The sequence below is a fragment of the Vigna unguiculata genome, chromosome 8 (genome assembly GCF_037176805.1).
Source record: "Vigna unguiculata cultivar grain cowpea cultivar isolate G323 ecotype 2 chromosome 8, ASM3717680v1, whole genome shotgun sequence".
NCBI classification, from domain to species: Eukaryota; Viridiplantae; Streptophyta; class Magnoliopsida; order Fabales; family Fabaceae; genus Vigna; species Vigna unguiculata.
The window spans coordinates 2,857,938-3,001,030 of record NC_140799.1 but is presented as its reverse complement, the minus strand read 5'-3'; the positions used below and the strand labels follow the sequence as shown (position 1 = coordinate 3,001,030).

At 31.3% G+C, this 143,093-nt stretch overlaps 15 protein-coding genes, 2 long non-coding RNA genes, 1 other non-coding gene and 1 pseudogene across 22 annotated transcripts in view; 11 read left to right on the top strand and 8 right to left on the bottom strand.

The window, feature by feature from the left end:
- Positions 1 to 2,343, top strand: part of LOC114195661 (peptidyl-prolyl cis-trans isomerase FKBP62-like) — a 6,523-nt gene extending 4,180 nt beyond the window's left edge. The window contains exons 10-12 of the mRNA XM_028086207.2: positions 1,016 to 1,143; positions 1,248 to 1,368; positions 2,085 to 2,343. Of these exons, the coding sequence (XP_027942008.1) occupies positions 1,016 to 1,143; positions 1,248 to 1,368; positions 2,085 to 2,171 (336 nt within the window). The 3' untranslated portion in view covers positions 2,172 to 2,343. The remainder of the gene's footprint in view (positions 1 to 1,015; positions 1,144 to 1,247; positions 1,369 to 2,084) is intronic.
- Positions 2,344 to 9,750: 7,407 nt separating this feature from the next.
- LOC114194395 (WD repeat-containing protein PCN-like) lies at positions 9,751 to 16,283 on the top strand. The gene is made up of 11 exons (XM_028084582.2): positions 9,751 to 10,042; positions 10,149 to 10,283; positions 10,594 to 10,900; positions 10,997 to 11,060; positions 11,279 to 11,392; positions 11,537 to 11,699; positions 12,755 to 12,908; positions 13,137 to 13,729; positions 14,446 to 14,627; positions 14,981 to 15,262; positions 15,736 to 16,283. The coding sequence occupies exons 1-11, from the start codon at positions 9,881 to 9,883 to the stop codon at positions 16,040 to 16,042; spliced, it is 2,463 nt and encodes an 820-aa protein (XP_027940383.1). The 5' UTR covers positions 9,751 to 9,880; the 3' UTR covers positions 16,043 to 16,283.
- A 1,123-nt stretch (positions 16,284 to 17,406) lies between these two features.
- LOC114193792 (protein SOB FIVE-LIKE 5-like) lies at positions 17,407 to 18,985 on the bottom strand. The gene is made up of 4 exons (XM_028083732.2): positions 18,242 to 18,985; positions 18,074 to 18,154; positions 17,875 to 17,950; positions 17,407 to 17,792 (listed from the first exon to the last, which is right to left on the bottom strand). The coding sequence occupies exons 1-4, from the start codon at positions 18,602 to 18,604 to the stop codon at positions 17,767 to 17,769; spliced, it is 546 nt and encodes a 181-aa protein (XP_027939533.1). The 5' UTR covers positions 18,605 to 18,985; the 3' UTR covers positions 17,407 to 17,766.
- Positions 18,986 to 32,175: 13,190 nt separating this feature from the next.
- LOC114193109 (putative nucleobase-ascorbate transporter 10) lies at positions 32,176 to 35,862 on the bottom strand. The gene is made up of 14 exons (XM_028082810.2): positions 35,691 to 35,862; positions 35,410 to 35,507; positions 35,163 to 35,339; positions 34,982 to 35,082; positions 34,793 to 34,868; positions 34,649 to 34,708; positions 34,254 to 34,438; positions 33,863 to 33,959; positions 33,678 to 33,764; positions 33,511 to 33,569; positions 33,335 to 33,426; positions 32,889 to 32,966; positions 32,644 to 32,795; positions 32,176 to 32,534 (listed from the first exon to the last, which is right to left on the bottom strand). Exons 1-14 carry the CDS (start codon positions 35,860 to 35,862, stop codon positions 32,316 to 32,318), a joined length of 1,653 nt encoding a protein of 550 aa, XP_027938611.1. The 3' UTR covers positions 32,176 to 32,315.
- A 2,606-nt stretch (positions 35,863 to 38,468) lies between these two features.
- Positions 38,469 to 39,435, bottom strand: LOC146884027 (uncharacterized). The gene has a single exon (XM_085665504.1). It carries the CDS (start codon positions 39,288 to 39,290, stop codon positions 38,658 to 38,660), a length of 633 nt encoding a protein of 210 aa, XP_085521630.1. The 5' UTR covers positions 39,291 to 39,435; the 3' UTR covers positions 38,469 to 38,657.
- Positions 39,436 to 42,762: 3,327 nt separating this feature from the next.
- LOC146884026 (uncharacterized) lies at positions 42,763 to 46,875 on the bottom strand. Its single transcript, XR_014984051.1, has 2 exons — positions 46,365 to 46,875; positions 42,763 to 45,697 (listed from the first exon to the last, which is right to left on the bottom strand). It is a non-coding gene; the product is annotated as an uncharacterized LOC146884026 (long non-coding RNA).
- Positions 42,969 to 43,575, top strand: LOC114193692 (uncharacterized). The gene is made up of 2 exons (XR_003606292.2): positions 42,969 to 43,083; positions 43,223 to 43,575. It is a non-coding gene; the product is annotated as an uncharacterized LOC114193692 (long non-coding RNA).
- Positions 46,876 to 51,757: 4,882 nt separating the features above from the next.
- Positions 51,758 to 53,270, top strand: LOC114193805 (uncharacterized). Its single transcript, XM_028083747.2, has one exon. The coding sequence runs from the start codon at positions 51,865 to 51,867 to the stop codon at positions 52,960 to 52,962; it is 1,098 nt and encodes a 365-aa protein (XP_027939548.2). The 5' UTR covers positions 51,758 to 51,864; the 3' UTR covers positions 52,963 to 53,270.
- A 4,250-nt stretch (positions 53,271 to 57,520) lies between these two features.
- LOC114195531 (exocyst complex component EXO70I-like) lies at positions 57,521 to 60,047 on the top strand. The gene is made up of 2 exons (XM_085665235.1): positions 57,521 to 58,475; positions 58,562 to 60,047. Exons 1-2 carry the CDS (start codon positions 57,597 to 57,599, stop codon positions 59,837 to 59,839), a joined length of 2,157 nt encoding a protein of 718 aa, XP_085521361.1. The 5' UTR covers positions 57,521 to 57,596; the 3' UTR covers positions 59,840 to 60,047.
- Positions 60,048 to 62,226: 2,179 nt separating this feature from the next.
- LOC114195291 (F-box protein At3g12350-like) lies at positions 62,227 to 64,511 on the top strand. The gene is made up of 2 exons (XM_028085710.2): positions 62,227 to 63,197; positions 63,894 to 64,511. Exons 1-2 carry the CDS (start codon positions 62,391 to 62,393, stop codon positions 64,392 to 64,394), a joined length of 1,308 nt encoding a protein of 435 aa, XP_027941511.1. The 5' UTR covers positions 62,227 to 62,390; the 3' UTR covers positions 64,395 to 64,511.
- Positions 64,512 to 65,149: 638 nt separating this feature from the next.
- Positions 65,150 to 66,941, bottom strand: LOC114193372 (LIM domain-containing protein WLIM1-like). The gene is made up of 5 exons (XM_028083139.2): positions 66,573 to 66,941; positions 66,014 to 66,110; positions 65,883 to 65,923; positions 65,705 to 65,794; positions 65,150 to 65,628 (listed from the first exon to the last, which is right to left on the bottom strand). Exons 1-5 carry the CDS (start codon positions 66,705 to 66,707, stop codon positions 65,401 to 65,403), a joined length of 591 nt encoding a protein of 196 aa, XP_027938940.1. The 5' UTR covers positions 66,708 to 66,941; the 3' UTR covers positions 65,150 to 65,400.
- A 1,167-nt stretch (positions 66,942 to 68,108) lies between these two features.
- TRNAP-UGG (transfer RNA proline (anticodon UGG)) lies at positions 68,109 to 68,180 on the top strand. The gene has a single exon. It is a non-coding gene; the product is annotated as a tRNA-Pro (tRNA).
- Positions 68,181 to 73,130: 4,950 nt separating this feature from the next.
- Positions 73,131 to 74,181, top strand: LOC114195202 (uncharacterized; annotated as a pseudogene).
- Positions 74,182 to 77,818: 3,637 nt separating this feature from the next.
- Positions 77,819 to 80,617, bottom strand: ZCW7. The gene is made up of 4 exons (XM_028083267.2): positions 79,944 to 80,617; positions 78,663 to 78,822; positions 78,295 to 78,435; positions 77,819 to 78,166 (listed from the first exon to the last, which is right to left on the bottom strand). The coding sequence occupies exons 1-4, from the start codon at positions 80,546 to 80,548 to the stop codon at positions 78,161 to 78,163; spliced, it is 912 nt and encodes a 303-aa protein (XP_027939068.1). The 5' UTR covers positions 80,549 to 80,617; the 3' UTR covers positions 77,819 to 78,160.
- A 2,300-nt stretch (positions 80,618 to 82,917) lies between these two features.
- On the top strand, positions 82,918 to 85,395 carry LOC114193821 (uncharacterized). Of its 2 annotated transcripts, XR_003606306.2 has the most exons (5): positions 82,918 to 83,116; positions 83,975 to 84,080; positions 84,325 to 84,382; positions 84,696 to 84,766; positions 85,125 to 85,395. XR_003606306.2 is itself a non-coding variant. In XM_028083764.2 (4 exons), the coding sequence occupies exons 1-3, from the start codon at positions 83,007 to 83,009 to the stop codon at positions 84,337 to 84,339; spliced, it is 231 nt and encodes a 76-aa protein (XP_027939565.1). In that variant the 5' UTR covers positions 82,918 to 83,006; the 3' UTR covers positions 84,340 to 84,382; positions 85,125 to 85,395. The 2 variants fall into 2 exon arrangements, 1 of the variants encoding a protein (XP_027939565.1); XM_028083764.2 differs by lacking the exon at positions 84,696 to 84,766.
- Positions 85,396 to 89,440: 4,045 nt separating this feature from the next.
- Positions 89,441 to 93,294, bottom strand: LOC114195640 (protein NPGR1-like). Of its 3 annotated transcripts, XM_028086176.2 has the most exons (7): positions 93,080 to 93,293; positions 92,900 to 92,997; positions 92,196 to 92,463; positions 91,815 to 92,073; positions 90,382 to 91,604; positions 90,058 to 90,205; positions 89,441 to 89,969 (listed from the first exon to the last, which is right to left on the bottom strand). In XM_028086176.2, the coding sequence occupies exons 3-7, from the start codon at positions 92,385 to 92,387 to the stop codon at positions 89,659 to 89,661; spliced, it is 2,133 nt and encodes a 710-aa protein (XP_027941977.2). In that variant the 5' UTR covers positions 92,388 to 92,463; positions 92,900 to 92,997; positions 93,080 to 93,293; the 3' UTR covers positions 89,441 to 89,658. The 3 variants fall into 3 exon arrangements, with proteins under 3 accessions (XP_027941977.2, XP_085521348.1, XP_027941978.2); XM_085665222.1 differs by having other exon boundaries at positions 92,900 to 93,294; XM_028086177.2 differs by lacking the exons at positions 92,900 to 92,997; positions 93,080 to 93,293 and adding an exon at positions 92,621 to 92,885.
- Positions 93,295 to 96,204: 2,910 nt separating this feature from the next.
- On the bottom strand, positions 96,205 to 103,340 carry LOC114195584 (uncharacterized). 2 transcript variants are annotated; one of them, XM_028086102.2, is made up of 13 exons: positions 103,045 to 103,340; positions 102,643 to 102,814; positions 102,340 to 102,420; positions 100,380 to 100,474; positions 100,182 to 100,300; positions 99,680 to 99,790; positions 99,395 to 99,504; positions 97,693 to 98,002; positions 97,375 to 97,452; positions 97,238 to 97,288; positions 97,051 to 97,140; positions 96,857 to 96,934; positions 96,205 to 96,452 (listed from the first exon to the last, which is right to left on the bottom strand). In XM_028086102.2, the coding sequence occupies exons 1-13, from the start codon at positions 103,052 to 103,054 to the stop codon at positions 96,399 to 96,401; spliced, it is 1,359 nt and encodes a 452-aa protein (XP_027941903.2). In that variant the 5' UTR covers positions 103,055 to 103,340; the 3' UTR covers positions 96,205 to 96,398. The 2 variants fall into 2 exon arrangements, with proteins under 2 accessions (XP_027941903.2, XP_027941904.2); XM_028086103.2 differs by having other exon boundaries at positions 102,643 to 102,712.
- Positions 103,341 to 106,528: 3,188 nt separating this feature from the next.
- On the top strand, positions 106,529 to 109,348 carry LOC114193906 (uncharacterized). The gene is made up of 3 exons (XM_028083892.2): positions 106,529 to 108,251; positions 108,367 to 108,760; positions 108,837 to 109,348. The coding sequence occupies exons 1-3, from the start codon at positions 107,179 to 107,181 to the stop codon at positions 109,239 to 109,241; spliced, it is 1,872 nt and encodes a 623-aa protein (XP_027939693.2). The 5' UTR covers positions 106,529 to 107,178; the 3' UTR covers positions 109,242 to 109,348.
- Positions 109,349 to 128,271: 18,923 nt separating this feature from the next.
- LOC114195233 (alpha/beta-Hydrolases superfamily protein) lies at positions 128,272 to 130,354 on the top strand. The gene is made up of 2 exons (XM_028085630.2): positions 128,272 to 128,785; positions 129,362 to 130,354. The coding sequence occupies exons 1-2, from the start codon at positions 128,415 to 128,417 to the stop codon at positions 129,789 to 129,791; spliced, it is 801 nt and encodes a 266-aa protein (XP_027941431.1). The 5' UTR covers positions 128,272 to 128,414; the 3' UTR covers positions 129,792 to 130,354.
- The last annotated feature ends 12,739 nt before the right edge of the window (positions 130,355 to 143,093 follow it).

The following is a 143,093-nucleotide window of genomic DNA, read 5'->3' as shown; positions in this document are numbered from 1 at the left end:
ATATGTTGAGTTTCTTGAAGTATCTGGCTGGTAGGGAGAGAGAAACTATTTCATTCATTGCAAAAAACTGTGAATTGATGGATATTGGAGAAACAGAAATGGAATTTTTCTGTAATTAGGCTTGGTTTTTTAGGGTGTAGCTTCTGCTTAAGTTCCATTCTTCCTGCTGAATTCTTGCTTTCACCTCCTTCTCCCTCTTTTCTTTTAACACTTTAACAGGCTTTCACATTTGTCACTCTTCTTTCCATTACTGTTACATGTCTGGACAATTAAATGTAAAGCCCTGTTTGCATCCCCTTTTTCCTTGTCTCTTGCTCACTCTGGGTCAATAATACACCATAATACGGCTGCTCACCCACACTCCAGTATTACCAGGGTATCTGTATGACTTTATCTATCAATTATATTCTGCTAAATTGTTTCATCTGCTGACGGTGCATAAATGGTTGGTAATGTACTTGTGGAAGGGTCCTTTAACACTTGTGCTGAGGTTTGAGATTTTTCGTGACATATTTTAACAAATATTTTATTATTTTTTTCTGCTAAAGTCACTTTCAATTAAGAGAAGAATCACACTATGTCTTTTCCAATTTCTATATGTAACACAGTATGGGCTTAGAAAATTGTTACATTACCATGTAAAAGTACTGACAAACTTATAGAACAGCCAAAAAGCTAACTAACATACTCCGGTGTCATTAAGCTTCTCACTATCTGAAAATATGGGAGAGGGTAATTGTACACAATGCTTGCAAATATGCAAAGATGTTATTTCCATATTTGAATCCTTGACCAATCGGTCACTAAGGCACAAGAACTTTACCATTCCCTCTGAAGTTATAAAACAGTTAAGAAGTGAAAAAATTCAATATATATTGGAAGCTTATTGTATGCTGATGCTAGAGAGCGCTAACTAGGAAAGGAAGGTTTTGTATCATCTCATCATTCAACATCTAAGATGTAGGCCTAGGTTATAAGAGTAGCTATCACATTGAATTGCTTACTCTTTTCTCAGGTGCTTGATGTTGAATTTTGCAACGTGAAAGCTTTCTACAGACGAGCACAAGCATATATAGAAACTGGAGACTTCCTATTAGCAGATTTAGACATCAAGAAAGCTCTTGTGGCGGACCCACAAAACAGGTACTTAAATAAAGGGGTTGATTCTCCTGAAGAGAGCTTACTGCTAGATTAAAAATGCGTGTGCTCATTACAGAAACATTTTTTTTTTTTTTTTCATTTTTCAGGGAGGTAAAGATAATTCAAAAGAAATTGAAGCAACTTCAAGCTGACAAAGACAAAAAAGATGCGAAGCTATACGGAAACATGTTTGCGGGTAAAACAAAGGACTCGTCTATGGCTATAAAGGTAAATATTGTTTAGACTTAACGACGACTCATTTCTGCATGTGTATTTGAATTGAGGAATTCTCGTCTTAAAGTCCCGCATACCTATTCTTTTTGGAGAAAATATGGTAGATGTAGGGTTGGTTGAATGAATTAATAGACACTCTTCAGAAAAAAAGAAAAAAAGCTAAAAAAATATGAGAGATAAAATAGTCTAATTTAAGCATGAATTTCATGTAAGGACCTATGGTGATAAGAATATCATAACAGGTTGGACTTATGCTCACTCTTTTCTATTTGATTAAAATTAAAACGTGATTTTGAGACAGTTGAAGGTCCCAATTCCTGCTGTGTGGATCTAGAGTCAGATTGTATGTGTATGGACTAGTGGATTTTTCATCAATGGTCGAAGCTTAACTAGAAGAGGATCTATTTTAGCTCCCTAGGCTCACATTTAATATTGTGGACATTTCTTTGTATCTAATGATTGCTTGGGAATCTATGAAGCTATCGTCGGTGCTACCGAAACATTCAATTTCCTAGTTTGGCTTGATGCATCGGATAAAGAAAGATTTCAACAATTTATATGTTGTCACTGTAGGATTTGTTTATTATTTCTTTCCTTTTTCATTTTGTAGTTCTTAATCTTTGTGGCTTGTTATTATTATATAAACACTCAATGTTCTTGCTTCCACATAAATTTTATTTGTAAATGAAACTCTTACTCTTCGGAAACAGAGACCGAAGGTTGAGAAAGACGATAGGGAAAACGAAGATGGAGCAAGAATGGAAGAGGACACAGTTGCTGATAGCGCAGTGATTTAACAGTTAGTTTGTTGTTGTTGAACCTGTATAGATTATAGTGCAAAGCTTCCATTAGCAAAAATTCGTTGTAGAAGATGGAACTTGCAAATTTAATTCGAACGGTAATCTACATGCTCGAATAGAATACATTAATTTTTACCATCATTTATACCAATTCCAATTAGCATCCAAATCTTGTTTATTTGTTGAAGCATTTATTCTTTATATATCATTAGTTGGCTAACTAAAGAAGGGTCATTATTGGTGGTAACATCACTTTGGTTGGCATAGAATAGCAGAAGACAGTGTTTTTCCTTTGCATGGTTTAACTCTGACAATTGCAGTAATAGGTTGAGTTAGATAGAATCCGTGTCTAATTTGATTACAAAATTATTTAAATTAAAGATAAGAGAAAAATGAAGGAACAATATAAATTAGAAGTAGATTTTATTTTATTTCATTCAATCTACAAGAAAATCATTCAAATATTAAAAGAAAAGTAACATTACAATATACTGGCAGCTTCCTCAAATTGGTGTTGGGGAATATATATTATTATTCATCATGTCTAATTTGGGTACTAAGCATTATGGAAAATATTGAGATTTCAAAATATTTAAAATGTTCGGAATTTTAATTACTTTCAACTATTTTTTTCTTATCTTTAGTAATTTTTTTCTAAAGAAAGAAATTCATTTGAAATTTTTTTTAAAACTCTTATAGTGTGTCTGCTCTATTATTTTAGCTTATTTATTTAAAAAAGTAAGGTGAATCCAACACTTACTGTAAATGTTCTTAAAAAATGATTTTTTTCTTTGAACAAAACTCGAAATACGGTAGACTTTAAAGAAAACTATATTTGCAAAGAATTAAAATATATTTAAGCATACAATAATTAGATAGGGAAAAAATTAATGTTCAGAAAAAAATATTAAATTAATAAACATATTATTAATTTAAAGACTAAAATATTATAAATGTGAAATTTTACAGCATTAAAATATTAATCATTTAATTAATATTTATTTAGAGTTTTTTTTTTTCCTTCCAAGAACATGATTTTCAAATGTTTTAAAATTTCTCTTCAAACTAATCTAACTCCGCAAGGAGGCCAAGTAGAATATAATCAAAGATTTCTTCTTCAAATATCAAACATGCACATTATCCGAACAATCGACATATTAAATTTAAATGTTAAGTGTCAAAATTATTACATATATTATGTAATATTAATTGTTATAAATATCTATATTTATATATAAAGATTTTTTTATTTGTGTTCATATTTATTTTTCAATTTTATCATCTAAATAAAATTATTTTAAATTAAAATAAATATTTCATCAATTACAATCTTTAAGTGACTGTTTTTTTAAATTTAACAATTTTTTATTTAATCATTTTTAATTAAAAAATTACCTGTAAAATAAATAAAAATTATTTACAAACCTATTTATAAAAATTATTTATATTTATTTTATAAGTATAACATAATAACAATAATAACAATAATAATAATTTTATTATTTTTTATTATAAAAAAATGAAAGAAAAAAAACGGGCGCATGTATTTTCTTATCGTCTAAGATAAAACAAACTTGGAAGACACAAACATGTACTACTATTACAAATAATCTAATAATTATTTTATCTTATCATTTCATTGCCATCAAACAACTTATTAATAAGTTTTAATAAGTTATCATTGTTATGAATTAATGGTCGTCCATTGATTTATACAATTACTCATATGATTGATAATCATATTATTCATTACTCTTTATGATGTAATATTTTGTATTTACTATTTGATTTTATATCCTTTCTGGGTTACCATATTGTACCTATAAATAGGACTCGTCCTATCAGTAATGAGACACACATAAAAACAGAAGTTGCTCCCTACTCTCTCATTCTCTATTCTTCCTCTCCTTTGTCTCTCTTATTACCTTTATTTTATAACACGTTATCAGCACGAGGGTTATCCAACTGAGCGTGAAGGCATATTTTTTTTTTTCTCCCTAAGAACAACGCTCTATATTCCTTAACCGAGGTTCTTTCTAATCTTTTTCTCATTCACAAACTTTATCTCATTTTCTTTTTTTTGTGTAATGATAATTGTTTGATTTATTTTTCTCTGTCATATTATTATTATTATTATTATTATTTGATTTTAATAATTTCATACATGAAATTTGATTATATTAATATTTTATGTGCTAGTTTTAAACACGCGAAACGTTGCAAAATTCTCTGTCATAATATTTTTATTATGACGATGATTATTATTAATATTATTATTTTGATGATGATGATTATTATTAATATTATTATTTTATGTGTTAGTTTTAAACACGCGAAACGTTGCAAAATTTGGATTTGTGACCCTTGATATTGTAAGGAAGAATTCCTTATATTGGATTTTAAATGTTGAAATATATTTAGATGCAATGGATATTGGGATACCATTAAATAAAGAAATAAAGCAACTAATTTGCTCATAACAAAAATATTGTGAAAAGAGACTTCACAAATATTGTGAATTTATTTCATGCCTATGCATGGCTGGCTGGACAAAGCAATAAAGCTTTTGATGAAAAATCATGAGATCCGCCTAATCTGCTCCATTCCCAGAAGTGAATGGAGCAATCAATATTATGAATTGATTTCATGCCTTCTTGTGGCTGAACAAAATAATGAGCTCTTGATGAAAAATCATGAGGCCCGACCAACTGGTTCTGCTCCATTCCCAGAAGTGAATGCAGCAACATCTGATCCATATAATCATGGACGAGGTCAAGACCATAATAATAATCGTGGTCGTAATTTTGGCCGTGGTCGTAGCCATGGTCGTGGTCGTGGTCGTGCTATTAATCATGGTCGTGGACATGGTTATAAAGGAAATTTTCAAAGAGAAACTTCATCAACAGAAGTGGAACAAGAATGCGAAAAAGGAAAAAGAAAGGGGTGAAAATAATGGCAAAAAGGCTGAAAATATATGTTACCGTTGTGGTAGTAAAGGTCATTGGACCCGTGCCTGTTATACACCAAAGCATCTTGTTGAACTCTACCAAGAATCACTTAAAAAGAAGAATGTAGAAACACACTTTGCTTATGAAGATGGTGATTCTGATTATGGTCATATGGATACTACTCATCTTGATATTGGTGATTTCTTTTCTAAACCCGATGGAAGCATTGATCACCTTATTGGTGATGGGAGTGTTAGAAAATAGTTTTATTTTATGATTAATTTTTAAGACAATGTTTTATATTTAATTCATGTTGCTTTTATATGTACAAGTTTTTATGTTTTTATGAATAAAATCCTCTATTTTATTTTTTTTTTTCTTTTTCTCCTCTTACAAAGTAATCTCTAATATTGATATTTATGTTTATATGAAGAATGAATATTGGCATTAACACCAATGATGAGGATCTGTGCCTTGCTGATAGTGCAACAACTCATACAATTCTCAAGAGTAATAAATTTTTCTCTACTTTGGTAATGCGAGAAGTCAATGTTAGTACTATTTCTGGTACTACAAATATAATTGAAGGCTCTGGAAGAGCTACAGTACTTCTGCCAAGAGGTACAAGATTGCATATTAAAAATGCATTTTATTCTCCTAAGTCCAATAGAAACTTATTAAGTTTCAAGGATATTCGTCTAAATGGATATCATATTGAGACAAATAATGAAGGAGATGTTGAATATCTTTATATCACTCAAATTGAGTCAAATAAAAAATGTGTATTGGAGAAATTATCAGCCTTCTCTTATGGCTTGTACTACACATATATTAATGCGATTGAGACGCATGTTATTGTAAGCCAGAAGCTTACAAATAAGAATGAATTTCTTGTTTGGCATGATCGGTTGGGTCATCCTAGATATATCATGATGCGAAAAATAGCTGAAAAACTCATGTGGACATCCACTTAAAAGTCAAAAGCTTCTTCAGTCCAATGATTTCTCATGTACTGCATGTTCGCAGGGAAAATTGATAATAAGACCATCACCAGAAAAAATTAGAAATGAGTCAATCTCATTTTTAGAACGAATACAAGGTGATATTTGTGGTCCAATACACCCACCATGTGGATCATTTAGATATTTCATGGTATTAATTGATGCGTCCACTAGATGGTCACATATTTGTTTACTATCAACTCGAAATCAAGCATTTGCTAAGTTATTAGCACAATTGATCAAGTTAAGAGCCCACTTCCCAGATTATCCAATTAAGAAAATTCGTCTTGATAATGCTGGTGAATTTACATCTCATGCTTTTAATGAGTATTGTATGTCAATTGGAATTGAAGTTGAACATCCAGTAGCACATGTTCATACTCAAAATGGACTTGCAGAATCATTGATAAAACGTCTAAAATTGATTGCACGACCTTTACTTATGAAAGCTAATCTTCCAATGACTACTTGGGGATATGCAATTCTGCATGCTGCAGTATTGATTCGCATCAGACCAACAAGTTATCACAAATACTCTCCTTTACAGTTGGTTTTTGGTCAACAACCAAATATTTCTCATTTAAGAATTTTTGGGTGTGCTGTATATGTCCCAATTTCCCCACCAAAAAGGACTATGATGGGTCCTCAAAGACGTTTGGGAATATATGTTGGATATGATTCTCCATCGATAATAAAATATCTTGAACCATCAACAGGTGACTTATTTACAGCTCGATTTGCTGATAGTCATTTTGATGAATCAATTTTTCCAACGTTAGGGGGAGAAAGAAAGAAACTGGAAAAAGATATTGGTTGGAATGAATTATCATTATCTCATCTTGATCCTCGTACAAAAGAGTGTGAACTAGAAGTTCAACGGATAATTCATTTACAAAAATTGGCCAACCAATTACCAGATGCTTTTACTGACACAAAAAGGGTAACTAAGTCGCATATACCCGCTGCTAATACTCCAATCAGAATTGATATTCCTGTTGGACAATCTAATATAGCAAATGAATCTCAAACACGCCTAAAGCGTGGTAGGCCTTTGGGTTCCAAAGATAAAAATCCTCGTGTGAGAAAAAGGGAAAAAAGGCAAGATGGCCTAATCGAGGGGGTAAAAGTCCCAAAAGATTCTTTTGACATAATCAATGATTCGGTTCCAGAAGAACCTCAGGTACCTGAAATTGTTGAAAATGATGAGATCTCAATAAATTATGTCATGAATCATAAAATATGGAATCGAAATAAAGTCAATATTGACGAGGTTTTTGCATATAATGTAGCAAAGGATGTCATAAGTGACAATGATGATCAAGAACCAATGACAATTGAAGATTGTCGGCAAAGAAATGATTGGCCAAAATGGAAAGATGCAATCCAAGCAGAATTAGATTCGCTTGCTAAACGAAAGGTTTTTGGACCTGTAGTTCGCACACCTGAGGGTGTAAAACCTATTGGGTACAGATGGGTTTTTGTACAAAAACGAAATGAGAATGGTGAAATTGTTAGATACAAAGCACGGTTAGTTGCTCAAGGTTTTTCACAAAGACCTGGCATTGATTTTGAGGAGACATATTCTCCAGTATTGGATGCAACAACATTTAGATATTTAATTAGCCTTGTTGCACAAGAAGGTTTGAATTTGCACCTCATGGATGTTGTTACAGCCTATTTGTATGGCTCTTTGGAAAATGATATTTATATGAAACTCCCTGAAGGATTTAATGTGCCCAACAAAGCAAATTCTAAAAAGGATTATTCAATAAAATTGAATAAGTCCCTTTATGGATTGAAACAATCAGGACGTATGTGGTATAACCGTCTAAGTGAGTACTTATTAAAGGAAGGGTATAAAAATGACCCTATTTGTCCTTGTATTTATATGAAAAGATCCGAGAATGAATTTGCCATAATTGCTGTTTATGTAGATGACATAAACATAGTTGGAACTCCTAATGAGCTCACAAAGGCAATTGATTGTTTAAAGAAAGAATTTGAGATGAAGGATCTTGGAAGGACAAAGTTTTGTTTGGGATTACAAATTGAGTATTTAAACAAAGGTGTTCTTGTACATCAAGAAGCTTATATAACGAAAGTGCTTAAAAAGTTCTATATGGACAAATCACATTCACTATGCACTCCAATGGTGGTGAGGTCATTAGATGTTGATAAAGACCCTTTTAGACCTCAAGAAAAAGATGAAGAACTACTTGGTCCTGAAGTACCATATCTTAGTGCTATAGGAGCACTAATGTATCTTGCTAATTATACTCGACCCGATATAGCATTTGCTGTAAATTTGTTAGCAAGATATAGTTCTTCACCTACAAGAAGACATTGGAATGGAGTAAAACAAATACTCCGTTACCTTAAAGGCACTATGAATATGGGCTTGTTTTACCCAAATGATTCAAAATTAGATCTAATGGGTTATGCAGATGCAGGTTATTTATCAGATCCTCATAATGGTCGATCACAAACAGGATATTTGTTCACATGTGGTGGCACAACGATTTCATGGCGATCTGTGAAACAAACAATAACAGCAACATCGTCAAATCATGCAGAAATTTTAGCATTACATGAGGCAAGTCGTGAATGTGTTTGGTTAAGGTCTATAATTCAACATGTGCGACAAACTTGTGGTTTATCCTTGGGAAAAATGAAACCAACAACGATATATGAAGACAATAGTGCATGCATTGCTCAATTGAAAGAAGGATATATTAAAGGAGACAGAACAAAACATATTCTTCCAAAATTCTTTTTCACTCATGATCTTCAAAGAAATGGTGATGTAGAGATCCAAAAGATTCGCTCATGTGAAAATCTAGCAGATTTATTTACAAAGTCTTTGCCAAGGAGAACTTTTGAGCAATTGGTTCATAGGATTGGACTCCGCCATCTTAATGATGTAAGTTTACATGAGGGGGAGAAATTAGAAGATGCAAAGAACAATATTATATAGAATGATGTACTCTTTTTCCTTCACTAGGTTTTTATCCCAAAGGGTTTTTCCTAGTAAGGTTTTAACGAGGCACATTCTTTTATCAATGGACACCCAAGGGGGAGTGTTATGAATTAATGGTCGTCCATTGATTTATACAATTACTCATATGATTGATAATCATATTATTCATTACTCTTTATGATGTAATATTTTGTATTTACTATTTGATTTTATATCCTTTCTGGGTTACCATATTGTACCTATAAATAGGACTCGTCCTATCAGTAATGAGACACACATAAAAACAGAAGTTGCTCCCTACTCTCTCATTCTCTATTCTTCCTCTCCTTTGTCTCTCTTATTACCTTTATTTTATAACAATCATTACCATTAACCATCTTTTTGATGTACGATCTTATTAGACAAATAATTAGGAAAACCTCTCATAGACCACAAAAATTACTATAGAAAGGTAATTTACTTTTTAAACTATAAGAAATAACTTTTTTCTTAAGTTAATATATTTGACATTTTAAAATAAAAAGATGAAAAAAAAAGTCAGAGAAGCTTGATGGGCCTGAGATACCAAACCCGAAACATATTCGGATCCATTCAATCCAATCCAAGTCCGCGCTTAAACCTCAAAACAAAACCTAACTAATAACTATGGCCGCCTTGGGTTTCTCTTCTACCCTAAACCTCTTTCCCTTTCCCTTTCTCTTTCTCTTCCTCTTCCTCCTCTTCTTCTCTCTCTAAACCACTCTCCAAATTGCGTTGCGCGCCGTTTTGGGGTGAGGCTCCATGGTCGAAACCTACAGGGTAAGGTCCGTCGATTGGAGACCTTCGCCGGTTGTGGCACTAGCCACAACCATCGACGGCGCCCGAGTTGCCGCGGCTCGCCAAGATGGCTCGCTTGAAATCTGGCTGGTTTCTCCCGGCGCCATCGGCTGGCACTGTCAGCTGGTAACCACCTAACTAACTCATAACTTAAGGCGATCCTTTTTTCTCTCGATTCTGTTCTCTGTGAGTGTTTGAGTGAGTTCTGATGCATTGGTTTTGGCAATTGCAGACTATTCACGGAAGCCCTAACGGAAGAGTGACGTCGCTTGTTTGGTGCCCTGGCGGCGTCGACGGAAGCCGTTTGTTTTCGTCCAACGTCGATGGAACGGTTTCTAGGTGGGATCTTTTCAACTTGAAGCAGGAGGTATATCATATAATGGAGTTATCTTATTTGGCAATGATCGAAGCACCAATGTGGACATTTTTACGTGTTTCTTTCTTGCTGTAGAGTGAGGACCAATACTAACTGAAACACCAATTTAGAGACAGTCCTATTCCTCAGAGGGTTAGGTTACGTGTGGTTCTTGGTTGTTTTATTGAATATGTTTTTGGTTTGTTGTGTGGGTAATGTTTAGGGTGTTACGAATGACTGATTTTCTTGTTTTTTTTTTTTGAAAGTTGAATTGTTTGAGTTTATTGTGTGGGTTGACTAATTGTACACGTGGTGCTTGCAGACAGTGCTGAAATCTGAAGTCTCAATCTGGCAAATGGCGATGAAGTTTCCTGTAGATGACAAGGTAAATGATGAGAGTAAGGATGGACGTATGGGGATGGTGACCGAAAATGGGAACGGTTTCCATGATTTTGGTGAACATGAGAGCAGTGATAGTGATGATGATTCTCATTCGCCTGGTCCTCTTGAGCGTTCTTATCGGGAGCTTCCACGCGTGGCGATTGGTTTTAATGATGGAAGATTGAGAATCTATGAAATCTCTGACACTGATGAATTTATTCTTGTAAAATCTTTCCCCCTGGTCACAGGTGAGATTTTCCTCGAGTTATTTGTCGTGTAGCAGTTTTCCAATTTGGTATGTGTGTGCCCATTAAGAGTTTGTTTTTTTTTTTTACGGTTTACAGGACGAGTTTTAAGTGTGACTTGGAGTGCCGATGCTAACTACATATATTCAGGAAGCAGTGATGGGTATGTATTGAATTTATGATTGATAAAAAGATCACTGTGTGCGCTGCTAAAGTTGCTTGAAGCTTAGCATCAATTTGTTTTTGTCCTTTATAGAAGCCAAATTGTATGCTCCATTTTGCAAAAAAAAAAAGACTAGATCTATCTAGCAACATAGTCTACATTTTATTAGTGGTGTCCGAGTGTACCCTTATTTATTTTTCTTGTCTGACTCTTAACAGTTTGATTCGTTGCTGGAATGCTACATTGGGCAATGAAGTCTACAGGATTACAGCTGGACTTGGAGGGTTGGGCAGTGGGCAAGAACTTTGCATATGGTCATTACTGTCTTTAAGGTGATAGCATGCTTTGTTGAATTGTCTTTGAATTTACTAATATGAATACATCTGCAATCCACGTACACGATCTTGTTATAACTTTGATGGTAGATTTCTTCCAATTTGCAAACTCTTGTCGCTCATTAGATAGTCATTTTGTAGGAATGGTACACTTGTCAGTGCGGACAGCAGTGGTAGTGTCCAGTTTTGGGACAGCCAACATGGAACCCTCTTGCAAGCACATTCTTTACATAAGGGACATGTATTTGCTCTGGCTGCAGCTCCTACTCATAATAGGGTGTTTTCAGCTGGTTCTGATGGTCAGGTAACACGTTTTATTAGTTGTCAATTCTTGTGAAACCGTAGTAATTCATCTTCGAAGTTGAAATTGGCTTCTTATGTTCGCTTTTGATGTTATTTGGAAACTTACCTTTGACCTCACGCATTATTTTCTTCACACATGTATACGATATTATTTTCACTGTTGTCTTGTCATTGTTGAGGTCAAATTCAAGTAGTGACCGTATATTTTCCTCAGCATTTTTTATCTTGTCCATTAATATGTGGTGTTGCCACATGGAAGTGTATAAGATGTTTTGTTGTTCTCATTGTCCACACACACAAATGCCAAAATGCAAATAATAGTAGAGTTAAATGGTTTAAATAGTATAATGATAAAGAATAAATGAACAGAAATCAGAAGTTGAACCACTAGAGAGGTAGTTCCATTCCATTTTCTTGTGTAGGATGTTTGGCACTTGAAGTAATGAACTTCTTGCCAAGGATCGAAGATGATTGCTATGACCTTTTTGGGTCAATGTGTAGCTGTGCATTTTCGTCAATACAAGATAACAATGATGTTTTCCAAACACTGATATTTATAGTCATTTGGTTTTTGATATTTAGCATTTAGTGTAATTTTGTCATGTGCACTGCGTGCATTGGATGTGTTCGTGTAGGTTAGATAAGCATGATTTAGTGAGACAGTTGAAAAGGAAGATTAAATATACATGTTAAAATAGTGTACAGCTTTAGCTTGGTCTTGTATTTCTACATTTATTCAAAAGCAAGTCATAGTGTTCTCCATTACTTTACAGGAAAATTATTGTATATAGCTGTTTGGTTATGTGTTACCTATGCTGCATCATCTAAGTATGTGTAACTGTTTCTCGAATTGTTCTTGGTCAAGGTCCATTGTTGGTCATATTTTAGGGTGTCTAATTTATTGAGTTCTGAATTTTGTATTCTCTCAAGAGTAATGTCAGCATATGGTTCTGTTATTCTTTATTCATTAATTTTTGAATCAATTAGTGTTATTCCTTACTTTGTCTGTTACAGGTGTGAAGTATAATAATGTTGGTTTAGTTTATTTGTTTGCAGGTTATTCTTTACAAGCTTTCTGATAGTCAGGCAGCATCAGCTGATGATGTCAACTATTCTTCTATGACGAAGAGATGGATCTATATTCACCATGTAAGGTCTCATACACACGACATCAGGGCCCTTTCTGTTGCTGTACCGATAAGTCCTGAAGGTCTATATTTTTTGTTATTTATCCTTCATATATTTATTAGCTTGTTTGGATGAGCTTTTTAAATTTTTTGTTTTAATGAGAAAAATTGAAATAGTTTTCCAGAAGTTCTTTTGAATACCAAAAACAAGTGTTTTTTGCTGTTGAAAAGTTTATCCAAAGAAGCAGTATCTTTAGTTTTTGTTTATATATTTTCTATTTTCTGTTACTTAGCTGTGCTTTTTTGTGTAGGTGATATTAACCCTGAAATTAACCCAGAGAAGAGGATTAAGAGAAGTCGAGGTGCCAGGAAGCCCACTGATTTTAGTTACCATAAGTGGGCTCATTTGGGCGTTCCCATGCTTATATCAGCAGGGGATGACACAAAACTTTTTGCCTACCCAGTCAAAGAATTCACCCAGTTCCCTCCTCACGACATCTGTCCGGCACCCCAAAGGACACCCATTCAACTAGTGCTCAATTCTATTTTTAATCAATCCAAAATGCTTTTAGTCCAATCATCAAAGCACATAGATGTTCATTTGCTACCGCTTAAAAATGTTTCCACCCCTGGGGGCCTTACAAAGACCGAAATAGTTGCTCGAGTCAAGAGTAAGGCATCTCGAAAGATAATTTGCAGCACCATTTCTAATTCAGGGGCGCTCTTTGCATACTCTGATCATAAAAGGCCTAGTCTTTTGGAACTGAGAAGGTGTGAAGTGGGAAAAATCACATGGAATGTTGATAGAAGGGAGCTTCCTCAGAGATTACCATTTGCCCACTCTATGGTTTTTTCTCACGACTCTTCCAAGTTGATAGTAGCAGGTTGCGACAGAAGGATATATGTAAGCCAGTGACATGCTTCATATCTGTTCATAGTTAATTTTGTGTTTTATGTGGAGTATGGTTGCTTAATATTGGAAGATCTTTTTGCTTGTCAGAATTTCTGAACATGTCCAAAATGTGGTTGTTATTAATATTCTTGCCCCTTCTTTGCTTGACCTCGGTTACTTTTTGCACCTAAACCTGAAGATTGTTGTTAGGGAATGTACTTTGTTTGATATTGCTCTACAGATAGGGTCTGTAGTCTGACCCAACTGTGAATCTGCCACATCCTCCTAGAAAAATCTACAGAAGTTTTTCTTTATTATTTGTGATTTATTGAACACTTTTCATTCTGCCTGCAAATGCATGATCAGTTATTGTATAATGTTATTCTTTGCTATACATTGGTTTTCATAGCATGTAGTTTATCTATTGATTAATTTACTTGTCAGTAATTTCCAAATTGTTTTGTTAAAATATTATGATCTTAAGTTGTAAAGATGTATGTTTTGTTGATACTTTTTGCTTTTGAACAATGCCCTCTTCACTTGCAAATGCATGAGTACTTGTTCTTGTTGTTTGCTATATGGTTTCCTAATATATATTGGTTTGTTCAGTTAACTTCTAAGTTTATTTATTGGTTTGTTTGTCAGTGGTTTCCAAATTGTTTTAATTATTATGATCTTAGGCTGTAAAAATTTGTTTTGTTGAAACATAACGGTTTTAAATGCTGTAGGTTGTGGATGTTGTGAAGTCTGAGTTAGTGCATACTTTTACCCCCCGTCGTGAGTCTCAGGATGAGGATTTGCCTCCAACTGAGCCACCAATAACGAGATTGTTTTCTAGTTCTGATGGGCAATGGTTGGCAGCTGTGAACTGTTTTGGGGATATATATGTATTTAACCTGGAGATACAAAGGTGAGGTTTCTAATTTGCTTAATCTTTCCTTTTTAACTCTGGATACCCATTAATGCAATTGCTGCTTCTCTGGAGATAGCTGGTCATTTTATTTTTGATAAGAAATTTGAAAATAAAATAAACTTTTGGGGAGACACAAATAGTTGTTGGACAATCTTCATAAAGCTTTGATTGGACGTTTGCTACTTTTGCCGTGGTAGTTCTGTAGTATAACGTCTTCTGATTAGGTGTTGTAAAATAGCAAAGGGTGTTATTCTTTCTCCTCTTTTGTCGGGTGTGCTTTTCTTCTGGCATTGATTGCATGAATTATTTGATATTGATATCTTGTTGTAATAAACCTGCTTGTGTTGCAGCCAGCACTGGTTCATTTCAAGATTAGATGGCGCCTCTGTTACAGCTGGTGGATTTCCACCCCAGAATGACAACGTTTTGATAGTTACAACATCATCAAATCAAGTGTATGCACTTGACGTAGAGGCCAAGCAGTTAGGGGAATGGTCAAAACGACATACTTTTGCTCTTCCTAGGAGATATCAGGAATTTCCTGGTGAAGTTATTGGGCTTTCATTCCCTCCAGCAGAAGCTTCATCTTCTCCATCGGCAATATCATCTTCGGTTGTTGTCTACAGCTCCAGGTATATGCCTTTTTCTTTTCATTGTTAATACGAAATTGACAACTTCCATTTGTGGAATTATCAATATTTTTTACATGTTATGAGCGCCCTATTACTTTATTACTCGTGCCCCCTTTGTTTTAGGTATTCTTTAAATTATGTTGTTGTGAAGCTTCATATATATATATATACATACTATATATAGAATTTCGTCCTGTTTAGTAATTCCGTGATATACATAGTTTTTTAGATTTGCTCCTACGTTTGTCTCTGTTTTTCCTGATATCTTCAACAAACAGACAGTAATGTGATATCTATGTCTGTGGGTTTCAGGCACATGATACATGTAAAGTTAACCCTTAAGTCAGTTGGTTTCAGAATTGTGATATTATTAAACCATTCCTGATTCAAATTAGAACTACGAAATATTTTTGTTTTTCTATTTATTTATTTTTGGATCATTTTCTCATGTTTCAAAATTATTCCATGTTCAGGGCAATGTGCTTGATTGACTTTGGTTTGCCTGTGGAGCAAGATGAAGGTGATATGCTTAACACACAAGATTCAAGGGCTGGGAATTTACAATATTTTAGTGTTAAGAAGGGGACTAAGAGGAAGTTTGAAGTTTTACCAATAGATAAGCCTGTTAGGAGGAACTTTCAAGTTCTACCATTAGAGAATCCTGTTTTATTTTTAGCTCATACGTCAAAAAATTCCTTATTTATAGTAGACAAACCATGGTTGCAAGTGGTCAAGAGTTTAGAAGCCCCACCGGTCCACAGACATATATATGGGACATGAGCTTTAAGCAACTTAGAGAATTGTTCTCAGCTTTGAGGGGATATGATGGGGATAAAAGTCCCTTGTTTTTCTTTTTTGTCTCTTCATGGTTGGGAGGATCTAGAATCGTGTATTGTGTTATCATAATCAATTTTGTTCCATTAGTAATAGCTTCAATTTACATTTTTTTATCTACACAATTTCTGTACTTTTACTCTTGATCAATTCCCAGATTAATTTTGGCTGCTTTTATGTATTATAATCTTGACACTTCTCATGCTACATGATTATTATGTAATTAAAATTTCATATAAAAATAGTTTGTTGTATAAACAAGGACTTCATCAATATGTGTAGTAGGGATAGCTTTCATAACAAGATTTCGGGCGATTTAGTTGTAATTATATCCTTTTAATTTGAAAGTTCTTTTCTTTTCCTTGATTTTCTCTGAAGTATTTTGGAAATTGCATAAAGGCTGTTACACATGCCTAGTGTATTGATCGGATGGAGTAAATAAAGAGTAAACTGAAACTATTTTCAGTAAACTCAAGATGAGTTGTGGATAGGATATACTCGTATGACACATGTAATAAAATTAGAAGAATGTATTTAGTTTTACATCTAATAAATATGTTTAAATTTCTCTAGATATTTAATAGTTGTTCTCGTCATTAAAAACTTGCGTAGGAATTGTGTTTGGGAGAATCTTGAAGCAACTTAATTTTTTATATTTAGAGTTTTGTAGTTGGGTGTATAAGTTGGAAAGCTACGCGAGTGTTCCATGGTTGGCATCGAAAGAGTTGGAAGACTGTAATTTCGAATTAGAATGATTAATTAAATAGTAGAGAATAAAGTAAGAATGACAGGTGAAATAATGTGTTTGTCCGTTTCCAAATATCTGAGTTATTTTGTAGTAGATCCATGCAGTTGGTTGGAGTCTGAGGATATAAAAACTACGAATAAAAGATTTTGTTGGATATCGTAGCAAAACAAAAGTTGAATAATTGTACCGAGTGTTATGAATGGATGAGATTTGAAGTGGGATAGTTTTCAGAAGGTGGTGGGGCTGTTCCGAAAATGAAGGTTGGCTTTTGGTTGGATTTGGATACATTGTCCATTTGGGGTGTGAAGTTAAGTTACCTTGCCACATTTACCCACCCAAAGTGGTTGTGAGCTAGGCTGGCACTGGCTGTGGCTCAACTTAATAAAGTGGGTCACTACTCATTACTAGGCCTTTGGATTTGATATATGCTAAGTTCATGGTGGTGAAGTGACTTTTCCTTTTCCTCTGCCTCTCTTCCTACCTAGCTGTGTTCAGTGGTGAATTAGTTAATTCAGTTTTGTTTTGTGTTTATTATTACTGGAGAAAAAGGAAGAACAGTGAATACCATATGAGGAAGAGTTTGTGAATAGTATCAAAAGAACACGACCTGGGAGGTCCCAGAGATGCCTGCCACTAATGACAACAAAAGAAAATGGAGGACACAAACCTTATTCAGTTTCCTATATTCTCTTAGGTTGCTCCCAATACCATAGGCAGCAGTAGCATACGAGCACATTAAAAAAAAAGGGGTAAAATTACAACATAAGAGCTTTTCTTTTTTAAAATATTTTGAAAAAAAAAAGGAGTTCCTTTTGCCTTTGCCAGACATTGAGTAGCTTCTCTCCTTTGACATCCATTCTTCTGGTCTCTCTTTCCACAGCAATGCAGCAACAACAGTGACAAGGGCTACATCAAAGTAAACTCATTTCCCTTCTTCATCAAAACCACCTGATCAGAACACATAACAAAACCCTTGTTAGCATATTTTCCCATCACTCCTCTCTCACTAACAAAACATAATGATCTTCACCTTCTTCCTCTGACCCAAGTTTTCCAGCTAGAGACCTCTCCAAGAAACTGAAGTGCTTCTGGAATTTTGTCTTTTTCTGCACAGATCAATAAATTTAGCTCAACGCAATCAAAATTTTCCATGCAAAGGCCTAATGCTTTTACTTATAACATAACAGAAAAATTTGACAAAATAATCAGCACTAGAACTTGAGTTGTACCTTTATTCTTGTCGCAGATACGCATTGAGAAAAATCCAATGCACTCTCCACTTCTCCATTCCCGGGGAAACTCTCTTGCTTCTGCTCAACAACAAAAGAACCAACTCATTAGCAATTTTTTTTTTTGACTGCTAAGCAGAAACCATTGGCGCATACAGTGAAATTAACCTTGTTACTCTCCACGGGATAGTTGAAAAACGGAGAGCTTGCAGTGTCATCGAGAGGTGAAGACTGTTGACTTCTGCCATATTCTTTGACCTTCTTCTCTTTGGTTGTAGAAGAAAGGCAAGGATACCAATTCTGACAACAGTATTCGTTATCATAATGTGGAGGCCCAGAAGAAGCATCAGACACCATGGACAAATCTTCCTCAGACTCCTCCTCCATTCTTCCTCCCTTTCCTTCATCCTCCACCACCCCACTTCTCCTCTGCAAGTAATTTTCAGAAAGAGAAGATTGGTCCAAATAATGGGTCCAACCGGATTCACTACCACTACTGTATTGTGAAGCAGAAGATATATGATAATCCATTCAACCCTTTTTCTTTCTTCTATACTACAACCAGACACCAAGGTTGGTGTTGTTTTTATAGATGTTCAATCTGTCTGTCTGATACGAAATATGATCAAGTGAAAGATGAAAGATGAAAGATGATATAGTAGTGGTAGAGAACCTAGACTTGTGCTTCTTCTTATGTAGTTCTTCTTCTGAGCAGAAGAAAGAAAAGGAGTAAAAGGAGGATTGATAAAAAAAATAATAAGAAAGAGAGAGGAATTGCCTAAGAATTGTAAACTGGTTCTGTCCTTTTGCACAATCCTTTCGCCTTCTTATTTTATCTTTATGCGAATGAATCAATATTGCCAGTTGGCCTTGTGAACGTGTGTGTACGAGAGTGTCTGGTAGTGAAAGAGTGAGAGAATGTGATAAGGCGAGAGATTATGATTTATGGCACCATTGCATTGCATTGCATTACTTTGCTCCCATCAAAACATAGTGCTGTCCTTTCAGGACAAAAGTTAATCTTAATTTGGCCAAGTCACAACTAATGATACTTTAATGATTAGATTTTTGTTTCTATTAATGGTTACTACCCTCGCAATTTGACTCCACAATAAATGCACTCTGCTCCCTCTCCTTTCTTCTTCCACACCCTCAAATATTGTGCTTGCTTTGCAACAACCAACAAACCACACTTTCTCACTTCATTTATATGTGTCTCACCCACCAATCAATATTTAACTCTCAACTCATCTCAGGGAGCTCAGAAAGTACTACTTACAACATGACATGCCACACCACAAAGTTTTAGGACCCTTTACAATTTCTTAAGTTTTAATGTGGAACTGTCTCAAATCAAGTCATTGTTTAGTTTAGTTTGGTTATTCATTTTGACATAAATTACCATCTTCAGTACCTGTTTCTTCTCTCGTACTACAACTTCCATAAATGTAAGTCTCCTCATAGAGCTAGACACACCCACGTTTCATTGAAAGAAACCACTAATGAGCACCTGATTTGAATGTGTCACTAATAACAACCATCTCTGCTTACAATAAAATATAGCATGTTACTTGATTTCTGTCTTCTCTTTAGTCACAAGTCATGTTTTCTGGGAAACATCACAATTGTTCACTAAACAACATTTTAGTGACATTAGGATATCATTAATCATGCACGTATCTGCATAATGAAAGATGAAAGTTGATTTGAGTTAAATCTAAGTAGACCCTTAGTCTAAAAAACACATTGAAGTGCAAAAATGTTAGCCGTGTGGTATCAGAGTTTCCCCTATAAAGATAATTGAAAGTTACGTGAGAGTGAAATTTAATGCAGAAAGTGAACCACTCAAGGGTTGAGAGGACAGTGTAGAAAAGAAAAAGCATGAGGATGGTAGGGAGTTGATGGAGTACAATTCAGATTCAGAAATGGCACACAGGTACAATTTGCTCTTAGTGACAAAAACTCACCTCGTCCAAATGGTAGAAAATCCATATAGTACTTAGGACAACACCATACCCCACTCAGTGGAGAAAATATTGTCACATTTGGGTAACATTAGCCTTCAAATCTGATATGTATGTAGCTTATTGTATGTACCAGTACTATGCAATTCAAACCATTCAAACCATTCAACAGTAAAAAAACAAACAAACAAACAAACACTTGTTTAGAATCAATCAATGAATAATAAAACCTTGCTTTCCTAGATTGGTTTCATGCCCATTTACTATATAGAATTTATGAATTAAAGAAAATTAGTGAGTGACCCTACCACATTTCAATAAGCCATTGAACCTCTCTGTATCTTTTTTTATTTTTTCTTGTGCGTGGATTGACAATGAAATGTGACTTTATGTAAAGATCATAGGGCCACTACATGATTCTGGTCTGACTCCAATTGGTCCCTCTCTTTTAATACAATGTGTCCCTTTGCAGCTTTCTAATGCATTCTGCTCTGTTAACCACTCCGCTTATCCATCTTAATCATCTCTCTAATCCATCTTAAATAAACAAACCAAAACACTGTTCTTATGTTAATGCAATCATCATGGAATTTAGGACTTAGACCCCAACATCATGCACTAAATCTAAATGCTCTTTTCTGACATCTTTTCTGCCTTTTTTTTATACTGCAATTTGATGCAGTAAACATGTTTTTTTCTTTCATTCTCACCAATCACAGATCTACTGTTTCACTGCTTCACAGACTCATACCATTAGACTCAAATCCAAAATCTTACTGTTCAAACTTTGAACTCTATTATTTTAGACCACTTGTTTTTAATTGGGGTATACTAAAGAAAAAAAAAAAGAAAAAATTCACTTGCTCTCTACTTATGCAATCATTTCTAGTTTGTCCCAAATGTTTGTTAATATTACAAGACTGTATGTACTATTGATGTGAAGATACTATAAAGTGTAGGAATTAAATTAAAAGTAAGCATGATGTGTAAGTAAGAACTAAAAATACAGTGCTTTTTTGTCCAACTGTGTGATATTTATTTTTATTTACTCTCTACCTTACGATGTCTGTTGTTACAAAAACGTCAACATAAATTGCTGCAATAAAACATACTACACAGACCAAATCTAAAATAATGATTACAAATCCAAGTACTTATTTTGGAAAAAGTCTCATGTTCCATCTGAAAATCAAGTGACAATATGGTAAGGTTTAATTGAGGGTTTAGTCTTCAACATGTTTAATTTTCTTTTTACTAAATAGTTATTTTGTGTAGTTTTCATTTTTTACTTAGCCTCTCTAAATCCTATACGTATTCCTTTTAATCTTTATTTATTACGAAAGTCTTATTAACTTCTTCTAAATATGTCTAATTAGTCTTCATAAAGGATGTGCATAAATCAGGTAACAACTTCTAAATGTTTTTTAACTAATCTTTCTTACACATTACCAATTTCTTAATTAGCCTCTAAAAGCATAATACTAAATGATATTGTGATAATATTTATACGAGTGAATAAGAAATAATTTGATGAAAGAAATATTTAAGAACGAAAATGTTTTTGATGGAGATATAATTAAAAATAAAAATGAAAACATCAAATTTTGGAAAAAATTAAACATGATAATAAAGGATGACCAATCAGATACTGTCCACGTACATACGAGCAGTTCAAATCATGATGTATGACTCATACGTTATTTCTACTGTTATAGTGATATACTATCAACCAAAAGAAAGAGAAATTGAAAAGATAGAAAAAGACACTAAAATAATAATACTCATGACATGTCTGCAAAAACATACTCATAATTTACAAAAATTTATTGATAAATAATTTATAAATGTTGACTTTTTTAATTAGAGACCCCGTATTTATTAAAGATAAAATAATTTTATGGTACATAATAAGAAGTAGATTATTTGTTAAAAACATATAAAATTTATTTGAAGTATATTTTAGTAAAATTTATTTATTTTTATTTGACTGTTATTAAATTATCATTAAAATTATATTTGGTCAAAATTTAAGTTTAAAACATGAATAAATATATTAAAAATTAAAAGTGGAATTTCAATGAAGAATGAATAATTTAACTTGATTGTTCATGTTAATTTTAAAGTTTTGAAAACATGTCTAACAATAATTTTATTTTTATTAATTTATAGGATTGAATTAAATCTAAAATTTACTTTTTAAAACTTAAAAAATTTGAGATAATTGTGAGAAAATAAAATATTATAGGTGGTGAGAAAAGGTAGAGTAATATGACAGAGTATGAGTATGGAGGAGTTTGGTCCCCTTTGATACGGAAAAGTCAAAGATTGGTTATTGCAACAGTGTCTACCAATTCAAACCCTTTGCTTCCTTTTTCCACCATCAACCTTTCTTTCCCTTTCACACCCCATCAATAGTACAAATCACAAATCATCAAAGTCAAATATTAAGCTTCAATTTCCACCAATCTAAGCAAAAGGGTCATATTGGTGGTCTTTCATAATGACCTCAATTATTGAGATGATTAAGAAGTGGCAAAAAATGATTAATTAATGAAGGAATGACACTGGTGATGCTAAACTATCCACCAATCATTTTCTTTTTTCTCTTCTCATTTAAATTTAATACCATTTTTCATCACTAGTTTTAGATATTTATCATTTTTACATGCTTTAATAACTAAAACATTCTTTTTTATTGAGAACATTAAATGTACAAATAAGAGAAATTTAATAACAAAAAGGATATAATATGTTTTACAAATTTTATTATGAAATCTTCTCATACTATTTCAAAAAATAACTTCAAACTTTAAGTTAATTTTATAAAATGAGGGTTTACACTTTATTTATCTATGTTGTGAATTTAAGTGTCATTTAGGAAAAATGAGAAATTTGATCACATGCAAGGAGGAAGATTTATAATTTTACTGTTCTAAGATTTTTTTTTTTGAAAGTGACGTCAATTCTTTATATGAGTTGGATTATGTCTCCATGAATTTTTTTTTTCATAGATCCATCAATAGTATTAGAGTCAAAAATTTGTTTTAGAGATTGACTGATATGAGTACAATATGATTTCCATATCAAAAGTCTTCCTGAGAGAAGGTTCAAGTAAATGTATCCATTAAGACGGCACGAATACTTTCACTGGAAGGAAAGTGTACCAATGTGAAGGAATTCATGCTTGAGGGGGAGATTGTTCGGAATTCAATTGTGGGCCTAAGTTCCACATTTAGTGAAATGATAAACTTGAGCATTATATAAGGATGAATACCTATAAACCTATTACATTAAGATTTTGAGTTAGAAGTGATGTAAATTCTTATATGAATTGGTCTAAGGTATCTTTGACGTTATTTGCCTCCCCAGTAAATTCTCTCCTGGAAGATCCATAAATCTATTATAATTTAATTATATATGAAATAGATTGTTTTATATAATAAAAAATTATAAAATTTTTCACAATTAATTTTTTTAATGAACAATTTTAACCTAAGTTAATTTATTGGATGTTATTATATCACATGTTTAATAGCCTTTGCATGATATGAAGTTTTGAAAAAAAATAAAAAATAAAACACCATACACGCATCGGTTAATAGACACATTATTTTGATTTAACTTTTTAAATATATTAATTTACCCTTATACAATTAACCGTAAATTGTTTGAAAATTAATTGACAAAATATAAAAATGAAAAGAAAAAAAAATTGAATGATAAAATTATCAAGGTTGATCGTGAGGTGTTATAATACCTTGGAAATCCTACATCGATTAGAGATAAGGTCGTGTTAAATAGTATATAAATAAATGCAAATTTTATTTTACAATTTAATTTTATGAGGTTGAGTTAGGTTTAAAGTTTATTTCTTAGCATAATATTAGAGTCATGAATTAGAACCTAACAGACCATTCATTAGGTATAAACATCACTTTACAAATCGATTTTGTGAAATTGAGTTAGAATTAAATTTCATTTCTTAACCCAATATATAATTAAAGATATGATATTGTTATCTTACACATAAATTTCATTTTATATCCCAACAATAAAAAGTTAAAACGCTAATCTTACATTCTGCAGCCTGTTCTATATCCTTTAATTTCCTAAATTATTGAGTTGTTGTGGATAATTGTTTGAGCATTATATTTAAGTAGCTTATATATTTACCTCTGGTTCTTTTCATGTACACGTATGTAAGAAAGAGAAAAATGAAGAGAATGAAATGAGCACTAATTTTGTCCTCTTCTAAAATTTATGGTAAAGAAACATTACTGTAGACAAATAAAAATAATAAATTATAGGCTTAAATAGTTTTTTTTTTCTTCATTTTTATAGTGTTTGTTGCGGATGGTCATCATTTTGACAGAATATTTGAAATGGTCATCATTTTTACCGAATGTTTAAAATGATCCTTATTTTCGCAATTTATGTTTTATTTGGTCCTTTTCTGTAATGCCGTTTAAATCATTAACAGAGCATTGTACAGGTGACACAGCTTGTATGTATAGTACACATAACACACCCTAATACAAACCATGCTACTTGTACAATGTTTCGTTAATGATTTGAACAACGTTATAGAAAAAGACAAAATAAAACACGAATTGCGAGAATGAGAACCATTTTAAACATTCGGTAAAAATGAGGACCGTTTTAAACATTATGTTATAATGAGAACCATCCGCAACAAACACTACGAAAATGAGGATAAAAAATGTATTTAAGCCTAAATTATATAAGAAATAGTATATATGCAATGAATATATATTTTTTAGGAACAGGAAATAAAAAAAGTTTTATTGAGTGATGAATTTGATTTTTGAACATCATATTCATCACGGTACTTTTCTCTCCCTCTAAATTTAACTTCTGGAAAGGTGAACTTTGAATTTTGTTTGTCTTTTTCGAAGGACTTAACCTAATTCTAGTTTCACTGTTGTTTTGCCATGCTGTAATTTCACAACCTTCAATAGTAACAACATGTAAGTACTTTCTCTGTTAATGGATTGACAACTCATGATATTGGACTCAGTCTTCTTAATTTTTTATGTAAATTTTTTAACCATTATAATCACGTTTGCCAAAACTAATTATTAACATTATTTGAGATCTTAATGAATATAATATACATTATTTCATGTCTTAAATTATTGTAATTAAATCTTATTTTTATGTAAGTTGAACACAACAATCCAATTATTCTAGTCTTCCTTAAATTTTATATTTATTAAACAAATAATTTCTGTCACTATAATCTATCTACCCTAAGACGCATTTCACAAACATGCTACACTAAATCCCACATCTTTTATATTATCATAGATAAATGTAGCATAATTATTTGTTCTTATTAAACCTTTTACCTTTGTTAGGTAAGTGAAATGATTACATTTTTACATTAAAAATTTTAGAATAAAATCATACTCGAACAATAAGTATTTTAATTTTTTTTAAATGGACTTTAATTAAAACTTAATCACCTAAGTAATAAATAAGACAAAAATATTAAAATAGATTTTAACTCATTAGCCGATCTTTCTTACTTAAATTAGAAAATTTATTTTTAATCATAGATTAAATTCAAGTGAACTCATTTAACTCACACATTAATGAATTCAAGTTGAGTTGAAAATGGATTCACTCCAACAATAACTTTTAGTTAACAAATTCATAAAATAGGGTTTTTATATCATTTAGATGAATTATATGAATTTTATTAAAAATTTATGAATGTTATGTATTATATTTTATTTGAATTTATAGTTAAAAATGTTAAATATTTTAATTCTTTATTGTAAATATCCATGAGTATTGCGGATAATCGTGGATATTAAAAAAATATACGAGTATCCACATAACAGATATGAAAACAGGTATAAGACGAATATTTATCTAGTAGATAGAGTACAATATTTTATTATATGTACCTTACTCATTCCATTAATATTCTTACTTGTCGATCCTCTTAATAAACTTTGTATTTTACTTTAATATAATATTTATTTGAATTTTTTAAAAAATTTCTATCATCCCATTTAATGGTCAAAGCCAATAATATACAGAATCTTAAATGAATGTTTCTCAACTTTGGATTAGGCACCCCTAAAATATAAGTTCATTTCAAAGGATCAAGTAGATCCATTTTAACTTTTAATTATATTAAAATAAAAAACAACATTTTTGTTGTTGTGAAAACATCACAATCAGAAAGAACACCAACAAAAAAATTCCAAATTGATGTGTCGCAGTTGTTATATGGGTGAATTGGCACTGGTTGTCAACAGATGGGGAAATAGACGCTTCACTCAGGTGCCAATCAATGATGACTTATACGTCACAATATCATAAAAATGTGTAAATACTTACATAAGCAATACTACATTATCATACAAATAATCCATAACATGAATTTTGATACCAAGTAGGGATAACATTTCTTCTAAGAATTTAACTATGAATTAAAAGTAAGTTTCACATCGAATACATTTAAGAAAGTTTAATTTTATATGTTCGGTTTATAAGGAGGGTATCATTGGAGAGATGCAACACCAATGAGACCTGAGCCCAACCACATAAGGTATTGACATCACTCTCAATCCAAAACCTTAAGACAATGAGTTTATGGGTCTTTATTCTTATATAGTGTTCTACTTTCTCATTTGTAGCCAATGTGAGACTTAGACTCACACTTGGATTCCTAACATTATATTTATAAAAGTTTAATTAGTTAGGAAGAGTTTGATAGAAGAACCATATCTATTTGACGGTCGCTGAGTTTTGATATTATGGATGGAGTTTCAGAAACTATTGAAAAGACATAATATCAATGAAATATGAGTCAAATATATATAAGAGATTAACACAACTTTTAATTTAAAACAAAAAGATTTTACAAGTTTTTTTTCTTTATATAAGGTTTAACTTTTTTTATATATATATTCAATATTAGAATTACACTCACATTTAAAATGTGTAACTCATACCTTAAAACTTTCAATTATTTTATATATAAGTGTTGAAAATAATCTAAATGTGAGTTTAAGTTTTATATCAAGTAAAAATGACAGTTATACACCATATAAGATGAAAGAAGGTATAATTAGTCGTATAGTACCCAATTTGGTGCTGGAGTTTCTAATTGGTACCCGGTTTAAAAAAAATGTCAATTGCGTACCCAAATTAGTTTAAGTGCACCAATTGAGTCCATACCGTTAAATATTCCCAAACGGCGTTTAGGAAGTGGTGAGGTGGAAGTGCAGAAGGGATACGTGTCAAATAATAACAGATGACTGGTTGAAATTATAATTGTACAGTGTTCCACATGGTATTTATATTTAAAGAAGATTGGCCCTCATTTTTCATTATCTTCTTCCTCTCCTATGTTCTGCCCTAATCCAGTTTCTTCTTCATCAATATCCGGACAGTTTGTTGTGCCCTAATTCAGTTTGTTCTTCCTCTCGTTTTCTGTGTTTTTGTTTTTATTTTGTAAGCAGCGGAGTGGTGGCAATGATGTATTTAAAGGGTACAATTACTTTTGTATTCACCTTATCAGCCAAAGCCTCCTCACCATCCCTAACACAAACTTCTTCATTGCCCACACCATTCTCCTTATCAGCCAACTCCTCTTCACCATCCCCAACACAAACATCTTCATTAGCTACTCCATCCTCGCACTCAACAACAACTTGTTCTCCAATATCCCCAACTTCAAAAAAATCAACCCTAGCATCAAAACCCTAATCACTAAATCAGAGAAAAATACAATACCAACCTTTCGTTATCAATGGCCCGCAAGTCGCTCTCAAGTCTCCACTTCAGTGTTCAAAAGTCGCCTTCAATTTCTCCACCACTTCACGAAGAATCCTCCACCAGTTCGTCTCCCTTGTGTCACCTTTCTCCAATTTCACGTTTTTATCACATGCTTCAGCGACTTCTTTTTTAACTTTGTCGCCCTTTTTTTTTAATTTTCGTTCTTTTATTTTTAAAATTTTTCATTACAAGACATATTTAATTTTCTTCCCCAGCTTTCCATGTCATTAAAAATTAATTTCCACGTGTTCCAAATTTAATTCACAGACCAACCAGTATCAGTCAACGTTAACCTTTCTAACGGCGTCAACTTAAATGGACTCAATTGGTGCACTTAAACTAATTTGGGTACGTAATTAACACTTTTTTTAAACCGGGTACCAATTAGAAACTCCAGCACTAAACTGGGTACTATACGACTAATTATACCATGAAAGAACTAATAAACTTAATGTCTCGAGATTTTTGGTTAAAAGTGATATCAATCCCTTACTTTAATTGAGCTCAATGTCACATATATAATATATAATATCTCTCTAATGACACCCTTTTATAAAAAATCAAAGGAAGAGAATGTATCATTGCATGAAAAATCTATCAATAAGATAGTATTTATTTGACAATTTCGCTGTAAATAATAATAATAATTTTATGATTAGATGCCTCCTTAATAGTATTTTAAGTGTAAGTGCATTGCACATATACTTTGAAAGATGTTTACATCATGATCATGAGAATTCATATGATGCGTAAAAAGTTAAAGTTAAAAGAAGTGAATTTTAAATTCAATCCGATAAAATTTACTTGTAAAGTAAGATTTATATCTATTTATATACTATTAAATTGTTTTATCTTTTGTTTGGTACGAAACTTATAAGAAATATAGAAAAATAGAGTGCATGAAAATGGTTGGAAGAAGTTAGCGGGGCCGGTTGTAGCAGGAAAAGGGATATTGAAATTATGATTTAGATGACTATTGGAAAAAAAGGTTACATTATTATGAAAATGAAAGAAGAGTGAGAGTTAGAGATAATAAGAATGGTAGTAGCTGTATCAGAGAAAGCAATGACAATGGTAATAGCAACACAACGAACACCCTCCACTGCATCTTATCATCCACTTTCCGCTGCCCATGTTTTCCGGCTCATACAATATATATATATAATTTTCCAAATAAAATCTTTCTTTTGAATTAAAATTAAAGTCAATAAATGATCGATCTTTGAAAGAAGAATTTGGGAGAAGAATCATGAAGAAAACCTAAACACAAATAGAATAGAAGTCTAATCCACGGACTACTTCTAATTCAAAATTTTAAAACGATAAATTATTTATCTTTAATATTTATATATATGGTGTTTACTTTTATTTAATGTAAAAGTTTAGACTCGCTTAAATTTTAATAATTAATATAAATTTAATTTAATTCTACAAAATTGGTTAATAAAATAAAAATTGTTCACTTAATATGAACTAAGATAATTATGTTACGAGTTAATATAGTAGACTCTGAATAACAACAAGACCCGGAATAATTACGAGTAGTTTGATTAGAGATGTTAAAATGAGTTTCAACCTGTAAGCCAATCTAGTTTACCACGGGTTCGAGCCAGGCTCACTTAACCCACGGGTTAAACGGGTTCGAGCCGGGTTGGAGGTGGGTTGGCCCACTTAACCCACCAACATCTTTTTACAATTTTTTTTATTTTTATTTTTAAATTTTTTTAAAATTTTTTTAATAGTTATTTACTACTCCTATTATATATGTTTACAATTTCATATTTTTAAATGCTAGAATGTTGCTCAATAATATTTGAATAGTTTGAATGTTTAATTAATTTGATTGTCAAGTTATATATGTTGATACTTTAATCTTTAACTATAATGTTTATAGTAAATTACTCAAGCAACCGTCTTATAAACATTTTTTTATAAATTAACATGACAAAAATGTATAGTTTTTTTATTTATATTTTGTTGAATAACATGATAGAAAATTTGTAATATTAGCTATGCTTTCTTAGACTATATGGATACTTCCTTGGAAACAATTCTTCATATATTGATGGTGAGCATGATCAAAACATTGGTTCTTGATTTTACTATGATTGTCATCTCATGGGTTACTTAAAAATTTATTTAAATATTTGAATACTAAAAAAAAATATTTTTTTTAGGTGGATTGGTGAGCCAACCCACTTAACCCACCAACCCGTAGTGGGTTGAGCCGGGTTACAAAATTTCTGGCTCACCATAAAATGAGCCGGGTTGGGTTCATTCATTTTCAACTCGACTCGTGGTGAGCCAACCCGTGTGAGCCGGATTAACTCACTTTGACATGTCTAAGTTTGATTATGAATAATAAGACGAAATCTTATTAAGATAGACTATTATATCCTATTAACAAATGAATTCAATTATAACTCATCTTTAGAACATATAAAATTAAATTTACTTTATTTATATATTATAAATTAATTTTATTATTAATTTATCTATAACTATATATAAATAGATTTTCTCTTTTATGTTCACATTTTATAATTTCAATTTTATTCTTTACAATATAATTATTTGTTAAATTTTTAAAATTAACTATTATTTTTGCATGTTTTCTATAAAATTATCTCTCTTCTTTCCTTCTTTTTTTTCCTATTCATCAGTTATTTTCTCATCTTTTATCCATTCATTTCATTTTATTTTTAATAAATATAAATTATTTTATATATTAATTTAATAATATTATAATATTATCACTTATATTTATAATATTATAGATACTTAAAAATTTCATCAAAATTAAACAATAGTAATATAATTTATATTTAAATATATTTTGAAGAATACATGATATCTATTATATATATATATATATATATATATATATATATATAAACAAAAATATAAAAAAAATATTAATACTAGTGTAAACATAAGTACTATCGCGCCTGTGTATAAGTGTCTTTTAAATATTCATGATATTTATTTGTAAGTAATGATATTGTAATATTATTAAATTAGTATACAAAATAAATTTATATTTATTGAAAACAAAGTGAGATGAAGAGAAAAGAATAGGAAATAACTACTGATGGATAGGGAAAAAAAAGGAGAGAAGATAGATAGTTTTATATAAAAATAACTTTGAATTTTAAAAATTTAACAAATAATTATATTACAAAGAGTAAATTAAAATTATGAGATGTGAAAAAAAAAGAAATTTTTTATATATAATTATAGATACATTAAGATAGAAAAAACATTTCATTACAACAATTCATATAAAATTATATATAATTTATATGAAAGGAAATTTCAATCTAATCGTACATTTACTTTGATCACTTCCCACATAATATTTTCAACCAATTTTTACTTGGACAACATTTTAATTCTCCAAAACGAGCATCATGAAAATTTTCTGTAATTTCTCATTTATTTTTCATTTTCTATGAACTATTAAATTTGGTAAATGAAATATTTCAAAACAATTAAAAGATTATGAAATACAGAGAAAAAAAATACCGCCAATCCATTATTAATCCAGAAATTATTTTTGGTTAATATGACAACATCTTCAAAACACTTACTCTTTTGACATTGTGCTTTACTTTTTTTTTTTACAAATACAAAAATTCACCCTTTTTTATGAGTATTTTACTCTATTAATGTCAAATGAGATTTTTTTATTATAATTTCTCATTTATTTTTTCATTTTGTATGAATTTTTAAATTTCAATAAAAGAAATATTTCAAAACAATTAAAAGATTATAAAATACAGAATAAGAAAAAATACCACCAACCCATTATTAATCCAAAAATTAATTTTTATTAATTTGACAACATCTTCAAAACACTCTTTTTAAACCAAATTTTTACAATCTTTTAACATTATGCTTTACTCTTTTTTGTATTTACAAATACAAAAATTCACTTTTTTTTTTTTCACTTTTCTAGATCATTGTCAAATGAATGTTATGTTGCGTCAAACAATTTTTTCCCAAACAAAAATAATTAAAAAAGGGTAAGATTTAGGCTATACCGAAAAAATGTTTTTTTTTTTTACACTAGATGCATCATTTTGACAATTCACTTCTTTAAGGATATTTTGGTTTGATGATTAAAAAAGTTTATAAAAAAAATGTTAAAAGGTAAAGTATGTATAAAAATTTGTTGACAGTGTTAACATTCAGCATTTAGGCATAGAAGTCAGTGAAATAAAATGCAGAAAACTACCAAACATTTGGAACATGAAGTAAATCATATCAGAAATCAGATGAACAACAATTGAACCTTGCATTGCTCTAAACATTTTTCTCCAAACATAACACAGTGAAACCACACAGTTTTGACAAGGAAGTTCAAAAAAACAAAAAATGAGGAATCCCATTTGCATTAATCACGGAAATAAAGTGAAACAGGAAAAAAAAAACAGAAGATGGTGGTGGTGGTGATGGTGGTACTAAGAAGGTGGAAAAAGCTTATCAAGTCTGCATGGTAAAGAGTAGAACTCATCATTCTTAACATCTGCACTGTACAAGCTGAACCTCTCCCACCACTGCAAACTAATGTCTTTACGTGCACAATCATCTTCACGAGACAATGTCACATCCAAAACGAAACCAACCAAAGCTGCAACTGTTGTGTGGGACATCAACATCACACTCACAACATCATTCAACTGCACCACATTCATTCAAATCAAATCAATGAATCATAACAAAAAAACTGTACACCACATCACATGAATCAGATTTCAATCATGGGGGTTTGGGTTAAAGAGATTTCACCCATGAGGGAATTCCCCTATGCTCCTTCACGTGATAGTATTCTGTGAAATATTGTGGTATTGAGAGGCCCAGGAAGAACGAGAATCCCAACACAAATTTGGTTCTGAAATTGTTCAGGTTGCAGAATTGGAGAAAACCAAGCCCCCCAGAAGCTGCATAATATTCCAAAATCGTATTTAACATTACTAAGTCCTTTTTTCAACCAACCATAACACCACAATGAACACTAATCAGAGAGAACTTACAAACGTAGCCGAATAACACACAATATAATGCTGCTATAATTGGCATGGGTACTGAAGCAAAAAATGCTCCCACTTTTCCTAGTTGAAGAGAAAACAGCATGTGTTATCATACTTTAACGAAGAGAAAAACAAACTAAGGGAAACATAGCCAATTAAAGAAAATTATTGGTTCATGAACAATAGTGTCAAATCCTGTCTTATTAGTCAAACAAACTGAGGTGTATAGAGCTTATCATTGGTTCATGAAATATAGTTTCTAATGCTATCATATTAGATACAACAACCCATCATAATTAACAAGGTGAGAGTTGCATATACTGATATAAAGTAGTTTTGGCAATGTTAGTATTCAACTTTGGATCTCAAATACTAGTGTTGTGCCATATTCTTCTCCGAGACTCTGAAATCATGAATCGTATATATATATATCACATTGGTTACCATACCGAATATAGAGAAGAGAATCATAAAACCAGATGATATTTGAACCACTCTTCTGCTTCCTGCTTTTGTCAATGCTAACAAACCAGCATTTTCTCTGAAATACAAGTAAAGCACAATCTGAAATAATACAGAGAGAAAAGTGGCCCAAGGTATAAGATAACAAGTTTATAATCCTTACACCGATGCTGTAGACCCGGTTATAGAACCAAACACGCCACTCAGCAAAGCACTTACTCCCTAAAAACACAATAACAATGACACAAACAACTAAAAATAGGTCACATCACATCACAGGTTTTATAACTAGATTCAAGGGAGAAAATTGAAAAATTTAGTGAATCCTACCACCCAACCAGCTCCACGGCTGATAACAGATGGTGGCACTGGTGTGGCACTTCCATATCTTGCTGCAGCATAGCATGTACCAGTATACTGCATAGTTTGAAGTTTCAAGGCAAACAAATAGTTTGAACAAGATGAACATTGAATGATTTTTCAAGTTTGAATGAATCAAGGGGTAAAGTGACTACCTCAAAAAATGAAACAAAGGAAGCAGCGATCATAGCTAAAGCCTCCCCAGCATTGAATGTAGGAGGCCCCCATTGGAAGAAACCAGGAAAATACACCCTGCGTATAAATGCTAAACTTTGACCTCATCTTAAAAGGGCTGAAAGTGGTGTAGCTCATAAACATTTCACATGTTCAAACATTATTAACCATTTTTGAAGAACTATGTTTTCATACATACAACACGTGTGTTTCCTATCTCATGAATTGCTGTTCATGTCACAGTATCTTCTCGTTTTCAATCTCATCATTTCTACAATTTTCTTTTGAAAGACAATGTTCAGCTCGGTAGTTCTTAGCAGCGTTTAAATAACTGATCACTGATTGAGAAAACATGTCTGCACTCAATCTTACCATGGAGCGGCTGTAATAAGTCCAGCACGATCGGTGCGGCAATTATTCTGTGTACTTTCTGACTTGTGGTTATACACAGTGCATGAAGTTAGAAACAGTGCAAATAACCATGCAATTGTAACAGTGAAGAGCACTGAATATCGGTCATATATAGGCTTCTTGATGCCAATATAACGATTAAGATACTGCATAAGCATAGAACACTGTCAAACAGTTAGATCAAAAAGTTAAAAAATAAATACTAAATGGTTTAAAGTTTCTTAGGAATTGTCTCTTCACTGTTTTCATCCTGAAATTCTTATTTGAAATCACACACTCCTGTTTTGTAAAATTTGGTCCACCAAGATCAAGTAGGACAAAGCAAACAGGTAAAAAACTGTGCAAGACCAACTTGCCTGCGATATGAAAACAAACACAACTAGTGTTGGAAGCCCAATTTCAACACATTCTGCCACCTGCAACATTGATTGGAAAATATAGATGGAGGAAAAGCAATACAAAACTTCTGTCAAACATGAAAATCAAGACATCACAAATACCATTGGGAAACCAAAACGATAGAGGCTGAGTCCTGTGAAAGTTATATAAGGGACTACACTCAGTGGACTGAGGAACCTGAGATGATTGAAGTGGCTAACACTATTAAAAATGTTGATCAAAACTAATATACAATAGTTATTAAAACAAGATTATCAGATTATGAAACCAGCCAAGAGAATCACACTAACCTAACAGCATTTCTCCAAAAGCCAAAAAATCCAATAGCCATTTGGAAACATGCAGTTATGATCAAGGCACCTTGAATAGCTCTCATTGTCTGAATAAACCTCTAGAAAAATCAAGCACTGAGTCAGAAAATCACTAACAGTAACAGAACAGAATATAAGAAGCAAAAATAGTCTCATTGACCTCATAAGGATCTGTGTATGAATTGTATCTTCTGGCATGGATAATAGAAGTTATAGGTACTATGTAAGTGTATGAACCAACAACTACAATCGGAAGTCGAGTTCCAAACAAGGATTGAAGAAATGTGCTTATTCCAGAAACAAACAAAAGTGTCTGAAACACTCGTGTCTTCTCAGCCTACATTGATCAAACCATTCAGTTTCGTTTCTAATATTTAAAACCTCAAAAGCAAACAAAAAGTTCTTACAACTCCTCCACCCATTTGAGGAACAAGTATGGTTGGAATCAGAACGGTAACTCCAAGAGTCAGAAGGTAATGCTGAAACCCCAATAGCACTGCTTCACCTGCATCATGCAGCAACATTCAGAGTTAATCATATATACTCTTTCAGAAACATTTTAACAAAAAACTTTGCTTCTTTCTATTTTTTGCAAAGATATGTGAGATTTTGTGTTCTAAATTCCAAAAACTTCAAACTTTTTACAGTTCTTATTATCATTATTACAAGTAGACAACAGTGTACTAACGCCATGGAGGAGGACTCAGGATGCAGTATTGAACTCCTGGCAATTGTTCATGCACAGCATGTGGCTTCACCTCCTCCACTTTCTTTGCAGCACCTGCGTTTTTGTTAGTAGCACCACCTTTGTTGTCAGTGACAGCACTTGCATGGTTGCATGCAGCATTATCTTGAGACATCTTTTACCAGTATCAGATGAAAGAACTTTTTCAACTTCTGAAATGATTGATCATTTTTCTAATATAAGGAGAATTGTATATGAATTCCAATTAATTTCAATTCAGTAACCAAACATTTCAAGATTAATTTGGTTTAATCAGTTACAAGAATTGGATTTATGCCCCATTATTTTTGTTAATGGTATAAAACGGTCTAGAACATTAATACATTTGTTAAGTGCCATGAAATTATTCCACTTAAAAGTAATTATCACTTTCTTCACCAGGGTTTGGGATTAAAGTATTTTTAAAATTTGAAATCTTACTTGGTTGGATATCTTCCCTTTTGGAAAATTTCATCATACTAAACAAATATTGTTGCTTTTAGATTAAATATTTGGATGCATGGTAGATAACAAAACCAAATAGATTAAAACATATTAAAGAAATCTATTTTATTAAGTTTTCAAATAATTACAATAGAGTTTTTATTCCATCTGTCGAATAAAGATCAAGCAAAACAAATTAAAATTATACATGTACAAAACAATTATACAATTATCCAATTTATAGCTACAAGTTTGCTAGAAATTTGATAACAGATTTTTCTCACCTCGCCTTTTTTTTAGAAGATATGTTTATAGTTTCTTATTTACATGAGAAGACATCACCTTTAAAATTTAGTTGAGTTAGTCCCCACAAAAAGTTGGCCTTTTCGGCGGAGTCTGCTGCAACTGAAATTTGACCGTAGTTAGCTGAGTTAACATTGACTAAAATAGGGTCAAATTCAGTCGAGTCAACCTCGGTCAGACATTGATCAAGTTGGCATGGTTCAAATTTGGTTGAGTAAGCCCTGAACGAAATTTGACAATTTCTACCGAGTTGGTCACAATCGAAATTTAGTCGTACTCAGCCGAGTCGGCCCCTGATTGAAATTTGATTATATTCAGCCGAGTCGGCCCCTGATCGAAATTTGGTCATATTCAGCCGAGTTGACCTTAACTAAAATTCAACCAAATTCAGTCGAATTGGTCTCGATAGAAATTTGACCGAGACGATCCTGACCCAAATTTAGTCGTATTCGGCCGAGTCAGCTGTAAAAAAAATTTGGCCTTATTAGACTAAGTTGACCTCGACCAAAATTCGACCGAGTCGATCCCATATTAAAATTCGGCCAGTTGGCTTCAACCAAAATTTTGCCAAATTTTGATAATGTCGATTCTAAGAACATAAGTTTTAAAAAAATTCAATTTAAATTTATTGGATTATAAATTTTGAACTTGATCAAAATATTGGATCAAAATTTTAAGTTTGATCCAAATATTTGGATTTGGGTTTTATAAAAACTTCAAACAAGTTCTACGAAAAAAAATGAATTTAGATCAAAAATTTAATTCAATTATTTGAATCTAAAATGGACGTGAGTTAGATAATTAAAAATCCAATCCATGACTATCTTTAATTTACACATTAATTAGAAATATCATCCAAATATCTAATTCGAAACATAAAAAAATATTTTGAATTAAATGTTTCATAAAATATTTTTTGAATTTAATCTAAAATATTTTATTTTTCAATTTATATTTTAAATTGTATAAGATATTTTCAAATTCGAAAATATATTTCAAAATACACGTTTCAAAATATTTTTTAATATATAATTTGAAATGTTTTTTCGAATTCAAAAATATTTTGAAATTTTATAATCCAAAATTCGTTAAAAGAAATGCAGAAATAACTTTTAATGAAGGGCAATTTCAAATTTATACATTTTATGGGAGTGCATTAAAAAAAAGAGAGGTGGAGACAGAAACGGCCTTAATGATATGGCTCCTTCTTACTCCAAGTCATGGCATCTGGAAACTGTAGTCCAAATTGTATCAAAGAACCCTTTTAAGTTTTACAATTTGAACACAAGTGATGTAGTCTCCAGTACATTACATTTTCAGTTTCTAAATTATGGAATGCATCTAATGCTTTAGAAATTTAATCACGAATTAAATAATCTATAAATATATTTTAAATTCATATTATATTTATAGATTGGATTTGTTAAGACAACTTATCAAATCTTTAATCCGTAAGTTAAACTTACCACTTTGAATTCCACAATCCAAAATTATCCTATCGTGATAAATCCATTATCACTACCAATTATATGATCCGAAATGCCATTTCATTAAATATGAAATTATTATTTTCGAACTGTTAAATCCATTACCACAATCCATAAATAACTCCTCTACCAGTGTCACATCTGCAGTTGCTCTCATCCTTTGAGAGAAATGAAAAGCTTATTCGAAAGAGTTAAGTAACTTCACCATCTACAAAACCTTTACCTGAATGAATTATAAAATAGAGAAGACAAGAAACATTAAAAAAAATGGAGGATGATGGAGAAGGAAATGTTGGTGATGTTATGTTGTTTGGTGTGTAATGTTGTTCGGTTCATGATATCAATACTATTAAATATTAAACATTTGATTTGGTAAAAAATAGCAGGGGAGCATTTTGAAGAAGACACATTGCTTCACACATGATGCAACTATGAATACCAAATGAAACTCCCTGTAAACAACACAGCACAGTAACAGAGTAAAGAGTAAAGAGTAAGGACATTCAGATCATGATGAATATGAACAAGTTGCAATCTCCATCAATGAGTCATGGATTATGCAAAGGAAACACAAACATTGCATATGAATTCATTTGATAAGAGCAGCAGCATTGTAAAAGACTCTATGATTGATTCTAATAAATTTGAGAAATGAAAACAACTTCACCAATTATTAACAAGACCACAGAACTAAGTCTCAAATCTCATCCTTCCTTACCCAAACCATATTTTTCTCTGCTCTCCCCACCCGAACTTTAGAGTGTTGTTGATACCTCCTCCGCTGGTGAAAATCACGAACACCGGTTTTCATTTCCTCTGATTTTGCCTTCTCTTTTCCATTTCCCGAGTTAATCGATAAAACCCCAACTCTCTCTTCAACCTCATTCATCTTTACCAAACCATCCTCCTTCTCCTTCAACTCGCTCTCGATTGTGACCTTTTCTGACGCTTTTTCCTTTTCCAGTGCTGTTGTTCCAGAACCTTCTCCACTTGCTTCTCTCTCCTCCGTGTTAGTTTTTTTCGGATTCACTTTCCTATTGCCCCACTTCTTCTTCCATTTACCGACTTTTCCTTTTCCGGAGCTGGTTTTGTCTCCGTCTCCGTCACCGTCACCGACTTCAGTCACCGATTTGCGGCGGTTATCCGGTTTCACTCCCGCAATCAGGCGCTTGGTTTCAGAATCGCTCCGAATCTTGACAACATAGCGCTTCTGAGCGCGAGACTTAGAGGCGGCGGATCCATCACTCGGAGCGGCTACTTGCATGTCCGGTTGATTTTTGCAATCCTGCTGCTCTGGAGATTGTTGATGTTGTTCTGGATTTTCTCCCATGTCTTGTGATTGTGATTCCTTATCTTGGTTATGTTGCTTGAGCCATCGTTCACGGAGTTGAGCGAGAGTGAGGTAGTTTGGAGGTAAAGGAGAGTGGTTTTTTCTTCCATGAGAACGCACACAGGCACAAAACACGCACTTCTCTTGAATTAAAATACTAAATAGATATTCATAAATTAAGTATTACTTTTCTTAAACCTCAAGTCAGAATTTATAAGAGTTCTTGTTAAAAACCGTTATTTTTTTCATTAAATTGAAATTTAATGATTGATATAATTTATATTACTTTATATATTAATGTGTGGAAAATATTGAAAAACAAATGTTAAAGTAAGAGAAGATTTGTCTCTTGTCTATAAAACTGACATTGAACTGTCACAAAACCTGCAATTATTAACATAGTTTTTCGAAAAAGGGAAAGTAAAACTGTGTGAATACAAAAAGGAATATACAAACTATATGAAAAAAGAACTCTTTCAAAAAAAAAAAAAGTTTAATTCATTTTATGTTGTGAGGTGACAGTTATAAAAAGCATTGGAAATGACTGAATTTTTATTTTATTAAGAGATTGAGATTGAAAAATAATTATCTAAAGAGGGATATAAAAGTCTTATTTGTAATTATTCATTTAATTAATGAGAAACCACAAGTCTTTGTTGGAAACTAGTGGGACAATTTATTTGAAAACGATAATTATAATAATTATATGTATGGACCGAGACGGTAGGGTCACTATTCAAGAGAGAGAAAATGTAAAACTTTCAACACGTGTTCTTTGAGGTCTGAGAACTCACATGGCATGAAATATTTAAAAAAAAAAAATTTAATCTCATAAAATAAAATTAATATTCTATTCCCTTCCAAACTTTAATACAGACTCTTTTCAAAACAAATTTAAATTTTCTGTTTATATTATTATACAACTAATAGTCTATTCAACTTTTCTTTTCATCAGTAATTGTATTTTTATAAACATAGATATACCATAATTAGTAATATTGTAATGGTAAGATTCTTAATGTTAATAATATATATATATATATATATAATTTAATAAAAAGTTATTTTTTATTTTACAAAAAATTATTGACAATATTAATAATATAATTATTTTAAAGTGAATTTCAAACACAATTTAATCTCACTAACTTAGTTTATAAGAAATTTGCACTTAGTTAGTATCAAGACTTAATATTTTTTTAAGTACGTCATACCTTTTATTAAATAATAATTTATACACATGAACCAAACAAATATTAAAACTTAATAAGAAAATATAATATGATAATAGAGTATATATATAATTTATCTTTATCAAAATTTATTGTTTTAATCGATAATTTGTACACATTATCCAAATAAATAATTAAAATAATTAAACATATTATAATAAAATTTACATAACATCTTTTTAATAAAATTTTTACACTAAAACTTATTTACTTTTTATCTTCTTTCTTAGTATAAATTTATTAATTGAATTATGAAAAGAATAATATTTAAAATAAATTACATAATATAAAGTAAAATAAATATTATAAAAATCAAAAAGAAAAACTTTAAATAGATAATTAGATGTGGATTAATACATTAGTGAACTTGATTTAAATAAAAGAAACATAAAAATTGATAAATATATCACTAAAAATAGATAAAACGAATCTAAGAATGAAAGTCGATTAATATGTTAGTAGTAAATAATTAAATAATGAAAAAATAAAAAATATTAATATACTATTAAAGAAAATTCATTAATAAAATTATTAAAGAAATAAACAGGAAAATTAATTAATAAAATTATTAAAGAAATAAATAGGCAAATATTTTAATGAAAATAAATAAATAAATAAGAAATACAGAAGAATATTACTAACAAAGGACCAAGGATACAGGTGATAGAAAATTAGATGACACAAAAAATAAAACAATCAATATATTTTTGAAAATACATTAAATAACAGACATATAAAAGAAAAAAAATAGTGCAATAAAGATAATATATAAGCTTGGAACTATATAATCTTTGTATTTTAATTATTTTATGACATTTAAGGATGACAAAATATGTAAAGAGAAAGAAGGAACGAAGGTTCGGAGAGAAGAATGTCAAAAGAGAAAGAATAAAGAATAAAATAAATAAAAAAGGAAAAAGGTGAAATTTTGATAGAGTGTTTTTTTAATATTATTACATGAATATATTAAAAACATGAATATTTAATTAGTATTTTGGGGGCGAGAGTGTGTTTATTGTAGGACTCTTGTTCACCTTATCTGTCAATCGATAATATAATATAATATATATATATATATATATAATTATAATTATAAATAATACCTGTTAAAAACCTTTATTTAATCAAAGTAAATTTTCATAAGTAATTACATTAGAGAGAATCTAGTATATTTTCAATGATATTTAATCGTTAGTGATAACTATTAAATAGCATTGATATATTGAATTAGTAGAATTTTTATTTACAGAATGATTTGATAGAAATTATTAATAAAATAGAGAGAAAACAAAAACAAAAAGTTTTGTGTAAATAAACAATATTGTTACAAAATACAGAGCAAGATTGCATCCATTTAGAAAAAAAAACATGCTATTTTTTATTTGAAAACCTTAAACCTTTGTTTTAATTTAAATTACTATATCCCTTTATTATTATATTTATTTTATTTCATACTATTTTCCTTATTTATATTTTTTATGAGTTTTTATATAAACGATCCAGGAGGAAAAAAACTACTCCAAATGTGAATCTGAAATGTGAAATCATAGTCAATTTCAATAAGATGCAAAGTTGACGTGATTTTCAAAATGTTAATTTTTTCTAAAAATAATAAAATAATAATATTAAAAAAAACAAAAATATTTGTTTTATTTTTTGGGTCCGATAAGGATTGACTTTGGTTTTACGTATTTTCATTCAAAATGAGAAATTAGGGTTACATAATTCTTTTAAGAGAACTGATTTGGAAAACTATTTGGAAAATTATTTGATTTTTGGAGGTGAACTTGACAAGGACTAGTCTTGCTCATACGTATCTCACGGTGGAAAATCAAGGATCACGTAGTTCTTAAAAAACTTGTTTGCTTAAAAATGTTGATATTTTTATATTTTTAAAATTTTAAAATTTTTTGGTATTTTTAATTACTGAAAATATGTGTCACACGATACGAGCGGACACCAAAAGAGAAAGAAAAGTATTTTTGGTATTTTTGAAAATGAGTGTCACATGGTGTGGGCGAACAGACCGTCACACTAAAGTGAAAAAACATTTTTTCATTTTTAGATTTTTTTCTATCTTTTGTAATTTTTATAATTTTCAAATACTTTTATTTTTTAGGAAAAAAATTAAAAAGGTGAAATTTATTTAAGAAGGATAAAAGTGGAAAACAAAATGAGAGTGCATGAATAATTAGTGAGAGGTGCATGAAGTAAAATAAAAAAGAGTCCAAAATAGAAGATAAATACAAATCGGCTGTGATGTTAGTAAACCTGGTGGTGCAGAAAGAAAAAGTACACAGGAGGCCAACACAAATAATGAAGATGTAGAGATTGAAAAATGTAGGGTACACGAAGGAGACCGACCCAATACAAAGGAGGGTGAGAATATTAAAAGTGGTGGTGCAGGTAGTTAACGAAATCAGATTTAAACCCAACCCCAAAATAACTCTCATAACATGAAAACCTTAAAGACGGTTTCTTCCTCCTCTACGTTGACGACCCATGGCATTAACCCTCACCCACTCATGGCTGGCCAATGCCAACGCCGACCACCGACGAAGGTGTTGCCAGTTGCCGACGCCGTTGCCTCCCATTTTCTCTTCTTCTCATTTTTTTTCTATCATGCACATGTGAAGTTGTCTCTTCTTCTTTGAATTTTGAACTAGCCACTAATCATCATCAATGTCGTACCTATTTCAGCCAGCTAAGGGCACCGACGACGACGTCGATCACCAACAAAAGTTTCACCGGTAGCAAACACGTTTAGTTCCTCCTTCTTCTTGCGTTCTAACGCGCACGAGAGTGGCCACTATGTGTTCTTCGATTGAAGCTCCAAGCCGTCGGCGATTGTTTCTCCTCTGCACTATGTTTTCCTTTTATGTTAGAATATAAGTCAAAAGCTTTCTATTTTAGTTTGTTAAAAGGTCTCTATAATCAGTTACAATTGTAAGACTTCTTTCCATTTTAAACTTTCATCCTGTTTTTGGCTTATGCTGTATAAGAGGCTGCTTTAGCCAGTCTATTAAATAACATAGTGGACAGTACGTATCAAACTCTCTCTATTTTACTTCTCTCTCTGCCTAATTTCTGTATGGTATCTAGAGCTTAGACGATCCTCGGGTTGTGAAAACTCTGTAGAGCAACATGTGCGATCTCGACGAAAGCGTTCTTCTACTCCAAGTTTATGTTGTACTTTCTAAATTCAGAACGAATAGAGAGTGTCTAATGGCTGATCTTGGAGGGATGATGCAAGGAACATTACCAGTGTTCGATGGAAATTGTTCGGCGATTGGCGGATCAAAATGCAAGCAATCTTTGGCTATCAAGATGTTGCAGAGGTAGTGTTTGATGGATTACCCGAGCTAGGATCTAAAGCCATTGATAAGGAGAAAAGAAATTACAAGGGGCTTCAGAAGCTTGATAGCAAGGCACACTTTCTTCTATACCAGTGTGTGGACGCCAAGGTTTTCAACCGCATCTCAAAGGCTGAAATAGCCAAAGAAATTTGGGATATTCTGGTTAAAACCTATAGAGATGGTGATAAGAATAAACAGGTGAAGATGCAGACCTTACGAAGAAAATTTGAGTGTCTAACCATGGAAGAAAGTGATACTGTGGCAGAATACTTCGATAAAGTGCAAGAACACATCAACGCCATGTGACCCTGCAAAGATAAGATCTCAGACCAATATATTGTTGATAAGATTCTAAGGACTTTACCACCTCGATTCGATCATGTAGTAGTACTTATTGAGGAAACTCGTGATCTCGAGACCATGGAGTTGGAAGAACTGCAACACTCATTAGAGACTCATGAGCATCGCATCAACGAACGACGACAGTACAAAGAACAAGTTCTATAAGCGCGGTTCAAATATAAAGAAAAGGGAAAGATGGTTAGGAAGCCTAACAAGAAGCGTGTCAATCATAAAGAATCTCAAGAATAGATAGCGGAAGATTCAAGTGAGTCTGATAACCAGGACCATGTTTCTGATCAGGAGAAGGAGTGGAAGTTTGATAAACGAAAAGTCAGGTGCTATAACTGCCAAAAACTTTGGTCATTTCGCAAAAGAATGTTGGAAAGGAGCTGGAGCCAAGAATAAATCGTAGAACCAAGCGAATCTAGCACAAGACGAGTCATCTGATTTAGAGATTGTGATGTTGATGGCAAGAACCCATGAAGATGATGCAGAGGGGGTCTCTTGGTATTTGGACTCTGTTTGCTCGACGCATATGATGGGAAAAAAAGAATGGTTTGTAGATGATCGAAGTCTCACTGTAGAGGGATCTGACAGGGTTGTTCTACATGATGATAATGGGAAGGAAGTTGTTATGTACTTGGTTTAAGGACAAATCTCCTCAACCTGGGCCTGCTTTTACATAAAGGATTTGTAATGAAAATGGAAGATAACTGCCTTAGTGTCTTTGACCAAGAAAGAAAACTAGTTATTAAGGCAAATTTGTCCAAAAATAGGACATTTCGTGTAGTGATGCATGTTGTAAACCATCAATATTTCACGCTGACACAAGACAAAGCAGAGTGGTTGTGGCATATGCGCTTTGGTCACTTGAACTTTAGAGATTTGACTCAGTTATGCAAAGATTCAATGGTCAATGGGCTTCCCCCAATGCAGATCCCTGATACAATGTGTAAAGAGTGTGTCTAGTGTAAGCAACCAAGGAGTATTTTCAAGAAGTATTTGCCACAAACGACACAAAACAAGCTGGAGATAGTATATTCAGACATGTGTGGCCCTATGCAAACCACGACTCCTGGTGGCAACAAGTATTTTGCTCTTTTCATTAATGACTTGACAAGAAAAACATGGACATATCTCATCAAGCAGAAAAGTGAAGTATTTTATGTGTTTAAAAGGTTCAAGGCTACGACTGAAAGACAATGTGGAGAAAAGATTAAGGTGTTGAGAACAGATGGGGGTGGAGAATACACCTCACTCGAGTTTGGAAGGTTATGTGAAAGTGTGGGTATCACTCATGAAGTTACACCTCCATATACGCCATCGCAATATTCATCTTTCTTTCTTAGCCAACCTGCATAAAACAAAAAAGAATAGAAATACTTCAAAGCCAAAGACCGTGACAAATCCTCACCATCCTCTATACTCCACTCCATTATTCCTATGCCATACACCTTCCCTCACCTTCATCTTGAACCTGCACAAAACAGCCAAACCAGTTCATCCACTACCTTCACGCACTCACACAAATTCACTTAACCCCTTTCAACACAAATCGACATCCATCGACCAATACATACAAAACAAAATTGAACCCCAGCCCTGCTAAAACCACCAAACCATCATCCCCATATTCCACGAGATTCACCGTCACCATCAACAACCTTTATCCACCCAAAACCATACCCGTCACGCCATTGTACCAACACACAGAATCACTACCATTTTCGCATCCCACTTTCTTCCTCATCATGTGATTTATAGCCCAAAAATAGAGAGGAAAGAAAAAATCGTTGTTGGCATTGTCGTCGGTAAGTCGAAGTTCGAACAGGCTGAGTGGAGGATGAGAGAGGAAAGTGTGAACATGTTGTGATGGTTTTATGCGGGAGAATGCAAAGGCTTTGGGTGTAGTGAAAATGTGCAAGAGGTTTGATGAGTATAGATGAATAAGAATGACCTAAGATTATGTTTTCAAGCACTCAACCACAACAACTCAAGCCACCATAACTCACGTATGATCATGAATCAACAACAAATAAAACATAGCAAGTCCAATTAAAACAACATCATGTTCACTTAAGCACAAACAATTTCATGTTCATCCGAGCATTCAAGTATTGAATCTTCCATGATGGGGTGCTTACCTCTTGGACCTCCTGCTGGTGTGGTCTTGGTTCCTTCCTTGACTCTCTTTGTGCCCCTATCTCTTTTCTCATTCCATATTTATGATATTTCCTCTCTTTTGTTCATAGCCGAAAGACATAGATGGAGTAGGAAGTGTGAAGTCACGGTTGCTTCCTACCATCTTTTTTCTGCAGTTGAGTCACCTTTTTCCTTTTCAATCAATCCATACGAACGCGACAAGTCAACATAGCATCTCTCCATCATCCTTAGTTGATGCAGTTTCCTTTTTATGACAAATAAGAGCAGTTGAGGCTAATCCATGAGCCAGGGCACCAAATAAGGAGAGGGACTAGTCTACTAAGTGCAGATAATTGAATCCTCACACCTTCTTTCTTTTTCTTTTTTTTTCTTTTTTTTAAATTCCTTTTCTATTTTACTTTTTTTTTTCTGTTTTTCTTTACTTTTTTTTCAAATCATTTTTTTTTCTTTTTTCTTTTTCTTAAATAATAAAAAGTAAAAATAAATATGAAAAACATGGAAAACAAAATAAAAATAAATAAAATAAAAACAAAAATGAAAAAAAAGATAAGATAAAAGGACAAAATAAAATCAAACAAAAATAAGATAAGAAAGAAAAAATAATAATAATAAATATATATTATAATCCTGACGAAATTGAATGTTGACAAAACTTTCATCAAACATCATAGAAAAAAAATATATACATCTTATCTTGTAGAAGAAGAATAACATCAAAAGAAAGAAATGAACGTGTTCATTCAGTAAAAATTGAAACTTTCATCAGAGAAAAAAAATCAATGGAAAAAGACATACCTTTTGTAGAAGAACTCTAGTAGATGAAAAAAAGCTTTGAGAGAAATAAATGAATGTGTTCATTCAGTAAATATCTAAACTTTCATAAAAAAAACTCAGAGAAAAATACACACCTCTTGTCGAATAAAAACTCGAAACTTTCATCAAAGAACAAAATCCATAAAAAAATACATACCTCTTGTGGAAGAACTCTTGTACTAGAAGAATACATACCTCTTGTAGAAGAACTTTGGTAGAAGAAGAATACATACCTCTCGTAGAAGAACTTTGGTAGAAGAAGAATACATACCTTTTGTAAAAGAACTCTAGTAGAAGAAGAAAAGTTTCGAGAGAAGAAAATGAATATGGTCATTCAATAAAAATTACATCTGAGTGAAAAAAAATCCTTAAAAAAATATATATATCTCATAGAAGAAAATCTTTTGAGAGAAGAAAGTGAATGCTATCAACAGAGAAAAGTACTTACATACATCTGAAAGAAGAAATCAGGGAGAAGAAGAAGAAGAAAAGATTGTAGAGAAGAAGAAAATCTTCTACCTTTAACAAAGAAAAGTTTGAGATGATGAGAGTGAAAGAGAGAGGAAGAGAGACAGAGTGTGAAAGGAAAAAAGAGAGATTGATTTTAAAATTGTGATTGAATGATGAGAAAAAGTTATTTTTGTGTATTGATTATTGATTTTATTTGCTCCAAAATTCTGAATGATTGACACATCAGTGTTTTTTTTATTGTGGTAAAAACAATTGAAATCTTGTTTTACTTACAAATTTTAGCATCATATTATAGAATTTTTATTGTCGATGGACATTTCTACCAATAACAAATCAGCCAATAAAATCCATTGGTAATTTAGAATTTTTGTTATTGATTGATATTTCTATCAATAATAGATCCATCATTAAAATCTATAAGTAATTTAATGTTTTAGTAATCCATTAGTAAATTCAGTCAGTAAAACGAACACCAAATTTTTCATCATTTGTTTTGGACTTTTACCACTTTATGGTGAAATTTGTCGATAAATTTCGTAAGTAAAATTCGTCGGTTATTGAATTTTTTTAAAAATATGTTGGAGAAAAGAAGAAGAATTAAATTGTGATAATTACCGATGAATTGTGATCATCAGTAATTACCGACATATGTATGATTGTCGAATGTAGGTAAAATTTATCGTCAAACATTTTAGCAATAAATTTTTGGTCATCTCTTTTTACCGATTTTGGTTGTTGGTAATTATATTTTTTCTTATTGTCACTATAAGAAAATGTTTTATTAGTAACCAATTTTAGTGACCAAAAGTTATTAGTCACTAAAATGACTAATTTAGATACCAATTTACAGAGTAAAAAATTATTGGTTACTAAAATAGTTACTATTATGAATAAAAAATTATAATTGATCAATAAATTGGTTTTTAAAATTAGCTATCATGGTTTTGGTTACCAAAGGAAATTGATCATTAAAAATTAGTTACCTAGGTTTTGACTACCAAAATGACTTAGTTACTAAGTTGGTCTTTAATTAATTAGTGACTAATTTAATGACCAATTATAACTTTTTATTTATAATAGTGACTATTTTAGTAACTAATAATTTTTAATTTTATAGATTGATATCTAAATTGGTCACTATAGTGACTAACAACTTTTGGTTACTAAAATTAGTTACTAATGAGACATTTTCTTATAGTGTGTGCTTTGATAATTTGGAAAATGAAATGATCTTTAAAACAACATCACAAAAATATATACTTGCAAACATATAATTGTATCATCTTGTCAATCAATTTCTTTCTTTCACAGTTAAATATTTGAGCAAAAACATTATCACAACTCTTAGTACTTTAATAAATATTTAAACTTAATTAATTAGTTTATGTTTCTTTTTTCTTCTCTGTCGACCTTCCATCACCACCTCTTTTTTCCCATCACACACCCTAATCAATGTCTTTTTCTTTTAGCATAATCAACTATAAGATAACACTTCATAACAAATGACTTTTCGTACTCTTCCAATTCTATTGATCAAAAGAAATCTACCAATAGGGATGACAAACCGACGTTGGCAACGTGGATCAACCTGTGGGAGATGTGAAAGAAATAGTTATAGATGGCAGAAAACTTAAGATCGGGGGAGATTTGGAATCGGATCATGAGCGACGACTTGTCCAAGTGTTGCGAAGTAATCTCTCTTCGTTTGCTTGGAGTGTTTCTGATATGGTGGGGATAAATCCTGATTTTTTATGTCATAAACTCAATGTAAACCCTACAGCTAAACCGAAGGCGCAAAGACGCAGACGGTTAAGTGGGGAACATGCACAAGCTGCCGGGGAAGAAGTGAGCAAACTTTTGAAGGCAGCTCACATTAGAGAGATTCAATATCCAACCTGACTGGCAAACGTCGCGATGGTCAAAAAATCTAATGGGAAGTGGAGGATGTGTGTTGACTTCACGGATTTAAATGACGCATGTCCAAAGGATTCTTACCCATTGCCCAACATTGATGCCTTTGTGGATAGTGCATCAGGGTGTGCGTTATTAAGTTTTTTAGATGCCTATTCAGGATATAACCAGATTAGGATGTATTTTCGAGATGAAGACCAGACAGCTTTCATCAGTGTTACAAGGTGTGATAGCAACATCAGATTCATTACTTCTGCATAAGGTTTGGTGGAGTCTAAACGCTCTAGTCCTGGTCAGGGTCGTCATGGATGAGGTTTCTCTTCGTAGGGTTAGGGGAGCCCAGGAGTAAATAGAATCATAGTAAGCACCCATAATAAGCAATGTATGGGAAGTCAGGAGGTTTTCTTCACAAAAATAGGAGGAAATAGTAGCAATGGCAGATATGTAGGGAAAGAGAAGGGGAATAAACAAGAAGCAATCAATGAAAATGTATGAGTGTGTATGAAAGCGGAAAAATTGGTAAAGTAAGGGGAGAGAGCGTACCTGCGTAAGGATGGAGGAAGCAGAGAGAAGCAAAGGGATTGTGGAGAAGGAAGTTGAATAATTGTTTAGGGTTGTTCGTGGGACAGTAAAATGGGGGTTATGTTGCGGGATTTGAAAAAGAAAAAGAAAGAGCCGTTTGATAAATTACACGTGACGGGAGGTTATGATGATTATATGGGAAATGAAGAAAAGGGGGTTACTGAAGGGACAACTTTTGGGTTTTCTCGTTCTTGGGGAAAGAGAGAAAACACAGAAGTTGGAGAGCTATGTACTTGTCCAGAGCCCATGTCAGTCAGAGAGCGAGTTAAAAGAGACAACAAGAATTCAAATATGAGATGGGGGAAGTTGTGGTAGAGAAGAAGAGCTTTTCGGCTAGGGGACGAATTGATGTATGAAGGCTCGGTATAGAATCGATGTGGTGGAAGTAGGTTAAGAGGTAGTTGATTCCCGATATTGCCGGGAGGAAATATTATGGGAAGATTTAGAGAATATTTTTTGGGATATTCAGGTAGGTTTTTAGGAAGAAGTTATTTGTTATTATTTTTAAGAAATATTTTAGGAAAAGATAATTTTATGGTTGTATGTTATCTCTAATTGTTTATATTTGTAACTGATTATGATATAAATACAAGGGGGTTCCATGGTCAAGGGACAGATTGTTTTTGACCTAAACAAGTCTTAAGCTAGGGTTAAAAATATTTCTTTCTTTATATTTTTAATTAAGAATTAGCATACAGTAACAAAGTAGTGGTTGTAACGTTTTGTTTTTGTTGTGTGACATGGGTAGTAGTAATAACCCTAGAAGGGGACTTAGTGATGTGTGAGTGGTGTGTGCGAGTGGTGGTAGATGAGAGTTGAAAAGAGTGAAAAACGAATTATATATATATATATATATATATATATATATATATATATATATATATATATATATATATATATATTTTACTGTCATTTCTTGAGATTGATTTCATAAGAGTGATGAGTTGGCTTGGCCAATAGTGTGTCTCCAATGAGAGTGAATGTCATTGATTGCATGCAATGGGAAAGGGTGGGAGAGACATGTGGAGAAACAACAAATGTAACCGCCTGCAAAGGGGAAGTGTTTGATGAAAGTAGGGAAAAAGACAGGGCGACCAAACCAATCCTTATAGGTGTTTTCATGCATGGCACTCTAAACCACACGCGTTATCATCACAGATACTTTTCCTATAATAAGCCAGAAATACACCTCATTGGTCTTGCACATTGAGCCTCCCTCTTCTTAAATGAGAGCATCTCTTACCCCTTCAAAAAAAAAAATTTCACCCCATTTTCCGATTCTACCATTGCTCACTGCACTACACTCCACTGTGCACCATGCTGCATGCTTATCCAATACCCTCGTTACCAATAGAATCACCATGCATGGTCCCACTTTCACAGTCCAATCCCCACATCTCTTCCTTCTTGAGACTACCCAACACGTACCCACACCACAGTTACAAGTGTCATTTTCTCCTTCCTTCTCCCTTCATGTTGCCTACCTCTTATTGGCCACTTCTCAATACCTCAGTGCCACCAAACACTCTCTTCACTCCTCCCCCCCTTCACCTCACCACACCCTAACCCTCATCACTTCCTTTATAACCCCCCCCTCATTTCCCCCTCTTCTTCACAATGCCCCTCTTGCAGCCTCTATAGCATCATTATTCTCTCTCTCCCTTTTTCAGCATTTTCTGCAGTTTTTTTCCTCCACCCAAAACCATGATCAAGACCTTGAATCCCTACCCCAATCCAGCAAAAACTGCTGAGATCATGTCCAGGTACAGGCCCATAGCTCCCAAGCCTGAAACCACCCCAAACCCCATGACCGAGGGCTCTTCCTCTCTCCCTAAGCAATCTCCTTATCTCAGGAACTTATGGCCGCAGTTGCAAGCCAGGCCTACCAGAACCAGAAAGAGAGGTAGAACTCCTTTCACACTACTCCCTTCCACCCTCAAGAGACAGAGAACTCATATCCTAGGATATTGTTCTCCCCCTCCTTGTCATGTAACATCATCCCCAGCAAAGAACCTTTCCTTACAGGGCTTTCCTACCCCACCACTCCCTCTTCCCCATCCCAACCATGGACTTGGAGTGCTCAATCGCGGCATGCAAAACAACAACCTCATCACTCCTGGTCTGGTCACACTCCCTCTCCTTCCTTGTTCCCCTGGCGGCCCTGCACCCAACCTGGACTCCATAACAACAACAATGAAGCCCTGTGGGGGAGGGATGATAGATTTGAACACCAAACTGAGTGTTCCTGAGGAGATAGATCTCTTGCAACAGCTGCAGAAGCCGGTTTCCAACAATGTCATACAGCCACATGCAGTTCGCCCCATCGGCTCTTCCATAACTGTTGTCTGCATGCGTGAAGACACAACTCTCCCACCTGTCGCTCGAACCCCAAAAGGGTCTCGCGAGGTGGAAGATCAGGCTGAGTCTGAGGCCTTGCCGGTTGTCATATCAGATTCACAGCACAGGGTGAGGATGGCAAATTCTGCATACAAGGAGATGGTGGGTGAGCCGGTGTGTCCTTGGCTCGATGCTACGGTGACCGCTGGTGGTTCTGGAAACATGCAATGCAAGAGGATCAGTGGAGAGGTAGCACTGAATCTTTGTGGCTCGAACATCCCAACTTCTGCAAACGGATTCTCTTGCTGGGTGAGGATCGAGTGGCCAAGTGAGCAGAAGAAGTGCTGTGTTAACGCCTTCAGTGAGGTTATGAAGCTGACTTGTGAATCCAGGGACTACCTCTTCACTTGGAGGTTCCACACCCGTCGTACCAGAGAAGCTCCTCAGTCAAGTTGCACCGCTTGAAAAAGTTTTCATGATCAATGCACATAATGTTCTATTCGAGTCTCTCTAGTATCATGATTACCTTTCTTTTCTGCTATCATACATATATGTATATGTATATGTATGTACATAGGTACTATCAGGGAGATGATCGAACATAGTTTTCCATGTTTCTTTAGCATGATGTCATCATCAAGAACTATGTATTTAGTACTTGATTAGTATTATTTACTAATAAGCTATGTTTATGTTTCGATGAATCCCTCCCTAAGAAGTCCTTCTAGAGAGGAGACATCAGAAAAAAATAAAATAAATTAGTACTTTTATAAGTTGTTTGGCAGAAAAAAGAAAACTGGTTTTATTTTCTCGTTAGCAAGTACACAGCAACTCTTCCAATGCAGTTTTTTAAAATTTTATTCTGAAAACTGGTATAGAAATCCTGGGCACAGTTTCACACGAACAAAAGATCATAGAATGGGGAAATTGCACCGTTTTTTCTGTCAGTTTTGCCGAATGAAACTGTCTTTATTTCATGGTATTAATTGGGATGTAATAAAGAGGGTTGAAGAAGCTGATAAAAACAAGGTGGTGAGACGGAGACGTTACTGCCTCGGTTTTTAAGGTGGTCTTTATCAGACCATGAGGGAGGAAATTTGGAAAAAAGGGAAATTTATTGCAGGGGGTTAAGGGAAAGTAAAGAAAGACATGCACTTGCACACCATTTTCATGTTCCATGAGCAGGGTGGGGACAAGAACGGTTCTTGAAGCACTGAGGAAGAGACACGTTTTAAATAAGCTTGTAAGTGATGAAGAAGGAGCAATCTCATTCCCAGCTTCAAAAGTGATCTGGGTGAGGCTGCTGGGTTTACGTGAAAAGCAGTGTCATGAGATCACGAGTGGAACAAAGAAAACAAGACCTAATTAGTCATACGACAAGTAGTTAATGCCGTGTTCAATTAATGTGTAGCTTAATCAGAAAACTTAACAGTAAAGATACTCTAATATCAAACAACGAATGCAGACATGGCACGCATGCACAGGGTGTTGAGACAGAAGATGTCGAAAAAGACAAGTGTCAGCCGAAAAGATTGCGAAAGTGAAATGTTTTTTCCTCGAACATGCATGTTGATGAAAACTTTAATCTCCAAAAGTTAATAAATCATGAAATAATCACCAAATAAATGAGTAGAAGGATCGAGAAATTATGAAAAAAAAGGCTCTGAAGTTACTTCGCTGTCAATTCTGAGAACTGCATACAACTGTAGCCAAGTGTTCTCCAACCATTTGTTATGGATATTCCCACCTACTGTGACAAGGAAAGAAAAGGTGCTTTTTTTAATGCTTTTATTTTGAATAAATTATACTCCCTGCCTCGATATTTCCTAATTTTAAAGAATATATATTTTCTTTTATTGAAATCAAATCTATAATACAAACACTTCAGATCTTATTCTAGAATGTTCTTACAAGGTTCACCTTCTCATTGAGTTCGGCCTGTCAATGTAAATTTTTAACGTCACAATGCTTTTGTAATTTTTCACACTTTTTAATTACTTTATTTTAATATATTTCGGTAACCATTTTTTGTATCAAATATTTGTACAAGTACTTGATTTGATATCAATTTTAAATCTGGAAAATATTCTTAGAAGAGATTCTTACAACAAGTGACATTTTTCATTATATATGGATGAGATCTCGTAACCTCGTGTAACCAGTTTGGTAATCTAGTGAAGTTTGTGTTTTTGTTGATTATTTTTAATAATATGCTCTTCGATTTCCTTAACCTAGCTAGACATATGCCTATTACAAAATATTTTATTTTAAAAAAAAAGTATTTCATATAAACTATCGATTATTATTTTTCTCAATTATTTTTAAGAAAAATACACGTAAGAATGTAGGGACTAAGAATATGCTAAAAAAAAAAATTGAGGTATCAAGCCCTCTCCATTGAAACAACACAAATGCTTCAATCGACAAGGACATTTCAAAGACAAAACAACATAAATAAGGACATATCAAAGATAAAACAACATAAATAAGGACATATATATCAATGTTCAATGCTTTAATCGATAACATGAAAATAGTGAATGAAGGTTTTGTGAAATTTTTAAAATCCTCAATCAAGTACAATACTCTTACAAATCTAAATATATTACCACAAATGGCATATGTGATTTTTTTTCTTCTTCTGAAGATGTTTTAGATTGCAGAATATTTTGATGCAACTCTTGGAAAAGGTGCTGATCCTTAAGCAGATCACCTTCTATAGTTTTTGTACTCATTTGTTCATATGCTTTACTACATTGAGAAGTCAATAACATGTTATTTAATAAGTATAATATTAAATAATGTCTAAACAAGAGCTCTTAATTATAAAGCATAAAAATGCAAGATTCCTACAAAAATACAAGATTCTTAAAAATATAGCTTCATATTTTTCTTCAACTTCATGCACTCATTATCCTTTATTTTCTTTTTAAATTATATTTAAATTTGACTATTCGTTATCTATAAATAAAACACTAAAACATAAGTTAGATGAACTCAAATTTAAAGGCAATTTAAAAAATATAAGAAAATATTATGAAATTTTGAATCCCTTGATAGACAAAGTATGTTATTATTTATGTGCTTACATCTATGATAAAATAAAAATATAAACAACACTGAAATCAAACTAATCAAATATTTCATAATTAAGTCAATCTAATGCAAATAATGAGAAATTAATGTTATTTCCAACCAAATTATATATATTAATTCTAAATTTATTCATAGGCATTTCGTATATAATCAACATCACTCACAAAGAAAAATTTATGATGATTATGATAATGATGATGATCCTAGTGTTGCCAGCCATATATGCATAATAGTTCCAAGTGCTAAAATTTAGAAAGTTTTATCTGGCAATAAAATAAAATTTGAAGCTTTCAAGAGATCATATATATAACTGTTACTATTGTAGTGATGTTAGTAGTACATATGCATGCTTCCAAAACTTCAAAGCAGAACACAGAATTTTTCAATTCCCAACTTTGGCTTACCCTTGTTTTGATGCAGTTTGGTGGGGGCATTACAATCTGCCACACCCATCATTAAACAAACACATTAATGCTCAAGAAATAACACAACAATTAAGTCATAAATTCATTTTAACTTAAACAAAATTGTCTTCTAAAATTTCTTATATAAAAGTCCTATATGCACAGCTTGAAAAATAAGAGTAGGGAAAAACTTGTGCAAAGAGTTTTTGATGAGGAAGATTGCTAATTGAGTTGAAGATGGAATAAACAAGGTAAAATGTACCAACTTTTGTCTTTTTTTCTTCGTACAAGACAATAGTAAGTTTCAAAGTGTTTAGTTTGTTAATGAAAAATCAAATTGTAAGAATATCACACCTTAAGATGTTGGTTGCAAGTGTATTTGTCATTTTGGTTAAAGAGTAAAATAAAAGCCAAAAGTTAATGATAGATATATAATTTAAGATAGCTTTTAACTATCATAAGAGTTTTAAAATAGATTCTAAAACACACATTAATAATATATAAAGTTAATAATTTCAGTTAGATATAAATTTAATTTGAAATCTTTGAGAATCTTATTAGTGATGTTTTGGATTAGTTACTCTCTATGTTATTTTTTTTATAAATTAATTTAATAATTATATCATCAAATACATAATGTCTAAATTTTTAATTAGTTATACATATAACATACAGTTTTAAAATAGAACAATTATATTTTCACTACTAAATTTTGACAATTTTTTCTTAAAACATAAGGTGTCATCTTCTAAGTGGTTTTGAAATATTGAAAATGAGAAAAAGGATAAATGTAAAACCACTTAGAAGATGACAACTAAGTTGTAAAAGAAAATTGTCCAAATTTAGTAGTTAAAAAATTATTTTCCTTTCAAATATGTTATATATGATGGATAAAGTTTAACTTTTGTTAGTATCATTTCATTCATGTTTATTGTTTATTTGGTCAAAATAACATTAATATAAAAAACAAAAAATAAAAAGACTCGATTGGATCTAGAAGTTAAGATTTATAGTTTTCTACTTTCAGATATTCAATTGAGAACGCTCTATTTCCAAGATGAAATTGACCATTTCAATAAATTTGAAATATATATATATATATATATATATATATATATATATATATATATATATATATATATATAGAAAGTGTTTTTTTTCTATAATACTCTTCTTCGATAAAATCAACTATGAGTTATATAGAATGATCATTTAAAAATTACAATAGAAAGAAGCTCTGATAATTAAATTCGTGAATATACATGGTGATGAGAGCAGATATTAATAACAGCAAAAAGACACCAAGAATACTGGAAGAAGAAAAAGAAATGGTGAAAAGGTTAAAAAGTAGAAAGAAAAATGAAAAGTTAGTGATGTCATTAGAGAGAATGAGGTCGATTAGGGGCATCAATGACAGTGGGAAGAATAATAATAATATTAATATATTATTACTAATTATTAATTAATTATGAATATCATCAGCATATCCTACAAAATAAAGTGATAGTGTTTGATGCAAAGAGGGAAGAGGGACACCGGCTTTGGATATTCTAAGGTACCCAGTTGTCGTGTTCTTTGTTTCCCACAATCTAACGCCATATGTCTCCTTGTTCGCATCGATTCATGCCTTCTCTTTCGACTTCGTCTTCTTCTGCCACTCATGAACCTCTTCTTCATATATTCATTCACTCATCCATCTCCACCCTCCAACCAATGGCATCGCAAGACCCAACACTGCTTAAACTCCATTCAGCGCGCTCCGACCTCAAAACCCTCCTCCAGGCCTCATCGGAGGCACAACACGACATCACACAAACTGAAAAAAGGTTTTCTCTCTACCAACAATCGCTCTCAACCGCCTCCAGAAGAATCCTCCCTCTGCAGTCCCTCACCATGTCCAGAAAAGCCCTCGACGCCAGGATCACCAGAGCGGTTTCCCCGGCGGTGGAACTCCTCAACACGTTCAAGCGCACGGAGGATCTTCAGGCCAAGCTGGTCACCTTCTCGGCCGATCTGTCGTCGGAGAAGTCGCAGCAGAGGAGGTTGGAGAAGCTGGTGGAGTACGTGGGGTGCGTGGAGGAAGTGAAGGAGGGGATAGAGAAGATATGTGAGGAGGTGGAGATGGTGGTTCAGAGGCTGCAGGAGGTGGTGGAGTTTGTGAGCAGGACCAAGGCCGCAGATCAGGGCAGGGACGTGAGGCTGAAGGATGCGCTGGTGACGCTGAAGGTGCTGTATGAGAGGGAGGTGGACGAGATGAGGTTTGAGGGGTTGTTGGATCAGGCGTTGCTCCATGTGCAGGATGAGTTTGAGGAGCTGTTGCTGAGGATGAAGCACCGGAACATGAAGGATCTGGTGCACCACCATGGCGGCGAAGAAAGGGAACTGGGGTCGGAGATGGAGGTTGAAGCCCTCAGAAGAATTTCAACCACCCTTGCTGCCAATGATTGCATGGACATTTGCATTGATATATACCTCAAGGTACGTCTTCAACCTTCATCTCATCACATCAACTGTAATATTCTTGAATTGTGTGTGTAAAATCCTGATTGAACATGATTGAACAGGCGAGATACAGAAGAGCTGCGAAGGCGCTAATGAAGCTAAATCCCGATTACCTTAGAACATACACCCCAGAAGGAATCGACGAAATGGAGTGGGAAACCTTAGAAACAGCCATAACCCTATGGATTCAACACTTCGAAGTCGCAGTGAAGAAGGTGCTGTTGTCAGAAAAGAAACTCTGCGAGAAAGTCCTGGGCGATTTCATGGAGGGTCTAGTTTGGCCAGAATGCTTCATAAAAATCTCCGACAAGATCATGGCCGTGTTCTTCCGCTTCGGAGAAGGCGTGGCCCGAAGCAGCAAAGAGCCCCAGAAGCTCTTCAAACTTCTGGACATGTTTGAATCCTTAGAAAAACTGAAACCCCATGTATCAGAAATCTTCGAGGGAGAACCCGGCGCAGACATATGCACGCGGTTCCGTGAGTTGGAGAAGCTCATCATCGATGCTTCGAGCAAAGTGTTCTGGGAATTCGGACTCCAAATAGAAGGCAACATCGACGGTCTTCCCCCTCCGCAAGACGGTTCGGTTCCGAAGCTCGTACGTTACGCCATCAACTACCTAAAATACCTAACCGCGGCCAATTACAAAACATCCATGATCAAGGTTCTCCGAACACAACAAACGTGGAGAGGCAAAGATGGTAGTAGTACTGACACTGATGAGACTTTAACGGAGGAGGGTTTGTTGAAGCATGCGATTTCCAACGTGATGGAGGCGCTTCAGAGGAACATAGAGTCAAAGAGAGTGTGTTGTAGGGACAAGGTGTTGGTGCATGTGTTCACGATGAACACGTATTGGTACATATACATGAGGACGAAGAACACGCAGCTTGGTGAGGTGTTGGGTGAGAAGCGTATGAGGGAGGATTACAAGGGTGTGGCGGAGGAATGTGCTTACTTGTATCAGAAGGAAGCATGGGGGGGTTTGGTGAGGGTTTTGGATGGTGGGGAAGGGAAGGGGAGTGTGGGAAGAGTGGTGAGTGAAAAGGTTGAAACTTTCTTGAAGGGTTTGAACGAGGTTTGTGAGAGGCATGCGAGAGGGGTGTATGGTATACCTGATGTTGATCTGAGGGAGCAGATGAGAGAGGCTACAGTGAGGCTTGTGGTGCCTGCATATGCAGATTTTTTTGAGTGTTATTCAGAGTTTTTTAGTAAGAAAGGGTACCCTAGTGTTGAGAGGGTGAAAGGGTTGGTGGTGAAGGCTTTTGATGGGGGAAGGTTGAGGAGGAAGAGTTCTGCTTCTGGGTCTTTGGAGAGGGATGTTGTTGTGAGAGATGTTTGAGAATTCATTCACATTTCACACTACAGTTCAGCTTCAACACAACAGAATTGAATTCATGGTATTGTGTTAATTAATGCAACTAACTGTGAGATATGGAGTCATGAATATTATTTCCTTGTTTTGGAATTTGGAGCAAATGGAATGTTTAGGAGAAAGCAAAAGTAAATTCAATGTACCTAATGTTGACCGGTCATACAATTATTATTAGTTTGTACACAACTCCTTTTCAACAATTTAAATACATATTGAAAGATAAAAAAAAATGAATTTTGAATTAATTATTTACTTTCCCTGTATTAATATTTTCGTTAGTTTTTTTTTTTCTCAAGTGGGGTTAATTAGGGAAATGTTGTATGATTAGTACCAAAATGTTATAAATTGAGTTGATAAATGTTGTAAAATTGTAATTGGTATATTTTAGCACTTGTAGTGGTTATTGGAATGTTTAGACCGGACTCAGATAACATAATTATGCATAATCAAGTTTTACATAATTAGGCAAGAATACACTTGTTGAGAAACTTCATTTTTATTGACTTTGTAATTGCTTATCAAAGATGTACTCACTCAGCGAATCTAAAGTTAAGGAACTTATTAACTTTGTAATTGATGATTGAGAATACACTCATTGGACGAACTTTAGAGTTTACCTCTATCCCTTCTAGTGATTATTCGCTGAGCAACTCATTCTGATTATTGAGCAAGTGGGGCTTTATGCACTACTTGTTGAGCAAATGGATGATCTTGCTGAACAAATATATCAAGATATACTAGTTATTTTCTATGCTAAATTTTGTGTGTTATGGTAAATGTAAATTACTACTTATGAAATGATTGATATGTATCATGAAACAAATGTATGTTTTGATGTTGTTGTAGGGTATTTTCCAATGAGGAAATCCTACTAGTAATGTGTTTCACTAGGGTGTGTCTTATAGTTCGTACTATTCCATTTTGTGAGATTATTCTAAACTTTATTAGTTATTTATACTCATGTAGAGGAGAATGGTTAGTGGTGAGAGTAGCAGGAGGTCTTGACATAAGGATGAATCCATTATTCTTATAACTGTGAAAGGGATTAACCATGTGTAGACTAGGTTATATCACATGTGCATGACTTCACTAATATGACACAAGTGTACGTATCCAAATAATATTGAGTCTATAAGAGTTTGGTTTATAATATGACATGTTGTGTGATTGTTTTATATACTTTGAATTTAAAAATTTATATGTAAATGAAGTATTTATAATGCATTTGTATCGTTTCAGCTAGTTTACCTTTCTCATGTGTTTTTGTCTTATGTTGTTTATTTTCTTTTGCGATGATCACCTTTTTAGTGAGAGTAGATGTTATTGCAGTTTTAGAAGCATCTCTAGAAGATGAGAGAACTATTAGATAGATTAGTGAAAGTTCTTACGGGAGCTCTATAAGTAATTAGTATGTGTTAGTTGATTTTAGTTGGTTTGTATAGATGACACATGATATTCATTATTTATTATCGTTAATTATTTAAATGATGTTAAAAAAAAATCAAATTAAACAAAGTTGATAAAAATGAAAACCTGATTAAATAGAAAGAAAAATATCAAGATTAAAATGACAAAATTGAACAAAAATAGAAATAAAATATATATTTGAACCTGAATTATTTAAAAAATTATATCACTTTTATGATTTTTAAAATTATGTAAACTAAAATAACTAAACTATATATTTATAACTATATATAATTTGTTTTATGTCTACGTATATTTTCATTTTTATCTTTAAATAATTTTTTTTAAGTTAAAATAATTATTTTACGTATTTTACTGTTTAGTAATCTTTTATTTAAATTTCAACAGTTTTTACTATTTAAATCTAACCATTTTTTAATTAAAAAATTACCTAAAAAATAAATAAAAATTATCTATATAAAATTATAAAAAACATTTATATTTAATTTTAAAATAATAATAATAATAAATTTACTTTATTTTATTATCATACAAAAAATAAACACATATGCGTGTTTTTTTTCACTAATACTATTATATAAGAAGAGATTTTTTGGTATACACATTTTATTTCCAATTTCACGATCAAAATAATTATTTTACCTTTGAAATAATTTTTTTTTTTAAATTTAGTTATTTTTTTATCTGACATTTCTTTTACCGAAATATTATTTGTAAAAAAAATATCCATAAACAGGAAAATTGTAAAAACAATAAAAATAATTTTATTATTTTCTTTTATCATCAAAACAAGAACACACACATACACTGTTTTCGCTAATTAAAAACAAAAAAAACAAAAAATTATGAAGAGAGGATGAAACGCAGGGTTGTCGTTTTACTAGATGCGTGACGCTTGTAGTTGTCGTTTTACTGGTACTCAACACATTGGCCAGGCAGGGTTTCTTAACGAACCACAGTAATGGAGGAGGAAGGAATGATTCCATAGCGTTAAAGAATCTACCAAACTCCATAGCTCATATATCTCTCCACCACGTCACTCTTCTTCTTCTTCAACTCGATTTTATTTACTTCCAAGAAAAACAAGAAGATGGTGAATCAGGAAAACGACGACGTTTCGTCTTCCTTCACCGATTTTCCGGTGGACATCCAGGTCTGCATCCTCTCTTTCCTCGCCCCATCGGAAATCGCCACCCTGGCCTGCACGTCCAAGCAATTGGGTTCTCTCTGTGCCCGTGACTCCAAGCTGTGGTTCAGCATGTGCCAGCGCAGGTGGGGTTCCAAGACCACCATCACACAATGGGGCAAAGCCAAGGGCACAATCTCCTACAAGCACCTCTACCATACCCTTCACCACTGGGAGAATCTCCTTGGTTTTTGGCGCCGAAGCGGATCTGAAACCCCTTTGTTGCTATTCTTCGAATGGGGTCCCTCGTTTATCTCCGCGTCTAGGGTTTCCCCTTCCGAATCCCTCGCCTATGGAGTCACCAAAACGCCTTTCCTCTGGATGAGTCTCTCGGAAGATGGGGACGTGGTTACATTTCTCGATCCTGATGGAAAGCCCGGGGTGGAACGCGGGATTCAGAGCGAATTGGTTGCTGTGGAGGTTAGTTTAATGGGAAAAACGCACTTTGTTGTGGAGGAAAAGCAGTTTAGGGGTTCTATCAGTGATGATTGCGGAGATGAGGTTGTGGAGAGTGGATCGCCGCCGGAGAAACTGATGGCGGAGATTTACCAGCATTTCGCGAATCCGCGGAGTCCTGGCGGGGACCGGTCCCGGAGACAGCGCCGCAGGGAGAAGGAGAGGCTCGCTAGGCGGAAGTGGGAGTCTCAACATTTTGTCAAGATCGTGAATTGCTCGCCCACGCCGGAGAGACCCTTGCAGGGCATCTGGAAGGTGGTTCTTTGCGATCTCAATTGTCAATTTATCCATTGTTGTTGTCATTGGGTATCTCAATTGTCAATTCGTTCATTGTTGTTGTCATTGGGTATCGTATCATTCATCCGCGATTTGATAATTGGTATTCATGTCATGGTTTTTTGAGTCATATGGTAATATGCTGAATGTTGAGGTGAGGAACAGATATAGTCATGATCTGGTCATGATCAAGATGTCGAAATTGTAATTTTGGGCGGGTTTGGAGCTCTCTAAGACCGGCTACATTTGCCGCATTGTCAGGGTTTGGAGCTCTCTAAGACTGGCTACATTTGTCCGCATTGTCAAGGATTGTCGTGAAAACACAACTTCAATTTAAAAATTTAAAAATTTGAAAATTTGATTGTTGTAGTTGGAAATTGGGGAGTAGATAGAACGTTGAGAGATTGGTCAATTTGATTTTGTGGTCTCTCAATTAGACAACGTTGACAAGTGTGGGTTTAGATTGGATGATCTTGTACATCTATTATTGAGTTCATTTCAATATAGAATAGCTTCAGTTCATGTATGTCGCTTGCATCTTGAGTGACCCGTGGATTCTAAAATTTTCAGACTTTCGTTTAGATCGATGATGATTATGAAGATGAGTGAGTGACAGTAGAGATTTTCATGTAGATTGATGATGGATCATTGGATCTTTTAATGTGGTTGTTGCAGGGAATTTGTGGCGACAGGAGTCTGGCATTTTACCTGGTTGCATATGATGATATTGGAGGCATTTCCTGCCGTCGGATCGGGGATCATCCAGAACGAATTTTGGGATATGGCCCAGTTTTCTGGACGTCAAATGCTACATTTTTGGAATCTCCATTTCCTCTCGAGGAAGAATCATTGTACGCTAGTCGGGTTCATCTTAGACCACTCCAACCTGTCAATGAAAGTGAGTTCTCTTTGTCAGATGATGAAGTGGTGAACGGAATTCAGGATATCCGGGTCTCAGAAAATGTAGTAAATAGGATTCTTCACATAAGCTCAAGTTATGATTTAGTTGTTCCAAACCTTTCCGGGACAATAAATCCAAGTGCTGAGGGAAGGATTTGGCAGTACCAGAACGGTACTTTTGGATTTGGATTCCTCTCAGATAATTTGGTTATAGACATGAAACACATTGTACATAATGGTTGTATTGTGGATACTGTAAAGGCTTCTCCTCATTGATTTCCTCTCCTGCACTTTCTCTGTTCATATAGATACATCATGAAGTCAGATGTCACTTAAACTTTGTGGCATATTGTATGGTTAGCTTTGAAATAATAACAATTCTTCTAGACTGTATCCTCCTGACTTGCTTCCCCTCCCTCTCTCGTCTCGTGTTGATATTCATTGGCTAATTTCTTCTTTTTTGCTATGATGTAGACAGAAAGTTCTAGCAATAGCTATTTAATTGCAAGAACATGCCACTCCATCACTTTTGTAGTTAGAACTCAAAAATATTGTTAGGAATCTGCTAGTGAACTAAAGCCTTTTTACTGGCTTTGTTTGGATATTTAGGGATAAGTGAAATGAAATAAAATAAAATTATCATATCGTTGTCTTGATATTTAATAGTAGGATATCCTTCAATTAAGGGAGAAGAAACATAGGAAGTATTGAATGTGATGGGATATTATGGATTTCACGATGCTTTCATTCCATCATATTAACAAATTCCTATTGATTCTATTCTTCTCCATTTCATCTTTCCTCATCAGTTTAAACAAATCCTGAGGTTATTTCATTACGTTTATTTGCTCAAATATTTTTATCTAAACTACTGAAATTCATTTGGTTGTTTTCCATTTCTTTGGTTTCAGTTATATTGAAAGAATGTGGTTTTTCTCGAGAATTCCTCATTGTTCCATTGAGATGGAATGATAGTTGATTGCATTTCTGTGCAATAATTGGGCAGTGTAGATGGATATTGGAAAACCAAATTTGAGTATAGTAACATATGTATATTCAATATCAATTGGAAGTGCATGAGAGTTTCAAAAAGTGCAGTAACATGTACTTCTGAATCACATTCTGAATCAAACGCTCACAACAACCAAAAACATATGATAAAGATCCGCACACTTCAACTAACGAAACTGCAAGCAATGGTAAAAGATGAGAGACGCAGAAACATATGGTGCACAAATATGGAACTTGAAAAAACAAAGTTCTGGGATTCAAGAATCTTTCATCATGCCTCCGCAGCAACTTCTTCACCATTGATTTTCCCATTATTTTCACTCTTCTCATGATCACCTTCGAGTTGGCTTAAATTTCCCTTCTCCTTGATCAATTGGATATGATGGTGTTTGCAGTAGAGTTTTCCCTCGTGTGCTATGTAATTGGAAGGACTGATAACACACCCTCCATGGCAGCATTTGAAACAACTCTTATGGTAAGGTGTTCCATTCACAGTAACCTACATCATCAAAAATATTCATTCCATAAGCAGAACAACTAGTTCTAAACTCTTAGACATTATAGTTGATTGTTACCTTCTCAGTGGGATACACTGTTTTCTGACAACCAGCACATTTATCCCTTGTTCCACCAAACATACTTGACACTTTGGCTGCTCCAGGTTTCTAATAAAAACATATAAAAGTTACACAAATGCTTAAAAAAACTTATTTCTATTGTGCAATGTAAGTACCTAGACTTAAGATTTATTACCTCCTCCAAATTTTTCTCTGGCTTCGCAACTTTTGGTGTCCCTAGTTAACCAAAAGGACGTGGGGTTGAGTAAATAAGAAGAAAAACACAGTGAGACATTAAGTAATTAGATTCTTGGTATCCCTTGTTACCTTCAAAGCTTTTGTCAAGGCTCCCGGTTCTTTTGAACAGTTGATCAAAGTGTGGTCTGCAGTAAAGAACTCCCTCAAAAGAGTTGTAGTTGCTAAGCTGCATATACGTTAATCGGTTAGTGTTAGTGTCCCAACCAAGATCACGACGAAATCGGTTATTTACGGTTAACAAACTTCCTTTCGTGAAAACTGCAATAATGTGTAATGAGGCCTTAATACACCAAAAGAGAAAAGGTTCCTATATTATTTGTCAGTCTTCTAAAACAATAGTATCATGCAATCCTGGGAAGTTTTGAGGCAAAGGAATACAATATTCCTGAGAGGAAAGTGCTTAGTAAAAAGGAAAGGCTAAGATTGAATGCACAATTACATTTACATCAGATCCAAAACCAGAAGCCTGAACTAGACTCTGTATGTTTGGTAACACGTTGGTGATCATCAACAAACAAAGATCTGGAAAGCAACTATGAGTTGTTTTGTTTTAGTGTTGCTTTGAAAACAAACATGCACTATATAATCAAAGAAAATTGCGACTAGGGGCAGAGAGAGAGAGAGAGACCTTGAGGGTTCCTTTGCAGTGGTGGCATCTGAAGCAAGCTTTGTGGAACACTCGGTTATCTGCAGTTAACTTATCAACCAGATAAACAGTTTTGTCACAAGCCATACACTTCTGGGTTGTTCCTGCAAATGCCATTATATCTTTATCTTCTCACCTCACAGACACAAGCTATGATCTCTGTGGGTGTGTTATCAGTCTTGGTTTCACACCAAGAGAAGAACAGAAGAATGAAGATCGGAGAGGAGACAAGGAAAAAAAAAGGTAAGAAGCAAGCAGAAAATTGCGGAGAATAAAGCAAACTTCCAAACAATTATAATGTCAGTGACAATCATTTTGATCAAATTTCAAGCACCTAACCACACTTTTCTCTCGTATATTTTAATGTTCCAACACTGTCTTCAACTGTGAATATAAATGCGTAAAAACTAAGAAAAACATTTAAGTCTAACATGTACGTGACATGATTGTACACTCAACTGTTTACTAATAACTGTGATTTTTGTTTGTTACCAAAATCTTATGCATCATTTCTGTAATTGTTGTTAACATGATTAACAAATTTAGCCGACGCACTTTGGCACATGGACATTCACTTGATGTAAGAGAAAGAAAGCTGCACAGCATGAGCCTACCAGCAAGAATTCATTGGCCCTTTTGCTTCAAAGTCCTCCAAACCACTTTCCAATCTGTTACCAATAATTTTAAATTATCCACCAACATCCTTTTAATATTCCTCTCTCATATTTTCTGATACAAAATATTAAATAAAAATCATATTTTTAATGACAGAAAGTGTTGTTATTGTTCCTCAAATCATAAATACCAAGTAAGGTCTCTGATTAAGTCCTAAACAAGTGCATTAACTGGTTACTAGTTATCAAAACAGGTCTTCCAAAATACTGAAAATCCAAGTGGGTATTCACTGAAAATCAAAAAACTCACTGAATATTCTGAATTCGTATTTGATTAGAAAGGCACTTTGTAATTGTGGGGACCCATGGTTTCAAAGTTGGAGCTGCCAGCACCTTATGATTCAACATCCAGCTGGCTTGCTTCTTGAAACGAACTTTTCAGGAACAGTAAGACATAATTTCTTGAGTTACAAGGTTTGATGACGTTTGATTTGTGTGTGTCAATGTATGATGGACCAAACGAAGGAAGCAGCTTTTGCAATTCAACCCTAAGGTGATTGATTGCATAGGCACCAAGATAGATAAGTGATGTTAATCTCTTTAAATATTTTGGTGGGGGAAAGTGTTGATTTTTGTATATTTTATTTACATGAATGAAGAAGCATTGAGATGTGAGAAAATGTGCCACACCTTGAAGATATTTGCATAAAGGTTCCATGATGGGTTGTGTACAAGTGTAGGTGGTGTGGTTATTGAGATCTACCCTCCCACTCCAATTATGGTGACACCTTGTATTAATCTGTTATTGCCCCCACTTCAAAAACAAACTTCACTTTGCAATCTCTCTTAAAAAAGTACATTCATTATACGTTATTAAAATCTTAATAAAGCGATTGACATGGAAGGGCATTTGGTCTAGTGGTATGATTCTCGCTTTGGGTGCGAGAGGTCCCGAGTTCGATTCTCGGAATGCCCCCAATGTTTTTGGATATTGCTACTTGGTTTTATAATGTTTAGTGAAAGTGATTTTTTATTGTTATTTATTACTTCGTTGAATGAAATTAATGCTATGCAATTAAATAGGTTAGGTAGAATAATGGCTCTTTTTGTTTATTCTGTTCTTCACTTTCTTTGTTTCTAGAAGACTTTTCTCTTCTCAGTTTAAGAAAACCAAGAAAGCAGGAACAATGAAAAGTTTGATTATAGTTTATGATTTGAAAGAAATATTAATGATTTTTCTTTAATGTTTAGGTTGTGTGGTTTGTGAAACCATTAGAATATGATTATATTTAACAATCATATTTTTTACTACTGAATTTTGATAATTTTTATTTATAAGACAAAGTGTTATTTTTTAATATGAGATATTAATTTTTAAATAGTTTTAGAATATTGAAAATAAAAAAATAAAAAATCACTTAAAAATTAACATGTCATAGTTATAAAAAAAGGTTGTCAAAAATTTAGTAATAAAAACATATTATATTCTTTCTAGTTTTTAAAAAAATATATATTTAACTAATTATTGAGATTCTCTCATGTTTTTAAAACATGACATTTAATTATCTTATATTTTTTACAATATAGGATACTCACTTATTAATTTAATATTATGTTCGTATTTTAAAATTTAAATCACTTTATTAAAATGATAAAGAGAGTGCACTTTTATTTAAAATATAGAGAAAATATGAATATAATGTTATTAAAAGAAGAAAAGATTAAAATTTATTTTAAAAGTAGAATGTTTAATATTGCATCAAAAGAGGTAATTATAATTTTCCAATATAATAATCAATCTTATTTCCATCTATATATACATAACCAACCATGGAACAGAAATCCACAAACATAATTTTCCATAACCCAAAAGTCAATTTTATCATGATTCAACATCTCATTTTGTATGAAACATATGGTTCACACAACTAATAGCTTATTAAGAAACAAAACAATGAACTTAGAACCAAAGATGTCACATGAACATGAATTTCAAAGGAGAGAGAGGAGAAAATGTATGTCAAAAATTTCAAAACATAGCCAATACTTCAATTTCTTAAAATTCGAGTGTGTTGATGGAGACATGTTTTTTATTAAATTTTTTATATAAATAGGTCTTTGGAAAAATTATCTATTTATGTATAAGTTTTTGTTTTTATTAAATGCAAAAGGAAAATTGAGCAGATAATTTTTTTAAGACTTCATTTACAAAGAAAATTTAATTAGTCTTAGTGAAAGTATTAATCTTTCATAACCTAATTGAAATATTTATTGATTTGTTTTAAAAATTAATTTTATTAAGATTAGTAAAATTTATTATTCGTTGTGTATATCATATGTTATTTACTATTACACACTAAATATGTATAATAAAAAAGTTATTGAAAATTCTACATTAACTTTAAATAAGCATATTTACCATATATATATATATATATATATATATATATATATATATATATATATATATATATATATATATATATATATATATATATAAACTAGAAAAAAAATGTTAAATTAAGCACTAGCATTTGTTTAGTCTCCAAATGGAAAACGAGAAACACTCGAATCAATGTTCTTTAGAAGAATGAGAAAGCCACCTGTATGTTATCGTGCCTTCATATATTAATTTAAAACCTGAAGTACGTTAACTTTTTTAATATTAAAATATATTTATTTATATATTTAAGAAAAGAAAACTTGATTAAGATTTATTTTAATTGCTCTTAAAAATCGTTAAAATAATTTTAAAATATAACGTTTACCATTTCAAATACACGTCGAATTTTATAATATTGGCACTTATCTAATTTTCTCCCTGTACAATTGGAGGTTTTAATATTTTGTCAACGATTTTGTTTTGTGAAGACTGATTATCAAGATCTGATTATATTGAGAATAGAAAAAAATCACTATGTCAAATAAAACGGCTATCCTATTTTGTTTTCCAACAAATTACTGCTTGGTTATGTCTATTTAAATATATTCGCATTTTTTTTTCTAATTTTTAACTTGAAAAAAAATAAAATACACACTTTTGTTCCATTATGAGATTGTATGTGCTAACCTATAATACGTATTTACCGGTATATATAGCGTCATTATCCTTTTAAATTGAAAAACCTGAAATATATATTTTCCATCTTTATTAAAAAAATCTTAGAAGTAACACACAAACAAAATTATGAAGAAAATTATATGCATAATTTATTTTTCTAAATAAAATATATTAAACAAACCTCTTAAATGTAAAAGTGTTAAATATATTTTTGGTCTCTCAAGATTCATTGAATTTGGAATTAGTTTTTCTTCAAAAAATTTGACCAATTTAGTCATTCATTTTTAAAATGCGTGAATTTAATCTTTTAACGTTTATTTGACATTTCAAGTGCATTTCATGATAGTATTTGAATTGTTTAGACTATTTGACACATTTCCGCTTCAATGTTAAATCAAATATTATTATAAAATACATTTAAAATGTCAAATAAACTTAACAAAATTCGGTAAAAATGACTAAATTGACGTATTTCTAAAGATGAATGACTAATTTGGTATAAAGTTTAGAAAAATGACTAATTTCAAAATTTACTGAAACTTGAGGAACAAAAACATATTTAACCGAGTATAAAAACATTCGCTTTATATTAAAACCTTGTTTCATAATATTATGAATTTCAAAATATTTTGTATAGATACAATAAATGAAAACAAGTATGATAAATAAATACAGAAGAGTTGGAGATGATGTGCATAAAATCTTACCATACTTCTTCCATCCAAACCACAAACATTATCCCCAACATATTCTGATAAGCAATTAAACACTTTGTTATAGAAGTTGACGTATAATTTATCTTTTCATTTCTAACATTATTTCTTTTATTCCTTTAATTTCTTCTTTATATAATTTATTTATCCTAATCTTCTTACATGAACATAATGTTAATTAGTGGCAAACTATGCTGGTTCAAATTTCATTATTCATAAATTGCAGACACAAAATCTTAGTGTATATCGTAGAATATTTTAATTATAGAGAAGATCTGAAGCAATCTATTCCTCAATTCATTGACTCCGATATAATTAATATATAATGACAGTTTGTCTTGGAATTGTACAGTTACAACTACATATACATTTGCCTACAATTTTCAGTAAACCTAAAACCTAATAATAATAAAGATAATCAATTCAATATATATAATCACATGACATGTACGTCATGCCTGTTATCACTATAATAAATAAAATAAGGGCACAAATTTTCCTTCAAAAATAAATTAGGGTCATGAGACTTAACTAAGATGTCATGATTAAAAAAATAAAATAAAGTAAAAATATTGTTCTTTTAAATGGAATAGTATTTTATCACATTATAAGTAATACAATGACTAAAAAGTAGTAGAATAAAAATTATGATACCAATATATTAAAGCTTCATATACAATAAATATTACAAAAATTTTAATGGATAAAATAATATAAATAAAAACGACTTGTTATTATTTATCATTATCATCTATATAATAAAAAGGTAAGAAACAAAAAGAAATTTCATCGTAAGCAAAATAATAATAAAATCTTAAACATATAAAAGAAAATTTTAAAAATATTTAAAGATTAAAGAGAGTAAAGATGGGTTTTTATTAAGTATTATTTAATTGTTTTACAAAATTAGTGAAAAAAAAAATACTCACTAGACACTACCAAGAAATCAAACAATTTTTCAATCACAAAACAAATAAAAATTTACTTAAATGACATACCTAATATAATCTTAAAATGCCTTTTGTAATTATTATCCGTTTATTTTCCACGACATTAGCCTTATTGGTCAAGAGTTGCTATATCATTTTATTGCTTATAACTCATTTTGACCCATTCATCTTTGTTTTGGATATAAATCATTACATAAACTTAATCATTTTTCTTTGTACAGAAAGCTTAATCATTTTCTAGAATATCATTAAATCTCAATCTACCTGAACGTATCAATTTGGTACATTTATTACACAGCCTGAAATTGATAAAACTATCTTAAATCTTATATGAAAAGCTAAACATAAATGGAGTTACAATTTATTATTTAAGAACACAATTTTAGATTTTCAGTTTGATTACCAATGTTCTATTTTACATTATACAATTTTATTTTAGTAAATTTAAGGGTTTTAAATATGTTTTTAGTACCTTAACTTTTAGTGAATTTTAGAATTAGTCCATTTCAAAATTTTAGACCAATTTAATCCTTCATATTTCGAAATACGTGAATTTAGTTCTTTTAATCAATTTTTGTTAAGTTTATTTGACATTTCAAGCGCGTTTCATAATAGTATTTGATTTAACATTAAAGCAAAAATATGTCAAATAGTGTAAACAACTCAAATACAATTATGAAATGTGTATGAAACATCAAATAAACCTAACAAAATTTGATTAAAATGACTAAATCCTCATATTTCGAAAAATGAATAACTAAATTGTTTCAAAGTTTTGAAATAGACTAATTTTAAAAACCACTTAAAGTTAAAAGATAAAAACATATTTAACCCTAAATTTAAATCCAAACATCACAAAACTAATTCCTCACAAAATGGCAACATATATAATATAAGATATATACAATTTCAAACACAATCAATGTATGAGAAACAAAATATTCTTGAATTGACAAAAGACCACGCACCCTCCATGTTGTAAGTTGACAACTACATTTAGTGTCATTATTAACTAATTTCTGGCTTTTGTATTCAAACTTTGTTCCTTCTAGAATCAGTTATCAATAGATATATAAAATATTGGCAAAAATATCAGAACTTGTTTCACCAAACAAAAGACTAATTCCATACCCTTCTCCCCAAGAAAATTATCACCTTGACAACTATAAAATTTATACAAGTCTTACCTCACTTTCTACGCCACTTTACTCTATCTTTTCCCATAAATCCTTCTGAAAGACCAAACAAAAAAATTTTCGTTTCTTCCCCTTAGTCAAAATCATTAATGTCCCTGTAGAAGCTTCGATCATTGTAAAAGTTTGAAGCTTTTGTTTTATCTATGAGTTGACTCTGACACATGCTTTGGTTCAGTCATCTCTATCTTTCTGTGTTTAAACCCATTATCTAAGCAACTTCAAAGAACTCATCAAACCAAACCAAACCTTGTTTTCTCCTAACACCAAATTTTCATGCATACGCTGAGCCCTTTTGTTTGTGGCACTTTCCATAACGAATACGATGATGATGATTCGTGTCTTGCAAGTCCTCTCTCTAGCCCCAGAAAATATAAGAGAAAAGATAGCAAAAACAACCCTTATTCTAGTCGTGGTCTTGACAAGTTTTCTGAGCTTTTGGCTGATCTTGATGAGAAGAGGCAGAAGATTTATTCACAGACGAACCCTCATGACATCTCTTTCGTTCGCTTTGTGTATTCCAACACCGATGATATTGTTCCTGTGGTGGTCAAGGTCAAGAAAAACAACAAGGATCACAAACACCAGAGCCAAGAACTCAAAGGGGTGAGATCAAGAACAACAACGTTGACTCAAACCTCCGAGTCAATGGTAACTGATACTGAAGAAAGAAATAATCAACCGAAGATAGAAAAAAATCAAGGAAAGAACTTTTCTTGGGATATGGGGAAGCCTTCTTTCTATTTGCCAGTGGTTATGGTGTTGATTTTGTTGCTGTTGGTTGTGTTTGGAAGATCTGCTACAACTGTTTATACGTGTGTTTTGTGGTATGTGATTTCCACTGTGAAGAGTGGTTCACCATCATCAAACACAAGGAGTTCAACGAAGAAGAAGAAGGATGGTGTTGGAGAATTGAGTGAAAAGAAGAATAATGTGATGAACAATGAAAGGGTGAAGAAGAAGGAGTATGTGAGAGGGTGGAGTGAGAAGAAGATGGTGGTGAATGAAGGGATTAAGAAGAAAGATTATGTGAGAGGGTGGAGTGAAAAAAAGATGGTAACTGGTTGTTTACTTTCTCCAAAAAGTGGTGCTGATTCTGAGGCTTTGAAGAACAAGGTTCAACAAGCACACATTCACATAAGCAAAGCTGGTGAAGAATGAATGAAGATTATTATCTGTTAATTTTTTGTGTTTTGTTTTCCATTGTTGAACTGGGAATAGAGGTTCTTTTGTGTAGTGTGAATACATGTTGCCAGGTTTTCGTTAGAAAAACTTGTTGAAAATTCAATTGTTCTGGTTACATGTTGTGAGTGTAAATTATGGTAGAAATTATGGATTAGGGTTGTTGACAATCTAAGCAATGTGTGTTTGCACATGGTTTTTGGTTCTTGAAATTTGAAAATCAAGGGATGAGAAATGGTCAAAATTGCAGTAGATCTATTCTGTACATTTTGGATCAGCATAAACATTATTCAAACCAAAATAATCTATTTAGATCATTTTTTTCAAAAAAAAAAAAAGGTACAAGAGAAAAGGAAATAAATTTTGACTTAATATAATTTTAATTTATATAAAATGAATGAATTTTGATTTTAGTTTTAAAATAAAAAAATTATTTAGAAATACAACTTTTTAGGACATTTCTAGTAAATTCATCAGAGAGATTTAACTTTTAGTCTAGATCTTTAATATGTTTGTAAATATTTTGTGTGGAGAATGCTCACCGGTATCCGAAACTGGTTAAAGAATAACAATTCATAATGATTTTATTATTTTTTATATTAAAAGTTAAAATAATTAAGTCTATTAATTAAAATAATATAAATATTTATAATAAATCTTGTAAAGAAAAAATTGTCTCTTGAAAATTTTAAGTAATTTCCATACAAACTAAGTATTTTAAAATTTTTAAGATCTCTGCTAAGAGGTTAGATAATTAATTTTTTATATTACTAAATTTATGTATTTATGATTAATAATTTAGGATATTGAAATATTGTTTGTTTTATTAATTTGGAAGATTTTGTTAAATTAACATAAATGTTGCAAAAGGTTAATAAGTTAAAGAAAAATTTCAATGAAGTCTCAAATTGATATTTTAATTTTTTTTTTTTTACTCTTAAGATGTCTAACACTATTTTTTGTGAGTTTTTATATTAATTTAAACTTCTTTATGTTTAATTACATTTTAATTTTTAGTAACATTAAAATATAATTATTTTATTATTTAATTATTTTTTAACTTTTATGTGTGAATACTAAATAAAATATTAAACGCAATTATACACAATTAATTTTGAACTTTTAATAATGAATTTTTATAAAATTTAATATATATTAATTATCTTTATATCCTTAGGACATTAGTTAACAAGATCTATATTTGTGTACCTTTTTCAACACATTTTTCTTATCAATGACCAACACATTTTTCTATCGGTGACTATATTTATTTGGAGACATGTTTTTCTTACCCGTGACTAACACATTTTTCTATTATAAACCATATTTATTGAGAGACATATTTATTTTCATTTGAATCGGTCATCTACACAATTATTCACTATGATAAATTTGGATTAAAAAAAATTGTTTCAAAATTTGTTTTTGAATGCACTTTCTTTTATGAAATTATGTTTCAAAACTCAACTATTGTTTTCAAATTTTGTGTTTGATATGAAAAGTTTTGAGTGAGTTAGAAACCTAGCTCCCTCCCAACCTTGCAATTGTATTCACTACATGAATATCTGTTTTTCTTTTTTTTTTCAACAGTGCGTCTTTGCCTCACTAGGACACAACTGGGTGTTGTTCCCGAGTGGATATATTTTTCTTCAAAATCTCACTTTTAAGTAATACGAAAAAGAAAATTACTATAGAAATGAGAAATAAATTCAAAACTCAATAATAATTTTATAGATGCATATTGAAATAAAGGTATTACCCCTAACCGTATCTCAATATGCATCGGAACTCAATATGCATAGGGACTAACTAGACCAAATACATTTAAATTTAGGACATAGTTAACTCCATCAAATTTTGATCGAGATCTTAAACTGAATTTTGATCAGGGCTGACACAACTGAATATGACCAAATTTTGGTCACGGCCGACTCAACCAAATACGACCATTTTTTTTTGGGTCGACTCAGCCAAATACAGTCAAATTTGGGCCATAGTTAACTCGGCCAAATGTTGATTATAGTTGACTCGACGAAATTCGGCCGGGCCGACTTGGCTAAATACGGCCAAATTTTGCTTGCAATTGGCTTGATCGAAACTGTCAAATCTCGTTCAGGATCGACTCGGCCGAATATTGTCAAATTTGGATAAAGACCGACTCAACTGAATTCGGCCAAATTTTGGTTGGATCCAAATAAGTTGAATGTGACAAAATTTTAGTTGTGGCCGACTTGGCCGAATATAATCAAATTTCGTCCGGAGTCGACTCGGCCAAATATAGCCAACTTTGGTTCAGGGTTGATTGGGCCAAATTTCGACCAGGACCGAATTGACTGAAATTTGGCCAAATATGGCCAAATTTCATACAAGACCGACCCCACTGAATACGACCAAATTTCGTACAAGACCGACTCCACCGAATACAACCAAATTTTAGCCGTTCCAACTCGTCCGAATATGGCTAAATTTGGACTAGTCCATCTCACCCTCCAGCCTAACTCAACTAAAAATTTAAATTGAAAATTTGGATTGAATTTTTATCCATATTTGAAAATATGAATTTAGAGAATGAATATCTAATTTATAAAATATGTAAAATGTAGATCATATTAAAATTCAGATCCAATAAAATAAATTTTAAATAGACTGAATTTTTAATAAAATGATCTTAAATGAATTGAATAAGAATAAAAGTGAATTGGATAAAAAAAATTGATTTTTTTTATCCACCCTGACGGGTAATTACGTATTAACAAGTTTTTCCTTGTAAAAACCAAATATACGTCGAACGGATTAGAGTCAATGAGCATAATTGTCCAATCTTATGAATTACACCTACCGAAATATTAGTAGTGTGAAGTTGAATTTCACCTAGGGAAATTATTATGGATAATATTTGAGATGCAAAGTTTTCTTTGTGAACTTTGTTTAGCAAATTTGTATCTATTGAGTAGAATTCTTAAAAAAAAAAATAACATCTTTGATAAGATTACACTTTAAAAAAAAAAAGAGTATTGCATATTTGTGTATTGTAAATTATACACGTATTAGTTTCAAATATTCAGTAAAATTTTCCATCAGTCTTTTAGTTTTTATATATTAAATTAACACTTTGATATCTTTTATAGACTAGGAATGTGTCCGATTATTACCATTAAATAATGAAAAATATTTATATGAATTATAGTATTGTTAGGTTAACCTGTCTTGTTTGTGATTTTTTTTAACTATGACAATAGCAACAATATTTCTGTATTGAAATTTTTAAATTTTTTATGTATTTCAATTTATAAAGTTGTATGAATCAGTCCATGTATACATCGAATATCCATATTGAATTACGTGAAGATTTAATTATGTTCAAATTTAAAGTAAGAATATTGTTGATGTTACATTTAATCTGGTTAAGTCGCCAATCCTTACCTAACATTCTTCTTGAATCTGAAAACATCCACCATTTGTTGTTAGTCTTAATCCACGTTCTTGGAATTGAAACTTAGAAAACTAACTCTTGATTTCTAACAAAACAATAACTTAATACAAATTTATGATTAAAAATAACTTCTGGAAATCAGTTTCACTCATCTTGAAAGTGCCGAAACCTTGCCAATTTTTTGAAGGGGCAAAGTATTGATGTAAACACATCTCCACTACACCAACCGTAAGTAGCAGTGTTTTAATGACTCAGTATAATTCAGAACAAAGAATTCTAAAGTCAGAACAACAAATTGGTGACCAAAGATAAACCCCATTATCCCACGTCATAAGCTTGAATTTGACCCCAAAAATAAATTGTGTGCAGTCCAAAATTAAAGTGCTGTGAATTTGTACCTAAAAATTAATAAGCCTTTCAGTCCTCATTCCTGCATTAAGTGACGGGGTTTCTAGTCAATATTTGCAGACATTACAAAGGTTCAAAATAGTGAGCCAAAAGCCAAGATTTAAATAAAACAGAAAAAACTTGGAACAATAAGAGATATCAAAATCTAACCTTGAATCTCCTTGCTCGCACATTTTCTGGCTTTGTGGACACCGTGCTATTCTTCTTCTCTTCCCTTTCATTCCTTGAATTCCGAAAAAAATCATCTTTCTCCCAACTAACCTCGTAATCAGCCTTCAATCGTGATCCTTCCTGATCATAACCGAGACATCACTTATCAGGTTTTAACATGTTCAAACTCTCAATTTCTGTCAGCTTACAATTTAATCCTATGTCCTTTGATCATGGAAACAACTTACACACATATAAGTACTTATTTACTGCTAAAGTTTACCTCAAGTTCTGAAATTTTACTATAACATTTCAGACACCATGGTTGTGCAAGATTTCGAAAAACAACTCAGATACTAAGCGAATACCTTTTGCATAGAGCGACCACACAGAACTCTCATTGCATCATTGCAGTCTTTATATTTGTCAAACTGCACCACAATCTTGCAGTAAAGGCCTGAAACTAGGTCTCCACTGCCTTCATTTTCATCCTTACCAAATTCATTATCCTCAGCAACATTAAGATTCCTATTCAAGAAATAGAACAAGTAAGCACAATCCGATAACTGAAAGGAGTGCAATTGCAACAATTGGATAAAATGTGTTTTTGGTTACTAACTATTTAGTTCACCAAAACTGAATTTAGTTCTTACATTTTTAAAATGCTGATCTTGTCTTCCGTGTGATAGATTTTGTCCCTTGTCAAGTCAAAATGTAGTACACGATCAAGGACAAAATCCATCACATTAGAGAGAAACATGGAGAACAAAACCACTGATTTTAAAATGTATATACTAAAATCAATGTTGATCAAATAGATCAAAACACACATTTTACTCCCAAGTTGGTTGCACAAGAATAAACCACCAATTTCAGTCAACCAAATTTTATCCTCTCTCGTAATAGCTTCTGAAAAACTGTTGATTTTGATGAACTAGTCCGAAATCATAGAAGAAAATGAGAAAAAAAAATTATATAAATTTTTCTAGAACCTAAAATTATCTTATTTGCAAGTTAACTTTTGTTAAAAATCATGTTATCATTATTCTGAACTTAATTATCACACATTCCTATCATCATCTATCTCGTGAACTTATTGTGGGTTTTGATATATGAAGTTTAAAGCATATTTGAATAAGAAGGAGGTTCATTAATATACTTTTTATAGCATGTATAATTTATTATGTACCAAGAAAACTTTTACAAATACAGATTCAATCTTAATTTGTGGAATAACTTATTTAACTTTCTTCTGCTATTTGTCTTTAAAAAACTTTACTCAACCATACACTATATCATACACAAACTAATTTTTTTTATTTATTTTCTAACAAGGGGTTTCAAAGAAAAAATAAATAAAAATCAAACATATATGGTATAAATAATCTCTCAAGTATCGAATGTCCATAAATTGATATTTTTTTACGACACCAATGATTAAAACCGTGAAGAACATAGTATTCCCAACATTGTGATGCAAAATATTTTTGAGAAATACCTAACATGATTTCTAACACATAGAGGATTACTCATACACAGTTCTGGGGTAATAATTTGAAGATGAAATTGATGCTTCATTCTGAGCAAAATATATGAGTGAGATGAAAAACGATACTAAATCATTGAGCGAAATTACATAACAAACGAACCTTATTTTGCCGAATGTAGAAAAGATGGTGTGAGTAACAAGCATGGAGGGTTTAGACGAAACCCTGGGTTCAGCGAACCACCGCGACGGCACGCCTCTCAGAACAACGGTATCAGGCTCTCGCCGACTCCGAGACGCTGAATGCTCCTCCCAATCCTTCTTCATTCTGTCAAAATCGTCGGAAACGGGAACAGTAACGGCGAGTTTGAACTTGACGCCTTCGAGGTTGAGTTCGATCGCGTTCAGATTTTCCACGAGGCGGTTGCGCCACTCGACAAAGCGGGTCTCCTTTGGTAAGGAGGAGAGGTCCCACACGCGGAGCGTTCCGGCGGCGACGGGGTCGTCGCGCTTGCGCTTCTTGAGGTTCTTGTTGCGCGTGAGGTGGAGGTCCTCCTCGGGGAGCGTGAGGGAGAGGGAGGTGTGGAGGAACTCGATGAGGGCGCGTCTGGTTTTCCATTCGTCGATTGGGTGGGAGAGCGTGAGGGGCGTGGAAGGGTATATGACGAGGTTGAGCTTCACGCGCGGGACCAGACGGAGACCGTTCTCAATCTCCAACGTCTTCAACGCTTCTTCTTCTTCTTCTTCTTTCCTCTTCTCTTCACTCATTTTCCTTCCTTTGCTATTCACAGTGAAACGCGGTCGTTTTCTTCTTTCTTACCAAGGTCAACAATTTCTACTTCCTCATCTCGGCCATTGATTCCCTTTTATTATTTCTGCTTCCTTTGATCATCAAATTGCATTTTTTTTCAATTTTAATTCTTATTTTCAGAATATTCATAATACCGATAAAATTATCAAACTTGATTATTTATAAATGTGGATTTAATTTTGTTTTATAACTATTTAATTTAACTTAATTTAATTAATGGGGATACAAACTCAACGCAGAATGAACACCTGTACTATCAAAGCTTGCCCTCTTTGCTTAGAAATTAAATCATAACATCAAAATTAATTAATATTGCACTCTTACTTTTTATACATTCACAAGTCATTACATTCTCAATTGTCATAATTACAATACTCCATACATATGTTATCATTATTCTAAATTTAATTATCATCACTCATCCTGTGAACTTAATGAGTATTGTGGGTTTTGATTTATGAAGTCTAAAGCACTTTTGAATAAGAAGAATGCTAATTAATCCACTTTTTAGCATGTATACTTGATTATTTATGATGGATAATCACTTATAAGCTGCACAACTTATCTGTATAATAGATTATGTGATAAAAAAAAGTTAAATATATTTTTGGTTTCTCAAGTTTCGGTCAAATTTAGAATTAGTCATTTTTCAAAATTTTGACCAATTTAATCTTTCATCTTTTAAAGTGCTTGAATTTTGTTATTTTAACCAAATTTTGTTAAGTTTATCTGATGTTTCAAGCGTATTTCATGATAGTATTTGAATTGTTTACACCATTTGACATATTTTCACTTCAATATTAACTCAAATATTATCATAAAATGTGTTTTCAATATCAAATAAACTTAATAAATTTAGTAAGAATAACTAAATCTACGTGTTTTTAAAGATTATAGACTAAATTGATATAAAATTTCGAAGAAAGACTAATTTCAAAATTCACTGAAACTTAAAGAAAAAAAAACATATTTAACCCTCTAAAAAGTTATTAGAATGACTCTTTCGTAGGCATAATATTTAATTATGTGGTTTATAATAGACTATGTCTCTGTTTACTTAAAAATAACATATAAATTACGTTAACATTCTCTCGTATTAAACATTTTTAATCGTTATAACATTCCTCCCAAAAATCATATAATATTTACAAACACTTTTCTTATAAATTTACTTTTTGCACTATGGTCAACAGTTTTGAAACAAACATTACTAAAATAAGTTAATTATTGTCGTATATTTTGAAAACTAATTTAAAATCATGGTACTAAATGATGTTGGAGGGTAAGAAAATTGTAGAAAAATAAGGTTACAAATATACAAAATCAAAACAAATATTTAAAAGAGTTAAATAAATGATAACTTAATGTTTTGTTTTATTTTAGTTTTTACCTTTACGAACAATAAATGAAAGACAGAAAACCTTAAAACAGGAACTCTCTTTCTATTTTAGTGAATATATATATATATACTATTATTTTGTTGTCCAAATCAAGTAATAATTATTGTCCTTTATTAACTTAATTATTATTTTATTATTTATTATAAATATTTATTGGTTAGGCTTTTTATTAATTTATAAGTTTCATTTCTCTTTTATATAACTACTATATTTATAATAATATATAAAAAGGATTTTTTTTTAATATTTTAAAATTTTAATTTTTTCTTTTAAAATATAAGTATTTATTAAATTTTTAAAAAATATTCATTATTTTCATAAACTTTTTATAAAATCATTTATTTTTTTTAGCTTTTTATTTATTTACCGACTATTATTCTTTTATTTTATTTATATATTATATTTTATTTTTAATAAGTATAATTTTATTTTATATATTAACTTAATATAATATCATAAAATACTTTTATGTTTACGCGAGTCTAATCATGTTAATCTTTATGTTAAAATATAATGTATATTCTATACTGATTATGAGATAGAATATGCAATTTTTATTTTACTACACCATCCTTATTTTACAAATTAATCAATTATGTAAAATAATTATATCTTTTTTAATCATTATCAATACTAAATTTTTTAATCAAATATAAACATTATTCTGTTATAATAAATTTTATAAAAAAAAAAAAGATTCATATCTTTATGTTATGACGTATTTTACAAAAGCACGCATATACGTTTATGTGTTGTAATAAAATAACAAAAAGAGCGTGAGCCTTTTTAAATTAAATATAACTTTAAACCAATTAATCACAAATAACTGATAAAAAAACTGAAAAAAAATTGAAAAATATATAAAAGATAAGTGATTTTAAATTTCAATTTGAAATAATGAAACAATAGAAAATAGTTTGTATTTTGCCGGAATTTAAATCACATTGAAATTGTAAGCGAAGTTGAAGCCTTGATAACAGAGAGAGAAAAAGAAAGAAGAGAGAGAGAAAAAAAAATGGGTCTTTGCTTTGGTTGCTTCGGCGCAGACAAGCGCATGAGCAAGGAAGAAGAAAGGTTAGCCTCTGAAGAAGCGCGTGCAAAAGCTGCTGAAGCGGCACAGAAAAGGTTTTACCTTTTTCCATTTCTCAACATCCCTCTTTCTTTAACCCTGTTTCATCTATATTCTGTAATCTTTTAACTGAACCGTTCAATTTCTGGAAAAGGAAAAAGGGTTTTTATTTGTACACCACATGGTATGTTAGACCCTTAATCATTGTACTTTTCTTGATTAAATATGTATCTGCTTTTGATTTCGCTTTTGCTTTATACCTTGCTAATCACACTTTTTGGTGTTTTATTTTATGCCTTCAGATCATTAGTAAACCCCAATTTGAAATATATAAAGGGGAATTTTGGTGAGAGTAATTCTAGGGATATACTATCGATCATACACTCCTATTTTTCAAGATCACAGAATCACGTGGATCAAGCGCCTTATTTAATTAACTTCTATAATGAATTCGTAGTTTTCTATAAAAGAGTATTCTATAGTGTTAAAGAATGTGTTATTAGCGTTTCTGTTGTTGTATAGTACTGTGGCCTTAATTTTGTTCATATAGCTCACTGCTTCTTCTTATCCTTGAATGCTATACATTACTATGTAATGCGTTCATATAGAGGCATTATACCAATATCACAATTGTCTGGGAAAATTTAATGTCAATGTGTCTGGGGATTGTTTATTCGTATCACTGTTAAGTACTACTACTACTAAACTTTCTGAATATTTTGGAAGTCAATAGAAAATGTATGCAAGGCTTACTGCAGTTAACAAATAGATGATGAATTATAGTCTACTTTTAGAGGTGGGGTGAAGCATGATTAATCAACAAAAGACATTATAATGTTGTTATAATGCTCTTTTATGGATTGCATAAGTAAAGTAACTGCTGACCAATTTGTGCATGTTAATTGGAATTGCAGACAAGAGCAATTTGAGAAATCTGCAGCAGGACGAGCTGCACGTGCACAGCAACAGGCAATGGCAAAGCAATCTGCAAACCCCAACAAAGGCGAACCCGTTCTAAAGGTTTGGTGATTCAAGATATCACTTATTTTCTTGATAATAAGTGTTATCATATAAATCTGGAGATAGGTTCGGTACTCCTATTATGAGTTTGTTGAATTAGTTTTTAATTTCTTTAAAAACGTCATTACCCTTTAATATACTGCTTTCTTGCCTGTGCTTTTTGACTAACAACCTTGAAATAAGTTTGTAGAATACTCATCTTTTTATATCTCAAATCTTTTGGTTCTTCCATTTGTGCATGCAGTGGCAGATGGGTTGAGGTTAGACACTTTGTGGAATCAACTTTTTTTAGGTGTTGTAAGGTGAATGATCCATCTGATGAATTCTTCTTTGCTCTTTTATTTGGTTATGAAAGTAGTTTAGTTTTTAAGTTCTATAAAGGTATAACAACAGATTTTATTTGAAGATAATTAGCATTAACATCTATATGAAAATGCATAGAAAAGTAGGCTTAACATAAACGATAAAACTGAGTTTAGGCATATTTTGGACTAAATCAATTTGGGAAATGGTGGGGTTGTAGCCTATTGTAAACGATAAAACTGTTTTCAGTCTCTTTTCTTGGCTGTAAACAATATTTTGATAAACAGAAATTTAATGTCTACTGTAATGCAGTTCACTGTCCGAAATGTATATCAAGGTGAAAAAGGATTGAGTCGGATATACACCTCAATAAAATATTAATGGTAATATTTTTTATTTTTCTGGAACATTCTGTTCAAGAGCATTGCGTATGTAGTAATAATACATGAGAAAAGTAAACGTATAGCGACTAGAGATGTATTATTTTTATATAGGTTCTGAAATAAATTTCGAAAGTATTTTGAAGGACCAAAAATTTAGACTAGTTTCATTTGGCTCTTCTCAGTCAATATACATTCCAGTTTTTTTTTTTTTTTGAGTAAACATATATAGAGATCTGCCATTGAACCACTTGTAATATATTTTGTAACATACATTGTGTTAAAGTAGAGACCACTATCAAGTACCTTTTTACTTATCAGAATGTAAATGTCTCATTAGTCTTTGTTTCTTGTGTTACAGTATTGATGACAGATCCAATCAAAATTCTACCCTCTGCATGTTTCATTTGTACGGAAGATGTAAAGATGTTTACAGCAATAATTGTATCTTAGGTGTAATTTGTTGTTTTCCAGACCAAGAAAAACAGTGAGTGTAAATTTGTAAAGAAATCATGGTGAATGGAAACTGGATAAGTTGAGATGGCAGTTTGATTTTCTTCCCCTCTATTGTATCAAATTCAGCAACTCAATTTGCTATAACGAATTAGAGAAGTGTGGCCCTTGAAATATTATCTCCAACGTGTATTTTTCGCTAAGATTATCAGTAGAACAAATATATTTGCTTCTACTCTACTATCCGTCTTTGGTTACAACTACTAATATTAACAATCTAAGTGTAATTTTATATACGAGCTAGGAGAAAACGAGTTGAATACTTGGTCGGTTATCTGAGAATGTTTTGAAGAGTAAGCAATTATTTCTTAGATTTTATTCTTTGAAGTCAAGTTCTATTTGTCTAACATAACAAAGTAATATCGTATAAAATCATAGAATAGAATGTTACTTAATCCAATCAATTCTTATCATATAGACTATAAACAGTGAGTATTATTTTTCTAAAGTGAGGAATGTATTATACAAATAAGAATGGAGAATTATACCTATCAACTAAAACTTAAGAACTCAATCAGCAGCCAAACTACACGTTAGTGAACTTCGCGTGTGTACATTCTGCTTGAAATTATGCTATAAATTTTTTATCACTTGGGAACCAAACTTCTGTCCTAAACACATCCTGTCAAATATGAAGGACATTGCTTTGGAGCATAACGAAATAAATATATAAAGGAAAATGATATTTCAACAAAAGTATTTGACAATGGTGACGTGATAGCGATTTTTTAAATTTTTATTATCAAAACGTAAGTTAGTACGTGCGGCGGAAAGAAAGGAAACTGAAATTAAAATATAAGTTAGAGAGAGAAAGTGAAGAAGAGAGAAAGGGGGAAAGTGAGGGTGCGAGGGTGCGAAGTGAGAAACCGTATCGAGAGAGAGAAGAAGCAAGGTCGCCAGAGTTTCTGGTTCACTAAAAGTGAGATTTTAGAAAGAGAGAGGATGGGAGAAAGCGAGAAACCGACAAAGGGAGAAATAGGAAAGCGAGAAAGATAGAGAGAAAGAGGGATAAAGCGAGAACGGGAATGAGAGAGTGAGAGGAGTGAAGCATTGGAGATTAGTGGTGGAAAATAGCAGTCATTGCCGCCATTTGGGTGGGTTACCGGAGACAGGTCGTAGAGGAAGTCGTCGACGACAACGAATTCGTCTTCCCAGCGTACAATTAATATTGTGTTGGGACATTTGTTAAAAGAAAAAGGATATCGGGAGTTAATCGAATTAGTCAATTGTCATTTATGTGAATGTTAGGCAGTGCATGAATGATGGATAAAGGAATTTGTAAATTACTAAATTCATGAATGAATGATCCAAATAGCATATGTAAATGAACTTTACTGAAATATGCACTGAACAAACTAAACTTTGCATGTAACTCTCCACTTAGTTATGCGTCACTCGCCACTTATTTCTCGATTTGTTGTTTTGTGGGTTGTGTGTTGTTTGACAAAGCACCCAGTGTAGTTCATGGAGATTGGGTTATGAAGAAGAATTTGTAAGTCATTGAATGAAAGAGCAATGATCCAAATACCATATATAAATGACTTTGACTGAAGTCTGCACTGTCCATACAAAAACGTAAATGTTACTCCCCACATAGTTATTCGTTACTCCCCACTTAGTTTTGGATTGTTTTATTTGGTTTCTGTGTTGTTCATCAAAGCACCCAGTTTAGTTAATGGAGCATGGTTGATGGAGAAGACTTTGTCAATGATTGAATGAAAGAGCAATGATCCAATCACCGTATATGAATGAACTTTACTCAAGTCTGCACTGTATAGTCAGAAAAGTGTGCGTAACTCCCCACATAGTTATTCGTTACTCCCCACTTAGTTTTGGATTGTTTTATTTGGTTTCTGTGTTGTTCATCAAAGCACCCAGTTTAGTTAATGGACCATGGGTAATGCAGAAGACTTTGTCAATGATTGAATGAAAGAGCAATGATGCAAATACCATATATGAACGAACTTTACTCAAGTTTGCACTGTGCAGTTAGAACATTGTGCGTAACTCCCCACATAGTTATTCGTTACTCCCCACTTAGTTTTGGATTGTTTTATTTGGTTTGTGTCTTGTTCATTAAAGCACCCAGTTTAGTTAATGGAGCATGGGTGATGGAGAAGACTTTGTGAATGATTGAATGAATGAGCAATGATCCAATTACCGTATATGAACGAACCTAACTCAAGTCTGCACTGTTCAGTCAAAACATTGTGCGTAACTCCCCACATAGATTTTCGTTACTCCCCACTTAGTTTTGGATTGTTTTATTTGGTTTCTGTCTTGTTCATGAAAGCACCCGATTTAGTTAATGGACCATGGGTGATGGAGAAGACCTTGTCAATGATTGAACGAAAGAGCAATGATGCAATTACCGTATATGAATGAACTTTACTCAAGTCTGCACTGTTCAGTCAGAACATTGTGCGTAACTCCCCACATAGATTTTCGTTACTCCCCACTTAGTTTTGGATTGTTTTATTTGGTTTCTGTCTTGTTCATGAAAGCACCCGGTTTAGTTAATGGACCATGGGTGATGGAGAAGACCTTGTCAATGATTGAACGAAAGAGCAATGATGCAATTACCGTATATGAATGAACTTTACTCAAGTCTGCACTGTTCAGTCAAAAAATTGTGCGTAACTCCCCACATAGTTATTCGTTACTCCCCACTTAGTTTTGGATTGTTTTATTTGGTTTTTGTCTTATTCATGAAACCACCTAGTTTAGTTAATGGACCATGTGTGATGCAGAAGACTTTGTCAATGATTGAATGAAAAAGCAATGATGCAAATACCGTATATGAACGAACTTTACTCAAGTCTGTACTGTGCAGTCAGAACATTGTGCGTAACTCCCCACATAGTTATTCATTACTCTGCACTTAGTTTTGGATTGTTTTATTTGGTTTGTGTCTTGTTCATCAAAGCACCCAGTTTAGTTAATGGAGCATGGGTGATGGAGAAGACCTTGTCAATGATTGAACGAAAGAGCAATGATGCAATTACCGTATATGAATGAACTTTACTCAAGTCTGCACTGTATAATCAAAAAATTGTGTGCAACTCCCACATAGTTATTCTTTACTCCCCACTTAGTTTTGGATTGTTTTATTTGGTTTTTGTCTTGTTCATCAAAGCACCCAGTTTAATTAATGGAGCATGGGTGATGGAGAAGACATTGCCAATGATTGAATGAAAGAGCAATGATGCAATTACCGTATATGAATGAACTTTACTCAAGTATGCACTGTACAGTCAAAAAATTGTGCGTAACTCCCCACATAGGTATTCCTTACTCCCCACTTAGTTTTGATATCTGTTATTTCGATTTTGTGTTGTTTGAAAAAGATCCCAGTTCAGTTCATGGAGCTTGGGTGCATGGAGAAGACTTTGGAAATCATTTAATGAATGAACAATTATCCAAATTGAGTATATAAATGACCTTCACTCCAATTCGCGTTGTACTGGCAAAAACATACATGTAACTCCCCACATATTAATGAGTAAGTCCCCACTTTGGTTACATTACTGTGTTTTCCCTATACTGAATTTAGACAAGTGCTCCTTTGAATGTCCATTTGATGATAGAAATTACATTTTGAGAGACTAAATGAATGTTCAATGTTCCAAAATGATACACTTGATTGAGTTTAGTGAAAGCTGAAACATTTTAAACATACAGTGTATTGTAGCTCCCCACATACGTTTGCGATACTCCCCAAAACGATGTTTAACATAGTTTTAGTGAATAAACCACTTGAAGTTTTGATACGACGAACAATAGGGACAATACTAAGCAAATGGTTGCCGCCGACGAAGGAAGGCGGCCACAGAGTTCGCAAAACACTACCAACTCCAAAAGCTTCTTCTTCTGGATGATAGGGATAGTCTACCCGAAAACTGTAACTATCCTCCACTAACAACGGCAAAATGCTTGCCGGAAACACGCTTTCAGTGAACCGGAAACTCTGACAACCTTGCTTCCTCTCTCTCGCTCGAAACGCTTTCTCACTTCACACTCTCGCACCCTCACTTTCTCCCTTTCTCTCTTCTTCACTTTCTCTCTCTAACTTACATTTTAATTTCAGTTTCCTTTTTTTCCCGCCGCACGTGCTAACTTACATTTTGGTAATAAAAATTTAAAAAAACCGCTGCCACGTCACCATTGTCAAAAACTTGTCAAATACTTTTGTTGAAATATCATTTTCCATATATAAATAAGTAGCTAGCTATATTTAGCTGTAGGTTTCTTCACAAATATTAACCGAGGGTATATTTCTCTCCTCCCATTAGTTGCTGCTCATGGCTCTTGTATAATGCTCTTGTTGAGCTCACTTTTTTCTCAACCACAAAAAGTTTACAATTCTTGTTTCAAGGTCTCAGTCACTCAAATTTTTGCACTGGAGCTGAAAGCTTCAGCTCATATGCGGCTTGAAAGCAATCTGCTGCTTGTTGCAATGAACCTTCCATTTTTGAAACTAGTCCAAGGTTAAACCATGCATCATGGTTTGTAGGATCTAATCTCAAAGCATTCATTAAAAAGCTTCTTGCGATTGGGAGTGATTGCATGCCAAGTTTAAGCATTAATTTTGCAGCTGAAATGATACTGGGAATGTGATCTGGTTCTATTGACAATGAGACTGAGAAGGAAGCTAAGGCCTCCTTATGCAATTTTCGAGATTCAAACAACAACCCTGTCATTGTCACATGCAAGTAATTTCAGATTGGTAAATAAAAAATGTAGAAATATACTGCAGTTCAACAATGAAACTTGTTCCATACCAGTAATATGCCAACTTCTTGGAGAAAAAAAATCTATCAACTGAGCCTTGTCAACACATACTTTTGCATCTAGAAAGGAGCAAAGATCTACATAAATGCTAGCCAAATCTTGCCACACTTCCATTTCCAACTTCTGTTGTTTTAATGCCTGCAAACAGATGAAAAGTCAAGGCGATAAATTCTTCTCAAGGATTCAGGAGATTACTTAAATACCTACACTAGCAAAAAAACTGTCCCTAGTCATAAGCATTGGATATTGGACCAGAAAAATGAAATATACAAGAGCAACTTCACAGTGTTGTTCCCTTAAACAATACTACACACCTCATGCCTGAATGCCTTAGACTGAAGCCAATGCTCCTTTTGTGATTCAATTACTGCTAGCAAGATTCTGTAGGTTTCTACTGCTTTCTTAGGTTGCTGCTGTGTAATTTGAAGTATAGCTTTCAGTCTCAGTAGTTCTAACTGGTCGATACTTCCAGCCTCATCTAAACCAAAATCAACTATAGTTTCTGCATCCTTAAACCTCTGTTGCGCTGATACTATGAGTGCTAACAACTGCCAACCTCTTTTTGAGCTTCCAGCCATTATGTCAGAGTATATCATTAAATTGTCATATGCTGCATTTAGATTTCTTTGGATTGCATTTTCCAATCCAAGGCTGAGTATCACTTCTGGATCATTATTTCCATTTGAATCCACAGCATCATTTAGAAAGTACAAAGACTCTCTCTGAAGTATAACTCTTTCAGAATCTAGAACAGATACTCTTGCAGCAGCCCCTTTGCAAATACCCAGAAATTTTTGGCCCTCACCCAGAAAATGCTCATTTTGATGCTTGGCTAGATCAATAACTTTCTGTGAAAACTTAATGCCTTCATGAGCATGGTTTGGACATAAAGAACACAGCTTTGCAGCAAACAAAAATGAAGGAAAATAGGGTTTATGCTTAGCTTCAGAACTACCACAAGCTTTCCTCAAAAGGTTCAAGGCTACTTCATTCTGTCCTGCTGCACTGTAACATAGAGCAAGAAAGTGCCACCTCTCTGCCCGATCATAAACCCCTGGAAGAATCTTCTCTACGCTATCTGCCAGTGATTCAAACATTCCAGTAACTGAAAGTGAAAATGTAAGATGATCCATTATTTCAGGGTCCCAATCTATTTCCTGAAGTTCCATCTTTTCTGAGAGTATCAACAGCAAAAGTATGGCTTCTTCAGTACCACTCATAGGTGTTGTTAAACCATTCACTTGCAGCTGAGAGGGTAGGTTTACTTCAGCACCACCATAGAGAAGTGTGGTAGCCAAATCTTTTTGTACCCTGGCCAATCTCCATGGCTCCAAATTCCATGGCTTGATCAGAGCCCTCCGATAAGCAGTGACAGCTTCGTCTAGAAAACTAGCCTTGATCCATAGATTTGGAAGCAACTCCAATGCTTTGTGGAACATTTCCTGCAACTTACAATCTTCACCAATACCCTCAGGCATTCCTTTAGGAAGAGCAGATTCTACTGTGTCCACAATAATTCTGCACTCTTTTGCAGCCTCTGGTAAATAAGAAAGCAGAAGTAATTACTAATTACTAATCAGTGTATTAGTGGCTTCACAGACCAAAAACAAAACACAACCATTCATATTATAATGTCGCACTTATGATGCTTGGATGATGATAATATGGACAATTGTTCAAGATTCTCTGACATATAAGAGCCAAACTTTAAATCAAACAAAACAAAAGAATATGAAGGTGGTGATACCGGTGTATCTTCCAAGTTCTTCTAAGGATTTGGATTTAAGCAAAATTGCCTCTAGAAGCAGGCTTACTGAATGCATTGACATTACATTTGGAAGCACATTATCAACCTTTGACCGTGGTTTTCTTTGCTTGGTTCTTTCGGCTATGGCCCTGATCATTCTCGGGGCCAAAGTCTTTATGTCTATGCCTTCAAAAACTTGAAGGGCAGCATCAAAGTTCCCTCTTTGGTATTCAAGCCTCCCCAGCAAAGCCCGAGCTTCCTTAAATTCACCAAAAAAGGACAAAATTAAAATCAAACAGTGGTCTTAAGTTAGCAGAAAATATTTTCACAACATGCTGGTTTGAAGAATAATTTCACTGAGAATAAAATACTAATTAATACCTCATAGTTTAATGAGAGTGTTTCTTTTAAAGTAGATTCAGCTTCTTCCACTTGCGTCTCATCAAATTTGGATTCCCAATCCCCAGTCCTTGAAGAAAGACCACTTGCAGAGAAATCCCTTGTTGCCAAGGACTCAGGTGACTGTGGTGCCTCTTCAAACTTGAATTGCTCCCCGGAACAAGCACACAACATCTTCCAAAAAGTGTGGTTTTGAAAGTGAACCCAACACAAATCACTTCTTATTGCACACTCTCACAGGGCTCAACACCTTCAACAAACACGGTTCTGTTAAATTGATTAACACGGTTGAAATGGTTGGAGTGAACTATCGTTACTATTGAGACTGATTGTTCCTGTAGAGCTAGAACAGCAATGGTCTTAACTTTAATCAGCAAAATGAAGAATGCCACAGAGTACCCTTTTACCTTGAATTTGGAATTTCACCACTAGTGTCATGAAATGCAAAAACATAATGCTAAGAATGACACGTTCATGCAACTGAAAACAAACCACGTAACTTGTGGGAACACAAGAAAGATAGAGAGAGAGATGATGACAGATTTTTCAAATTCAAAGGCAATGATGGATGTCATAAGAAAGAGAAAAGGAGGAAAAGTTTTCTAGATGAACACGGGTGGACATGTGAGAACTGAGAAAAGAGAGAGAGAGAAACAATAATAGTAAGAACAGTGCCTAGGACTTACCAACCATAGCTCAGATTCCAAAAACCTGAACCTTATCAGTGTTTTACGCCATGAAAGCTACCCTTCTGTCGAACTTTCTGTTTCTATGTTTGGATTATCTGAAACCGGTCCTCATTGGTTAAAAAAACGCACCCCTTTAAAAAATTCAAAACCTTTTGGCCTAAGTAAAGAACAACTCACTCTTGGAGTGTTGAGAATGTTTGGTAATAGGAGCATTCAAATGTTGTTGGTAAATTGCTTGAGTTGGTTTGAAGTTTCAACAATGTTGGTGTATGTGTTCACACTCCACACCACACTTGATGGAGATAGTGGCAGAAGTAGTAGCTTAAGAGTTGGAGCAAGAATTAACGGAAGAAAGTGAAATGAAAGGAAAAGCAAAGGGTGTTGTCGTGGGTTGCCACTATCAACATGTCCCCATACATTGGTGTCCACATTAATGTTGTTTACTTTCCAACCTTTTTGTCAGTCACTGTATCCGAAACATATATTATGATTGGAAAATGTTGTTTTACACATACAAAGAATAAAATAATGGATGTAAAGGATATATAATTTTTTTTAATGTCAAAATAATAGCACCCATTATATTTTTCTATGCTTCAAATGCCAAATTTTTAAATAATCAATGAAATCTGTTCGAGAGATATACAATCTAATTCACTTTTTATCTACTATATTTTTCTTATGTGTTTAGCAGACTTTTAATTTCTTTTAGTTTATTTTGGTTAGTATCATTTTCAAGTTTTCTAAGGGGCCTTTCGGATATTTGTGGTTAATCTTTTCATACAGAAAATTAAATAATATATAAGAAAAGAAAAATTAAACTTGTATTAAAGTTTTAGATTAAAAATGATGTTATACTATGTATTGTTCCCTCCATATAAGAGATGTTAAAAAAATATAGAGATTAAGAATGTGTTGAATGTATAAGTTTTAAATTAAGAATATATAGGAGTGATGTTGATGGTGATCAAATCGATAACATTTTATACATAAAGAAACCAAGTTAATAATATTTTATGTATAAATGATGAATAGAGAATTTGCTACACATAACCATTAAACTCCTTTATTTAATACCAAGTAAAAGAAGAAAAAAAATAGAAAGAGAGAAGTGTAAGTTTAATGTAATGGTAGAAAACAATAAATGGTTTAAGCTTTTGCATGAATATGTAAATAAGAGGGATAATTATCCTAATTTATTTTTTATTGTCGTTTTTTAATTTCGTAAAAGTTTTTTGCTTACAACGATTAGATCAAGAAAAAAAAAGAATGATGGGAAGAGGATGGTTGAAGAGTAATTTCATATTTTTCATACATAAAAAGTTAAACTAAATATTTAAATTAAGAGTTTGGTGGATATACATTCAAGTGTAAACAAGTTTCATGTTCATTCCATCATAAATGACAAATAATTATTATTATAAAACTCAACAATTTTTTTGTGTTGACTTTTTGTTGAATGATAGTATACAGTATTCACCATGAATAATTTTATACATCCACAAATAATTTTCTTACTTCGAAAATAGAAAACCTTTTTCTTTTTGAAAACTGAATGTCACTTTTTGAAATTAACGAGATTAGCGGATAAATTAAGGCACGCCTCTCTTAATTATCGCGCCATGATAAAGATTAATATTATAATGACTTTCTTATCTTATATCAGAGAGTGTTATGTTACTGTCTAATCAAATCATTAAGTGATTTTATAGCATCATGGTTACTTTCTGGACAATAAAAATTTCTTCCATAAACGAACTTCTAAGTTACTATTTTAATTTGATAATTTATTTAGTATAAGAAAATATTATCAAATAAAATCTATATCAATTTCATTGAATCACATGATTTTCCTTTTTCGTAGTATAATTGTTTAAATTTCATATTTACTAAAAAAATATTATTAATGTTATTAATTTTTATTTGTTTAGCATAAAATCAGAATTTGACAGCAACAACATCACCTTTGTAAACTACCAGAGCACTTAAATGGTTATTATGACTGTGGTCGCCATTACATAAGTACGCTTTTATATTTGTTTCTGGACAAAACCCCTTAAATTAAATTAATTTTAACATAGTGGAAAAAGCGTCATGCTATTTTTGTTTTAAGACAAAAAATTAGGAGAAAAACCTTAAACTTCGAATTAAAGATTATCCTAAATGACCTAATTATCGAAACTGATGAAATGCAGATTGAAAACATCATTTTAACAAATAGATTTAAAAAATCAATAATAGAAAATTTACCAAATTTCTCGGCTGAATTTTCTTGAGAAAATGATTGACAAGACGATGATAAAGTGGTGCGTTAATGAGGGGTGTTTGTTTGGTATTTCCTAAAAGAGAAACATTTTATGAACAGTGCGTGACAATATTCAAAAGTTAACAGTTCGGAAAAAGAAGCAATGATGGTTGCCAGAACATTTAAGCGTAGGCACATGGACAAAACCTTCAAACGGAACCCAGCTCAGGTGGCTATCACGTGGAGTTGATTTGGCGGGAATCTACCAAGAGAATCAATGTAAAAAAGTGAGTAACAAATTTTCTATTATAATTTCTTCATATATAACTTATTGAAAGTTTATAAAATATTGATTAAATAAAATGTGAGATTCAATAAAAATATAACAATAAAAAAAGTGTTAAAAGTGTATTATTAATATTTAATAATAATAATAATAATAATAAAAATAAAGCAGCTTGGACTCATGGAGTGGTAGTTTCTTTTGCTTTACCTTTAGTTTTGTCGCTTCTTAATTTTCTGCAGCCGAGATTCCTTCATCAACCAGCGACTTTCTCATACTCACACACACCACATGCTTCTGTCATGTCAACTTCCTTCTCTCTCATCCTTCATACTTTACAGCTTCAACGCATTTTCCAATTTTTCTCAGAAATTAGGGTTTGGAATAACAACTCAAGCCCCCCTTAGATTTACTTACCGGAGTGAAGCTTTTAACTCTGTTTTCTATTAAACAAAAGTATTAAAATTAAAAAAGTTAGCTGGTAAATATAAACAATACATTGATTCCAGCATTACTAATATTGAATGGGTTTATCTTAATAATATCACTATGTGTTAATATCTCTCAGATTAAAATTTGCTAGTTTACTTAATGTTTAACTCGCTATTTCTAAGTCTTTAAATCTATTTAAAGATTCCGTCTTCCAATTGAAATTAAAATAAAGGGGGGAAAACACGGTCTGTAACCCCAGGAACACTCACTTTATTGCATTACAAATTTATAATAACAATAAATAAGCAAGCTAGTTCTCAATCCAGCGAATAGTCATTTGAGTTTTTAATTAAGAACATGCATAAGATATTTTTTGGCATATATATATATGTCATGTCAAGCTGGCATAGTTTGCAGAAATAATTTTCCTAGCCATTAAGTCGAAAGCGTTGGAGAGAAGAAAAAATAAAGTATAAAATTAATGATCGAATCATGAAATGAACACAATTCCTGATAATAATAATTACATGTCCCGCTCAAAACGCCTCGTCGTCAACCATACTGGCTGCGTAGTGACCCAAATTTCGGCCCTGTAGTTAACCAGAAGAGAAAAAAGGAAGAGAACAAAATTCAGTACCGTATGACTGTTAAGGTACCCCCATTATATTCAAGCTGATTACATAAATGGCAAAGCATGATTGTACCCAGAAAACTTAGTTCCAAATGTAATAGACAGTCTAGACAAATAGATCGAGAAAACTAGTTTGTATCAAACAAGAATGCTCTTATTGGGACAGTTCACATGAATGAAACACCTCAGAAATCCCCCTCATTGAAATTGAGAGAGAGCCTTAGCTCGCTCCAACGTCAGGTCTGAGGAAGGTAACCCGCCCGTTGTTTATTGTAGCAAAAATTATCAAGGTATACCACTCTTAACCAAGTACTTTAAATGGGAAAATAAGACTTAAGATCGTTACATGGCAAGAATACCAACCTCAGATAACAACCGTTGCTTATTAATTAATTGTGTCCTAGCCTTGTTCTGAACTGAATTTGGAGACTTAAACATTCTCTGCAAGAGGGACAATAATGCAGATAAGTACACAATGACAAGAAACAAGAAAAAAAAAAGTATATAACAAGTGAGAGTAGTAAACAGACAATCAGTAATCAGTCATAGAAACCAACCTTTTCACCGCTAGACATCCGATGTTCATTGTCATTAAGATATCTTCTCTTTGGTGTGAAATTAAATACATCTTGAAGGAAGTCATTTTCCTAATTTGACAAGGGAGAAATAAGTTAACCAAGGAAATAATAAACTTTTCAGCAAAACTAAAATGTTAGTGATGAAAATTGACAAGATTAAGCCAACCTGCATATGCTTGATGAATCCTCCCCCTAAAAAGTGCTTGAGAAAGTTCAACTGCAAAAATGTAAGTTAAAGTTTAACACAGAAATGGAAGCTTTTGTCAGAAAAACAGATGAATAAAAAAGATAAAAAGAAAAAACCTGTATCATTTGGGACCATGAAGATGTCTGCAGTGAATCACCACCAATTTTCATAGAAACTTCAGGAGAGTAACCATACTAGTAGCACAAGGTATTAAAGTAAGGTCAGTAAATAAGCATGTGTTCCACATGCAATATATCTTCTATTAAAAGAGGGTGACTTAGTGCACAAGATTCCAAGTAAGCGATGTTTGAGAAGGGTACATGTACACAGCCCTACAACCCCAGAGTCTATTTACAGAATCTGAACACATGATAAGGTAACCAGGCTTTTCTTAGAATATAAATTACAGTTAATTAGAAAGGAAACTCAAGTACCTCAAAAAATTCCACAATATCTCGGAACAAGTTCCTCTGATTATTAAGATCTTTCTTAGCAGAACCTTTTCCACCAGCCTCAACAGAAAGGTTTTTGACTTGATTGACAACCTTCCCTTTCAATCCTTGTAAATGGATGTAACTTTCCTGCAGGTTAATCTCTTCTTGAATCATTTCACTTGCACCCTTAGAATCAGCAGAAAATTTCTCTATAATTCCATTCTCAAAAATTACAGCCAGTGCTTCACCAGCAGCAATACGCATAGGCCGGTCTTCCTTGTCTAGAAGACTTGATAAATAAGATATAGAACTGCATGAACAAAATCAATTATTTGGATCCCAGACAATGAAACAATCCTAAAACATGGTCAGGATTTTAAATATATAATTGAATAAGGAGTTTGGAATTTGAGTTGGATGGAAATGAATTTGGATCTTAAATTTAATCATGTTATGGGAGGCCTTTAAGAATTAGAATCATAACTCATGAAAATTCCTAGAGATACAAAATGATTACTGAGGCCCTTTCCAATTCTCATTGCAATTTTAGATACGTGTTTGAATGTGATAAGAAATTTTTTAACAAAACTGATTCGAGATCAAAACCATGGTTTTGTTGCGCCAGTACAAAAGCAATATTTTCGAGGCGAAGGAAAATCCTGTTGAATATGTATAGATAAAAATATCATCATGCTTAAATATTATGTCATTACTTTAACAATATTTATGTGCCCATATTAATTACCATACATAAAAAAGTGATTTTGATCAACAAATATTCGTTGTATTAAAATTACGTTCAAATAAACTTCTCGTTATAATCAAATTTGAAAAATAAAGTTTATAAAAATCAATTTTACAAACTGTAAGCCAAACATGGACTTACTCAACATCCTAAAAAATTGTGAATACCACACGCAGAAAATGAAATTAAAATTGTGCTCAACCCAAAAAACAAAAAACCGAAATGCATCTCAGACCTGACTTTTTAAATAATTATCATAGAAGTCAATACTTATATACAATGGATGAAAAAACTTCTACGCTATCAAACTTAGAATTTTAATTCCAAGATGTACACAACGCAAAGATAAAATCTACATTTAGAACCAGATCCAATACTGATAACATCGAAACAAGTATTAAAATTTTAAACAATAAGTTCAATTACATCATCTAAACTGGTCCTTAATACATCTTTAGTTTTAATAATTCTATTAACATTTTCCCTGCCCCCAGTTCGCATGTTATTCCAAGTTCCATGGGAGAAAAATTACAAGTATTCATAATCCTTCACAACAAAATTTCATCCTCCCTGTCCTCACTTAAACTTCCAGTCAACCTTCTGGTATTCAAATCCTACACACCTGCTTCTATGACAAACAGGTTCAAAAAATTTTGGACTGCTAAACTGCATGTCATATATAAAAACGAATGCACACAGAGGCTTTTTGTTCTCTTCCAATAACAAAGAAGAATGAGTCAAGAACTAGGTCACACTATTTAGAAGTCTAGAATGCAGATCTGAAATGAACTCAAGGTTGGTTTTTAGGAGGAAAGTTCCAACTAGTTGCAGTCCCAGGTCAACTGTAGAACTAAGCTAACTAAAGCCATGTAAAGGTGCAAGCTATGCCCTTTTTTCAATACCAAAAACTAGTGCAGGATTAAATGAAAAGGGATACACAGAAACAGGATAGCTTACTTTTGCCAAATTTTAGAATTTAGCTTGAACTCGCTCATTGTAGATAGGAGAAAGGACCAAGCAGATATGACGGCAGTTATTAATGGAGCAGAAGGTTTGACTGCAACTACCTAAACAATAAAATAGCTAAGTAAATTTAAGGTAGAAAAGTTAGGAGCACTAATATAGAAAAAAAGTGCAATAATAATTGAAAATAAAACAACTATTAATAGAGATACATAAAACTTTGGATTAATAAGCAAAATAGAAATACTACTAACAGTATATTTGAAAATAAATGCCTACATTGGAACCTAATCTGGGATGAATCACTCGCCACAGTATGTCCATTGATTTCTCTGTTTCCTCTTGATCATTCCCACCAACAAAAGTGATTATAGCCAAGCATGCCAGCAACTAAAAAAAATGGCATTGAAGAGAGAAGATTCAGAATCAGAGTCTCTGATGACTCATAAGGCAAATTTTGAGTACAGAAGTCTTTCCAAAATATTCAAACACCTACTTACTGTTAAAATTCATGAGAAAGTAAAACATGAGAAAGTGATAGAAAGTTGAAAGTATTGAGAAATCTTTGGTATTTTGATATCTAGCCTCTGAGAGCTTGTCCAGAGTTTATATATACTTCTAGAATCAGTTGAAACTGTAATAATACAACTGATTAGAAACAGAAACACAACAGAAAACTGATTTCCGAAAGCCTATGGGCTTGGTATTTATGGCCCCAATTTACAACAGAGAACAACAGCTACAATAGCAACAAAATAATCCACATCTCGCTAATACTTACTGAAGGAATTCTTGTCAAATCTGATTTAGATGTGAGAAATTCATCAAGAGGACGAGCTGTTTCCTCAAAAATTTCCCTTGCACGATTATCACCACATCCAACAGTCAGAGACAGCAAACCTACAAAATAATCAAATTATATGCTTAATTATATGAATGAATGCAACATTATACATTCATAAGATGATCCAAATCATACCAATGACATGTGATGCCAAAGCTATTTCCTTTGCAGATGCCTTTTTGGATCCCTTTTTTATTGAAGCAAGACATAGATGCAATAAAGTAGCAAATCTGATAGAGGAAAGGGCCTCAAGGTTAGAAACATCATACTTATTGCAATAAATAAACCAATGGGCAAGATATCACATCTCTGTACTGAACACGAATATTTTTTGACATTGCAACCATCCTATTGAAGTATAGGAAATATATATGGGAAACATATAACATTTTTTTCAGATTAATGTAGTTTTCCACATAAACCAGCCAGTTGATGACACAACTATATTAGAAATAATAAGATTTAGGAACACAGCATAAAACACAAAAATGCGAGTGTGTTGAATACATCAGCATCATCACTAGACTGAAACACTGAAATTAGTTGATAGCTTGATTGTTAATTTGACAAGTCAGAAACACAGAAATTTCTAGACATAAAAGTCTAAAGAAGGAAATCTAAGCACCAAAGAATGATGCTTTTATTTTTAGTATGTGGTCATTCAAAACAGGAAAGAGTTTCTATTCTATATATACACGGAGGAATCTCATACATTGAGTACTTAAGCACTTTCTCAATCAATTTTGTTTTTGGCAAGTAAACAAACGTGGGGTTATTGGAACTCCAATTTCATATTCATTTGTAATTGTTGAAATACTTATTTCTGCTAGTGTAGTCAGTAGGACTTTAGTAGGGAGTTGAGTGTTGAGTTATCTCTAACCATTGTACCTAGCAATCTAGGCCAGTCTCTTAGCTTTCCATCTCCCTATTGTACCAGCTCCTACTCAATATAAATATACGAACATGAGAAGGATCTTTCAAGCCTTTTGAAAATATTTTTCTTTGTTTTAATCTCAAGTTGGTATCAGAGTCAGGTTTCGATCCTGAGACCTGTGGGTTATAGGCCCACCACGCTTTCGCTGCACCAATCCTATGAAGATGTATTGCGATAATCAAGTTGCTCTCCACATTGCATCAAATCCAATATTTCATGAGAGAACTAAACATATAGAAATTGACTGTCATTTTGTTCGTGAAAAGTTGTTGACAAAAGAAATATGTATTGAGTTTGTTGGATCAAATGACCAACTCGCAGATGTATTCACCAAGTCCTTAAGGGGACCCCAGATAGAGTTTATTTTTTCCAAGCTTGGTACATACAATCTGTATGCTCCAGCTTGAGAGAGAGTGTTGAAATAATTATTTCTGCTAGTGTAGTCAGTAGGACTTTGGTAGGGAGTTGAGTGTTGAGTTATCTCTAATCATTGTACCTAGCTGTCTAGGCCAGTCTCTTAGCTTTCCATCTCCCCATTGTACCAGCTCCCACTCAATATAAATATATGAACATGAGAAGGATCTTTCGAGCCTTCTGAAAATATTTTTCTCTGTTTTAATCTCAAGTGTAATCTACACTAAATACTTTTCACAGCAATTTCTTAAATTCTGCCAACTACATTAAAAATTACTAATGAAAGTGAGCAATGTGGGATGCGAATAGCCAATTGAAAGTGACAATAGCTGCAACCGATAAAGAAACACTGCTGAATCAAATTTCATCTTTCAGAACTAAATTGAGATTGCGGACTTCCCATGTTGACTTTATCCTTTATATGCAATCTCTTAGAAAGTAATATAAGTCTCGGTCAACCTTACAAAATTGACTTGTAAAGTGATATATGCACTTACTTATATACTCTATTTTAGTCATATCTCTAGACATTGTGGGATCTCCAACACAATCAAAATAGAGTGAAACTCAAAGCCAAAGGTATCCTCTTAAGGTTAGTGAGGGCTTGCTAGGTTGGACAAAGCACATGTATCAATTTTCTTTATGTTGCTTTAGCGAGTTGTTACACATACAATGCAATTAGGTAAATAAATGATACAGCAGAAAGAAGTAAACGGTTGAATAACGTAAAACTCGATAGTTGCTTACTTCTTATCCACAAACTGATGCTGCACGTTGCTACTGAATGCCCCAACGATCACCGACAATGCTCTCTCCCTCGTGGAACTCCTTTATTTCCAAAACAAAAGAGAACAAAATTTATATACATGCATTGATAATGTAAAAATCTTTTACACCATAAACCATCATGTGCAGTAAGTTCGTTATATTGAATACTGACTAACTTGTCTGAAAATCATATCAATGACGATTTTCCACTAGTTGAGTTCACTCGTAAACTAAAACTTGTTATAATTTTAGATTTGGAATTTGCAGCTGTAAACCAAGTACCTTTTCTCGTCCAAGGCATCGAGAGCTTGATCGAGAAGAGCGTCTTGATCGAAGTGCACTTCTTCGTTCCCTGAGACGGAGAAGTGATCAGTTCTCGAAGTTGACGACGAACTCACACTACTACTGTCATCGTCGCTATCCAACATTGCAGCATTTTTACGTTGAGAATTACCTACTCATACATAACCAAAACACAGCACAAAAACAACCAGCAACTTCATTCAATTCAAACTCCATCATTCATTCGCCTCGACATCATAATAGCAGCACTTAACATACTCATATTAGTCAGTCAGTTAATCAACTAAGCAATTTCAATTAATGCGCGATGGATCCAATAATTAAGAAGAATAATAAACCCTAGAAAATTAAATATAACAGAATATGATTGTGAGCTCTTACGCTTTCCCATAACGGCAACGGTTCCAACGGTGTTGTGTTGAGTACAGAGCGTTAGAAAGTGTTACGAGATGGAATGGAAATGCGATGGAAAGGTGTGAGGAGGAGGGAATTGAAGGGAACGGAATTGGGAGAGAAGGAGGATGAGAGAAATAGGTAGAATAGTGAATGATGAGCCATGAAAATTCAGAAGAAGAAACAGAAGAGAGAGAGTTTTTGGTTTTATCTGAGATGAAATTTTGATGTGAAGATGAAAAATGAGGAATGGTGTGTGGCGTGGTGTGGTTCTTGCTGTGCTGAGTGGAAGCTTGAAAGGGAATTATTCAAACGGGTGGTGTGGAATATTCCGAATGTGGTGTGCCACATACTCTGTACTGTGGAGTTATTACGTGGCACATCACAAGCCGTTGACATAAATGAACTTTGTCACGCTCTTTTTTCTTTTTTAGAGCTATCTTTTTTAATTATGCACATTTTAGGAAATAAAGGAAGTGAAAAAAAAACGAGTTGAATTAGATGTTGTTTGGGTGGAAAACAATAAATAAGAGAAAGAGAGTAAAATTTATATTTTTAATTCTGTGATTTATTAATAATAATATTTACTAATCTTTACTGAAACTTTCAACTTATATATGAAATCCATATTCACATTCATCCTCAATTTAAAGTAAAATAATCAATTATATTAAATAAGATAATTTACAATAAATCCTATCTCCTTCTTCAACTTTTCCCACTTTATATATAATGTGTTAGTAGTTATTAAAAAAAAAGATAAAAAATGTCAAGACTATTTCACAAAAGTTATGATAAATGACGTAATTTTTAAGTTTTTATTTTAATTTTTGAAGTTAGCATATTATTGCATATGTAATGGATAATAAAATATGCGATAACATTTAAAAAAAAAAAAAAGAGCTGATTTTGGTAACCTTCACGTTAACACATGTTTGTTTATTAACAGAGGGTGAGTTGAATTAATTAATGTAAATATGTTGAATGAGTACAAACTTTTTGTCTGTATTAAGTGCTTATTTTAGATTAGTCTAAAATGGAACCCACAAGGAGTTATTAAAAGAAAGGTTAGGTCGTGATTTGGTATGTGTCTCTGTATGTAATGTCTTGTTGAGAAGAGGGTCATTATTTTCTAAAAAAAAATCAGTGATAAGTAACTATTAATTATATTAATTTTTATTTTTTAAATTGCAAAATTATTTATCAATAATTAATAGTTAATTAATTGCAATATTTCATTAAATATATAAGATGTTAATTGGTCTAATTTATAACATAACATTGCTAATATTAGACAAAATTTTACTATCAACCGTAATCGTTAAGGTATTTTAATAATATTCAATAAATAGTATATGTATTTAAAAAATATAATTTGTTAATGTAATTTAATATTTCTATTATTGTGATAATCTAGAAAAACAATATTTTAAGAGTGATGGTGTTTTAAAATAATGAGATCATATTATTCTGATAATATAATATATAACTATAAATAAAAATTTTATAAAGGGGTTTCATTACTTAAAAATATTTTATCTCTCTAAAAATCTCTTTACTAGCTCTCTACATCTCCTCTTGACTTTGTAATCATCTATTTGAAGATCGGAAACCGTCTGTGTGATCCTCGTAGTGAGATCTTCAAGTTCATATGATCAGTCTCTCAAATTGATTAAATTGAATTTCATCTGATCTTTGGTGTTTTCTAATCATCAAATTAAGATCGCATGTGATTTTGTCATCTTTTGTTTTATTCTTTGCTGATTAAAGATCATGAGGATATGACCTGATCATTTTGTGATGTATCTGTTTTTACATAAAGTACCTTGTGACTTAGGGAAGGTCGTGGTTTGACTAGTGTAAATGTTGAATTGGTTTCAATTTCTTAGATTTGATGATGGAATTTGATTGTAGCATGAACTATGTAGCAAATTGGTGTTAATTATGATGTTGACTGTTTGGTTGAATATGTGTAATTGATAATGTGTTTAGGTTCCTTCATGATGGTGTTTTCTGTAAATGGAATTCTGGTATGACTTGGGCAAATTAAGGGGGACTATTTTCCCTGAAGTTTCAATAGTAAACTTGTTGGACGAGCAATCTCGTTGCTGATCGAAGGGGTAATCTTTGCCGATCGAAAAGATGTGTTTGTTGAGCAAGTTGATCAAAGTTTAAGAAATACTTTGCTAATTTATTTTGGGAAATGTTGTATTATATAAAGATAAATGTTATTGATATTTGAACCAATGATATGTTTGTGAGAATAGAATATGACTGATTAAAAGAATTTCAAGGGAAATCATAGTATGATGGTGTTTTAGTATATGCCTTAATATAGGAGATGTCTAAGTAGGAAGGTATTCTGAATTATAATAATCCACACTCGTCTATAATAGAATGAATTATGTGGTAAGAGTGGCAGGAGTTTGCAGAGTTTATAAACCATCACATGTGTATACTTCCTTAAAATTCTATAGCAAGTGCATCATCTGCATAATCAAGTCTAGAGTCAATTAATTTGAATAAATTGATAGAGTTCTGTGACTTATGCTTCATGAGTATATTGCTTATGTATGATATAGTTTGTTATGAAGATGTTTTAATACATTAACTTACCATTCTCTTAATTATTGTGTTTGTTTTCTTTTGCAATGATCACCAAATAATGTCAGCATATGACCCTACAAGTAGGTGCGGAGACAAGAGTGACAAAATCCATTGGTAGAACACAATAGTTCAAGATACTAAATGTATCAATCGGTTATTGATGTAATTGTTTATAATACTTTTTATAATTATTTCCTTGGATAACTTTATAAATATATGATACTTTTCATATTTAATTATTTGTTGTGTACTAGGATATGAAATATTTTATTTAGTAGTTATGTTATTAAATGGAATGTTACACGTTAATTTTTTTAACATAAATTCTCTCGGTACCTTTAATTTTGATAAAAAAATGTTTTTGTTATGGATTACTATTATTCTAAATATAATGTTTTTAATAATAAAAAAACCATAAAAATTCACGTGATATAATATTAATAAACAAGTGAGAATGATATATATATATATATCAAAACGATAAAATGATTCGAGAAAATAGAAGATTAATGGATATGGATTAAGGTAGGTCAAATTATATTTTATTTATTCTATTATTTTATGAACATGAAACCTAAGAACATATGCTTCAATTCTAGCTACGTACCAATCGATTAGGACGACGTTTCCTTTTGTATGAAGGATTGATTCAATATTTTAATCAAGTCATTATTTAAATTTAATCTCATATATATCCATAAATAAATAAAATATGGTTAATTCAGCAGTTTAACATAATGTATCAAATACATTATGTTTTCACATTTTTGTTCACTGTCAAATCCATTTTTGGTGCTTGTCTGTGTTGTTGTGCCTTCAAAAAAGGTAAAAACTTGGAAGAGATGAGAAAGCTCTGCAGCTACTGCAATTGGAAGCAGAACTTCTGCTGTATAAAAATACAGAGTCTTTTCATATCATCAATTCATCATTAGGATTTTGAGGCTCACTGAAAGTAAACTTAGCATGTTCCACCAATTCATACATACCAGAAAAAGAAAAGAGAGAGGTTTTATATACTTTAAGCTCTGAAGAGGAGATTAATTCTGTGTTCTATGAACTGTGTTTGCAGAAAAACAAAGAAGAAATTGAACTGAACAGAACAAGGAATATCAAACAAAATTCAATTAATGATTTTCAAATTTTTGGGAAATGCAGGTAATTTTGGCAACCATCACCAGAAAGAATCTGCGACACTTCTTCCAATGTTGTCAAAATCGCAACCTCGTATCGTAAAATCGCACGATTTTACGATTCAACTCGTAGAATCGTACGATTCTAGCGATTTAACTCGTAGAATCGTAATATCGTTACGATTCAGCATCAAACATTCAAATCGTGATTTTAATTGGAAAATGAAACGACCCAATTTAAGAGGCTAGACCGAAAACCCCTATATATCATATCGCAACACTTCCACCATTTAACCTAAACCTAAATTTGAGCCACCCAGAACCCTAGCTTCTTGGCCCTGTCTGCGAAACTGCGAATCCTGTGACTTTTTCGCTTTCACTGAAAATGGCAAAAAGAAAAGGGAAGCAATTGAGCAACACTGGAATCATGGCGAAGAGAAGAAGCAAGAGCGTTGAATCCAGTAGCAACGTGGATTTGAGAGAGGAAGCGTGTAGGCAAATTGCTAGGTTTTTCTACATCAATGCCATTCCCTTGGAGGTTGCAAAAGGTGAAGCTTTTCAGAAAATGGTCAACCTTATTGCAGGCCCGGGGTTCAAGCCACCCTCTTATGATGAACTTAGAGGGAAATATTTGAAGCAACAAGTGGCTGAGATCAAGGAATCAATAGAGGCGCATAAAGCTGAATGGAAGAGCACAGGATGCTCTGTCTTGATTGATGATTGGACTAATAGCTATGGGGTCACTATTTGCAATTTCTTTGTTAACAGCCCGAAAGGTACTGTTTTTCTTAAATCTCTTAATGCATCTGAAAACTGCAAAACTGTTGATGGCATTTTTGAAATGATTGATGGCATTGTTGAGGAAGTCGGTGTAGAAAATGTTGTTCAAGTTGTTACTAGGAATGAATCTAAATATAGAGCTGCTGGGAAAATGTTGGTGAGCAAAAGGAGGAGATTTTTTTGGATGCCTTGTGCTATTGATAGCATTAATTTGATGCTGGAGGATTTTGTGAAAAAGTTGCAGATCCATAGAGACACAGTTGCAAATGGGAAGAGAATTACATCTTATATATATTCAAGAAGTTGTCTGGTTTCTTTGTTGCATCATTTTACTAAGGGTAAAGATTTGATTAGACCAGGAGTGACTAAATTTGCAACATGCTATCTAACTCTGAAGTGTCTCTATGATAAGAAGGGGGCATTGGTGAAGATGTTTACATCCAAACAATGGAAATCCAGTTTTTTTTCTGGAACAACAGGTGGGAAGCTTGTTCAAAGTCTCGTTATGGATGATAAGTTTTGGAAAAGTGTTGTGATTTGCTTGGTTGGCGCTGGTCCTCTGATCAAGGTGCTTCATTTGGTGAGTTTGGACCAGAAACCAGTCATAGGTTTCATTTATGAGGAAATGAAGAGAGTAAAAGAGAAGATACGGCAAGCCTTTAAATCTGTCAAGAAACGGTAAACTTTTTATAGTGTTTCTCTAATTCACTGTTGGTATGAATTTGATTTATTACTTTGTGTATATTCTTTCTCTGTAAACTACTTCTGACGAAAGTGTTTTTTCTCTTTTTAGTTACATGCCTTTATGGAACATCATAGATGAAAGATGGGACGAAGAAACTCTTAGGCCTTTGCATGCTACAGCTTATTATCTTAACCCTCGGTTCCATTATGATCCTAGTTTCGAAGAAGATTTTGATGTTAAACTTGGTTTGTACGGGTCTTTAAGCAAGCTGGTAGCAAAGCAAGACTGGTCTAAGGTTGATCATATGCTTGAAGATTTCAAGCATGCTAGAAACTCTCTTGGTAATGAAATAGCAAAGATTGCAATTAAAACCAAAAATCCAGCTGATTGGTGGGATTCATATGGTTCTGAACTTCCCGAGCTCCAACATTTTGCTAAACGAATACTGAGTTTGACAACCAATTCCTTTGGCTGTGTGGATAACCGGAATGCCTTTGATATGGTAAAATTTGTTAGCTTAGCTTCACTTGTAAACCTATCAATGTAGCCATTTATTCATTTGATTTTTATTTGTTTAGGTACACATGAAGAGAAGAAATCATTTGAGGCAACAGACACTGAATGATATTCTGCTAGTGATGTCTAATTCGAAGTTAGCCGAAAGGCACCAAGCTGAAAATGCCGTTGAATATAGCATAGACGATCTTTCTTCTGATGATGAATGGATTACAGAGAGTAATGAAAGCATATCTAACAATGAAGAATCAGAGTTATATGACTTATGCTTGTTTGTTCCAATTGAAGATGATGAAGCAGATTGTAATGATGATAATGGTGCTTATGTAGATGACCTACAGATTGATGATGGTATTGAATTTGATGAAGATGCAGATGTTGATTATGAAGATGAGGCAAGTTACACAACAGATGATGTCACGGATAGAGGTGTGTCGGAAACATTCAATGAACTATTCATGGATTGATGCCTGGTTGGTTAAAGTCCCCGGCATTTTTTCTTTCATAACGAGTAGCATGGTTCTTCAGTTTTACAATTAGTAATAGAAGTTTCAAGTGTTTCTTTTTTTGGTTTTATCTTGTTGGCATTAACCAAGAGTGACTGAAATCTCTTCCTTCAGGACAATAGTGGCCAGATTTATCGCGCCACTCAAAAATATGCTCTTTTTCTGTTTTTTTTTCCTATAAAACTTTGTTGACCGGTGCAAGATTGGAAGCCTTAAAATACCAAATGAATCATATATATTATATACCTATAGACTATAATCAACACATACTAAAATATGAAAATTATTGGATTGAGCGCATATCAGTATAGTTAGGTTCACCGGTTGGATTATCAATTGAGACTTTGGATACTGATATTAATTGTTAGACCGAACGTTTATCGTTAAATCAAAAGTTATAATTGATAATCAAAAAATATAACTTTAGTGTAAAAATCTAAACGATCATGACTCAATTGTCATTGCGTCTACCATAATAACAAAATTAGATTATAGAGATGGATAAAATAGGGTATGGCGAAAGAGGAAATAAAAGCTTAATAAGAATCAACAATGATAGAAAAAATGTGTTTATATATCAATTGTTGAATCAGATGATTACTATCGGATCAAAGATATAATCGATAATTAAAGTATAACTTTCTATTCAAAAATATAACGGTTTAGACATCACCATTCTATCTCCCCCTCTAGCACCACAATAACATTAGATGACATAGATGAAGAAAATATGGTTATAAAGTAGCTAAGCATGTGTGGAATGAAAAAAGAGGAAGAAAAAGCAAAGGAAAAACAGCAATGATAGGGAAAGTTTGTGATTGTATTTGAGGTTTACGCACGCGTGCACTCCATATCTAATCACACTGCTCAAATGCTTCATTTGGTTGGTCTCACTTGTGTCAAGTCCCCACCTCCCTACCCTTGTCTCCTTATCTCTTCCAACTTATCCCATTATTTGTACCATCCATTTATGGTTTCACCGTTTTTCTGACGTCAATTTTGGGGAATCATCCACGTCAAATCACCACACTAAAGTCTCCAAAGTTTTAACATATTATTCCTCCTTTTTATTCCACACTATCCCTCACCACATAAATGCTAATCTCTCCCTCTATTATCTATTTCTAGGGTTAATATTCTTTAATTCTTCTGTGTGTAAAAAAAGCTACCCTTTATACCTAACTCTATTGGTTACACAACCTTTTACTGTGATCTTTTGCCATTATTTTCTCTCTTTTGAGCTGTGCCAACACAGAAAGAGTTCAATTACAGTTGATTTGAGTTTGAGGTTAACGTTAGATGCGTGCAATTATTTCTTATAGACCACACCAGCTCTCCTTTTTTTTTTCTTCTCATCAACCATGGACACTTCAAAATAAAACGTAATTTCTTGGTTTAATCATCATCACCACTTTCCAATTGTAAATTTATTTATGTATTTGTTTTTACAAATTTCTTCCCACGTTAGTGGTCAGAGCATATGTAACTATGTGATTTAGATATTCCTTATCTACAATAGTAACTGTTGTTAAAACCATTCTCCATATCTTTTGTGAATATAATTTGAGTTATGGTTGCGTATATAAAATGTTCAAATTGACATGCTATACAAACAAATATAGTTAATCCATATTTTTCATATTAATTAATTACATTAAATTTAAATTCATACATATATATATATATATATATATATATATATATATATATATATATATATATATATATATATATATATATGTAGGCACAGATGAAAATCATGAGAAAAAAGTTGCTCCTTGAAGTACTATTCAATTCAGTTTTCCTAAATAATGTCTTGAATTCAACTTTAATAGATAAAAAGTGTGGCTGAAATGAAAAAATTACTAAGCAAAATCGTGATTTTGCAGCCGCGTCTATAATGTTGGTTGTTGAAAAAATATGTCAGAATATGTGCCTTGACGCTTTTTAGGAAAATGAGGTTTTTGACAAAATTATTTTTACAAAGTTAACAAACTTTTTATAAATAGGATTAAAGTAGATTAATTTTTTATTTTTTAACTAAAAATAATAATAAAATAGTTATTTTTTATTTTATTTAGTAGTTTCTCAAATTTTGTTCAAATTTTTTTGTTAATGTATCATTTTCCTTTTTTAATGTAATATGGAAGTTATTTATAAAATTGGGTCAAATTAATTATAATTCGTTATACGTTTTATACAAATATTCATTGAATATTCTAAATATTAATTAAAAATTATTTTTGTCAAAAATAAAAAACACAACAAAAAAAAATATAATATTATTAGCCATTCAATGTTAAAAGGATAGAAATATTTTTTCCGATGTTAAGTGCCAAAAATGAAAATATAATTATATAAAAATCAAATGACAATCATTACACAATAATGTCTCATTAACAACCAGTTTTAGTATTAAATTGTTAGTCGTTATAATGACCAATTTAGATATAAATTTACAAAAGAAAAAAATTATTAGTTACTAAAATAGTCACTATTATAAATAAAAAATTATAATTAATTTCTAAAATTTAGTTACCAAGATTTTAGCTAGCAAAAGAAGTTGGTCACTAAACATTAACTACCAAGTTTTTTATACCAAAGGAATTAATTTCTTAATTAGCCTTTAATTAATCAGTGACTACTTTAGCAATCAATTATAATTTTTCATATTCATAACAATGACTATTTTAGTGAGTAATAATTTTTTATTTTATAAATTGGTATCTAGAGTGGTTACTGTAGTGACTACTAACTTTTGATCACTAAAATTGGTGGTTAATGAAAACTTTTCTTGTAATGAATTAAATAAATGTCAAATAATAATTTAAAAAAATAAAAGTGATTAAATGTGTCTCTTAAAAATGAGTCTGGAAACTAAACATCTAGTAAAGTTAATACAAGTCTTTTAAGTTACTTAATAAATTACAAATATTTTAATAATTTAAAACAAAACGAATATGAGAATAAATATGAGGAATGAGTATTGAGGAGGTATGAGGAAAAAAATGGGATAAATATGCATATATACATCTCATTCTCATACTCAATCCGAAAAATTGATTAAAAGTATTTAGCAATTCAAAATAAGACAAAAATAAAGACGGATACAACTGGAAATGGAATAAGTATGTATATATTCATCTTATTCTCACACTCAATTTAAAAAATTGGAGACTCCTTATCAAAATTGGAAAGGATTTGGATACATTTATCATCCTAAATTATGGGTCACAAATAATATAGAAAAAAAATATTATATCGGTTTTTATTTTGTTAAAATACTTACATATTCACCACGTAGGTGCATAAACAATGTAGAATGTCCCAATAAAAATTAATGTAAGAAGGTGCATTATTTAAATTTGAAACATGACGAGACAAGTTCCTAACAAAAATTAATTATAAAAAAATTAAATATTAAATATGTTTTTCGCCTCTAAACTAATAAATATATATATTTATTTCGTCTCTACACTTTATGAAAGTCATGTAGAGCATCTTTCTTAAAAAATAACACATGAAATGTTTATCATGTGACAAACAAAATTTTACAAAAGACTATAATACAACATCAAGATGTTTGTTAAAAATATTTTTTTACATGACTTTCACATAGTACATGAACAAAATATATATATATATATATATATATATATATATATATATATATATATATATATATATTTAATTTATAGACTAAACTTAAATTTTTAAAATAGTTAAAAAAAACTATTTAACCCAAAAATTAGTAAATATATTTTTATGAACAATATATATTTACAAGAGAAAACAAATTGGTGGAACTATAGATGACAGGTTTCCAATACATAAAAAGGCTATAAATGAATTATAAACGAAAAGAAGTGTCATTATTTTGTCCACTTAACTTATGCATACATGTAGCTATTTAGAAAAGGTATAGAATGTTGATTTGGATGAGAAGTTGTAGGTGTGGATGTTTGATTGGTTATGGGCAGGCAGAAAATTTAGGTTAGTGAGATAATTTGATTGAAGAAGAAGAAGAAGAAGGCATAGGAAAGGAATAGAATGAAGTACAAATCATGCAAAATGAAAAGTCAAAAGATGTTACACCAAAGTCACATCCAAACCCTATTCTTAACGTATTGAGAGTTTCTTCCCACAAGGAAGTGGAAATTTGGTGGCTATACGCGTGCGAAGAAAAGGAAAAATTATTACACACTTTTCTTTATCCTCTTCCAAATCTATGAAAAAAGGAACAAGACTAGATACCTGCCTCTGTAGGATGAATCAAACATAGATAAAAGTAAAGTGAATGGACTTGTGGTTTTTTAGTGCATCTTAATCATTATGTCTAAAACCCCTTCCAACAATATTTTCACGTTCGTAATAATAATACAATAGAAACACTTTCTCCTCCATCATTTATCTATCTATCTATCTTTTATTCTTCTTCTTCTTCTATTGCTTCTGTTCATAACTATCCCTTCCTTTCATTAAAAGCTTCTTCTTATTGATTCTCATCATCTACAAAAACCTGTCATGTCATTCAAGGATGAGTTTTTCTTCTTTCACAATGAAAACAGACAAGGTGCTATAAAATTGTCTTAATAATAAGTGTTGGAAGAAATTGTGAGAGAGATCGCGAGTGCAATTCCTTTTTAATATTTGAAAGCTAAAAAGTTGGTTTAAAGGGTTTGGAAGAAAGAGTGAGAGAGATTATGGTTCAATTCTTCAGACTAACAAAGTACTAACAATTAACATTTGCATATAAAAAAAACAATGAAAAAAGATAAGAGCTTAACTTTGAATTTATTTATGTTTGTTCATTTATCATAAATTAAGCTTTTAAAACTATGTATAAATGAATAAATAAAACATAAAATTGTGTTTACAAAGTCAATTTATAAGATTATGTTTCCATCCCTCATATACTATAAATTGGTTTCATCTCTAATCGATATAAGACTTCCAGTAAAGGAACTTATTTATACACAATTTTCGCTTGTACATATTCATTTCACAATGTTTCAATAAATTGTGAATTCATAATATATATATATATATATATATATATATATATATATATATATATATATATATATATATATATATATATATATATATATATATATATTGTTGGAAATAGTCCAAGTGTGAGTCAAAGTCTCACATTGGATAGAAAAGACAAAGTTAAAAACTATATAAGAATAAAGACCCATAACAACATTGTCTTAAGGTTTTAGGGTTAAAGTGGTCTCAAAGGATATTAAATAATGTTTATTTTTTAGACTATGCAGTTCAAAGTTTCTCATGTTTTTCATGAAAAAAATCATTGTGATGTAAGTTATTTGATTTTGTTTTCATTAATATAAGTAGTAATTTAATGTTTTACTTCCATGTATTTATTTACATTTTTTTTATAATAGATATAGTTTGTTTATATTTCGTGAAGTGTAATTTTTATCATGTATGATTCCCATATTTTATTTTTTATTTTATTTATTTTTTTAATAAATTTTGATGTGATGATAAATATTTAATAAACTTTAAAGTGCCAACATAACTTAGATATCAATATTCACAGTTATGTCTTATATGACATTATTTGAAAATTATATAAAATAACAATGAAGCCTAGTTTAATATTAAATTGATATATAATTTTCTTGATTAGCCATTTTAGGGAATATTATGGTATGTATTGATATTTCAATTTGAATCATGTATCCGTGTTCGACACATATCCGTGTCCAATACTTGAGGATACTTTACTAATACCTATTAATGAAAAATCTAGTCCACAAAGCAGTAGTACTTTTATGATGATAATAATTTATAATTTTTTTATCTTTACAACTTTAATATATATATATATATATATATACACATATATATATATATATATATATAATTTTAATTTGGATTTAAATAGTAGTAATCATGTATTTATAACATTTTTAGCAATAATTGCACACTTTTCAATAGACAATATCATGTGTCATATCCTATTATTTTTATAATAAATATATGGCTTAAATACCTTTTTTGTCCTCATTTTCGTGGTGTTTATTGCAGATGGTCCTCATTTTGACAGAATGTTTAAAATGGTCATCATTTTTATCGAATGTTTAAAATGGTCCTCATTCTCGCAATTCGTGTTTTATTTGGTCCTTTTCTATGACGCCGTTTAAATCAGTAACGGAGCACTACACATGTGGCACTATTTGTATTACGTTACATTGGGGTGTGTTACGTGTACTGTACAAGTGTGATAATTTAGAAACCATGCAGAACATCACAACAATCCAAGCACAAACAAACTCCAAAATAGAATTACGAATACCCTAACCCACGGGCAAACACAACCCAGAAAACCCTAAACTCACCTACCTCTTTGATGATAATTAACTGGAAAATTGAAAAATTGAAATGAAAAGCGCGACTGCAATCCAACGATGAAATGACAAGTATTAGCTGCTTCCTCTGCAAATTCGAGCTCAAGAAAGATGAAGATGAAGAAATCGTCTCCAACGATGAAGAGCGTGACTGCAATCCAACTCAAACCCTAATTGCAAAATTTCCCCAAAATTGAAAAGTTAACATTAATTAGTCATATGTACACTATACGTAACACACCCCAATGCAACGTAATACAAACAGTGCCACCTGTACAGTGCTCCGTTATTGATTTAAACGGCGTTACAGAAAAGGATCAAATAAAACACGTATTGCGAAAATGAGGACCATTTTAAACATTTGGTCAAAATAAGAACCATTTTAAACATTCTGTCAAAACGAGGATCATCCGCAATAAATACTACGCAAATGAAGACGAAAAAGATATTTAAACCGAAATATATCGAATATATGTCGTATCCGATACACGTATCGTATATATATTACAGACTCAGAATCATTTCTATTAAAGTAGTTTTCATGGAAGATTTGATATGACCAATATGCATCTAGTATAGAATGGCGATAAAATTCTTATAATGGACATAAAAGAGAATGGTTGGTACACAATGATAGAGGATATCGAATATATATTATTTCCAGTTTAATTAATTAAAAAAGTCAATTATAAAATAAAGTGCATAAAATAATAAGACTCGATAGTTCTTTTAAAATAATGTTATATGACCATAAAATAATAATGTTATAAGTTGTCTAAAACAATTTCATGAGTTTATTAACTGTATGATCAATAAAAAAAAAAAAAAAAACTTTATCGGGTTAAGAAATCACTATTACCCTTAAAGTGCTTAATGACTATAGACTACTGTAAAAGCTTTTATATCAACTAATAAAAAATATCGTTAGTATTGTTCTGAAATAGTTATTGTGAAATTTAATAAATTTATGATACATAATATTTTGTAGTTAAATGACAATGTGCACTATGATTGCATAAATGATTAATAAATTCATTAGACGCGAGGATTTATGATTAAATGATGTGTATAATTAAGTTTTTTGTTATATTGTATTATATATTGATTAGAAAGTAAAGTGTTATGTTAAAGTTAAAGAAAGATTGATTTAGTTGTTTGTGGGGGAGGCACGTGCCACATATGGATAAAATGAGAATCATTTAGTTGAACGGAAGTTCCACGCAAAGGAGGAAGCAACTTTTTTGGGATTAATTGGGTGCTCTCAACTCATCTTAACTCAACTCAACAACCATCATTTGGTGACCAATAGATCATAAGGATAGGATTCGAATCCAATGTATGACTCTCTTTTTCTTGACTAGGGGAGCATCACCCCCACCCCACCCACTTTTTCTTCAAATATATTTTTTTATATATTTTTCTATTCCTATTTTCATAAATATCATTATATCTTTTAATTTCTTCTTCAATAAATTAGAGTCTAGAGCTAAAATTTAAGTATTATATCTTCAAAAGTTATTGGAAGTCCCACATCGACTAGAGATAAAGCCAATTCACAATATATAAATGGGATGCAATCCTTACCTTACAAATTGGTTTTGTGAGATTGAGTTAGGCTTAAAACTCCACTTCTAACATGGTATCAAAATCACGTTAGAGCCTATCCTAAAAATGATTTAAATATATCTTCTTCTTGTAATCCTTTAAAACATCTTTTAAATATAAAATCAAGATTCAGACTTCAATCCAAACAATATTTCATGTTCATTGATTAACTTTAATAATATTATCACAATAAATTTAAAGTTAAACAAAACTTAATAATTAAATTAAGATACTTTTCTAAATAAAATAAGATGGGTTATTTAGTATATTAAACCTAATATAAAATATTGTACATAAAGAACTCAATTCTAATAAATTTTAGATGAAAGAATGGTTTTTATTAAACATGTGACGAAAAAATATGTATCTTCTTATAGATTGGGTCAGTGATAATGGTGAATCCTTACGAGACTTTCATGTAACATAGCATCTTGAATTGAGTTAATACTATATTAACAAAATTTATGTCACACATGCAACTGAGACAAATTGTCGTTGACTTTAAAAAACAAAAAAAATTATCCAACAAATCTTATCACCCAATATTCTTTCTTACATTCATCATTGCTTAAAAATACATGTGTGATTTACATTCTATTTATTATTTGTTTGACACATATGCATTGTATGCGAGCATGACACATAGGTCATGATGATTTGTCATATCACCAACCCAAGTTTGACAACACAAACACAAATTTTGTGATCAAAGTGACTAAACTTTACTATGTGTTTAATTTGCAAGCGGCATCAACATGATAAAGTGATGTGATAATTTAGGTGAAGACAAGCTTGAAAAAGAGAGACTTCACCTATATTGTGTTTTGATGATTTCAAGATGTCAACAATTGATAAATAAAATGTTCATGTATCATATTTATTGGGTGCAATTTCATGGTTGGTGATCTATAATCCAAATAATTAAGAAGATCGTTAAGCATTTTAAAATATTATTAGAGAATTAAAAGTGTTTTAGGAAATGTTTAACGTAGTCACTAATGGTTTGTAAAAAAGATAAAATGGTTAAAATTTAACTTTGCATGTGAAATTAGGTTAAATAATGAATTAATTCGCTCTTTTTATAAAATTTTAAATAATTTACTATTTCATAACTCGATCTATTATTTAAAGATTCACATTAACACATATGTATTAACAATTTTGTTGCATGTAACATTAAGTGTCTTGTGACGGAATTTAAGTGAATCGAATCATAATCGAATCGTGATGCTTAGATTGTTATATTCTTAATTAGAAAGAATATATATATATATATATATATATATATATGTGTGTGTGTGTGTGTGTGTGTGTGTGTGTGTGTGTGTGTGTGTGTGTGTGTGTGTGTGTGTGTGTGTGTGTGTGTGTGTGTGTGTGTGTGTGTGTGTGTGTGTGTGTGTGTGTGTGTGTGTAAAAGTCGGACCTCCAAATACTATTCTTTTTATCTATACTTCCCCCGTTTTTTATCCTGTTTTCTACATTCCATAAACTGATTTCTGGAGTTCTAAAAGGCATCTTTCACCTTAAAAAATCTTCTCATAATCCCTTGAATGTTACCACAACAGAGTGGACCCTAAGCAGGTGGTGACCAATTTCCCTATGGCTTACATTTTCATTATTTTCTTCGTTGATAATCTTCGCATTGCTATGTGTGAAATCCTTACAAAAACCCCTCCACTTATTCTCATCCATCAAAATCTCAAACAAATCCTTCACCCTACAATTAAACCTCTCTATCAAACTGATCATTTTAAACCCCTTCTTCCCTTCACCCGTCTCATTATTACCATTAATATTAACATTACCACTACTATTAATACTACTAACGCTCTTCTCTAGCACCACTTTCTTCGCTTCAAGGTCATCCTTCAAGCCCACCCTTTGCCATGCCTACTTTTTGCTAGTATATAGATTTAATTTAAATGCTTTATGATTTAAGTTTAAATTGAGTGTAGGTTTTCACTTGCATTTTTGGTAATGTTCTTATATTTTAATGACCTAGAAGGATAACACCAAAAATCCTAAACTCCTAAACTTCTATTCTTTGCACCATCAAAGTACATCAAAGGATAAGTAGCCACGCACAACGAAGTATGCAAATAGCAGAAAAAGAAAGTACCGAAAGAGCAAAAAACCAAATATGAACAAAGGAGCACGAAAAAAAAAAGTAGCAATGACACGATTACTTGTCACTGGCAAAATCGCACGTAGTGACAAAATCGATAAAGAGAAACGAAATTAGGGCAAAATCAAAAGCAAAAAATCGAAAGCATTAGCAAATGAAATTAAAATGAAATCGAGATTGAAATGCTGAAAGACAAAATAGGGAGATCGAAAGAGAAAAATCGAAAGATGAAATAGAAAGATGAAATATGAAAATAAAATTGGAAGCAAGGGAGATCAATATTTGTTACCTCAAGCTTCATTACGTAGAAGTTTTCATGAGACAGTGAGGAAGAACGGTGAAGAAGGATGTGCAGCGGTGTTAGAGGATGGTGGAGAGTGGAGAACTATCTTCTCCTCTAAGACACGACCACGCGACAAAGGAAAGCAATATTGCACCTCCTGAGACACTAATGTTTCTAAAACATTAAAAATTACAAAAGAAAATGAAAATGAAAAAATTAATTAAAATTTAAATTTTGTATTTCACGGGAGGTTATTATAACCCCAACTAATTAACCCCTTCTAAAATTAAATATTTTTGTAATGATAATGACTAATAATTTTTTATTATTAAAATTAGTCATTATTTAGAATTTTTTTTAGTGCAAGTTTATATTGGTGGAAGATCAAAATCATAAATTATATATATTTGTAATTGAGCCTTTAAATAATGAAATTTCAGCGATCCTAGGTTTGATTTTGGTTTTTCAAAATAGATGAGAGAGATTGAAAATACATTTTGAGAGTATTTCAAATATTTTATGAAATTCAAAAAGAAAATTATACTTTGATTCTTATTTTTTTGCCTTTCCTTCTTTATTTTTTGATATGACTTAGTGTGTCATTGATTCTTTAAAAAAAAATAATACATTAATAATAACTTACATTAAATCACGTAAAAAAAAAAATAAGAGTCTAAATAAGAGAGTTATAATATTATTTGTTTTTTATTCGAAAACCTTATCTCATATCCTCACGTTAACCACAAGAGGTGAGCATTAAATTGATTTAAAATATGATAAGCATAGGGGCCAGCAATTAAATGCATCGGAAAATTGGAACATTTTGAAAATTCAAAACACCAAGATAAGAAGGAACCCTAAAGCAAAATATTATTAGACATCATGTCACAATAAAACCACTCAAAATATCCAAACTCGTTATTCTTTAAATAGATAAGATTGAATTTAATACCTAAAATGCAAATTATATTTCCCGACATCAAGTTAACAAATATATTTTTAAATACATAAGATTGTGCATTAAAATTAAAACATTTCAAATAAAAATAGTACAATGCACGTTTGAATTTATTAGTTTACTTTTTAAAAAATAAAATTAAATATAATTTAAAAAAATGTATAATTAAAAATTCTTTATTAATTTTCTTTATTTTGACATTTTTAAAGTTAATATAACGTATTTCATAAAGTTCACACATTATGGTCAGACGAAATGACAGTTCTGATTCCTCTCATGTAATAATTCACTAATTTTTTTATAAAATCTTTTGTTTTTAAATTACAATTAATAAATAATTGTAATTAAAAATTCATTGTTTTACATACTAAATTATTTTATTATAATTAATAGCTAAAATTTAGTTTATATGTATTTACAATCAAAAATACAATATTACATATTTGTATTATTTAAATAAAACAAAAAAATATTTTAATCATTTTAATTTTGATAAACCCTCCCTTCTCTCAATCTACTTGTGATATTTTTATCAAACTTGTGTTTACAAGAAACGAGACTAGTAATATTAGATTTTATGGCATTTACTTTTCCAAGAGATTTACTGTGTTATCTCCTTCTAAATCATCATCTCTATTTTCTTTTAATCCAAAATTTTTACAACATTTCATTTATTTTTATGTGAGCATTAGCATATTTGAATAAAAAAATCTTATATATTCTAATACTTTTATATTTCAAATGCTTTCATTCACTACTAAAAAAATTTATATTTCCTGTCAATTTTGTTTTAAAATTTTTTTGTAGGAAATACTTATAAATTTTGTTATGAAAAAAAAATTGCAAGAAATTGCTACTCATTTTCTTGCAAAAATATTTTATATAAAACACTTTTCACAACAAATTTTGTAGAAAATACTTATAAATTTTGTAATTTTGTAGAAAATGATTACTCACGAAGGAATTAACTGCCAATTAAAATTCTTAGAAAAAATAACAGAAAAAAGTATTTTCTTGCAAATTTTTTTAACAAATTTGCAAGAAAAATTTTATATAATATGAGAATTTCTAGTCGTTATTGTTATTGTTAATTTTCATATGCATACGGTCATTTAATGGGAAATTAAACTGCTAAACACGTTGTGAGGTTTAAGAAAATGCTGATTAGTTATACATCTCTCTCAAGAATAATAGAAGGTGCAAAATCAGAAAGCATTTCATAGCTTTTTAAAGAAATATGAAAGTAGCAGATGAGAGAGTTATGAGTCAGCAGAAGAATTTGAACGTGGAAAAATAATTGTCCCAACTAGGTGGTTCCTTTGTGCCAACATCATTCATATACAGAACCTTGGAACTTTGGAACAATTGCATTGTTTCTCTCTCGTTATGTTGGGTTTGGGGCCCCAACATTCAAAACTTATCAACTTGCTTTTTGGATAACTTCCCTACCCATGCTCTTATCTTCCATTTCCAACTCTAAGGTGCAAAATTATTGGAATTATGCAATGCAACACTTTCATAATTTCCTTCCTTTTTCACATAAAATTTAAAACACCTTTCTTTTCATTCATTCATTATCCATTATAGTGGCTAAAACACAACCACAATACAAAAAATAAATTTCTATATTCACTCTATCACCTCCCTTTGATCATCATATCACTTTATCCACTTTGTCGGACCACACAAATTCGAACCCTAGGTCAATGGTGATCACTTCCTTTCAATTTTTTTCTTCTCATTTTTATGTAAATATTTTGTTATTTCTTTTCTTTAAGTAGCATATTGTTACTTTATTTCCATCCTTTCTTAAAGTGAAAACTACATTATTTAAAAAAAAAATATGAGTTCCTCAAGATTTTTAAGATTATAATTAAAAATCATCCACATTTGGGCGTGTTTGTGATTAAGATTGATTTTAAATAACACATATTTACAAATAACGTAATTCATAATCAATTTCACTATTAAAAATTTCATAGTACAAAAGTTAACTAAAAAAAACAATTTTAAACACAGACACTACTTGAAATTCTCATATTATATGAGATTTTTCTTGCAAATTTATTAAAAAAATTTGTAAGAAAAGACTTTTTTATGCCATTTTTCTAAGAATTTTAATTGGCAGATAATTCCTTCGTAGATAATTATTTCCTATAAAATTATAAAATTTGCAAGTATTTCCTACAAAATTTGTTGTGAAAAGTGTTTTATACAAAATATTTTGCAAGAAAATTGGTAGCAATTTCTTGAAAAAAAAATTCACAACAAAATTTGTAAGTATTTCTTACGAAAATTTTTTCAAAACAAAATTGACAGAAAATATGAGTTTTTTTATAATGGGAATCAATTCTACCTACTACAAAAACTTGCATTTCTGAAAGATAAGTTATTATATGGATCCAAATTCATTGACACAAATCATTCCATTTTTGTAATTTATTCATGAAAAAATTATAATGTATAGTTTGTTAATTATGTAGAGGCTAAATTAAAGCATTCTAAATGTTTATCATAAAGGATAAAAAAAAATGTGATCTCAAACGAAGAATACATGGTAGAGAAAGAAATAGATTATTCAAACAACTTCTGATCATAGAAAAACAAGGCTATGAACTTATGGCAGAGAAAGAAAGCAGAATTTAGTAGAGCATGCACTTGTATATTTATTTATTTATTGTTAAATGAATTAGTGGTGAAGATAAGGTAGAAGTTTATGCCTTTAGGTAGTGGTTTGGAGTAGCATATAGGTATGGAAAGAAAGGTGGAGAGAAAGGAGAAGTTAAAGCATGGTACATCTTTGTCATATAGATAGTGAAATATTTGAAATAGACCAAGAAAAGGTGCAGCCAACATGTCAAATCCTTCTGTTCTGTGTCTCAATTCTCTATTCTGTGGCCAGTAACATGGATGCGGAAACAAGAAAAGAGAAAATTAAATGGACCATTGAAGTGTGTGAGGGTTTAGCTTGGTGAAGAAAAAGAAAGGGTTGAATGCAACTTCCATTGAATCAGATTCGAGTTTATAACCCTAACCTGTAATAACATCTGATGTTGAACTGCATGCAGATTCTAGAGATTTATCTGTGTTTGAAACGTCAACACTGAGCTACAGAAAAGGGTGGTGGAAATAATAATGTTATTGTGTTAAGTTGTAGTGTAGTGGGTTGAACATGATTAATGCATGGAGGACCCTCACCTTCTGTCATTCTTTTGTCGTCATAATCAGCGTCATCGCCATTTTCTTTCTGCAAACTGCTCTAATACTCATGCTCCATACATACATCTGTTTCACAGTCACCTTGTTTACTACTGTAATAAGTTCTATCTTTACTTAGGTTCTCATTTCACGTGTTTTTCTTTTCTTAAATTTTATAATCTTGTGAATTTTGAATGACTTTTTGTGTTTACTGAAGTAGAATTTATAATTTGAATTTGTGTGGTCTCGTTGCTCAGATTTCAAATGTTTTAAAATACATTAAAAACTATTTTAATATAACAATATCAGTGTACTTTGAGACTCAGTAAAAAATCGTCAAAAACTCAATAAAAGATTTGGACTATGGATTTTAGTTTGATGTAGTTGCTATTATTATATTGTTATAATTTTGATAAGTACTTCGTAAACATTAAGATCAAACACTCTTTCTACTATATACTTTGGATTGCATTAGTTGATAATACACTTTTAAATTTTAGAGATATTTTGGTCATTAGAAAAAATTAACTTTTATATTTATAAAGAAAGAGAGATTGAAAACTACAATAATAGATTTAAAATGTATGTAAACATTTTTTTATGTAAAAGTAGTAAACCCATATACTTTATATATATAAAGAGAGAGATTTTATAATTTGTCCATATAAGAAAGTTGATAACTTATTTTATTCAACGGTATATATTATTTGTATTTACAATCAATTATAATTGTTCCATTTTTCATATTGATTCGCAACTAATATGGAAAGTATGATCTTTTTTATTTCGGGTATAAGGATCAAATGTTCACCTAAACAATTTGTTAAGTCTTTAATTCACTTAAACAATTTGTTAAGTCTTTAAATCCTCTCTCTTGTTATCATTTTAGTGCTTTTGTACGTTGCGTCGGGAGTACCTGTCAAAGACACTTTGATGTTAAAGAGTCAACGATGGTTCGATCGATGAAAATAGTTAATGTTGTAATTAATGTGAAAGAAAAGTTCCAACAACCATACTTTTGATCTGCATTGTAGTTTCTTACATGGCTTATGATTCAGTCAACCTAATCATAACCCAAATACTTTTTAATCCTTATTACTAGCCTTTTTATGCTAATTAGAATGTCGTTCGGCATGATTGCTCGGATGGCATGGCATATAATTTGTATAAAGGACAATATGGTATAATCTTGAAGACAGTCCAACTGTCAATACTAAAAGGGGTCGCTCGGCTGCCTAGCAGTTATTAATCGCATAAATGTAAATTTTCTTCGTAATAATCTCATTCGACCAATAGATACTCGTTCAATCATATTTTTGGAAATCTTTAAAATAATCTCACACGGTCGATCATTAGAGTTAACCAACCAACCCACATAGTACATATTGTATATTGATATTATATATATATATATATATATATATATATATATATATATATATATATATATATATATATATATATATATATATATATATTTATATATATATATATTTATTTATAATACTCAAAACAACTAGTGTTAGTCTACAGTAAAAATTGAAGATAAAAAAAAAACGTTATAAATTACTTATTTAATTTCTACAATTGGAAAATTTTAGTTTTTTTAGCTTTAATACGTGTTATTTTTAGATGAGGATTAAAGACTATTAAAATTATATATGCAGAATTCAATTATATAAAGACAATTCATAATTTTTAAATATAAATTCTAAACGATCAAGTTAATATAACTACAAAAATCAAATAATGAGTAACTAAATCATTCGTAAATAAAATAATTCTAAAAAATATAAAAAAAAAAATTATTGAGAATTAAAATTTATAAAAAGTAAAATATATCTAACAAAAAATTAAAAAAAATAGTTAAAAAAGAAAAGAAAATATTAATTAATAGTGAAATCGAGAAGAAAAATACATCCATCTAACTTAAACATGAAATAAAGCATAAAAACTTAAGATCTTAAAGTTTTAAATAAATAAAATATAAATAATTAAAACCAATAAAGATGTTCATTTATAATAATCAAACACTAAGTACTAATATACCCGCATACGGAATCAAACAAAATCAAACAGTGGACAATAATTTTAAAAAGTTATTTATTAGTGATTTCTATAACCTACGGACTCCAATCATCCATATAATCCATGAAACGAATTGGACAAATAAATTTTCATTTATATAAATAAGTATTTCAACGAACTTTAACTTGTTTTGTGAAATTTAATAAATATACACACATATAAGGTATATAGTGTATTTATAAGAAATATGATTGGTCACAAGAGATATATTTATTTGTGATGTTAGTTTTCATGATTTTCTTAATAATTTTTGTATGACTATAAATTTTTTACTGTATAAGATTGACTAATATTTTGTAAGAGAAAAAGACAAAATCTTTTAATAATATTAAAACGGTACGAGGCAGCAGCTGAACCAACTGACAAAAATAGATGTTGGGACATAAATTTCTTGGATTATTTATTAACATTAATTGACCCTATGGATATGGATGCACCAACTCATATTTTATTTATTTTAATTCTCGAATTCATAAAACAAAAATATTAAATCTTTCTACTTCTTTCATAAAAAGAATAAAAATACGAAAACATTTAATTATTTCTTTTGATGTGAAAAAATAAGTGTTTTATCAACTTTGATGTTTTTTATTTGATATTTGAATTGATCTTAATTAACAACTTTAAATTTATCACCGACTATAAATTTTTGTTTGATTTGATGTAATATGAAACATGTGCGAAACAGTGAATTTTATGTAATATGTTAAAAAAATATATTTTGTATTCAAAACCTCATAATTGTTATAATATCTTCTTCAATAACTCTTTTAACTTTAAATTATTTTCAAAAAAATCATAGAGTTCACTTAAATCTTATAAACTCATATAATGTTTTCAAACATTTAAGTTCTTATAATGTAAACTTAATAAAATTTGAACTACTAATTATTAATTCTACAAATCTTTTTGAATGAATGATGACATTGCTACATTGTTTTTAAAATCTACTATTTTTTTATCCAAAAACAATAACCTTTATTTTAATTCTATAATTAATCTTATAGGAATATAATAACCTATAAGATCACCATTTTTTAATATATTTTTTTCTTTTTCATATTTTTCTTGTCTGTGCGTGTATCCGCCAATATAACAGTCAAATCAAATCGTTCAAGTTAATAGACAATAATATATCCGTACATAAAATCTTTATCTATTGTATAATATTTTAGTAATTTTTTACTTTGGGTCAAAATTAATTAAGTAAAAGAAGTTACTTTACGATAATTACACCTCGGAATATAATCATTAAAGTACTTTCCGATAAATTTTAATCAAAATCCGAATTTATAATAGAAAAATATATTCTTTAACATTCCTCCAATCTGAATTCTGAATAGGTGAAAACCAAAAAGATGAAAGAAAAAAAAAGGTAGAGTGTAAAAATTTCTGCGTCCGTACAATGGGATAATTGGGCACGACAAAAAGTTATGATGATTGTCATGTCGCATCTTCATCTCATCCTCTTCAAAAATCTACCATTTGCTTTGTTTTTCTGATTTCTCATTAGTCCAAGTTTTCAACTAATCATACCAAATTCGTTTTCCAGAAAGTAAAATCACACCAAATAACAGTGTTTTCAATCACAAATGTTTAATCAAAATGATAGCTTCACTAATAAATCTCACATAACTAGCATATACTTCTATTCTTAGTTTTACTAATTAAAGTTTAACGTTTGGTTGTTGTGTGTAATAAAGGTTAAAAACATTTCATTAAAACAGCTCAAGTTGACTCTAATAGTACTTTTAACTTTTGCTTTCACCTACTGTTAACACTTTTTAACATTTAATTTTCGTTAATGATTTTACTATGCAACATAATTTTATTCATCTTATTTTTCGTAAACACATCCTACGTTATAATAAAATGTTTGAAAATATTTTTCTCTCTCTTATTTTTAGTACCCCACTGTACGTCAAAACTGAAGAACTTCCCAAACAGAAGGAAATAAATAAAAAAAAATTTATTTCGTTTTCTAGTTGCTTCCATACGGCATCTGCTTTTGCAATAATAAACAAGTACGTCACTGCCTGTACCATTTAGTTTACTCTAACTTATGTAAAAAAAAAATTAATATATTTTTAGTCTTAATTTAAATAAGGTGTAGAATTTTCACAATTAACTAACTTATAAATAAATTACAATTTTTTTATATTTAATTTATTTTTTATCTAGACCTAACCTATGTAATTGTGTTTTATTAAAAAAGTAGTATAACTAATTAAAATAGAACAATTTAGAAAAAGGTGAAACAAAATAGAGGGAGAATGGTGTGTTGTGATTGAGTGAAGGGTGGTGGTGGCAGTTATAAATAGCACCCAAAGAGACAAAGGAAACAAAATATAAAATCAAACAACCACCTTCGATTCAACTGTTTCAAACCCCAAAAGCCACGCGCTCTCTATTTCTCTCACACAAACCAAACCCACTCCACTCGTGTGTGTGAGTGAGTGCTCCTCTCTCTGATCGTTTTAATAAGAACAAATTCGGTATGGGGAGTTCCATTCTGGACGCCCTCAACGTGCGCGTGGAGGGCACCGGCGACAAGTACCTAGTCCTGGCACACGGCTTCGGCACGGACCAGTCGGCATGGCAGCGCGTGCTGCCCTACTTCACGCGCCACTACAGCGTCATTCTCTACGACCTGGTGTGCGCCGGCAGCGTCAACCCCGACCACTTCGACTACCGCCGCTACACCACCCTCGACGCCTACGTCGACGACCTCCTCAACATCCTGGAGGCCCTCCGCGTCCCCCGCTGCGCCTACGTCGGCCACTCCATCTCCGCCATGATCGGCATGCTCGCCTCCATCCGCCGCCCCGACCTCTTCTCCAAACTCATCCTCATCGGCGCCTCCCCCAGGTACCCCACCAAACCCTATCTATCATCATCATCCATTACTACAGTTTTCTTTCTCTCTGCTTCGATTTCTGCTACCGCTTGTTTACTCAGTCTCCAATTTGAAATCGGGATGAGCCAATTTTGCTCTTGCAGAACTAGTTTAAATTTGAAAATACTTTTATTGACTTAACCTTTTTTGATCCGGCGAACTTGATAATTTCGTACTAATTTATGCTGTGTGAGGTAAAAAGACTGTTGACAAGGGTAAAAACTGTGTCACGGAGTGTAATTGTTCTGTGTTTGGATTGAAACTACGTAATGGAATCATCTGTTACATTTAGGTTTAGCGCATCAAATGGAAAGGCTAATTATGAACATAATAAGCAGAGATATTTGGTGTTTAGTTTAAGGGGTTGGAGAAAGGTGTTTGAGATAAAAAGAAAACAAGATTTGGGAGTTTTGCAGTTTTGATCCACGAAAAGCAGTGGAATTAGGTGCATGCAGATGCAGAGTGGAGAGAGGAGAGTGGTGTAATGTGTGAGTAATTGATCGAAGAAGAGTGATTAGAAAGTCTCACTGGTGGTTGAATTTTGTCAGATTTCTGAACGACAAGGACTACCATGGGGGATTCGAGCAGGGAGAGATCGAGCAGGTTTTTTCGGCAATGGAAGCGAACTACGAGGCGTGGGTGAACGGTTTCGCGCCGCTGGCGGTGGGGGCGGACGTGCCGGCGGCGGTGAGGGAGTTTTCTCGGACGCTGTTCAACATGCGACCGGACATCTCGCTGTTCGTGTCGCGCACGGTTTTCAACAGCGACCTGAGGGGGATTCTGGGTCTGGTCAGCGTCCCCTGCTGCATCATGCAAACGGCACGTGACATGTCCGTGCCTGAAACCGTCGCCAAATACATGAAGGAGCACATCGGCGGGAAAAGCACCATCCAGTGGCTCGACACGGAGGGCCACCTCCCGCATCTCAGCGCTCCCTCCTATCTGGCGCGGCAGTTGGAGATCGCGCTGTCGCAGTAGCGCGTGGGAGTGGCGGCGCGTGGTAGGCGCGTGGTAGTTCATTAATTAAGTGATTAAGTGTTGCAGTAGAATCAGTGTTAGTATTATTAGTAGTAAGTAGAAGGGTAGGGTAGAAGCTACTACAGATGGGTACTACTAGAAGAAAGAAATGTACGAAAGGCTCCGAAAGTGGACACGTGGCGAATAACGTGTGGGTGTTTGCTTCTTGGACTTTCGGATTTTTTTTTTAGGATAAGAATCTGCACGTGGATTTCACGTGATGCGTCCCCTGTTTTAGCAGTATCTCTCTATCAACGTAATTATTATTATGATTATTATTAAACTAAAACATTCTCTTTATTTTTTACTAAAATTTATTAAATCTCAATTAAAATTTGAGATTTTTATTAAATTTTAGTGGATGATAAAAAGAATGATTTTAGTTTTTTTTATCGCTTTTTGTAGTTCTCTCCTATTTTTTGAGAGAAAAAAAAATAGCAGAAATGAGAGAGACCGGTCTGTGTCTGTTAGTGTGATTGTAGTTTTTATTATTAATATTAATATGATTGTAGTTGTTGCTATCAGGGAAGGCGTTGGTTTGATTTTGTGGCCCACTTATAATTGGGCTTCGGCCTTATTTGAGTTTTTCTTTATTGATTTATTTTTCGTGTTGTTTTCTTTTACATTTATCTATTTTAATATTTTTAATGTTTAATGGTTAATGGTTAATTAATATTTCTAATTAGATTAAATTAAGATGATGATTACTTTTAGATGATAAATTATTCAACTAGAAATAAAGTACTGCACATTTATATTTTCTAAGAACACGATAAAGTTGAAATTGCTAAATTACAAAAATTTTCATTTTCATTTTAATATTTTATGCATATGGTATAAAAATTGTAAAAACAAAATAATGCCATAGGTTAGTCTATTTAGTTTTGCCTGTGGTTTGACTAACGGAATAGAAGTTAGATTGATAACTACGCCATTAATGACGTGATATTATTCTTGTGAAAACTACGCCATTATTCTCATTAGTTATTACATAGAATCTTATGGAAAACTTTATCCCAATAAATCTTATGATTTTATTATTTACAGTTCATATATGTAGAACACCTACTAAACACTTTTAGCTAATAAAATCGTGTTTGGTTTAATGATAAGAATAATGGAATACAAATTCCTCTTTCTTTAATTTTATAAATTTGAAGGAACGCATATAGAGGGCTTGGCATTTAATTTTAAACTATTGTTGTATAGATGTAGATTTATTATATATGCTATGCAAATTAACTGTCACAGCATCAACTAATAATGAATGTGCAGTTAAATTAAAGGGAAAATACTTAACAAATGAACATAAATTGAGAGATTTGTTTATTTTTCATTTTGTTAAACATATGACTACGGGTGTGATCATTCAAAGGCCCATGTAAACAAGCAATATAGTGTGGACTAGAGAGTTGTCAGTTTGCCAGGCCTAAAGGGCTTGGACCCGATCTAAGTGGCCCAAGGTAAAAAAAAATCATATGATAGAAAAAGCCAATAGCTCATGCTGATTGGTTCGACCTTCAATCCAGGTTGATTCAGATTAACCATCAATCCAAATTGACCTGTTTCAACATTTGGTCCTAGCTATCTGAACTCAACCTTCGACTTTGATATACTCATTTCAACCTTCAGTTTAGGTCGTCTCGGCTCAACCTTTGGCCCATACCTACTAGTCTCGACCCTCAGTCTAAGCTCCTTGATTTGACCTTCAGCTTAAGCTCCTCAGTTCAACCTTCAACTTAGCCTAATATATTTCAACCTTCGACCTTGACTCGATTTGACCTTTGGCTAAGGTCAAAGGTTAACTTAACTCTACTTTCGATCCTTACCAACTCGGTTGAGTAATCTAGTTCGACTCAGCTTTACCTTCGTATTAGACTAAATGTCTTATATTTAAAAGTTATATAAAGTCTTGTGGTAAAGCCAGATTCATTGTAGTCCTCACCTTAATCCACTTTAAAAGAGGACTTTGGAGATAAAACTTTTTAAACCCTCTTATTTGGTGGACTATTTAAAGGTGAAATTTATTTAGGACAGGATTAAGACTAGTCCATTAACCATGGATCAAATTAAAACATTTAGTATGAATGCTTAAACATGTTATTACTAATGTCACATATTTTGACTTTACTAAATAAGTTTTTTCATAATGTTTTGTGGGATAAGGTCAATGAACTATCTTATCACACCAAACTATAGTTTATTTTTTATTATGTCTTAATATAAGTCAAATATTAATCTTAGATGGATCTTACTTAGTAGGAGAATATTAGAAGATATCTTTATCCCTTAAACTTTTATGGAGAGTAAGGACTTAATTTATGATATCTTTGTGAATATATATCTGATTATGGATCCTTATACCATTGTAGAGATAAAGTACGTGTGCGTTGATAATATTTGTATAGATTTTAAATTAAAATAATTTAAAAGTTGCTTAAAAGTTTATATATATATATATATATATATATATATATATATATATATATATATATATCTATATTATATTTATAAGTTTAGCATAAAAATTAGATAATAATATTTTAACTTGTTTTTTTTATCAACTTTTAATTTATAATCTCAATCACTCTAAAATTATTACATCATATCACAAAGAGTGATTAAATTATCATATCACAAACAAAAATTGAAATAGATAATTGAGAAGTGATGAGAATGTAGGTTAAAAATGAGTTAAAATATTATTATGAAAAAATGTATGAAATTAGTACTAAATTAGAAGTTTGTCATGATTATGTACTTAATTAAACTGTTGTCGCATTTTCTTTGGTAGGACTCACATGAAAACACACATGATTTGTCAAAGCAAGAATCTAGTACTCTTTTTATATTTGAATAATAAACGAATTTCGTTAAGCTAATTTGTATTTTGTCTTAATGTGAATATGTATAGTTTTGGATAATTATTATTAAAGAGCTTCTATTGTTAAATATTTAAACCCTTTCTGAGGTGGGTATCTGATGCTTGTTATACTTGAGAACAAGAATTTGGCAATTTAAACCCTTTTACAGAGAATATTTTTTGGAAGATTTTTTATGGAGTGGTAAAAGAAATTGATGGGTGCACTAGAATATTTATTACAGATCTTTTAATGAATGCTGGGTTTTGATTAATAAAAATACACAATTTATTATTGTGGTGTAACAAATTTTAAAGTTGAATACATGTTATAATTCAATAAAATTATAACATCACAAAATTTATTCTGTTATCAATAAATTTAATTATTTTAAATAATAATAAAAAATTACTTTTATATTAAGTCCGAAACTTAAATAAAGTTCAATTGTTTGAAAGATAACAAAATTATTAATAATGAAGAATTAAATATTTAATATAAGAGAATTACATAATTTAATAAGGAAGGAGATAATTTAAAAGAACGTTAATTTGAAAATAAATGTAAATTTATAATATAAGGTTGGGTAGGTAAAGTAAAAAACATAAGTCTTTTTTTTTCATAACTTCTTACAACTTGTAAATAAATTTGCAATGCCGAATAAAGCTTGTTAAATTAAAATAAATATTTTTCAAACTTGTATAGCTTTGATATGTCAAATAAGGTGTTTTAATTATTTTTTTATTATTGTTATTTCCTCATATTATTCCTGGTACATTAGATGATAAGATAAATTTGTAATAGTTTCATACAAAAAACTATTTAATTGGACATGTTTTTCAATTATTTCGTTCAGTTTGGTGGTCTCTACTTTAAACGATTTTTTAGTCCAAATCATGGGACAAGAAAAGACAAGACCATCAATAAAAAAAATGAAACAAAAAAATCCAAAAGATAAGGCCCAAAAAGATAAGGCCCAACCATAATGCTGCAATACAATAAAGAAGTATTATAAGAAAAGACAAAACAAGGTATAAACTAGAATATTGGTGTTAAATAAGAGTTTCCAAAACTATTAATTAATAGTCTTTTTAGTAATTTTCTCAATAGTGTGTTTCTTTTCAAAAATAATAACTTTTCATTTATTTCAATTCATATCTTTTATCTTTTGTTGTATGAATTGAATTTTGATATTATTAAAATAAATTGTCCATATTTTTTCAAATCAAAGATCATTTTTTTTTTATCATAATATTATAATACTCTAAGTAAAGTTCTATAGTTATACTATTAAGAGCATGTATTTTTAAATAAATCTTTAAAATTAACTACGATTATATATATATATATATATACACACACACACACTAACTCATAAATCTATAAATATAAACACAAAAATCTTCACATACATATTTTATGATATCAATATAGCTTGATAATTTTCCGAAATTTTTTTATTAATCATGTCTTACTAATGGTTAATACCTAACTCATTTTAGGTCCTTTAATTGTATTAATCTTAATCTCATATGCCAACATAGTACTTTGTCCAAAATTTCATAAGAGTAATTAAAGAACATTCTCACATTTTAATAACCAGAAGTCTAACATTTTAATTAAACATATAAAATGTAACAAGAGTAAGCCGTTCTTTTAGCATATTATTTATTGTTAATAAAAAATTATTAAAAATATAAAACCATGAGTGAGAACTCAATACATAAGGATTATAACTTATACATAATTTTGTAATTTCTGATAAATTTTATCATTGACAAAATAAAATATTGAAAATATGTAACATCTTTGAATATAAAATATCGTTCAAGCAAAATTTATATACTTTTAAAATAAATTCTATCTACTTTTAAATTTTACCTTAAACAATTCCATTTATTCTTTTATTGCTTTGTGGTATTCAAGCAAACTTTTATAAATATATGTTGCGCTTTCTTTATTTTATTTTCCTAAAGAAATATATGATAAAAAAATTTATGAATAAAGGTGCAACTACGATACAAAATAAAAAGTAAAATAATTTATTTTAATAACGTAAACCTCTATTATACTATTCTTAATCTAATAATGATTATTATTAATGTTGAAAAGTTAATTTCTCTCGTTATGTATAAAAACGTTTTCTTTTTACTTTTTCTACCAAATCATGCTTTGAAGAAAAGAAGAAGCCAGGGTTGAAGTTAAGATCTTTAAAAGCACTCATGCATGTCTTATTAGGTGGCTTTAGTTAACATTATTGACCCAATATTTTGTTGTTCTCTTAAGTTCCACATTTCACATGTGCGTTAAATCTATACATTATATAAATTTAAATTTATTTTGAAAAATACCTAATACCATATTATATTCATTTAATTATCCATAACATATGAAAAAAAATGTGCCTTGCCTTCAATTACACATACTAGTTGAGCTACAGTATATCCAAGCAAAATGTCTTTATAATTTTTACAATTTTTTAAAGGATTATTTAAAAAATGTACAACATTAATGAAATATGAAACAAAATTCATATAAAAGATTTATGTAACTAAAATCTAAAATTTTAATACTATGAATTTGAGTTTTTTATATGATGATTAATTTTCTTATTTAATATAAAATTTAAGATTTAATAACTAATTTGATTTTTATATTCTAATCTATAGTTTATTTTGGTTTTTATATTTTTTTATTCAGATGAATTATAATATGTTTAAATGAAATCAATTTGATCTATTCAATTAAATGAGTGTCATCGTTTGAAATGTGTTATATATCAAATTTTTGAGGATTACATATAAAAAATATCATGTATCAAATCAGAGAAATCATAAAATAAAAGATGATAAAGATTTTGACACATAATATTTCAAACGACATTAACATAAAATAAAATAAAATAATTTTATTTAAAATATATTGAACTTTAATTGAGTATAAAAAAAAATAAAACATATAAAAATATATAAAAAATTAAATTACTAATTAAATCAAAATTTAAACTCATAATTTTCTATTTCTAACATTCGATACCAAGAATTGGAATTAAAATAATGAGAAAATAAAATCCATGGTTTTTGCTTGCTAATTTTGGAGAAATTTTTACTCCATCCACATGGATTTATATTATACTTTAGTTGACAAATTAACATTGAATTGGTCAACTTCGGTGGCTGAATTTTCATTGCATATAATTTTGGCTTCTTCTCAATAAAATCTCACCATAATGATGACACCTTCTCAACTAAACGATAGCGTGTGTTAACAACAACATACATAGTCTAAAATTATTTGTTTTATTGGTGAGGAGTTTTATAATGAAAAAACAATTATAAATAAATATGAGAGGAGATCGTGTAGAGAAAGTTCTTATTTTTATTAAATTAAAGATTGAATCTAATGGTTTTTTCTTTTTCATATTTCTCAACTAAATAATGAATTTCAGATTCTTATGTGGAGAGATTTTGCACGAACTAGTCATAAGTAAATTTATATAAAAAATATTAAATATGTTTTTGTCTTTTAACTGTCAGTGAATTTTAGAATTAGTTTATCTTAAAACTTTGTACTAATTTAATTTTTCATCTTTTGAAATACGTGAATTTAATTATTTTAATTCAATTTTGTTAAGTTTATTTGACATTTCAAACGTTTTTCACAATAGTATTTGATTTAACATAAAGTAAAAATGTTTTAAACAATATAAGCAACTCAAATACAATCCTAAAATGCATACGAAATATCAAATAAATCTAACAAAATTTGATTAAAAAGACTAAATCCACGTATTTTGAAAGATGAAAGACAAAATTGATCTAAAATTTTAAAATTGATTAATTCCAAAATTTACTAGAAATTAACATACAAAAACATATATAATCCTATAAAAAATATAATAGTATTTTAGTTTATAGTTTAAAATTTTAAAATTTTCATCTCTATCTATCTATTTATTTTATTTTATTTTATTTTATTTTATTTTATTTTATTCGGTAGGATATTGTCAATGCAGGCTTATCTGCACAACAGTTGGAAATTCTAAAACCACAAAATGTACGAGACTTGGCATTTTTTTGATGGGACAGAACAACTAACTACTACTTTTGTAAGAGAACATAAGTAGAAGAAAAATAATTAATAATGTTATGGTTGAAAATAATTTTAGATTGTTTTGTTCCACAATTCCCGCAATTAAAAATGGGACTTTGGGATATACTTTTCTTACATTCTCTTACATGTTTTACTTACTTTTCTTTATTCATCATTTTTTTTAATGTATTCCACAGTTGTAACATACACAAAAATAAACATTTTTTTTATCTTGACTATTATTATCTTAACTTTTATCATTAATACTCCTCATATACTTTTTCAATGACATTTTTTAATATTAGGGTAAATATAAGATATTGTTAGAGAGTGTCACTATTATGTGTTATCACCTTCACTGTTGTTGTCATGTTGCTATTATTGTAGTTGTTTGTACCACTGTTACAGACAAAATGTTGCAATAATATTATCCAGTAGGTACAAAACATTGAAAATGATTAGAGTTTATCTTTATTTATTCTTAAATCCTACTATATTCTACTGTATTTTTTATCACCATAGTCGAGTTTAATTAATAGACTTTCTTAAAAGACTAATACCTAGATTCTTTTTACTTAAGTTAATTTTTTAAAAACTCCAAGTTTTTTTTATCTCTTTTCACCCCTAAATCAGCTTAATTTATTGATTGTTAAAAATTATGTTTAATTATCTCAATTTTTATTATTTATTTATTCATTTTGTTCAAGTTGCTTCCTCTAAAAAAAATGAAAGTAAGTTACTTAATTTTTTAAATCCAATGATAACTTTAAGGTTCAATCAAATAACTTATTTTGAAGAGAGAACACAATACGACCTTTACAATTTAATATAGTCTCGTTACAAATATTGTATTTTATTAATGAATTTTAAATTTTAACTATCCACTAAATAATTTATTAATAATGAATTTATCAGTAAAATTTTTCGGTAAAGTATAATTTTTATTAGCAACCGAGATCAAGATCTACCAAAGTCGGTACGTGTGGAAGGTCTACTCGAGATAACCTGTGTCGAAGTTGAGTTAAGTCGAACCAAACCAAAGTCCAACCATGTCAGCCCAAGTCGAAGTCCAACCAAGATAGCCAAGGTCGATGTCGAATTAAGTTGACTCAGACAAAGGTTGAACGTATTAAATAAGAAAAATTGTAAAATAAACATATTAAAAAAAAGTAAAGGAGTTGTATGACCAAATTATTTAGTTTTACTTTTTAATAGTTAAAATGTTTCGCATCATAACTTTGAATTATAATTTTGGTTAACTTTGATGTTAATTTATGTGTTTATGTTATAATTGTGTTGTGCTTTTATGTTATATATTAAACTTGTAATTTTTATAACGGGTTAACTATGTTTTACATCCTCAAACTATTGAACATTTTTTGTTTTGGTCTCTTCTTCAAACTTTAATCTATATTAGTCCCCCATCTTCTGAAACTCGTGGAATTGATCCCTATTTTAGGACGTCATTATTTTTTTTTTTTGAGTTGGCAAACGGAGTTCCATGTCACCCGTTATTTTAAGGGTCAATTAAGCTACAGTGAAACGTGGCAAAACGAAAGTTAATTACTTTATTTTACTCAGAAGCTTCAAAGAGAGGATTCAATCTTTTTCACCTCTCCAATACCTGCTGAAAATTTCAACGTGGCACATCATGTGCAACATTGTCATTATCTATGCCAAACCCATCATCATCACCAGGAACCATTTCTTTTTCACTCTCATCATGTCTATCTCGAACCTCTTCTTCCCTACCATCTTCTTCCCTCACCTTTTCTCCCCTCACCTTTTCTCCCCTCACCTCTTCTTCCCTAACCTCTTATTCCCTAACATCTTCTTCTCTAACCTCTTCTTCCCTAACCTGTTCATCAGCAATCACTTGGTCAACAACCTCTTCTTCCCTAACATGTTCTTGTCCCGCCTCTTCGCCCACTCCTTCAATACACTTAATTATTTCTGGCATACTAGGAAGATGCTCCATGTACACTTCAACTTCTTCTTCATTATCCTTTGCATACTTAGCTAGGTTCAAAGCTTCCCTATCATCACTCAGTAGCCTTAGATTGTTGTATAGGCTTTCGGATGAACCCTTCCACCAAAGTCTAACTTCACCACCATACTTGAATTCTTTGACTATCTCCAATGCTTCAATATACGACCAACGATTAGGATCAATGCATTTAACCACATGTATTTCTCCACCAACAAACTTCACTCCCCTCTTCTTTTCAAATCTTTCCATATGATACAAAACGAGATCAAAACTCATTTCGAACCCTACATTGCAAAGCAACAGAAAAATCACTTCGATGCAAACCTAATGGAACTAAACAGAGGAAAGCAAAAATGAAACCAAAAAATAACCACTTACCTTCGTCGAAGAACTTCGCGACACGAACCTCCCAATTTGTCTTCGAGCTGGAAACCAAAACCCCCAATTTTTCTTTCAAAATTAGAACCCTATTCCAATTCGCAATCCCACTTTAAAGCTCCTATTCGAAAATAACAGTCACACTCCCACTATCATCCAAGGCAAGGTGGGAAGGTCTCTTCGAATTCTTTTATGCACTTTCTAATTAAAAACAAAAACTTTTCACTCAAGTTTAATTTTCGTCTTCCACGTTTGCACTGTAGCTGATATCTCTCTTAAAAATAACGTGTGACGTGAAATTCCGTCTGCCAGCTCAAAAAAAAACTAACGGCCTGCTAAAATGGGAACCAATTCCACGAGTTTTAGAATATGAGGGACCGAAATAGATTAAAGTTTGAAGGATGGACCAAAACCAAAAACTCTCAATAGCTGGAGGACGTAAAACATAGTTAGCCCTTTTATAATTAATGATTTTATTGTTGGTAATCGAAGTAGTTAAAAAATAATATTATATTTCTTTTATGGAATGAATCGATATTGATACAAAAGTATATTATTGTTGGTCCATGATTTTTAATATTAATTTATTGAAAATTCGAAGTTGACTAATATTTTTAAAATCTAGTATTTAAACATTATTTGAATATTTTAAGTTGTCTAATTTAAATTTAAATTTTAAAATTATATATATTAAAATAAATTTTGTTAAAATGAAAGTTTATTTTATTAGATAAATTCAACTGTTTTACCTAAAAAAATTTAAATATAAATATTTCAATTTCTTATTAAAATGCTTCGTTCAAACACATTTAAAAAAACTTATGAAAGAAACATATTGAATAAAAAAGGAAGTGTTTGAACAAGTTATTTAATTTTCCCTTTTAATAGTAAATTGGATTATGATTTTGGTTAACTTTGACATCATAACTTTTGATAGTAAAAAGAATTATATTGTTGTATTTTTAAAATCAAAAGACTTGATGAAATATTTTACAAATAATAAGACCAAAACAAATAAATAATGAAAATATAAAGATAAAGCACAAATACAAGCAAATATTATACAGTGTATAAACTTGCCGCTAAAATCTTGATTTCATATTTATAACAACTTCATACATGCTAAGAATAATTAAAAGCAACTAATGTTTATATAATTTTTCTGTTTTATGAACATCTTACTTTTACAAAACTAAAGTAACTTAAAATTCATTGTTGTGCTAGTTTTATGTCTCAAACATAATTACCTCAAAATAACTATCTTTCACAAAACTAAAAACAAAAAAAGTTAACTCCTTTAAATTTTAACAACTTTTGTTTATTTGTCTCATTAATTACCAATACCTAATTAATTATCTTTAAATTTCAAATTTATTTATAATCAAATCAATATAAAAGACTAAAAAAGTCACTTGATTGGAGATGTATTAATTTATACCCTTTAAAATTACAATAACAAGACTACACAAGGAAAGTTTATTTTTTTCCCCTAAAAAGGGAGAAAAAATAAATAAATTTTTTCCTAAAAAGAGGAAAACAATACAATTATTTTTTTCTTTCTAAAAAGAGTTACAAATCTACTTGATGATTGAATGGTTGATTAGGGTTAGCCCTTTCATCTTATAAATTCACCAAAATTGGAGGTTTGGTTCCCATGTGGAAACATGAACCTGATTTGGCATTTAAATTAGGAGTTGGTGATGGTTTTAAAGTCTCTAATCCTAATATAAAAGAGAAAGAAATGAAAGCAAATCACGTTGATGAGTTGACCTAAATGGTGAAATGAACATGGCTTGGCTTCTAAAAAAAAGAATATACCCTTAAAAATACTACCGTATCAAATCATGTCATTTCCTTTCATATATTCAATCATCGTGTTGATGAAAAACAATTAACTCAATTTCAAAACAAAGTAAACTTGAAAAAGAAAGACATGCATAACAAGTTGATTACCATTATTAGCAATTCAACACAAAATAGTATCTGCCATTAAATTTTATCCTCTTTTTTACTAGCCCAATTTTATCCTCTAGACAAAATAAGAAAGGTTTCTTTTACGATTTTCGATTTAGTAGTAATAGGAAAACAATAATCTTTATTTATACATAAGTTAAACTCTTGTTTATATAAATAATTTCTTATGAATAAATAAAGTGAAATAAAAATTATTTATTTAGTATACTTTTACTTTTTATATAATAATATATTTTTTAATTTTTTAATTTTAGTATAACTTTTTTTATGGTTTTTGTTTTAAAATTTTACCGATATAGCCGTTTGTGATTTGAATACATTAATAATAATATATTAAGTAACGTCATAGCATTAAATTTAATAACATTTATTATATTCAATAATTATTAATTTTCTAACAATTCTAATTAAAAAAACACTTAAAAGGTCTGTTTTGAAATAAAAAATTAGTAAAATATTTAATCCATTTACTTTTGTTGTTATTTCTTGTGATAGGTTTTTAGAAACAATAGAAATATAAGACAGAGGCCAGCATTTTAGTGGTCAGATTCAAATTCTTTCTTTTTATTAATTTTAAAATTCAAATTACAAATCAAGGGAGTTACTAATTAAAACTACTTACAATTAATCTTACCAATCAATATATTTTATAATAAATAAAGAAATACGAGAAATCTCATTTGTTAGTGCGAACATTCTTAATCTGTCGTTCTTATTATGAATCTATTGAATGTTATGTATTTACTTTTTTTTTTCTAGACATAAAAACTAAAAAATGAATTTTTAATAATTTATAGTCGTTGAAATTTTTTTCAATTTCAATAAACATTTTTGGTAAATGATTTTTAGTGGTTGAAATAGTTTGGTTTTTTAATAAAGACTTTAGTAAATCAATTTTAATAATTAAAAACTGTCAAAAACATTAATGATTACTAAGAGAAATTGAATAATATTAAATTTAACATCAAATAATTACTTCAATCTTCGTGTAACTATCTATCATATTTTTAATTTGACACACAATAATTTACATAAACCGATAATAGTCTATTTTAAAAAAGCTAATTAAGAATCAAACGAAAATATGAAACCAGTCAATTTTTATTAGATAGTAAAAGGGAACATTTTAAGAAAAACTTTTATGTAAAGATAATATTGTAATGTTATTAAATTAATAAATAAAATAAAATAATATTTATAAAAAATAAAATGTATAGAGAAAATATAAAAAGTAATTGTTAATAAATAGAAGAATAAAAAAAGATAAATAAATAGTTTTATAAATTTTTTTAAAAATAATAATTAATTTTTAAAAATTTAATAAATAATTATGTTATAAAAAATAAAATTAAAATTATGAAAAAAGAAAATCTCCTTTACATGTAGATATACATTTTAAAAATTTAACATAATGCTTGCAGAGAGAGTTTGAGTCAACAGCCGTCAACAAGGACCCACAGTCCCAGACAGCCATCCTAATCCATAATGGGACCGAACGACTAACTGCTAATCTTTAACGGAATACAGGACACGTGTCATTTCCATGCCACTTCTGTTCTACTTTATGCCTTTCATTTCTACAGAAAAAGGAAATTAAACAATAATAATAATCAAACCTGCTTACGACTCTCTGCTCCAAAAGTCCTAACTCCTAACCCACTTTCCTTTTCGATTTTTGTTCCTTTCTTCCACGCTAACCATGTGGAACCCTTCTCTACTCAAACCATCCTTTTCCCCGCTCTCTCTCATTTTTTTAATGCTGCTTCAAACATCCTTCCATTATTCCCTATTTTAAATCAAATATTCAAAATCAAAATCCACCGAAAATATCTCCACCAATTCCTCGCTATTCCAGATGTACACGCACTTGAAACAACTTATTTTTATTTTTCCCACTATTTTAATTACATTTATTCACTTTTTTTATAAAATAAAGGCCTCACTTTTTTTAACACATTTTCATTTTGT

What these genes read in the sequence shown, in the direction of transcription:
- LOC114193821 (XM_028083764.2), top strand. Translation starts at nt 83,007, where the DNA reads ATGGGTCTTTGCTTTGGTTGCTTCGGCGCAGACAAGCGCATGAGCAAG. An exon ending in GCTGAAGCGGCACAGAAAAG is followed by an intron (nt 83,117 to 83,974) that starts GTTTTACCTTTT and finishes TTGGAATTGCAG; the next exon opens with ACAAGAGCAATTTGAGAAAT.
- LOC114193906 (XM_028083892.2), top strand. Translation starts at nt 107,179, where the DNA reads ATGGCAAAAAGAAAAGGGAAGCAATTGAGCAACACTGGAATCATGGCG. An exon ending in TTTAAATCTGTCAAGAAACG is followed by an intron (nt 108,252 to 108,366) that starts GTAAACTTTTTA and finishes TTCTCTTTTTAG; the next exon opens with TTACATGCCTTTATGGAACA. An exon ending in ACCGGAATGCCTTTGATATG is followed by an intron (nt 108,761 to 108,836) that starts GTAAAATTTGTT and finishes TTATTTGTTTAG; the next exon opens with GTACACATGAAGAGAAGAAA.
- LOC114194395 (XM_028084582.2), top strand. Translation starts at nt 9,881, where the DNA reads ATGGTCGAAACCTACAGGGTAAGGTCCGTCGATTGGAGACCTTCGCCG. An exon ending in TCGGCTGGCACTGTCAGCTG is followed by an intron (nt 10,043 to 10,148) that starts GTAACCACCTAA and finishes TGGCAATTGCAG; the next exon opens with ACTATTCACGGAAGCCCTAA. An exon ending in ATCTTTCCCCCTGGTCACAG is followed by an intron (nt 10,901 to 10,996) that starts GTGAGATTTTCC and finishes TACGGTTTACAG; the next exon opens with GACGAGTTTTAAGTGTGACT.
- LOC114193792 (XM_028083732.2), bottom strand. Translation starts at nt 18,604, where the DNA reads ATGGATTATCATATATCTTCTGCTTCACAATACAGTAGTGGTAGTGAA. An exon ending in ATCCCGTGGAGAGTAACAAG is followed by an intron (nt 18,155 to 18,241) that starts GTTAATTTCACT and finishes GTTGTTGAGCAG; the next exon opens with AAGCAAGAGAGTTTCCCCGG. An exon ending in TATCTGCGACAAGAATAAAG is followed by an intron (nt 17,951 to 18,073) that starts GTACAACTCAAG and finishes TGATCTGTGCAG; the next exon opens with AAAAAGACAAAATTCCAGAA.
- LOC114193805 (XM_028083747.2), top strand. Translation starts at nt 51,865, where the DNA reads ATGATCAAGACCTTGAATCCCTACCCCAATCCAGCAAAAACTGCTGAG.
- LOC114193109 (XM_028082810.2), bottom strand. Translation starts at nt 35,862, where the DNA reads ATGTCTCAAGATAATGCTGCATGCAACCATGCAAGTGCTGTCACTGAC. An exon ending in CTCAAATGGGTGGAGGAGTT is followed by an intron (nt 35,340 to 35,409) that starts GTAAGAACTTTT and finishes TGATCAATGTAG; the next exon opens with GCTGAGAAGACACGAGTGTT. An exon ending in ATAGGGGAATTCCCTCATGG is followed by an intron (nt 32,535 to 32,643) that starts GTGAAATCTCTT and finishes AATGTGGTGCAG; the next exon opens with TTGAATGATGTTGTGAGTGT.
- LOC114195640 (XM_085665222.1), bottom strand. Translation starts at nt 92,387, where the DNA reads ATGTTGTGTGCTTGTTCCGGGGAGCAATTCAAGTTTGAAGAGGCACCA. An exon ending in CACTCTCATTAAACTATGAG is followed by an intron (nt 92,074 to 92,195) that starts GTATTAATTAGT and finishes GGTGAATTTAAG; the next exon opens with GAAGCTCGGGCTTTGCTGGG. An exon ending in CTAAGGCATTCAGGCATGAG is followed by an intron (nt 90,206 to 90,381) that starts GTGTGTAGTATT and finishes ATCTGTTTGCAG; the next exon opens with GCATTAAAACAACAGAAGTT.
- LOC114195291 (XM_028085710.2), top strand. Translation starts at nt 62,391, where the DNA reads ATGGTGAATCAGGAAAACGACGACGTTTCGTCTTCCTTCACCGATTTT. An exon ending in CCTTGCAGGGCATCTGGAAG is followed by an intron (nt 63,198 to 63,893) that starts GTGGTTCTTTGC and finishes TGGTTGTTGCAG; the next exon opens with GGAATTTGTGGCGACAGGAG.
- LOC114193372 (XM_028083139.2), bottom strand. Translation starts at nt 66,707, where the DNA reads ATGGCATTTGCAGGAACAACCCAGAAGTGTATGGCTTGTGACAAAACT. An exon ending in ACTGCAAAGGAACCCTCAAG is followed by an intron (nt 66,111 to 66,572) that starts GTCTCTCTCTCT and finishes ACGTATATGCAG; the next exon opens with CTTAGCAACTACAACTCTTT. An exon ending in CAGTGTATCCCACTGAGAAG is followed by an intron (nt 65,629 to 65,704) that starts GTAACAATCAAC and finishes TTGATGATGTAG; the next exon opens with GTTACTGTGAATGGAACACC.
- LOC114195233 (XM_028085630.2), top strand. Translation starts at nt 128,415, where the DNA reads ATGGGGAGTTCCATTCTGGACGCCCTCAACGTGCGCGTGGAGGGCACC. An exon ending in CTCATCGGCGCCTCCCCCAG is followed by an intron (nt 128,786 to 129,361) that starts GTACCCCACCAA and finishes GAATTTTGTCAG; the next exon opens with ATTTCTGAACGACAAGGACT.
- LOC114195531 (XM_085665235.1), top strand. Translation starts at nt 57,597, where the DNA reads ATGTCTCCTTGTTCGCATCGATTCATGCCTTCTCTTTCGACTTCGTCT. An exon ending in GCATTGATATATACCTCAAG is followed by an intron (nt 58,476 to 58,561) that starts GTACGTCTTCAA and finishes ATGATTGAACAG; the next exon opens with GCGAGATACAGAAGAGCTGC.
- LOC114195584 (XM_028086102.2), bottom strand. An exon ending in GATTCATCAAGCATATGCAG is followed by an intron (nt 97,141 to 97,237) that starts GTTGGCTTAATC and finishes TTGTCAAATTAG; the next exon opens with GAAAATGACTTCCTTCAAGA. An exon ending in AGCAACGGTTGTTATCTGAG is followed by an intron (nt 96,453 to 96,856) that starts GTTGGTATTCTT and finishes GGTTAACTACAG; the next exon opens with GGCCGAAATTTGGGTCACTA.
- ZCW7 (XM_028083267.2), bottom strand. Translation starts at nt 80,548, where the DNA reads ATGAGTGAAGAGAAGAGGAAAGAAGAAGAAGAAGAAGAAGCGTTGAAG. An exon ending in TCTACATTCGGCAAAATAAG is followed by an intron (nt 78,823 to 79,943) that starts GTTCGTTTGTTA and finishes TTTCTTGAATAG; the next exon opens with GAATCTTAATGTTGCTGAGG. An exon ending in GTGGTCGCTCTATGCAAAAG is followed by an intron (nt 78,436 to 78,662) that starts GTATTCGCTTAG and finishes GGTTATGATCAG; the next exon opens with GAAGGATCACGATTGAAGGC.
- LOC146884027 (XM_085665504.1), bottom strand. Translation starts at nt 39,290, where the DNA reads ATGGGAGAAAATCCAGAACAACATCAACAATCTCCAGAGCAGCAGGAT.